At 37.2% G+C, this 144,179-nt stretch overlaps 1 protein-coding gene across 1 annotated transcript; it reads left to right on the top strand.

Moving 5' to 3' along the window:
* The first annotated feature begins 11,349 nt into the window (after positions 1–11,349).
* On the top strand, positions 11,350–14,263 carry DKK1 (dickkopf WNT signaling pathway inhibitor 1). The gene is made up of 4 exons (XM_028512165.2): positions 11,350–11,793; positions 12,038–12,200; positions 13,368–13,511; positions 13,638–14,263. Exons 1-4 carry the CDS (start codon positions 11,353–11,355, stop codon positions 13,889–13,891), a joined length of 1,002 nt encoding a protein of 333 aa, XP_028367966.2. The 5' UTR covers positions 11,350–11,352; the 3' UTR covers positions 13,892–14,263.
* Positions 14,264–144,179: the final 129,916 nt, after the last annotated feature.

Raw genomic sequence — 144,179 nt, 5'->3', positions numbered from 1 at the left:
AATATTCAGAAACAGGTTGCATTTTTATACACTTATAATGAACTATCAGGAAGAGAAATTAAGAAAATAATCCAATTTGTAATTGCATTAAATTAAGTTAAAATGACAACTAGGATCTAAGATCAGGTTCTCAATGTATGTAGTTCTATTATGGTTCTATTGAAAGTCTCTACCTTGCATGCCCAGATAAAAGTTTAAGGTCTCCAGATTATTATAAATATCATATTATAGGAAAATTCTAGGCCAAACAAATCTTCAGAAAACAAATCATATGTATATCACTATTCAGAGACAATAAAAATATGAGCATATTATTTTTCATCTACTTAAGCAAGCAAATATTATTAATCGAAAGTTCAAAAAGAAGATACAAACCTATATGGTTATGTATAATAATACAATAGTTACAATGTACTGATACTTCCATTTCTTTAGAGCCAAGTTTTCTCTTTAATGTACAAATTACATAGAACAGTGGAAAACTTAATAAAACAACAATGGAAGTGCAGCTGCTAGCATAATATGTGCAGTTATTAGAATTAGTACTGGTTGGACTTCGTCCTTTGGTAGTTAAGAGCATACATGTGCGCGGAATCCTGAGAAGACCCCAAGGAATACAACCAGCTCATGAGAGCTCACAGAGGATGCTGACTCGAAGCTGGTCAAGGGGTCTTACCCAGCCGAGCCATCATGCTGATCTTGGCTAAAGTGGCAAAATTAGTCAGATTTTTCAAAAGCAAAATAAAGCATCTATTTATATGATAGCTAGATAAAACTATGCCTGTGACCATCGGTAAAAATCAGAGGGGACTCTGAAGGAATGTCATTAAAGCATCACAGCCCTTTGTTACCTTGTGTGTGTGTGCGTGTGTTAGGTTTACTGAGCTACAATTCACATAGAGGACATTTTGTCCTTTTCGTGAACAGTTCTGAATTTTAATAAACTTAGACTATTATGATATGGAACAGGTCCATCATTCCCCCAAGTTCTCTCATTGGCCTTTGAGGCAACTCCTTCTTCTGGCACCAGCCTCTGGGCATCACTGATTTGTTTTCTGCCCCTACAGTTTTGCCTTTTCCAAAATGTAATAAAATGGAATCATGCAAAAAAAACTACTACTGGTAGTTAGGCGATGTTATTATTTAACAATTAGTCATTTAAACTAGTCCCAGAGTTTTTCTTACAGGTCAGTTTTCTGAAAGAGAAGTCTTGAGAGAAAAAATTAAAAAATGTTTCCACTAAAGAATTTCTTTGAAAGAATAAAGACTTCTGGAAGATGTTTGAGAATATTATTTCTAAATATTCAATAAATATTTTTGTGTTCTAAATACTTAGCTGTAAGTTAGATTCTAAATATAAAATTGTATACTATTATTTTAGTGTTATCATCTAAAACATATTTTTATAAGAATGACTTTAGGACTTCCGGCAAGATGGAGGAATAGGTGGACGCACCGTGCCTCCTCGCACAACCAAGATTAGAAAACCAATAATTTACAACAATAATTTACTATCAGAATAACACCCAGATCCGGCAGAGGATTTATCTGAATGGAAGTCGGGCAGCCAAGAAGTTGAAGTAGACGCATTCATCCGGACTGGTAGGAGAAGACGAGCCGGCGGGCGCGGGGCTGGCTCGGGTCGGTGGCACGCGGAGGTCGGGGGAAGGTTTGGCGCGAAATCGGCGCAAAAGCCATCCAGCGCGCAAGAAGGCAGCGGTGATCCCTGAGTACACAAGCTGCGGCTGGCAGACCCAGAGGGGTAGCGATTGTGGACCAGGGCAGAACTCGCGGCCCAGAAGCCCAGACAAGGGTCTGAGTCCAGGGGAACGGAACTACCGCCATTGTTTTCTCCCGCCCCGCCCCGCCCCCACATATAACGTCACAATCTAGCAACTGGGGTGCCCAGCCCCGGTGAGCACCTAAGGCTCTGCCCCCCACCGTAACAAGAGCAACCAGACCGGAAAAAAAAAAAAAAGGAGAGACGGGGGAAAAAACAAAAAACAAAAAACAAAAAACTATGTTTTCAACAGAGCAGATCAGTCCCCCAGGACTCATCCTTTTGAGCGACCAAGAACTAGCCAATCTATCAGATGCGCAGTTCAAAACACTGGTGATCAGAAAGCTCACGGAACTGGTTGATTTTGGACGAAATTTAGATGAAAGAATGCAGATTACCATGAAACAGATGCAGGAAGACACGCAGAGGAGAGCCAATAGTGAAAGGAAGGAATATGAGTCTCAAAACAATACAGTGGACCAGAAGGAAGATAGAATCAACCAAGCAGAAAAACATGATGAAATAAGAATTCAAAAAATTGAGGAAAAGATTAAGAGCATCCAAGACACCTTTAAACGTTCCAATATCCGAATTATAGGGGTACCAGAATCGGAAGGGGAAAAGCAACAGATTGAGCACATATTTGAACAAATAATAAAGGAGAACTTCCCCAATCTGGCAAAGGGAACAGTCTTCCAAGAAATCCAAGAAGCTCAGAGAGCCCCAAAGAAGTTGGACCCAAGAAGAAACACACCAAGGCACATCATAATTACATTAGCCAAGGTAAAAACGAAGGAGAGAATCCTAGAAGCAGCAAGAGGTAAGGGGACAGTCACCTACAAAGGAGTTCCCATCAGACTGTCAGCTGATTTCTCCAAAGAGACCTTACAGGCAAGAAGGGGCTGGAAAGAAATATTCCAAGTCATGAAAGACAAGGACCTACAACCCAGATTGCTCTATCCAGCAAAGCTCTCATTTAGAATGGAAGGGCAGATAAAGTGCTTCTTAGATAAGGTCAAGTTAAAGGAGTTCATCATCACCAAGCCCTTATTTTATGAAATGCTAAAGGGACTTATCTAAGAAAAGAAGATAAAGAAAAAACATGTATAGTAAAAGGACAGCAAACTCACAAATATTAACAACCATACCTAAAGCAAAACCAAAAGAAACTAAGTAAACAATTAGAATAGGAACAGAACCACAGAAATGGAGGGCACATGGAGGGTTAGCAGCAGGGGGGTGGGAGGAGGAGAGAGGGGGAAAAGGTATAGAGAATAAGTAGCATAGAATGTAGGTTGAAAATAGATAGGGGGAGGGCAAGAATAGTATGGGAAATGTAGAAACTAAAGAACTCATAAGTATGACACATGGACATGAACTAAAGGGGGAAATGCGGGTGGGAGGGGGGTACAGGGTGGAGGGGAGAGAAGGGGGGAAATGGGACAACTGTAATAGCATAATCAATAAAATATATTAAAAAACAAAACAACAACAACAACAACAACAACAACAACAACAAAAGAATGACTTTAAAATAAGAAGCGAATTGACCTCAATAAAACTTTTCAAACTGCCATTGATGTTTTGGATGAGGCCCTAGCCCCAGTTTTGGATTGAGTTTCCTTCCCCATCAGTATCTGCATCATCTTCTCACAGTATCACCTCTATCAGGCTGAGTGTTTACAAGAAGAGCTCTCTTTAAAGTAATGTCCACGCTTAACAAGTGATTGAGAGCATTTTGCAAATATCAACACCTTTGTAAATTCGGTTTAGTCACAAATTTATTTAGAAGGTATGAAAGTGTCAGGCAGAGAATCTAATAGCTAATTGGCTTTCTATCCAAAGCATATCCTGTTACCTCCTTCTGATAACAGTTACTATTATTTGCAATTGCTAATAATTTTAGAAGAGCACTGTGGCTAGAGCTGTGAAGTCTATTCTTTTTGGGTGTAGTTCCTGATTGGTAGGTATAGTTCTGAATTTGTTTGGAAAATTATCTTGCTATGGTTTTATATATTTGAGATAAGTAAATTAGTATGTAAGTAACTAAATAAATGAAGCTTTTCCTTGCAAGCATGTATGTAAGAAATGAGAGAGAAAATAATAGAATCCTCTTGTTTTTGTAGGCATCAAAAGATAATTATTAGTCAATTAAGCTGCTTTTTTTCCCCTGAAAAACTATTAAGAACTCTGCAGGTCTGTGAATCTTAAACTGTTTTGTATCTAAAAAAAAAAAAAAAAAACCCAAGAATGCCTGTTAAAAATGTGTATTTCCAGACCTTGCTCCTAGTGATTTTTTATTACAGAGGCCTGGAGTGAAATTGATGACTCCATTTTTAGCACTCTCTATTGGTGAAATGTAATGTAGGTATCCTTAGAATACACTTTGAAAAACTCGACCACTGACCCATCTGTCCTCACCCACCAGGTCTGTCACCTTTCTAGCTCCAAACTCCTCACTCTCTGCCCCAGGTTGAACTATAGTTCTAAATTCTGTGCACCCACATTACACATGCATACATCTTCCCAGAGCCTTGCTCTGGGCTCCCATTTTCAATGTCTGTTGCAGGGCCCAGAAATATGTATTATGATATGATATTTAATATCCCAAATGATTCTAGTGCAGAGCCAGGGGTTTGGGACAGATTGCCCTTGCTCAGCACTGGTCAGACTTACTGATCAAAACAGTCACCTGGAATGCTTGTGTAATCGGATGCCTAGAACTTGTGGTATGCTGGTAAATGGTTAGCAACCAGCATTTTTGAAAAACTCATGCATATATATATATGTGTGTGTGTATTATAAATTTTACTCACAAAGAATATGTAGCACATAATTACAAATAGTAAGAAAATTTAATACACATCATTGCAAAAATACTATAGCCAGTTAATTCTTATAGATGCTTTTATTGTTTTTTACTGAACTCTTGTATACATAGCAAATCTATGGGTATAATTCAACCACGATTTAACAAATGAAATTACATTAGTCTGCTAACTGTTTTTCTAATCAATGTATTATTATTAAATCTGATATGATTTACTGTTAAGCTATGAAATATTTCCACCATAGAGATACAATTGGTGTAAATAACCTCAAGAACACAAATAATAATAAAATGAAATAAAACAGTTAGATATAGCTGTATATTTACTACCTTTGTGATAAGTATAACTCACTTGTGGCTCTAAAGAAATGGAAGTATTAGTGTACTGTAACTATTATTATCCATAAGCATATAGTTTGCATCTTCATTTTGAACCTGTAAACATAAGTTATTAGTATATGCTTATTTAAGTTGGTAAAAAATAATCTCTTCTATTTGTCATTTTAATTCCAGTTTTTGAAGATATAAACTGTTCTATGAACAAGGCATTGTGGAAGTATTAAGAAGGTCAGGAGAATATTTAACCTAGAATTGTTTGTAGTATGAGGAGGTGGAGAAAGTATACAATACACACACACAAAACTGAACCAGGGAAATTAATCTCAAAAGCAAATTGCAGGATTAATAAATCATTTATAGCTCCCTACGAAGAACTTAAAAAATTCCACAAGGGGGCAGCAGAAGAGCGGGTTTCTCCCACTTGCCTTCAGACCCTGGAGACACCCTGGAGCCAAAGTCCTTTGGTGCTTTAATCTTCCCCTCCATCGCCTTTCCTCTACCAGCCTTTAATTAAGTCAGAAGGTCCCTATATTTATTTGCCCATGAACTGACACAGCAAACCAACAGCAAGCATTGTAGTGTGAATGGATTTGCGATCAGGCAAGGGGCTTCAGCCAGGATTACCCGCCCCACGGCGGGTAAATGTGCTGAGCACAGTCTGCTCAAAGCCGAGCAAACGGACTATTTGTGGAAATGCCATCCTGACTCAAGTCTGATTAAGACCTGGGGTCCCCAGGCCGTTTGATCTTCGCTCATCAAAGAGAGTTCTAAACAAGCTTCATTTTGCACTACTGTATGCTGGCTACGGGTTGTGACACCAAAGTGCAGCCACCAGGAGGGGCCTCCTGGGAGCACGTGAACAATGAGGACTGGAGGCTTGGTTGAGTGCAAGGCATAAGGGCTTGTTGGCTGGGGAATTCTCCAGCACCAGAGGCTAGGTGTTAAATCACGAGGCGTGATTTGGGGGGTTTCTGTTGTCTGCCTCATAGGTAGTTACCCCACTTTTCCTTCCTGGCTCCTGAGCTCATCTAAAAATTATTTTTTGTGACTTCAGGGTGATGAAGAATCTTTGTACTAATTATACATCCTTCCTCTTCCCCGCTAAAAGTTCATAGTTTTGTTTCTATCCTCTGTCCGTGGTCCATTCCCTGGCATTTCTAAGTCAGGGTTTTGGGGCACTAAAGTGTGTTCAAAGTCCCTCTTTCTATTTTTTCACCCCAAGGTCCCATTATAATTTGGCAACAACCACTTTTGTGAAATAAAATTTCTCTCACTGTCTTGCTTGCTCTCTGGTGGTACGGCTGCGTGCGTGTGTATGTGTGTGTGTGTGAGAGAGAGAGAGTGAACGACCAACACCAACAGTGAGAGTTAAATGGTTTCATCAAGATCCCAATTTGCCAGCCAGCTAGCAGCTGCCACACTAGAAGACCCCCCCGCACACAGAGTCCCAGCCCCAGGCCGGACACCATGGTACAATACCTGTCCTGGCCATGACCCTTGGCAAGCACACATATCATAAAGGAACTCAGTAACATGGAGAAAAACTATTTTGCCCTAGATTTTGGGACTATTTCAAGAGGATCTTGCATCCCGCTTTCTGTTGTCATTGATGAATTTTCATAGTTAGAAAAGTCAAATTATTTAGGGGGCTATTAAAGGGGCTATTTTGCACTCCCTGTAGCTACACACCATGGACCTTGCTGAGTGCCAGCACATCAGGAAAGGTCCTCTCTGTTTTTTTATTCAAAAGTTTCTGGGCCTGGGCTCTATGTTCAAATCAGTTTTTAATATTCCAGGCCTTTAAAACACATCTTCTGAGCTGGATTAGACAGCTACCGTGGAGCCTGGTTTATCTGGGCTGCCATCTCCACTGACCAGGTAAACACAATCATTGTCAAAGCTTGCCTTCTCCGTGTGAAGGAGGGCAGGGAAGCCTGATCCAGCCTCTTGGGAGTCATAACAGGGCACTGGTCTAAAAGCTCTCTTAACACAATGGAGAGCATTAAGACCAAAATCTTTTAAAGGGCAAAGAGAAAGTCATAATATTTTTTTAACTAAACTCAGAAACAAGGAATCCCTACTATAAATTCAAGATTGGTACCAACAAAAATGTTGACAACACTCACCGTAAGGAATGACATTCATTTAATGTTTTCCTAGTGAAGTAAGATTAAATGGCAACAGATCTGCTTCCTCTGATTTAGCATAGCGAAAAATGAGAGGAGGAGGAAAGGGGGGTGGGAAAGGAAGGAGGAAAGAAGGGAGGAAGGGAATGAATGAAAAATGGAGCAGCCACTCAAGAACCTCAAATAGCAAAAATGGAAAAAGAGTTTGCAAATGCCACAGTATTTTAAGGGGAACATATTCGTCTGTCTGTCTTCCTTAGAGATGAAGAGGTTGATGAGTATTCTGTGACTGGCATACAGCACTTGCAATGTGAGAAAGGCATATATCATCATGCTATTCTTGAGTTATGAGGTTTCATTCCACTTTGATAAACATATTTCACCTATTTTAAAATTTCATACAAAATATTAAACTTTTTGCATTAATGATATTTAAATCATATTTAATTAAAATCAAATCAAATAGGAGCCAGGGTTCACTACAGAATAAAGTAGGTGTAACAAATTAAATACATCTATTCTGATGCCCTCCACCACTATCACCTAGTTGTAGAAGAGACTCAGAAAATCATCGGAACCCTGTTTCCCAATTTGTTGGCCCCTATTCCTAGACCTTGTTCTCTCTTCCCCATGACCTAATATGTGCCAAAATATGTTTCAGAAAAATTGTAATCCCTATTCCCATATAAGTATATTTGTTTCCTCAACTACTCATAGATTGAAAGCTTTCCAAGAACAAGGAGCGTGGCTTTAACATTTTAGGATTATACACCCAAAGGTTCTAGGGTAACATTTTGCATACACTGACTACTCACCAAATTTTAATTAGCTGCTGATGAACTTTACTTGACCTCATAACCCATCCTGCTTTTTTTGTTGCCAGTGAGCAAACTCAATCATGGAAAAGATTTTCAGATGGAGACTCCACTGAAAAAATAAATTTTTCCATTTAGAGTTAAGAGTTGGCTTATTACATACTTGCTAGCTTCCTCCTACTTAACTTCTCTCCTATATAGTGTGTGAGCTTCCCTTCCCTCCCCCTGCTCATTTATTTGAAGATAATAGAGTCCTCATCTTTTGTCGTACATGCCAAGTCCCATGCTTAGCACTCAGATATTGACCATTTCATGCACTGTTAGCTTTTAAAGCCTGACAACTTCAGGAGCAACTTGGAAAGTGAAGGAGGTAGGACCAAATCCATTCTTGAAACCCTATTCTTGGTTTATCTCCCATAACTAAATACAACAGATTCTGTCCAGGCTTAATGAATATTAAGCCCCCACAGACATACATATTCAGGAATCAAGATTGAATTTATCCAGCATACCTTTTGTTAAAGTTTTCCTTATATTGATTACATTGTTCCACTTTTTTGAACCTAGACCAGGGGTGTCAAACTCATTTTCACTGGGGGCCACATCAGCCCTGCTGTTGTCTTCAAAGGGCCAAATGTAACTTTAGGACTGTATAAATGTAACTGCTCCTTAACAGTTAAGCGAGAGCTCAGCATTGCTGCCGGGTAGAAATAAGGTGCTGGGCTGGATAAAACAAGGTAGAGGGCTGGATTTGGCCTGAGGGACTTGTGTTTGCCACCGGTGTCCTAGACAATGTTTTTGTTTGTGAATCCAAGCTCTTCATGAACTAAGCTTATTAAATGTATTAACATGTACCAGACCTTGCAAAACGAAGAAAAGGGATTGATCTTTACTGTGGCACAAGCATATATTTAGAAATATTTATTTAAGACAATGAGACTAGAAAGAAACATTTTCACACTTCCCAAAGTCAGATAATTCTTTCTCCACCTTTCAACATTTAATAATTTAACACAGGCTGTAGATATTCTGACACATCAAAGGTGATCAACACATTGATTATTGACATTGTTATTAATATGTTGTGAAGGACAATATGGCATCTAAAATTTCTTGTGCCTTTACCCTAGAAGACCTCCAATCTATATAAACTTCAAGTCAACTGAAAGTAGAGCCATATCTGCCCAACTGAGAACTGTTTCATTGCTGACTCTCAATAAAAGCTATATTGACTTATTTGTTTCTTAGGCTCATTTTTAAAAATCAAATATAAACAACCTCCCTTTTGTATCAAATTTACAATTTTTTCCAAAATTTTTTAGAGTAGTAGCCAAATCTAATCATTGCACATGTTCATAATAAAATGTAAAGAAATATGTGGGATTTAATCACATTAGAATTTCAAGGAGAGTTATCAATAAGCCAGAGGAAATTTCACAGGACAAGCGGAATTTGGGATGGGAAGGAGATCAGTATAATTAGAGGCATTACTAAAAAATTGTTTAGAAGGTGTTCTTAATATGACCTCTGAAACCCAAGGAACCAGAACAGAGACCATTACAAACATTTTGGTAAAATTATCCCTGCCCTTCTTAACTTCAGAATTATTCTACTTGACGACTGTCACTGGCAGTACTCCGTCAGGGCGCCAGTCATACGTAGACAGAGTGGGTCAATGCGTAGTTATAAATATCTTTGAGCACAAAATAAATATATACAATAGTGGTTATTCAATCATCTCTTTCTTTTCTAAACTTGCATAGCAGTTATCCATTTTTGACATTTATCAACCTGTTTTAGAAAGAATTGTGTACATTTCTTATCTTTTATTACTCCCGTAATTAGAATAGTGTTATAATATTTGTATTTGCTGTGCCCCTCCCCCTACAAAGCGACAGCCTAAAGCAGAGCCCAATGCCAGGACTAAAGCCTAGTCCTCCCTTCCTGGTTGTTGCCTCTCCCCTTTTTTAAATTTTTAAACAATTAGTTTATTTAAACAGCAAGAGGCTTTACTTGAAGGGAAAACTATCTAGGATTCATTTCGTTTAGAGTAATTTACCCTTCTTCAAGACAGCTTGCCCTATCTGTAACAGCTACGTGAAAAAAACAATATTATAAATTTGTCCTTGGTTTTACAATGATACATGGAAAACATTAAAATTTTCTAATTGGACAAGATGTTCAAGGATTTTTATTTTTGTTGTTGTTTTTAAATAATGAGAGCAAAAGAACTTCCTGGAATGTAAAAATAAGAGCTGAATGAGCATTCTAGTAAAGGAGAAATTTATTGTTTTAAAAATCAATTGTTTCCAATTTATAAGCAGGTCAGCATTCTTACACACTAGCCCTACTTAATTATTTTTACTTACTGATTTAAATGACATCAAATCGCTTTCTGGTTCACTTTTAGCTTCCCTTTTCCTGAAGCTAGTCTCTTATCTGCCTAGAAGCGGGAATTCCTGGTCCAGGAAGGGTCTGACTTGGAATCAGACACGGGAGTTCTCAAGCTTTGTGATATGAAATGCTAATGAGGAAGTCAGGCTCTAAACCGTAAGCATTTCTTATCTCCCTGCACTAAGCCGCCACTGAGAAGGGAAAACCAGCGGAGGACTGACCTAGCCGATGGACCCTGTCCGCTTTTACTCCGGCCACTTTGATCTCGCCTGCCTGCCTAATCAAGTTCATCTACTGCCGAGACTGCTCAGATTCAAAGAACTACATTAAATAGTTTGATTATCGGATGGCCATTTCCCTCCACCCATGATCTAATTTCCAAACGCCAGTCTCTCGCCTCCTGCTCTAAACTTCCCATCAAAAGAGAATTACTTCTTCCATTTAAACCATCGTTTGATATGCAAATTCCTTTCTATTTGCACATTTTTCTAGCTGTGGCGCACAGGGTGGGGAGGGGGAGCAAAAAAAAAGGAAAGGGGAGGAGTTCGATGAACTCAAAGCCGAGGAACTCACCTCAAATCTGCAAACCGTAACTCTAAAGGGTTAATCAGCAACTTGCACTGGCCACCTGGGCCTTCTAGCTGAAATGTTTTGATTGAGACTTTGAATTACTGATCAGATTGTATTTAATACTGAATATTATTTATGTGCAAAATAAACTAGTATTGGCATAAGGGAGAGAAGAGAAAAGTGCTTTTGCAGAGAGCATCACTATTCCGGTTCTGAAAAGTATTTCAGATTGCGATAACCCAACCTCTACTGCAAAGCAAGGGCGCCAGAGTTCCCGAAGCTCCTCCTCCCTCCTGCATTTATTAAAGTAGTCTGCTCTAATGCTCACTGATTACAATCACCCTGAAGGTGAGCTGGTCCAGAACTACTGCGCAAGGGGCGGGGTGAAGAGTGTCAAAGCTCCCCCCCACCTCGTGTACACAAACACACCCCCTCCCAGCCCCTCCCAAAGCTTTGAAATCCCATCCCCGCTTTGTTGTCTCCCCCGGAGGGGCCGGAATGCTCAGAGCCCGCGGTATAAAGGCAGCGGTGGTGGCAGTGGCACAGAGCTCCGTGCGCCCCACAGTCTGGACTGTGGGACAGCTGGAGACTCCTGGAAGCCTGATCTGCAGCCGCACCAGTACGGCTTGCTGGGGACCAGGCTTGCAAAGTAATATTCCTCCTTTCTTTTTGTCTCTCTCTTTCTTGAGTTCTGAGATGAAGGCCCTGGGCGCAGCGGGTGCTGCCCGGGTCTTGGTCGCCCTGGTAGCTGCAGCTCTTTGCAGCCACCCTCTGCTGGGAGTGAGTGCCACCTTGAACTCCGTTCTCAATTCCAACGCCATCAAGAACCTGCCCCCACCGCTGGGCGGCGCTGCAGGGCACCCAGGCTCACCAGTCAGCGTGGCTCCTGGAATTCTGTATGATGGAGGCAACAAGTACCAGACCATTGACAACTACCAGGTGAGAAGGGTCTTGGGAACCTGGGAACGCTGTGACCCTGAAGAGGTGTAATCTGGGCAGAAGGGTGTAGAACGTGCTGAGTGTGTGCGTTTCGGGGAGAATTTGGAAACTGCATTTGAGAGCAGTGGGCAGCAATAACTTTTAGACAGGTGGGCAGAAAAGGACTGTGATGAGCATCCAGGTCCAAGAATGTGGGTTTCTGGGTGCGTAGGTGCCTCATCCTTTCCCGGCCCCCTTCCCGCAGCCCTATCCATGCGCGGAGGATGAGGAGTGCAGCACTGATGAGTACTGCGCGAGTCCCACCCGCAGCGGGGGCACCGGTGCGCAGATCTGCCTGGCCTGCAGGAAGCGCCGAAAACGCTGCATGCGTCACGCTATGTGCTGCCCAGGCAATTACTGCAAAAACGGTGAGTTCCTTAGCTCCCTTTGGACTCGCACTGGCACCCCTTTGCTCACATATGGCTGTGGAAAAAAAAAAGTCTGCTCTGAGAATGCTGCAGTGACACCTGCAAATGGGTATTCAGTCTGCAAGGTTTGCTTCTGTTAAACCGTCTTATTAACATGCTTATCTCAGAGGAAAGTACAGAGGTCTTGGGGGTCTTTATTTTCCTCTGTGCCTCTCAATGATTTAACATGATGGCTTATCTCAGAGTGGACGCCTCGGTAAAAATTGGTCTGGGACAACCTTGATGTCATTTGAGAAAGAAGACGGGGAAGGAGGCGGGATGATACAAGGAATCCAAGGCAAGCACCATTGACATTTACCTGCCCTGTCCATTTTTCTTACAGTGCCTGTCACGGCTCTGCCAGTCTGGCCTCTCCCTCATGATCCCCGTTGAAACTCTTGTCAGCCAGAAGACAGCGATTTATCTGTGCTGGCCATTCTTAAGGGAGATCTTGCTATCCTCCATCCTGGCTTCTCCATCCTTTCCCCTACCTCTACCCCCTGCTACCTTAAAATGAGTGCTCCTCCCTACAACCACAGATCCACTAAAATTTAATGTTTCAAAAAGGTAGACTCAGGCAGCCAAAGAAGACTCCAGAAATAAACGTAAGGGTAGCAATCCTCCTTCGGACCCAGTAATACTCCAGGATGAACTAACTAGATCTTCGTGATATAGAAATTACACAGTAGAGTAACTGGTGGGTGAGATTGCAATCTTCCAGGGAGATGGTATTGCATTTGCTTAACTTAGTCTGGCTGTATTCATATAGCACAAAGGGCAGAGAAGTTATTTTTAAAATCTTTTTTAAGTGACCGATTTTCTTTTTACTCCATGGGTGATATTAAAATTGGCAGAAATATCACAGTTACTACCCGAGTTGCTAGGAAAGTACTTTAAATGGCAATACTGAGTATGTTACACATGACTGCATAGAGTACACAGTGATGCTTCTGTCCATCTAGGGAGTTTTGCTCTAACACTAAGGAGGAAGTTTGGCTTGGGTTTAAAATCATGTCACTGTAATGAGCTCTCTCAAGCTGGTGCAGGCATAACAGACTGCCACTGTCACAGCTGTAAGTAGTAACACATTAGAGTGTGGGAGTTAATCACCATCTCCTGCTTCCTCAGGAATATGTATGCCTTCTGAGCACAGTCATTTCCATCGAGGGGAAATCGAGGAAACCGTTATTGAAAGCTTCGGTAATGATCACAGCACCCTGGACGGGTACTCCAGAAGAACTACACTGTCTTCGAAAATTTATCATACCAAAGGTAGGCTTAGGGACCCAAAGACTCATTCTATTTTGTTAGCAGAGAAAAAGTGTCTTTTGGATGATCTTAATGAAATAATGCAGGTTTAGTGGTGACAACGTTCTTTTTGTCTCTTTTTTTTCCTAGGACAAGAAGGTTCTGTCTGTCTCCGATCGTCAGATTGTGCTACAGGCTTGTGCTGTGCTAGACACTTCTGGTCTAAAATCTGTAAACCTGTCCTCAAAGAAGGTCAAGTGTGCACCAAGCACAGGAGAAAAGGCTCTCACGGGCTGGAGATATTCCAGCGCTGTTACTGCGGAGAAGGTCTATCTTGCCGGATACAGAAAGATCACCATCAAGCCAGTAATTCCTCTAGGCTTCACACCTGTCAGAGACACTAAGCCAGCTGTCCAAACACAGTGGACTCCTTTATATAATATATGCTATGAGAACCTTTTGTGACTTTTGCCAGCTCACTCCTTAAGGATGTACAAAGTTTGTGGTTACAATTAAGCATTCCAATAATACCTTCTGAAAATCGGAGTGTAAGAGCTTTGTTTCTTTATGGAACTCTCCTGTCATCGATTGCAGTAAATTACTGTGTTGTAAATTCTCAGTGTGGCACTTACCTGTAAATGCAATGAGACTTATTTTTTTCTAAAGGTGCTGCACTGTCTATTGTTCCTCTTGTTATGTAAATTTTTGTACACGCTGATTGTTATCTTGACTCTGATAAATATTCTATATTAGACTGTAATAAATAATTTTCGCTTATACTTCCAAAATGCATAACCCTTTCCCCTTTTAATTCTAGAATCTAGACTGCAAGGAGCTTTTGGAATGACAAATGATAGATATTTAAAATTTAACATAAAAATACTAGATTATCTTCTGAAATGTACTATCTCAGTGCCACACACACACACACACACACACTGAGGTAGCCCTTGAAATAAAATTTTACACTTGATACCATGAAATATTACAAGTATAGATAAATTTTGACATTATGACCTTAAGGGTGTGTGTTTGTGTGTGTTGTACTGGGATAGAAATGTGACATGTTGAAAGATGGTTAGAGGAAGATTATCTAAATGTAAGGCAATATTGACCAATCTTTGAGTAATTTTAAAGATAAATATATTCTTTATTGATGCTCAAATGATAATGGTATATAAAATTGATTCTTACATTACTACTTTCGAAAATAGTTTCCAATGAATTAATAATATCTACCCAAATGGTTAATAACTACTGGACAACAAAGGACATTTCCAGAGAAAGCCATATGAGAACAAAGGACTTGATGGTTAGCAGGAAGAGGGTGTGTATATGTAGAAATGCAGTTAACGAGTACATGCAGCTTTGTATCAAGTTAAGTGAATTTGGAGTATCTTAAATACTAGTTCATGCCAGAAAGACTAGTTCTAATTACTTTGATTTTAAAATAATTATTAAATAAAAACCACAAATCTTCTTTCATGATCTTCTTTTCATCTATTGCTAGGTGAGTTGAATATTTCTATTTTTGCTTAACCTGTATTCTGTTGATTAGAATAAGGCTGCAGGTGTATTGTTGAAAGGAAAGCCCGCAGAAATGAAATCAAACTGGCTTTGCATTTTTGCCTGCCAACTTTGATATTGGCAAATCTAATACTGGGGAAGGGAAAAGCAACTGTCTCAATTTACACTTATTCTCTAATATACTGAAGTCTACATCAAAACCACAAAATGCTGGGTTTAAGGCCCTCAGAAGGACAGTGACTGATCAACAAGTTTCCTTAAATAAGGCAGATGTCTCAGAATGTTTGTTGTTTTAGTACTCCTGGAAGTGGTTCAATTTCAAGGGGCTCAGCCAAAGGGCCACGAGTGTAGGTTGGTTCTTCACTGAGAAGGGGACTGGCAGGATGTCTGCTGTTACATTCCTTTTGTCTGGAAGTTTCAGCTTCCTCACCCTAGAGAAACTTTCTTTTTCTACATGTGCTTCTTTTCTGAAGTGCCAGGAAGGCCAGTTCTAAGGCCTGCCATCTCCAATAAAACACAATAGGGGAGAGGAAACAGGAAACCCTTTCTTCAAAAAGAAGAAAGGCAGGCCTCTGTCTAAGAGGCAAAAGGAGGGAATGTTTAAAGGGCTTGATTAGGGAATCCCTTCCTTTCTACAGGAACCAACTTTGGCCAGAGACTCTCCGTCTCTACATAGCTGAGCACATCAATCAGAGTTCTAAGCCTTTTTGCTTCCCATCCTGTGGTGGAGGTGGGAGAATGAGAAACTGAGCAAGGAGGGACGCCTCTTCTTCCTGTCCAACTGCGATGGTAGGAAGAGATAAAAAGAAATTCAATTCTGCACATTTATAAAGGTGAAAAGAGACTTTTAAGAAAACTATAGATACTTAATTAGCTTAGCTAGTTATGGGGGCTGGAAGAGAGAAATCAGATACAACACAAATTCAAAAGAATCTTTTAAGGAATCTCCAACATTTTAGATGGTGGTTGCCTAAAATATGTGCATGATTTGACTTTTAAACAATTTATATGAATGGAAAACCTGCACCTGGGAATGCATTCGCAAGGCATGTGATCAAATTTTAGGCACTGTACATGCTGCCCTGCATCTTCCTTTTTTTTTTCTTTTTAACTTTGTGTGTCTTGCTGGTCGCATTCTATGAAATATATAGTGAGGTGCCTCATTCTTTTTAAATGGTTGCCTTTAACTGGTTGCTTTAAGAGTACAGTATGTTGGAATGGCTATACCATAATTTACTTAAAAGTGATGATTGAGAGACATTTAAATTGTTCCCAGTGTTTTTGCTATAACAGATATTGTGCCATGACTACTGAATTTTTATGTTGCTGTTCTTGTGTCAGTGTACTTATAGGATAAGGTAATGACTGACTTCTGGAGCAAAATCCAAAAATCAAAAAGCATGCTTTCTGTAGCTACTCATAAGGAGTGGCGTGGGCAAACTGTCAAGAGGCCTACTTATCACTGTTCTAGCGATGACTCAACTCTTGCTAAACTGTATCAAAGGAGGAAGAGGGAAATGCAGGCTTATCCTAACCATTTCACAGTAAACAGTAATCTCTGGCATTTAGTTAAAAGTAGACTTTCTGTGATTCCTTTGATTGTAAAATAATTATTAAATAAATTCACAAACAAGTCATTCTTCCAATCCTTTTTCTTGTTTTGCTAGAAGACATGTATTTCAAAGTTTGTTTAACCTGAAACCTATTGATAAAAATGAGGATGGAGATATACTGTTTTTTTTTTTTTAAAAAGCAGATATACTGCCTAAGTATGGTTATTCATATCAAAACACTTTATGAATTTTTCCCACGGTAAATCAAATTATACCAATTCAATCACAGAATTAGTAACAATTATCCTGTTATATTGTATCAGATTTAGTATTTGTAACTGCATAGTCAAATTACCATGCATTGCCCCTGATGGAAATCTCAGGTGAAATCATTCATTCAATTTTCCTTCTTTTTTAAACTATACAAATTATCTAACTTTATCATGCTACCAACTTGCTTTTATAGTCTTAAAGAAAAATAGGCAAGACTACCATTAGGTCTATAAAATGTGTTCCACTGAGTTTTGGATTACAATTTTCATACTTTCTAAAGTATTGCTCTGAGTATAGTACCAAAAAGCAGAAAACAGATAATCTACATAATTCATGAATCTGATGTTTGTATAAATGTGTGTGTATATATATAGAGAGAGAGGCCTTTATGTGTTTGTCCTGCTGACGACTGCTTAGAAATAATCATATCAATAACCTGAGACTTCAATCTGTATAATGCTATGGAATCTTAATTCAATTAATTTAAACATTGATCGAACCTGTCATGTGCAGTATGCACTGTGCTGGCGTTTAAAATCATGCACTCATTTAAAATTATGTTACCTATTTGAGCATCAAGCAGCTCACCATTTAGCAAAATGATAAACAACTTTGAGTGCTGGGGACTGGTTTTTATAGTGGTTAGAGGCACAGTCTCTGGAATCAGATAGGCCTGGTGTGTCTGCAGTTCCCACAGTTTTTACCTACATGATGTTGGGCAAAAGATGTAACATCATTGATAATATAAAGAGAATGCCAATCTTAGAGTGTAGGTGTGAGAATAATACATACACTATCATGCTACTTAGCATGATGTCTAGCTCACAGTTAGTACTCAGTTTAGGTCTTTACTTTTGGGCAATAAAATATTTTATAAAAACATTGTTTATACACACACACACACACACACACACACACACACAAAACAACAGATCAAAAAATAATGAAATCAGCCTGTAGGAGCTTTCAAAATGCTTCAGGGAAGCTGTAGTATTTAAACCATTTTCTTCTCAAGGGAGAGAAATCATTTAAACCAGAGAAAATGAAAAGGATACATGGACTGTAATGCTACCATTCATGAAAATCAGTATGGAAACCATTCTGTAGACTATTTCATTAGTTTGCTAATGACTTCTGTTCTACTGTGATTTGCAAATGTCTATGGCTTGTCATGGTGGCATAAATTCTGTCCCCAATATAAATGACTGTCAGACTCAGCTCTGTTCAGCACACTACTTAGCCTCTCGGAAACTCTATTCGAATTTCTGGGCAAAGGTTTCAATTGCCCCAGTATTGATCAGAGGTTTGCCTCTGGTCAAATTGGCTAGATTGGCTACCTGGATGTGAAGATATAAACACTGGTTGCTGACTACAACCAGTATAGATCTAATAGGAATTTGGTAGTTCTACAAGAAGGTGTGTGTAGAGTCAGTCACCACATATTATGTCTACTACATATTAGTTTTAAAGCATAAGGAGTTGACAGGTAGAAATGAAAGAGTATTAGAAATGGAGGAAGTAATGTGAGCCAAATTACAAAGCTATAAAAATAAAAATACATACTATGTAAAAAAAGGGGAGCGGATATTCCACTGTGGCTAGAGTATGGGATACTTGAGAGAAGGACTTTTCAAATTTTTGTAATTTAATTTCATATTCATAAAATAACAAAGATTAAAAATTCTTCATTTTCAGCAACAGTTAACCATATTAGGTGGTGATGAAACTGACACTGTGATTGAGACATATTTTATGTCAAAAGATTACTAAACTGTCTTTATAAGCCACGGGACTTTTTTGCCAAAAGTGTTATAAAATAGGGATATTATTTATTTTCAGGAAGAGTAGTCATATCAGGGGGAATTGGAGTTAAAGGAATTATATTTGAGACAATTTTGTTTTTGACTTATGTAGTACACAGCTGTCGCAAGCCATGGTGACTATTTTTTGTCAAAAAGTTATAAATTAAAATACAACACAGTCTCCAAATATCAGTAAATGTAAAACTTCACTGAAGGCCAGAGATAACTGACCTGCTGCACTTATAACTACTATACAAGTTATATTTAACAAGTATCATAGAGAAGACATGAAGCATGTCTGAGCAGGACAACACCATGTTACATTTCACGATATTTTACACTAGCTTGATCCTGATGAGAAAAATTACTTTTAGGAAGAGTCCCTATTGTTGAAGTATTTCATATATCTGTGATGCTCTGAAGTTCAAATTCAAAGCAGATGACAGTAGTTTTGGCGCAGGTGTGGAAAACCGAGCACTCTGACCCACTGCCGGTAGGAACTGCAATTGAAATTACCTTTCTGAAAGGCCATTTTCAGGTATTTTTAAAACATGGAAACTCTCTGATGCAGCAGTTTAACTTACAGAAAGTTGTTTCCAGGACAGAATCATCAATGCATACAAAAATCTGCCTACTGTGACATTTTAGTAGCACAAATTAAAAATAAACTTTGTATAGGAAGAAAAAACTGTTTAGATAAGGTATGCTATATCCTGAAAATATTCTGCAATCATCCAATTTATCTGGAAAATGTTCATAATTCTTCATGGTAGAATGTTTAAAAGAAGCATATTACAGAACATACCTAGTAATAACAAATATCCAAGTCCAGATATTGCAGCAGAATCTAAAAGGGAGGAGAGTAGGAACCAGCTCATTTTTTTCTTTTCATTATTTATTAGTTATTTATGTTCTTATAGTAGTAAATCTAAAAGTAGGACTAAAATGTGGGGTTTTCTCATTCCTTTTGACACAAAGCAGATATCTTATACCTCACTCGGGAAGTTATACTCCTCATTAGGTAAATTACTGGCAATGCACAGTTACTCGTCCCAGAATTTTCCAAAAACTAAATAAAAGAGAAACACTCTTTCCCTGGCTGGCATAGCTCAGTGGATTGAGTGCAGGCTGCGAACCAGGCATCACAGGTTCAATTCCCAGTCAGGACACATACCTAGGTTGCAGGCCATGGCTCCCAGCAACCGCACATTGATGTTTCTCTCTCTCTCTCTCTCCCTCCATTCCCTCTCTAAAAATAAATAAATAAAATTTTTTAAAAAAAAGAAAGAAGAAATACTCTTTTCTTACTGATCAAATTCTTTTCCACTCAAGGAATGCTGAGCAAACAGCATTTACTACAGAGAAAACCTACAGCAAGTATTTGTTGAATGAAGAAATAAATGAATGAAGGAGAAACAGGGATACTTGTGCAAATTGTGGTAAGATTACAACAAAGCAAAACATATTAAAACAAATACTTTAAAATACCTAAAAGGAATGTAGAGTAGACAAAAGAAATTATAATTGTTATAACAGATACTTTTGTGATGGTCTTCTGTTTGCTTATTTACTTTGTCAACTATTATATATTGTGATGTGTTTGGCATGGTATGTCAATCACACAAATACATAAAGCACCATAGCAGGACATGGCATTTAGTGTAGAGATATATCTTGGTTAAAAAAAAATCTCCTTCCTCTTCCTGTCAGGAGGATTGAATTTTAGAGTCAATTTAAACAGAAAGCTAGAGACCAGAAAGAGAATAGAAAGTCTTTATTCAGAGAGCTCTGTACAATTCAGAGTTGTATTATCAGCCTTATCTTCTTAATCAAGAAGCACCAAGTGCTGTTATATCCTGACACCTCAGTGACATAGTGCAGAAAATGTTTAAAGCAAACAAAGCTAAAACATCTATGTCTCTAAAGCTGGGCAAAATTCAGAAACTGGCTAATATTTTTCTCGTATTAACACTTTTTTTTCCCAACAACTTTCTCCTTACTACTCATACCACCTCTCCCCCTTCAAGGAACCCTACTCTTACTTTCCTAGTTTTCATCAATCTCTTCTCATCTCTTTCCCTTACTCTTTCCATAAGGCTTTTTAAATTCTGATTACCTAAACTTTTGCAGTTGCAGCGTCCCAGACCTGTACTTTCAGATCTTGTGCCTGAAACTGTTAGCTATTTGCCAAACCAATTCTTCCATCCTCCTGAGCACTTTTCCCAGACTTCCTTGCTGTGTGGAGTGGTCTTACCTGACTGAGCATGGCCCAGGGGATGTGTCCCTGGAGACACTGCAGTAGCTTCTCCCCATCTGTGATCTCCAGGGAGATGATGACAACCCACCAATTAGGTGGCAGAGCCTCTCCCAGCCCGGGTTTCTAAATAATACAGGCCCCCCCACCCCGCCCCGCAGCCCCCTTCCCCACCTCCACTCTCCACTTAGGAGCAAGAAATAAACTGTAATTGCAATAAGCCATTAAGATTTAATTTTTTAAACTTTAATACACACCTCAAGCTTTATCTTCCTCTTTCCTTTGCTTCTTTCCCCTCCCAAATTCTGCCTCTATGTGCCCAGGTTGGAAACCTACCACTGCTCTGATAAACAATAGGGCATGAAACTGTGGGGTGCACATGAATTCAGATTGTTAGCATTTAAATGAAAATGTAAAAGCACACGGTAAGAATTCACTGACTATTTTTACTTTCCCTTTTGCAGTTGGGGACTTTGCATATAAAATTGTCTCCCCACTAAGCAACTCGATTGGCAGAAAATGATCATGAGTATAGTTTTTCCGAGCACCTTTCAGGTACCAGAGGCCATTTTAAGTGTTCCGCATAGATGCAGCTGCCTGGTCTCACAAGGACTGTATGATGTAGGTATGTTTATTACTCCTATTTTATGCTTGAGGGAACTGAGGCAAAGAAAGCTTATGGTGTTTTATTTACCAGAGGTCATGTACCTACTAAATGAGAGAGCCAGAATTTGAATAAGGATATTCTCCCAAATCTAGGCTTGTCACCATTACTAATAGGGTTGAATATTCAACCATTAAAGCTTCTGTACCCCTTACGTTATATAACAGCTACTTAAAAATATGCTAAAGATTTATCTAGTGACTTGAAAAATTTCAGCACCTCAGTTTTTCTTAATTTAGGAACTTCCTTTTATGTCATTTCATTTAACACTATATTTGACATGTAATGCCCTATGGTCTTGCTTGTGGGTTTAAATGAAAGAGAAAAGAGATAAAGATTAAATTAATAAAGTTGTGAAAGTAAGTTGTTTTAAAGGTAAAAACTATATTATCTCTTTTTTGATTAGAGAGAGTTTAAAGCAAACTCTCCTGGTAATTAATCCAGTAAAGAAACTGTTAAACTTTCATGTATTCTCTCATTCATGAGAATGCTTTTTGCACATTAATATATTACAAACTAGATTATTATAAAATTTTTACATTTAAGGCTAGTTACCAAGTCACCTATACACAAAGTGTACTGTGTTTCATAAATGTTTTTGCATTCTGATTATAGTTGCCTTTCCTTTAAGTCCATCCTTCAAATTATACCTTGCATAGTGTCAACTACATTTATGGTTACCATTTGCTATTTATTAACAAATGAGGGCTAAGTGGTTTGAACTTCCAGAAGAAGAAAAAAAAAGTCCAGCATAATTATATCATGGATTCATCCTAAAGAGCTAAAAATAGCTGAGACACACACAAGGAGGGTACCTAAATTTGGCGTTTAAGGGACTGTTTTACTGAGAGCACAGGGCTGATGATGAACTCAAGGCACCGAGGTAGAACTTGGGAGTCAGGGTTGACGTTTTGCATAGTTTTAGGTCTCAGGATACTGCCTGGCACAAAGTAAGGGCTTAACAAGTAGTCATTGTGCTGCGACTGTGCATTGGTTCCAATGTGGATGAGCTTTCAGTGTGTCCTTGTGTGAAAACTATTTCAGTCCACTTGTTAATTCAGGATGCTAAAATTACACCATGATGGTTGTATGTCCTGTGCCATCAGGAAGGGGTTTTTTAATGCCAGTTTAGGTTCAAGAAGAAGTCAAAGTATTGAATTTTGGTTCTACATATGCTCCTGATTATATTTCAAAAGGATAATCATTTTATGGCTTTCTTAGATAAGCAGTTCCTAAACTCAGCTCACCATCTGAAATACTTGGGAGACTTAAATACAGGTAGGTACCTGGGCCCCTTCCAAGGTGTACTGAATCAAAATCTATTGGGATTTGGGCCTATGCATTGTGATTGATATTGTACATCTAATTTTAAAACCGACTGCTATATATCCCCTAGAAAAAATGCTTTACTCCTAACAGAATAGCCATATAAGGGGTATGTGGAAAGAAAGTATTGGCTGAGTACTCATATACCAGAATTTGAGCTTGGGTAAATATATCACTTCATGGGATTCTTTCAACAACCCTAGCAGGTATATACAAATGGTCACTATAACGGCAAGGTAATAAGATAAGGAGTGCTGAGAATCCTTAACCGGTATCCCTACTATCACATAGCTCGGAAGTAGCAGAGTGGCAGCTGAGATCTGAATGCTTTACATCAAAACCTTCTTTATATCAACAGTGATGGAAATGGTAACTTCAGTTTTTTAAGGTGTTGGAGTATATACATTTGCAGATACTTCTGAGAAAACACTTTTTACTGAATTGAAAACTTGGGTGAGAGAAACTGAAATGGAGACAAATTAAATCACTTTATTGGAGTCACTTCCATTTCCACCTAATAGCAATTTGTCTCATGACATCTCAACTTACCTCCTAAAGAAAATCTCCTGGGGGACGGAAGATGGCGGCTTTACTGTAGGCAGTGTTTTTCTCGGCTTCTGTGAAGAGGAGGGAAACTCACGGATCAGTGGAGAAACAGAGCAAGTGGACTAGGTTACCGAATCACTTTTGAAAGCAGGACATCAAAAATTATTGCACTCACTGGAAAACCAGAGGGTAAGGAGACTGCTACAGGACAAAAGGGGCCCAGGGATCAGCGCGGGGTCTAGGGGTGTGCAGACCCCAGGTCCCCCCGGTGCTCCGGGGTCTGCCCCAGGGCTCCCAGGAGAGGGAAGTCGCTGCTCCCTCCCCTGAATACGGGGGTTGAGCAACTCCAGGGGAGAAAGTGTTGCTAGAAGGAACAGACTGGCCAGTTGGACTGGGAAAAAATCGCCCAGGGACTATGAACACCCGCCCAGGGACCTGGGAGAATTGAGGGCCTCTAGCGAACAGGACCAGGGGCAGCCTGGAAGAGTGCCTGCACCCCTAGCCCGGTGGAAGTGCAGATCAGTGGAGAGCACAGAGCCGGGCTTGGTGCGTTCCTACAGCGGTGGCTCAGAAATTTCCAGCTAGCCTGACCAGGGGAGCCGGGAAAGGTGCCAACACCTGGTTGGAGTGCAGTTCGGCGGGGAACATGGAGCTGGAAACGGCTTGGGTCGAGCACCGTCAGGAAGACTGACTCTTGCGCGTTTTGAACACGGAAGGGTTGCGGCGAGGCGCTTAGGGCCATCCTAGACCCCGAATCTCAAAAGTTTGGGGCAGGGGCGTGCCCTTTTACGATTCCCAGGGAGGGCGCAGTGAATCCCAAAACGTCACGGGTGCCTCCTGAGATCATAGAGCTGGAAACCTGCAGGACCCCGGAGTCCAGAAGAGTGTGGAAGTGAGATCCAGAGAGCCGGTGTGTTCAGGTGCGCCCAGGGTACCTGACAGACTTGCTGGAGTCTGGCTGGGAGACAGAGAAGCATTTCAAAGGTCCCTCAGCCAGCTGAAGCCAGCAAGATCAGAAAAACTGGTCTGGCCAGTTAGAAACCAACAGGAGTTTTTTTTGTTTGTTTGTTTTTTGTTTTCTTTGGTTTCTCTGGCTGTTGTTACTTGATTGATTTTATCTTGTGTTTTATGTGACATTTTATTTTTCAATTCTTATTATTTTTATCTCGCAATCCCTTATGTTTCTCTTCCATTCATCCTAATATTATTCTTTCCACTCCAAATTTATCTCTCCTGCACTACATCTTCTGCTTTTCTTTCCTTTTTTTAATCTTGCAAATTATTGTAAATTTGTATTATCTTTTTATCACTTTTCCGACATTTTTTATTTTAATAATATTTTGGTATTCTTTTTCTTTCTGTATAATCTTCTTTGCTTGGTTGGTTATACTGTCATTTGATAGGTTCCCCCTGGTACCTCAGTTACAAGGTGTTGATAAGTTACTATCCTTCATCTGTGTTCCATTAATACACCTCTCAAGGTTCCATACTCTTTATTCTTGTTATCTAGACCTCACCGATTCTGCCACAAGACTGTCACTTTACCATTACTGCTAGTAAGACCTAGTCTATACAATTGTAAATGCTTCTCAATACCCCTATCTGATCTCAGCCCACTTTGCAATTTTCTGAACTATACTATTGTGGGGGTTGTCTCTATTCTTTTACTCACTACTCTTATATACTAATCTTTAGCCCAACCCTACCTTAGAACCTGACCTTCCATAGCCTCACAGCTTTCTAGATCCAACTAGCAATCCTCTCATCCCCAATAAGAGTCTTACCTTCTTTCCATCCTTTCTAAAACGTGGATAGTGGGGTGGAGGATCATGGTTAACACTATAAGGAGCTAAAGGATAACCCATCTCTTCTCTACTGACTGCTAAAGTAAATATCATAGTATACTGTCTTGCTGTTTTAAACCATTTTGCCTTACTCCTCCAACTGATCACAAAAAAGAGTAGGGGGAAGCTGTGAACACCAGGATACATGAAGGATATTGCACCACTGAATCTCACAAATATTCAACCACAGAAGTTCACACCATAATTACAGGGAATCAGAACAGATCAAATTAACAAACAAGAAGAAAAAAAGAAGAAACCCACAAAAAATGAGAAAACAAAGAAACAACCCCCAACTGAAGGGAAACGAGGAAGCCTCAGGAAAAATGCTAAATGAAATACAGGCAACTCAACTATCAGATAGTGAGTTTAAAACAATGATTACCAGGAAGTTCAATGAACTCACAAAGAGCTTTCAGAAATCAGAGGGAAACTACATCAATCTCACTGCAAACTATATAAACATGAAAAAGGAAATAGAAACTCTCAACAAAGGTCAGGAGGAAATGAAGAATATAATTTCTGAACTGATGAACACAGTAGAAGGAATGAAAAGCAGGATTGATGAAGCAGAAGATTGGATTAGTGAGCTGGAGGACAAAGTAGAAAACAGCATCCAGAAAGAGCAAGAAAAGGAAAAGAGGCTCAGAAAGAATGAAGAGGGATTAAGAGAAATGCAAGACAATATGAAACGTAATAATATGTGTATAATAGGGATACCAGAAGGAGAAGAAGAAGAGCAAGGGATTGAAAACCTAGTTGAACAAGTAATGAAGGAGAACTTTCCTAATTTGATGAGATAAAAAGTCACACAAATCCAGGAAACACAGAGTCCCAATCAAGAGGAACCCAAAGAGACCCACCCCAAGGCACATCATAATTAAAATGACAAAATTTCAAGACAAAGAGAGAATCTTAAAAACAGCAAGGGAGAAAAAGGAAGTAACTAACCCCAATAAGGCTAACAGCTGACTTCTCAATGGAAGCACTTCAAGCCAGAAGAGAATGGCAAGAAATACTCCAGGTAATGAGAACCAGAGGTCTGCAACCAAGGCTACTGTATCCAGCAAGGCTCTCGATCAAGATAGAAGGCCAAATAAGAAGCTTTCCAGACAAAAGAAGTCTAAAAGAATACACCTTGGCCAAACCACCTCTGCAAGAGATTCTAAAAGGACTGCTTTAAGGAAGGGAGGGAAAAGAGAGAGAGAGAGGAACACACACACATAAAAGACAATGAATAAGTACCTATCAATAATAACCTTAAGCGTAAATGTATTAAATGCTTCAATCAAAAGACATAGAATAGCTGATTGGATAAGAAAAAATGACCACATATCTGCTGTCTACAAGACACCCACCTCAGGATAAAAGACCTACACAGACTGAAAGTGAAGGGCTGGAAACAAATCTTCCAAGCAAATGGACAGGAAAAAAAAAAACCAGGGTAGCAATACTCATATCAGACAAAATAGACTTCCAAAAAAGGTCCATAAAGAGAGACCCAGAAGGTTACTTCATAATACTCAAGGGAAGAATCCATCAAGAAGACATGAATATTGTAAATATATATGCACCCAACATAGGAGCACTGAAATACATAAAGAAAATATTAGAGGACTTCAAGAAGATATGGACAGCAACACAATTATATTGGGAGATTTTAACACCCCACTATCAAAATGGACAGATCTTCCAAACAAAATATCAACAAAGATATTGTGGCATTGAACAATACCCTTGATGAAATGGACTTTACTGATATATACAGAGCCCTCCATCCAAAAAAAGCTAAATATACATTCTTATCAAATGTACATGGAACATTCTCAAAGATAGACCACATGATAGGACACAAAACAAGCCTCAAGAATTTCAAGAGAATGGAAATCATACCAAGCATTTTCTCAGACCACAAGGGACTGAAGCTAGAAACCAACCCGAAGGAAAAAAAACAAAAACACTCAAAATCATGGAGATTAAATAGCATGCTATTAAACAATGAATGGGTCAAGAATGATATTAGGGAGGAAATCAAAAGGTTTCTGGAAACAAATGAAAATGAACTCACAACAACCCAAAACTTATGGGACACAGCTAAGGCAGTCCTGAGAGGGAAGTTCATAGCGATACAGGTCCACCTAAAAAGGTTAGAAACATTCCAAACAAACAACCTAACCCTTTGTCTACAAGAACTCCAGGAACAACAACAAAGGCAGCCCAGAGCAAGCAGAAGGAAGGAAATAACCAAGATCAGAGCAGAATTAAATGACATAGAGACTAAAAGCACAATTCTAAGGATCAATGAATCCAAGAGCTGGTTCTTTGAAAAGATAAACAAAATCGACAAGCCTTTAAGCAGACTCATCAAGAAAAAAGGAGAGAACCCAAATAAATACAATCAGAAATGAAAGAGGAGAGATTACAACAGATACCACAGAAATACAAAGGATTGTAAGAAATTACTATGAAGAACTGTATGCCAAGAAATTTGAAAACCTAGATGAAATGGACAAATTTCTAGAAAAATATAATCTTCCAAAACTCAATGGAAAAGAAGAAGAAAGCCTGAACAGACCAATAACAGCAAAAGAAATTGAAGCAGTAATCAAAAAACTCCCAACACACAAAAGCCCGGGACCAGATGGTTTCACAGGAGAATTCTACAAAGCATTCAAGGAAGAGCTAACCCCTATCCTTCACAGACTATTCCAAAAAATCCAAAAAGATGGGAGTCTCCCAAACTCTTTATGAGGCCAACATCATCCTAATTCCAAAACCAGATAAAGACACAACAAAGAAGGAAAACTTCAGGCCAATATCACTGATGAACATTGATGCTAAAATCCTCAACAAAATACTGGCAAACCGCATCCAACAATACATTAAAAAGATCATACACCACGACCAAGTGGGATTCATTCCAGGGATGCAAGGATGGTTCAATATGCACAAGTCAGTAAATGCAATACATCACATAAACAAAAGCAAAGACAAAAACCACATTATCATATCCATTGATGCAGAAAAAGCATTTGATAAGGCACAGCACCCATTCATGATAAAAACACTCAGCAAAGTAGGAAGAGAGGGAGCATTCCTCAACATAATAAAGGCCATATATGAGAGACCTACAGCCAACATCATACTCAATGGGCAAAAATTAAAATCTTTTCCACTAAGATCAAGAACAAGACAAGGCTGTCCACTTTCACCACTTCTGTTCAATATAGTACTGGAAGTTTTAACCACAGCAATCAGACAAGAAAAAGAAATAAAAGGCATCCAAATCGGAAAGGAGGAAACAAAACTATCACTGTTTGCAGATGACATGATAGTATACATAGAAAATCCTATAGACTCTACCAAAAAACTGCTTGACCTAATCAATGAATTGGGCAAACAGCGGGATACAAAGTCAATATCCACAAATCAAAGGCATTTCTGTACACCAACAATGAAACAGCAGAAGCAGAGGTCAAGGATAAAAGCCCATTTGAAATAGCAAAAAGAAAAATAAAATATCTAGGAATAAACCTAACCAAAGAGGTAAAAGACCTGTATTCAGAAAACTATATAACACTCAGGAAAGAAATCAAGGAAGACACAAACAAATGGAAACATATACCGTGTTCATGGATTGGAAGAATTAATATCATCAAAATGTCCATACTACCCAAAGCAATTTACACATTCAATGCAATTCCTATCAAAGTACCAATGGCATATTTCACAGACATAGAACAAACACTTCAAAAATTTATATGGAATTATAAACGACCCCGAATAGCTGCTGCAATTTTGAGAAAGAAGAGTAAAGTAGGAGGGATCACAATACCCAACACTAAACTATACTACAAGGCCACTGTAATCAAAACAGCCTGGTACTGGCATAAAAACAGGCACATAGACCAATAGAACAGAACAGAGAGCCCAGAAATAAACCCAAATCTGTATGGTCAATTAATATTTGACAAAGGAGGCAGCCACATAAAATGGAGTAAAAATAGCCTCTTCAAGAAATGGTGTTGGGAGAACTGGACAGCCACGTGCAAAAAAATGAAACTTGAGCACCAACTTACACCATACACAAAAATAAATTCAAGGTGGATAAAAGACTTAAATATAAAACATGACACCATTAAAGTCCTAGAGGAGAACGTAGGTAGGAAAATCTCAGATATTTCATGAAGAAACTTTTTTACTGACTTGTCTCCTAGAGCAAGGGACATAAAGGAGAGAATAAACAAATGGGACCTCATCAAAATTAAAAGCTTCTGCACAGCTAAAGAAAACAGTATCAAAATTAAAAGAGAACCAACTGTATGGGAAAACATATTGGCCAATGATACCTCAGACAAGGGTTTAATCTCCAAAATATATAAAGAACTTACAAGACTGCACTCTAAGAAGACAAGGACTCCAATTAAAAAGTGGGCAAAGGACTTGAACAGACACTTCTCCAAGGAGGACACACAGAGGATCCAAAACACATGAAATGATGTTCAATATCGATAGCTATCAGAGAGATGCAAATTAAAACCACAATGAGATACCACTTCACACCAGACAGAATGGCCATCATAAACAAAGCAACAAACAACAAGTGTTGGAGAGGATGTGGAGAAAAGGGATCCCTAGTGCACTGTTAGTGGGACTGCAGACTGGTACAATCACTATGGAAAGCAGTATGGAACTTCTTCAGAAAACAAAATGGATCTGCCTTTTGACCCGGCAATTCCACTGGTGGGACTCTATCCTAAGAATACTAAAACACCAATTCAAAAGAACCTATGCATCCCAATGTTCATAGCAGCACAATTTACAATAGCTGGATGCTGGAAGCAACCAAGATGCCCATCAGTAAATGAATGGGTCAAAAAACTATGGTACATTTACACAATGGAATTCTATGCAGCAGAAAGAAAGAAGGAGCTCCTACCCTTTGCAACAGCATGGATGGAGCTGGAAAACATTATGCTTAGCGAAACAAGCTAGGCAGTGAAAGACAAATACCATATGATTTCACCTTTAACAGGAACTTAAACAACAAAACAAAGAAACAAGCAAAATATAACCAAAGACACTGAAATAGAGGTTAGGCTGTCAGTGCCCACAGAAGAGAGTAGAGGGAATTTCAGGGGACAGTGGGAAGGGTTCATGGAACAAACTTAAAGGACACATGGTCATAAACTAAGGGGAGGGTGGTAATGGGAGGGAAGTGGGGAGGGGTGGGAAGGGGGCTGGATTGGGAGTAAAAAGGACAAAACTGTATTTGAACAATGATTAAAATAAAATTAAAAAAAAGAAAATCAGGAAGAATACAGGTAACAGGGTGAATCCAGTCAACATTCTGGAATAGAGGTACACTATATTATAAAAGAGTATTTTATCCATTGATCCAACCATAGTATCTCCATATAATATGATGAAAGAGACAAATTTTGTTAGTTGGAAAATATCTGTAGAAGTTATAAATCATCAGAGCAGTTTATGTTGACTGAAACCCCATGAAAGGTGCATATATGAGATTAACAGATTATTTTCTTAAAAATTTCAGTGAAAAAGATTATTTAAATCTAGCATTAAATGCTATTAAACCTCACCCCCAAAAAAGAAAAAGAAAAAGAAAAAGATAGTGAAAGATAACTTCCCTAATTTAGTGAAGGAAATAGACATACAAGTCTAGGAAGCACAGAGAATCCCAAACAAGACAGACACATGGAGGACCACACCAAGACATATCATAATTAATATGCCAAGGATTAAAGATAAAGAGAGAATCTTAATAGCAGCAGGAGAAAAGAAGTTAGTTACCTATAGAAGAGTTCCCATAAGACAGTCAGCTGATTTCTCAAAAGAAAATTTTCAGGCAAGAAGGGACTGGCAAGATGTATTCAAAGTGATAAAAAGCAAGGACCTACAACCTAGAGTACTTTATCCAGCAAAGCTGTCATTTAGAATGGAAGGACAGATAAAGTGCTTCTCAGACAAAGTAAAGCTAAAGGAGTTCATCATCAACAAGCCATTGTTATATAAAATGTTAAAGAGACTTATTTAAGGAAAAGAAGAATATCAAAACTATAAACATTAAAATGACAATATATTCACAACTATCAGCAACTGAATCTGAAAAACAAACTAGGCAAACAAGCAGAACAGAAACAGAATCACAGATATGGAGATCATTTGGAGGGTTACCAGTTTGGACAGGGAAGAGGGGGAATGGGGGAAAAGTTTCAGGGAATAAAAAGTACTAATTGGTAGGTACAAAGTAGACAGAAGGATGTTAAGAAAAGTATAGGAAATGGAGAAGCTAAAGAACTTATATGTGTGGCCCATGGGCATGAACAAAGTGGGGTGTATTGCTGGAGGAAGGGAGGGTACCGGGTGGAAGGGGACAAAGGGAGAAAAATGTGACAACTGTAATAGCATATCAATAAAATATATATTTTTAAAAAGAAAAGCATAAACATAAATCACACTGAATGATGAATCAATAGTGAATGAAATTTAGCAAAGGAAGGTCCTCGGACAGTGTAAGCCTCCACAGAGAAACCTCTAGTAACTTACCTAACTAAATGAAAGACTGAAAAGGTTAGAGATTTCTGCATTGGTTTTAATCAAACATGATAGACGCTCTTGCTCTGTGTGTCTGCTCTCTAGCTCTCTTTCTCTCTCCATATTTAAAAACTAAATTAGATCCATTCCTCCATGGGGGATAAAAGGGATCAAGTTGTGGAAGCAAAAGATCACTGATGAATGACTCAGCCTCACTTTATTCACTGTGGGAGTGATGTAGATATATTAAATTCTATAAGAAGGTAAAGACTGTGTCTTACCCTCCCACCACCCAGCTTTTCTAGTCTCCTAAAATGTACAATGAAGAATAATTAAGGCAATAGAGATTATCTTTAAATAAAGAAAAAACATTACATACTAGGAAACTATTGTATTTCATTATGTTTATAAGAATAAAAATAAGACCTAAATAAATCATGAGGTCCTCCTAATATAAAATATTCCTCACATATTGCTTCTAGTGGTAGTTATAAATTGGGTTTAATCATTTTAAGTAAATCAAATCATTTTGAAATTTCATTTACAAGAATGAAAAGTTCAGAGAGGAGAAGGGAAAAGGAAAGGAAGTGGGAGAGGAGGATGCACAGAGAATACACATTTCCAGACTGTGCCTTAAGTAACAATTTTCTCAACACATTATATACTAAAATTTAATCACATTATTCATTTATTTTAGAAATTAACAGGATGTTCTTCAATTCCTTCCAAATGCCATCCCCTGTGAGAAATTAGTCCAAACTATGTGCATATTAAAAAAAATACATACATTGATTCATCTGATCATTAATTTAAAACAATGGGAAGAAAGAAATTTCAAAACTATTTTATAGGATTACACCAGAAACATAATATTAATAATTTTCTTCTATTGAAAATAGTTAATTATAGGATTCTGCCCGTATCCCAACACTACTGGGGTTTTTTTTTGTTAGTTTTTTGTTTGCCTTCATTCATTTCAGGTTATAAAACTACCTCATTCTTTTAAATTGCTGCACCATTTTCTATAGTATGAAGGTTCATAACCATTTACATGTTGAGGGACATTTAAATTGTTTATTTTTTCTTTGTCCTTTTATATTCAAACAATACAAGAAACATTAGATGGGAAAAAAGGAATGAGGTGGAAGAAGTGAGGTCAGAAACCTGGAGAGGAGTAAGGGTTAGAGAAAAAACACTGCATGATGGTAAAAATAATTCTCAATGTATCAATCATAATGGAGATAGACAATAAAAGTTTTCTCAAAAAAGAAAACAATAAGAACTTTCTGAGCACCCACTATGTGCCAGGTTCTCAGGGCGCAGAAACAAACAAGACAAAGTCTCAGTTCTTATAGAGCTTACATTCCAGGGAAAATGTTAGAATACTGAGAAATCTTTCTATGAATAAATTACATGATTCAGTGAAAAACTGAGAAATACCTTGCTTATTCAAATGGATTATTTCTCTCTCTTTAATAGTAAGTTCATCTTCATTAAGAGTTTGTAGGCAAATAACATCCTTTAATCTTCCTTAGCTAAAATAAGGAAGGCAAATAATGTACCTTATGTAAATCAATTCAACAAATACTTAAGTCTATTTCGTGCAAAGAAATGTATACTAGGAGCTATTAAAATAATTTCATAATTCTGGCCAATACTGTATGTTGAATTAAGTAGCAATTTCATTAATCGTTCAACTAGTACTAAGTGTGTACTATGCTCTAGGCACAGTTCTGACCATGTGTATGTGTGTGGGGGTAACATCAGAGAACAAGCATATTAAGATCCTTGCCTTCATGGTGCTTCTAGTATCAGGGTGTACTAACTATTAAGTCAGCATTGTTGACAGATGTCTTCAACAAATAAAATAATATATTGAGCACGTTTCACGCCCTACTATGAAATTTTGTTCAAAATCTTACCTTTAATTTTGCCTTCAGTGTCTGTCTTTGTTATCTCCATGCTCTGTGTTCTGCCTCCTACTGACTGTATAATTAAGGGCTAGAATAGAGAAGGATAGCATGAACATTTGCAAGTTAGAATAAAGATAATACTGTTAAATAATATTTCCATTTACAGTTATTCAGTTTTCCCTAATGATACTTACGGTCAGGTCAATGATGCAACGGAAAACTCTGCCATCAAACAGATAAAGATCTCAAAAGCTAATTAAGTGATAAGTTGGAATTTTTAACTTTTAAAACTTCCTACTTTAAAGATAATATTCTGATACCCATAATACAGAACTCTAATTTTAAAATGAATAATAATAGCATTTGAAAACTTACTATAAACCAATTCCTAAACTAAACACTTTATACCTTAATCTGCAGAACACTGCATACACCAGACTCTCTTTTACTCCTTTTATAGACCAGGAAACAGTAGCATAACCTATCCACATTATAGTAATTTGTAGCAGGACCCAGCTTTAAATCTAGAAAGTATGACTCTAGAAAGTGGGATCTTAAACAACATCACTAAACTTCCAATGAGAAAAGTAAGTCTTGATGCTGCATAGCAGCTATCTAAGTGAAAACATGTGCAATGTTATAATATTAACTATAGTACAGTAGACAATTTTCCACTGTGATTTATGATAATTAAGTCCTTCATCATTGTATGAAGTGTTTTCTTGAGTCCTCTTCTCAGAAATAATACTATTTTGACCTTAGATTTCATTAGTTAAAAATGTAAATGTACCTCTAACTTACCAACGCTGTGTGTTCTATTTCTCTTTTTAAGATATTCACTTTAATTTTTCCCAATTCTAACTACCACATCTTCCAGTTCTGGTGTTGTCACATACAAACACAGCAAATGTTCTCCTTACTTTGTCAATTCCTACATCAGTGATCAAAGCAAGGCTCACAAAGGCCATTCAGTGGCGTGACTCTGAGACAACTCTAATGACATCTCTGGAGTCTGGTGCATTATGATGGCAGCTGAAAGATTGCAGCATAGGTGCTGATGCCACAGGCATGGAATTTGTCAAATGAGTCAACGTGCTCTTAAGATGGATGAGTGTCACTATGTCAATTTACCTCAAAATGTTGAAAAAAATGGTGGCATGGAAAGCACAAGCTGCAAGACAACATGAGGTGTGTGAAACCCAATCTCAGGCAATGTGTATTTACCAAGACAGGAAACAGAGGAGGCCCTTGGGGCCAAATGTCACTGGAGAAGGGCCTGTTGTCAGGCCCAGGCAAGTCTCCATTTCCCAACTGCCACCACATGGAATGCCCAGCTATCAGGAGTTGCCTAGCAAACAGGTCATTCTGATTTAGTTCTTAGTCTGGCAGAGAGGCAATCTGAGACAGTTGGCAGAGCTGTTCAATGGCAGTGGACGCTTTTGGCAGAGCAGACCAGGTCAGTCCTAAAACCCACAGTGATGGCCTTCCTGGTTTGATGGCCTTAGCTCTAGCTTAGGCTGTTACCTGGGGCCAATGAGCCACAGTGTGGTGTCCTTAACTAGACACATCTCTAGGTGCACTAAAGATGTGTGGATGATGGAATCCAAAACAGAGGAGTCAAATGAATTAAGGAGGAAGGAGGTGGAAACCACTAAAGAAACTTTGAGACCAAAAGTTGAAAGACTTATGACATTTTATAATGATCTAGAGCTTGAAAATAAGCAGGAAACTGCAGCTCACAATGATCTAATAATAAAAAGGAACTTAAACATCAAACTGTTCATAGGAAAAGAGACACTTGTAACACAAAAATTACTGAACCTTCAGGAAGATATTCAATCTGTAAACGTGGCAGCAGGATTCATACCAGTAGTGTCTTCAACATCATGGAGTGAAAACATCGACCCCAAGTCTTCTGAATATAAACATGAACTCGAACAGAAAAATCTCGAAGTAAAGATTCTGAGAGAAAGACATGAAGGAATGAAGCGTAAGTTGTTCAAGCTACAGAAAGCCACTGAACCTATAAATGGGGCAGCTGGCCTCATACCAGCTATGCCCTCTTCGATTTCCCTGGGTGATAATATGGACCCCAAGGCTTCTGAATATGAACAACTGGAACAGCAAAACCTCGAAATGAAGATTCTGAGAGGAAGAAATGTAGCAATGAAGCATAAGTTGCTCAAGCTACGGAAAGCCGCTCAATGTCTGAATGTGGCAGCTGGCCTCATACCAGCAATGTCATCAACATCACTGGGTGAAAACAGCAACCCCAATACTTCTCAATATGAACATGAACTTGAACAGAAAAACCTGGAAGTGAAGATTCTCAGAGGAAGAAACATAGCAATGAAGCATAAGTTGCTCAAATTACAAAAAGCCACTCAATGTCTAAATGCAGCAGCTGGTCTCATACCAACTATGCCTGCTTTCGAATTCCCTGGGTGATAATATTGACCACAATGCTTCTGAATATAAAAAACAACTAGAGCAGCAAAACCTCGAAATGAGGATTCTGAGAGGAAGAAATGTAGCAATGAAGGACAAGTTGCTCAAGCTACAGAAAGCCACTGAAATGTCTGAATGCGGCAGCTGGCCTCCTACCAGCAATGTCATCAGCATCACTGGGAGAAAGCACTGACCCCAGTGCTTCTGAATATGAATATGAACTTGAACAGCAAAACCTCAAAGTGAGGATTCTAAGAGGAAGAAATGTACGAATGAAGCAAAAGTTGCTCAAGCTACAGAAAGCCACTCAATGTCTGAATGTAGCAGCTGGCCTCCTACCAGCAATGTCATCAGCATCACTGGCTGAAAACATTGACCCCAATGCTCCTGAATATGAATGTGAACTTCAGCAGAAAAACATGGAAGTGAAGATTCTGAGAGGAAGAAATGTAGCAATGAGCATAAGTTCCTCAAGCTACAGAAAGCCACTCAATGTCTGAATGCGGCAGCTGGCCTCATACCAGCAATGTCATCAGCATCACTGGCTGAAAACATTGACCCCAATACTTCTCAATAGTGAACATGAACTCGAACAGAAAAACCTTGAAATAAAGATTCTGAGAGGAAGAAATGTAGCAATGAAGCATAAGTTGTTCAAGCTACGGAAAGCCACTCAATGTCTAAATGCTGCAGCTGGTCTGGAACCAGCTATGTCTCTTTCAATTTTGCTGAGTGATAATATTAACCACAATGCTCCTGAATATAAAAATCAACTGGAACAGCAAAACCTCGAAATGAAGACTCTGAGGAGAAGAAATGTAGCAATGAAGCAAAAGTTACTCAAGCTACAGAAAGCCACTGAATGTCTGAATGCGGCAGCAGGTCTCCTACCAGCAATGTCATCAGTGTCACAGGGTGAAAACATTGACCCCAATGCTTCCGAATATGAACATGAACTTCAGCAGAAAAACCTGGAAATGAAGATTCAGAGAGGAAGAAATACAGCAATGAAACACAAGTTGCATAAGCTACAGAAAGCCACTGAATGTCTGAATGTGGCAGCAGGTCTCCTACCAACAATGTCATCAGCATCACTGGGTGAAAACATCGACCCCAATGCTTCTGAATATGAACGTGAACTTCAGCAGAAAATCATGGAAGTGAAGATTCTGAGAGGAAGAAATATAGCAATGAAGTATAAGTTGCTCAAGCTACGGAAAGCCACTGAATGTCTGAATGTGGCAGCTGGCCTCATACCAGCAATGTCATCAACATCACTGGGTGAAAACAGCGACCCCAATACTTCTCAATATGAACATGAACTTGAACAGGAAAACCTGGAAGTGAAGATTCTCAGAGGAAGAAATGTAGCATTGAAGCATAAGTTGCTCAAACTATGGAAAGCCACTCAATGTCTAAATGCAGCAGCTGGTCTCATACCAACTATGCCTGTTTCGAATTCCCTGGGTGATAATATTGACCACAATGCTTCTGAATATAAAAATCAACTAGAGCAGCAAAACCTCGAAATGAGGATTCTGAGAGGAAGAAATGAAGCAATGAAGGACAAGTTGCTCAAGCTACAGAAAGCCACTGAAAGTCTGAATGCAGCAGCTGCCTCCTACCAGCAATGTCATCAGCATCACTGAGTGAAGCATTGTCCCCAATGCTGCTGAATATGAACATGAACTTGAGCAGGAAAACCTTGAAAGTGAAGATTTTAAGGAGGAAGAAATGTAGCAATGAAGCATAAGTTGCTCAAGCTACAGAAGCCATTCATTGTCTAAGTGCGGCAGTTGGCCTCCTACCAGCAACGTCATCAGCATCACTGGTGTAGCAATGAAGCATAAGTTGCTCAAGCTACAGAAAGCCATTCATTGTCTAAGTGCGGCAGTTGGCCTCCTACCAGCAACGGCGTTAGCATCACTGGGTGAAAACATTCACCTCAACGCTTCTGAACATAAACATGAACTCCAAGAGAAAACCCTTGAAATGAAGATTCTGAAAGAAAGACTTGAAGCAATGAAATGTAAGTTGCTCAAACTACATAATGCCAATCAATCTATAAATGTGGCAGCTGACCTCATACCAGCTATGCCTGCTTCGATTTCCCTGGGTGATAATATCGACCCCAATGCTTCAGAATATGAACATCAACTCGAACTGAAAAGCATCAACCATCATGCTTCTTCCACTTACCAGAACCTAAAGAACAGAATGACCCGGTGGATTTGGTCCAAAGTATCTCCAGCATATTCTGAGATCAATGCAGCATGCCATGTATAAGAAATTTTTTCAGAACTCTTTTTGTTTTTAGGAACAGAATGTCATCTTTTTCAGTGGAAACACTCTACTTGTGATATGAAGCACCTGGATTCACCAGGAAAATCTAAAATAGCTAAAAATAATCCATTAATTTTTCAATGTACCCAGGGATCCACACCCTAAAAATTAAATATGAGTCCCAGTTCCGCAGCTCTGTCTGTTTTTAACCCACCCAGACCTGCAGCTGGTGGCTCTAGGCATCTTCCTTAAATGCTAGTAAATGTTTTGCCCACATCTACTCTTCTGCTACTGTCACCTGATAACTGTGCTGAAGTTGTTCTCAATGACTGTCAAGAGTGAAATAGAAGATTCTTGAGTCAGCATGACAGCACTTTGAAGTAGTGTCCTTTAGGAAAAAGGCATACAATTGTTTTTGCAGTTTTACTTTGTTAATAAAGATATTCTTAATACTTTAAAAAGAAAGATTGTTAGTATTGTTAATAATAAGTTATTCAATATAATCATAAACTTCAGAGTTGGAAAGGGGCCCCAGATCATCTAATTTCCCTCCTAATGCAGACTTTGCATCTTCAGCACTCCTGGCTGTTAGTTATGTGGCTATATAGCACCACTCTGAAAGCCACAGGAACTCCAATTTTTTGTTTTATTTATTTATTTATTTAAAAGATTTTATTTATTTATTTTTTTAGGGAGGGAAGGGAAGGAGATAGAGATAGAGAGAGAAACATCAATGTGCGGTTGCTGGGGGTTATGGCCTGCAACCCAGGAATGTACCCTGGCTGGGAATCGAACCTGGGACACTTTGGTTCCCAGTCCACGCTCAATCCACTGAGCTACACCAGCCAGGGCAATTTTTAATTTTAAAACCAAGAATCCATTAGTCCCCATAATCTTAAGGTGAGACAATCTCAGAGTTAGAGGACAACAGGGTACAAAGTACAAGTTTTCTTTCCTGAACCCAAATCATAAATACATAAGAAAATATGTAGCAAGCTGGGAAAGAAAAAAGGAAGTTGAAACTAAGCACTTTAGGAGAAAATTTGTTAAAAGTGAAATATAGGTAAACTAGGCAAGTAAATATTATAATACTTTAAACCCTTAATTAAGCATTTAATTAGTCAACCCAATCAACTCTTTCAGCTTAATTCAGAAATCAACTTCCACCCCTTACCACACTGAAACAGGCAATAGTGTTTAAACGAAAGGTACTTTATGTTTTCAAGGCTATACAACTCAATCCACTGTAAAGGCTCTCTCCTCAAGCCTTCCCCTCTGCTTTGCTTGCAGAAATTTTACAGCTCCAACACAGCATAGTAAATGTCACCTCCTATGTGAAGTTTTCTCAAGTCCCCATCCTCAAACAGAACTGGTATTTTCTGTTGACAGCAATGACTCTTAGTTTAACCTCTATCATAGCACTTAGCAGTGTGATTTTAAATGAGATGAAGACTGTCAAACTCTTGGTTTAACTAAAGAATGCAACAGAATCCTGGGTTTATTACAGTTTTATATATAAAGGGAAAAGAACATTATGATACTCGTCATGCTTAGTGAAGAGATCCTGTAAACATTTATACCTTTAAGAAAAGACAGGTTATTACTTGAGCAAGAAATTATTACATAAGTTTACCAATCAGAATGATAGACTTCTAGCAATTATAAGGTTCTTGACAGAGAATATATAGCAATGTACTCAAAAGTCCAGGTGTCTTAAAAGAATTTTCTGTTAAACAGAAGAAAGTTAGAACAAGATTACAGATTTTACATGCCTTCCCAATGGACAAGCGAGTGTGATAGATACTTGGTGAATGTTCTAAGTTCTCTACTTTATCAGAACTGGCTGTACCATATGGGATAATGTCTGCTCTTCAGCAGCTCTAAGGAAATATGATTATTTCCTACTCTTTCTGAGACTCTTATTATGAGATGTATTCTCAAAGCTATTTCATTAGTTAGAGTATAGAACAGGCTTGAGAATCTTAAAACTTACAGCATGGCAAAGTAAAAGACAAGATAGATGTCTAACAAATAGAATATCAGGCATATAATATTTTGCTTCCACATCAGAGTCTATTCCCCCTGTTATAACTTAATATGGTCCTTAAATAACTTACAGATTGGTCCTTAATATTGTCTAAACTTGTAAATTCCATTACTAGCATAAAGAGTTAGCTTGAGTATTTGAATGTTTTGAGAGGTGTAACCAAAATATATCCTTGTTTGTCAAAGGGGAAAATATAAATTCTAGCTATCCATTAGTCAAGTCTTCAGTGCAATATGTGATTCACAAAGAGCAGTTCAAGGACTGATCCAAAGTGAGTATATAGCACACTTCTTGGCATGAGCTCGTATTTACAATGAACCTCAGGGAAAAGAGCTCAAGAGGCTTCCTCTTAACCCTGTATTTTCCTCTTGGTTGAGCAAATTTCATCATGTTCAGCCTCCTGGTTAAGGAGTATGCTCAAGACCAGATAATAGGCCCAGTTTAGAGGTGTTTATGCTAAGCCCCACATCACCACACGGAGACTTAATGACAGTTTCCACTCTCCCATAGATGAAATCAAACCAGCCAATCAGGAAATACCTGATCAGCATTAGTTAGGTAATTTGCCTGATAAGTCTCTGCTATACCCTGTAGGGAAAGGAATCTGGCAATAACCAACCTGCATTTGTTTCTAGTATAAGTCTCTTGTTCTTCATCCCTTCTGCCTATAAAAGTGCTTCATTTTATTTTTTCCTTTTTCTTGAATGATCAGGGTGACCCTGGTTAAAAAGGGCTTCATTTTGTGTAGCTCCTCAGAATTCATTTCTATCTACTAGATTGGGTGCTGCCCCATTCATGAATTGCTGAATACAGACTATAATGTATTGAAAATGTATTCAGTTGAATTTTTAACAGCTATAAAGTAGCCAACACATATATTCAGATTTCTTTATTCCTCTTCCAGTGCTCTCTTTCTATGACACCCACAGATACTCCACTGAGTTCAGGGGACTTGATTGAGTCTAGAGTCTCCCACTTTAGTCTTACCAGTCCAGGGTAGCATCCCAAACCTCAGATCTTTCTCTTAATTCGTTAGATCTTACTGATTTTCCCAGTTCTTTTGGGGTTCTGCCAGCTGACTAGCTAATGGGGTAAACTGAGCTAATGCTAGTTATTTGTGGTAACATTTGCACTTGCACTGAGGTTCATTCAATGATTAATTTGGGACATATCAGAATGAGTAGAAACATTTTACATTGGGGTGGGACAGAGCCGTAAAATCTCAGCTTCCTAGTCTAGTCTTTAGTTTGAATTTGCCTGAAACTTTCATCAACTAAAGCATGAAAAATCCTTTGTTTCCTCAGAATTTATTTTTGTGAGCACTAGTAGCAATGATGGAGTCTCTGTAATCTGTTCCCATCAACCATAGATAGTAGCTGATACATAAACTTTCCAATGTAAATACTCCAATGGAAGCCTGTGAAGGGCCTGGTTAGCACAGCGGATACTTAGCAACCAAAACCCAGTCAGTACTCAAACACCAACCCAAACTGAAATAATTTATGGGTGACAACCAATGCATGTTGGATGACAGAGAAAGTGAATCCATTTGGAACTTTCCTACTTCCATTTTAAGATCAACCTTGGAAAAATAATGAAACTTCAGTATTATGTACTTAAAAGTACAAGAGTGAGGATGGTTTAGTTAAACTTTGTTATCTCAGTCAGTCACACGTGAATAGTCCAGAAGCAGCCATGGTTCTTTAACTGAGGCTTTAATCATATCTTTCAAACCACACAGTTTATAGGAAGTGAGGGGAGGGAGAGTGGCTCTTTCATTCTCTTCAATGGTCCCTCAGTCCTTCAAGGGGCATGGCTCCTTTAGTCTCTCCAGGCACCCACTCCCTTTGTACCCTTTCTCTCTTCCCTCTCCTCTGTTTCAGGGCCCCCCAATTCCTTTAACCCAGAGATTTTCCATCCATACCATGCATTAAACTTTCCTAAGGAGTTTTTTAATTATACTAACATTTAGGTCCAAATCCCAGAGGGTCTGATTAGTTTGGCTTGGGGTGATGCCATAGGCATTTCTTTGTTCTGTTGAATTCGCAGAAGAAAATGCAAAGTCTAGGTTAGGAACCACCATCTTCCTCTGTTCTTGTCACTCAGGGTCCCACTTCTTTATCTAGTCAGTCTTGCCAGTCTCTCAGTTCCACTGAGTTCCACTCTGGGTGAAGTAAGAGTCATTGGAAATGTACACTGAAGTAGTATCAAAAATGATCAGTTTTTTCCATTTTGACAAGACAAACTAGAAAGAACACCTGTTAACATTTCTTCTCTTCATTATTATGCTGAAACAGCCACTGTCTCTTCCACTACTTTGGTATCCTTTTATTACCCTTGCCTTGTAATGGAGTATCACACTACATGTAGGTAATAGCCTTTGAATTTGATCCTGTGATAACTTGAAAAGGACATTTCTGGGCCAAGAAAATGTGCCTTCAATTAGTCCTTTGTAATTGCCCCAGGGATTTTGAAAAGGTAACATTGACTTTCTGCTCATTTTTAAAAAAATTTATTGTTGTTCAAGTACAGTTATCTCCATTTTCTTGCCACCATTTGCTCCTGCCCCACGTACCCCCATATCCAACCCTCAATCCTACCCCCTTTGGCTTTGTCCATGGGTCCTTTATACATGTTCCTTGAAAACTCTTCCCCTTCTTTCCCTCATTATTCCCCTCCCCCCGCCCCTCTGGATATTATCAGTTTGTTTTTTATTTCAATACCTCTGGTTATATTTTGTTTGCTTGTTTGTTTTGTTGACTAGGTTCAACTTATAAGAGAGATCATATGGTATTTGCTTTTCACTGCATAGCTTATTACATTTAGCATAATGTTCCAAAGTTCCATCCATGCTGTTGCAAAGGGTAGGAGCTCCTTTCTTTGTTCTGCTGTGTAGTATTCCACTGTGTAAATGTACCACAGTTTTTTGATCCACTCATTTACTGATGGACACCTATGTGGTGGACTCCAGCCAGCAGAGTTCCGCTTTGTGGTGGCTGAAAGAGAAAATAAATACACAGCAATCCTGTGGAGAAAAAGGGAATGGCACAGCTACTCTCTCAAGGGGAGAGAGGGCCTATGAGTGCCTCCGCCACTCTCTCAAAAGGAGAGTGCCCCAACCCTTTCCTAGACAGGCTTTTATTGTTTTACTTATAGCTTACATCAGAGAAAGATTTATTATCTATTACATAGAATATTACTGTCTACATTTTAGGTACAATTAAGGAAATGAAAATAACATACAGAGGGGAATGGCGGCGAGCTGATTAGCCCTGTCCTTGGGTGAATTTATACAGGCTTTAGGAATTACCTTGAAGATAGACAGTACACATTTGTTATTTTAGACCAGGGCAATGGAGTTTTAGCAAGAGCAAGCCATAACAATCAGTATGCATTCTCTAGGCCTGATTCCCACGGGAAAACTCGGTTTGAAGTTCTGGCTCCTGCCCACCACTTCACTTCCATACGGAGCTGAGTCACATTTGCCAGATTGAAACAAACTGGTCCCCTACACACCTAGGTTGCTTCCAGCACTTGGCTATTGTAAATTGCGCTGCTATGAACATTGGGGTGCATAGATTCTTTTGGATTGGTGTTTCAGGGTTCTTAGGATATAATCCTAGCAGTTGAATTGCCGGGTCAAAAGGAAGTTCCAGTTTTAGTTTTGTGAGGAAATTCCATACTGTTTTCCACAGTGGCTGCACCAGTCTGCACTCCCCTCAACAGTGCACTAGGGGTCCCTTTTCTCCACATCCTTTCCAACACTTGTTTGTTGATTTGCTTATGATGACCTCTGTGAAGTAGTATCTCATTGTGGTTTTAATTTGCATCTCTCTAGTGGCTAGTGATGATGAACATCCTTTCCTATGTCCTCTGGGCCTTCTGTATGTCCTTCTTGGAGAAGTGTCTGTTCAGGTCTCTTGCCCATTTTTTAATTGGGTTGTTTGTCTTCCTGGAGTGGAGTCATGTGAGTTATTTATATATTTTGGAGATCAAGCCCTTGTCTGAGGTATCATTGGCAAATATGTTTTCCATACAGTTGGTTCCCTTTTCATTTTAACGCTATTTTCTTTAGCTGTGTAGAAGCTTTTTATTTTAATGGTATCTCATTTGTTTCTTCTTTCCATTATATCCCTTACTTTAGGGGACATATCAGTGAATGTATTGCTGCATGGAATATCTGAGATTTTCCTGCCTATGTTTTCCTCTAGGACTTTTATCATGTCACAATTTATATTTAAGTCTTTTATGCACCTTGAATTTATTTTTGTGTATGGTCTAAGTTGGTGATTGAATTTCATTTTTTCGCATGTAGCTGTCCAGATCTCCCAGCACCATTTGTTGAAGAGGCTATTTTTACTCTATTTTATTCTTCTGCCTTCTTTGTCAAATATTAATTGATGATAGAGACTTGGTTTATTTGTGAGCCCTCTATTCTGTTCCATTGGTCTATGTGTCTGTTCTTATGCTAGTTTTGATTACAGTGGCCTTGTAATGCAGTTTGATATGTATTGTGGTCCTCCCTACTTTGTTCTTCTTTCTCAAAATTGCTGCAGTTATTCAAGGTTGTTTATTGTTCCATTTAAATTTTTGAAATGTTTGTTCTAGATCTGTGAAATATGTTATTCATACATTAATAGGGATTGTGTTGAATTTCTAAATTGCATTGGGTAGTATGGACATTTTGATAACAATAATTCTTCCAGTCTATGAACATGGTCCATGCACCATTTATTTGTCTTCCTTAATTTCTTTCTTCAGTGTTGTGTAGTTTTCTGAATACAGGTCTTTTACATCCTTGGTTAGGTGTATTCCTAGGTAATTTATTGTTCTTGTTGCTATATCAAATGGGATTTTTTTTCTGATTTCTGTTTCTTATATTTCACTGTTGGTGTACAAAAATGCCTTTGATTTCTGAGTATTGACTTTATATCCCACTGTTTTGCCAAATTCATTTATTAGGTCAAGCAGGTTTTTGGCCAAGCCTATAGAATTTTTTATGTACATTATCATGTCATCTACAAACAGTGACAGTTTTGTTTCCTCCTTTCTGATTTGGATGCCTTTTATTTCCTTTTCTTGTCTGATCACTGTGGCTAAAACTCCCAATACTATAGTGAATAGAAGTGGTGAAAGTGGACAACCTTGTCTTGCTCCTGATCTTAGTGGAAAAGATTGCTCATTGAGTATGATGTTGGCTGTAGGTCTCTCATATATAGCCTTTATTATGTTGAGGAACTATTCCCATTTTGCTGGGACTCTATCCTAAGAATACTAAAACACCAATTCAAAAGAACCTATGCATACCAATGTTCATAGCAGCACAGTTTACAATAGCTGGATGCTGGAAGCAACCAAGATGCCCATCAGTAAATGAATGGATCAAAAAACTATGGTACATTTACACAATGGAATTCTATGCAGCAGAAAGAAAGAAGGAGCTCCTACCCTTTGCAACAGCATGGATGGAGCTGGAAAACATTATGCTTACTGAAACAAGCTAGGCAGTGAAAGACAAATACCATATGATCTCACCTTTAACAAGTACCTAAATAACAAAACAAAGAAACAAGCAAAATATAACCAAAGACACTGAAATAGAGGACAGGCTGACAGTGACTGGAGGGGAGAGAAGAGGGAATTTAAGGGGACAGTGAGAAGGGTTCACAGGAACAAACTTAAAGGACACATGGTCATAAACTAAGGGGAGGGTGGTAATGGGAGGGAAGTGGGGAGGGTGGGAGGGGGGACTGGATTGGGAGTAAAAAGGAGAAAACTGTATTTGAACAATGATTAAAAAAATAAATAAATTAAAAAAAAAGAAAGAAAATCTCTTCTGACCCACCCTTAATTACAGGTCAACTTGTATGTTTTATGCCCTCTCACAAGCTCTTTTTCATAGCTCTTACTCCAAAGCTAATAAACTATTTTTATGTTTATTTATTAAATGGTTATATTCCCTACTAAACTAAATTTCATGAGTACAGTAATGTTTTTCATCTTCTATCCATAGCACTCAGTTCTGGGTTTACCTATAGTGTTTGCTCATCAAGAACTGTTGAATGAATCAGTAAACTTCCGTGCTGTCTCCCCTGAATGGGTGTGCCTCGATATTAGTTATAAAATGCATAAATATAAGGCTCAATAACTGCATCATTTTTCTACAACAGAACTGTTTAAGTGTATTAAATGAGAGTTCTTAACTAATTACAAACAATTAGGTAATTAATAAAACCAATTCAATGAAGGTTTAGACAAAATTACTTCCAAATCTATATCTTTGTCATGTTTCTGGATTTAGATAATTATTACATTACATAAATATGATCTTAAGCAAAAAACAAGAATTAACCACAAAGCATTAAAATATTTTAAAATCATTTCTTCTCTTTTAAAATTATATTTTGCTGTTTGTATTGCATACTGATTAGATGGCTTTGAGAAGACCTTGGCAGATAGCTTGATTTTTCCTGGCTTTCATAAAAAGAAATTTCACTTTCAATTATAATTCATTCATTCAAATACAGTAACCACAGAGACCCATTTAGTCTTACTCATTCCCATAGGTTGAGCATGAAACATATTTTCATTATTAGGGAATTGCCTTTTACTAAAGGGAGATAGAATAATATTTTCAACATGTGGATAGAAACTCAAGCAATAGACCCAAATAAATTAAAACAAATTCTGTGGATACCACCAGTCAGTGGTTCCCAAGTTTTGCCCTCACTTTGGGATCACCCGGGAGCTTCAAAAATTACAAATACTTATGACCAGTTCCAAGAAAGTGTGATTAATCTGTCTGGGGTGTGGCATCGGCTTTGTTTGGGAACTAGGACCATTAGGTTTTATCTTCAGTTAAAGTGTTGGATTGGCCAAAAAGCCTGTTTAGCTTTTTCCATAAAGGACACATTTTTCATTTTCATCAATAACTCTATTGATTTGGATATTTTTAATATGTACCCCACCTCCCACTATTGGCTTCTAGTGGGTAGAGGCCAGGGGTGCTGCTAAACATCTTCCAATGTATAAGACAGCCCCGTAGCAAAGAATCATTTGGCCAAAATGTCAATAGGACCAAGAAACGTCACAAACCACTTTTAACACATTCGATCAGTCACAGCACCTTGTCCATACAGTGCACAGTTGTGTTTTTACCTTTGTTGAAATAATAAAGCATGAATAATATGCTAAAATAATTTCAGCATAATAATATGCTGAAAACATTGTGTTTTCTTCCATCTTCAATATTAAATTGGCTGCACAAAAATTCACCAATTTTGATATTTTTTTAAATGCACACTGATATGAAAGCTGTCACAATACAATTTAACAAAATTGTTTTGAAGGGAGTTAAAGGAAACTAAGCACTATTGGAGCCATCATGTGGAAATAACTAAACCAACTTTTTGGCCAACCCAATAGCAGAAGTATTGATGTTTCCACCTCAATTTTGAAGTGATTTGTGGAATGCATGTTGACTCTGAAACTGGAATTCAGACTTTGACTTGCTTGGGCTTATCTGCAAAGGACTGCAGCTAGCAGTAAGAATATTTAGGGCATTTCTTTAACTTGGGAATTTTTTATGACCTGTGTGTTGAGGCTGGGACCAATTCCAATAGAAATTGCTTTTCCTTTTTTTTTTAATCATTGTTCAAATACAGTTTTCTCCTTTTTACTCCCAATCCAGTCCCCCCTCCCACCCTCCCCACTTCCCTCCCATTACCACCCTCCCCTTAGTTTATGACCATGTGTCCTTTAAGTTTGTTCCTGTGAACCCTTCTCACTGTCCCCTTAAATTCCCTCTTCTCTCCCCTCCAGTCACTGTCAGCCTGTCCTCTATTTCAGTGTCTTTGGTTATATTTTGCTTGTTTCTTTGTTTTGTTATTTAGGTACTTGTTAAAGGTGAGATCATATGGTATTTGTCTTTCACTGCCTAGCTTGTTTCAGTAAGCATAATGTTTTCCAGCTCCATCCATGCTGTTGCAAAGGGTAGGAGCTCCTTCTTTCTTTCTGCTGCATAGAATTCCATTGTGTAAATGTACCATAGTTTTTTGATCCATTCATTTACTGATGGGCATCTTGGTTGCTTCCAGCATCCAGCTATTGTAAACTGTGCTGCTATGAACATTGGTATGCATAGGTTCTTTTGAATTGGTGTTTTAGTATTCTTAGGATAGAGTCCCACCAGTGGAATTGCCGGGTCAAAAGGCAGATCCATTTTTAGTTTTCTGAGGAAGTTCTATACTGCTTTCCATAGTGATTGTACCAGTCTGCAGTCCCACCAGCAGTGTACTAGGGATCCCTTTTCTCCACAACCTCTCCAACACTTGTTGTTTGTTGCTTTGTTTATGATGGCCATTCTGTCTGGTGTGAAGTGGTATCTCATTGTGGTTTTAATTTGCATCTCTCTGATAGCTAGCGATATTGAACATCGTTTCATGTGTCTTTGGATTTTCTGTATGTCCTCCTTGGAGAAGTGTCTGTTCAAGTCCTTTGCCCACTTTTTAATTGGAGTCCTTGTCTTCTTAGAGTGCAGTCTTGTAAGTTCTTTATATATTTTGGAGATTAAACCCTTGTCTGAGGTATCATTGGCCAATATGTTTTCCCATACAGTTGGTTCTCTTTTAATTTTGATACTGTTTTCTTTAGCTGTGCAGAAGCTTTTAATTTTGATGAGGTCCCATTTGTTTATTCTTTCCTTTATGTCCCTTGCTCTAGGGGACAAGTCAGTAAAAAAGTTTCTTCATGAAATATCTGAGATTTTCCTACCTACGTTCTCCTCTAGGACTTTAATGGTGTCATGTTTTATATTTAAGTCTTTTGTCCACCTTGAATTTATTTTTGTATATGGTGTAAGTTGGTGCTCAAGTTTCATTTTTTTTGCACGTGGCTGTCCAGTTCTCCCAACACCATTTCTTGAAGAGGCTATTTTTACTCCATTTTACGTTGCTGCCTCCTTTGTCAAATATTAATTGACCATAGAGATTTGGGCTTATTTCTGGGCTCTCTGTTCTGTTCCATTGGTCTATGTGCCTGTTTTTATGCCAGTACCAGGCTGTTTTGATTACAGTGGCCTTGTAGTATAGTTTAGTGTTGGGTATTGTGATCCCTCCTACTTTACTCTTCTTTCTCAAAATTGCAGCAGCTATTCGGGGTCGTTTATAATTCCATATAAATTTTTGAAGTGTTTGTTCTATGTCTGTGAAATATGCCATTAGTACTTTAATAGGAATTGCATTGAATGTGTAAATTGCTTTGGGTAGTATGGACATTTTGATGATATTAATTCTTCCAATCCATGAACACGGTATATGTTTCCATTCGTTTGTGTCTTTCTTGATTTCTTTCCTGAGTGTTATATAGTTTTCTGAATACAGGTCTTTTACCTCTTTGGTTAGGTTTATTCCTAGATATTTTATTTTTCTTTTTGCTATTTCAAATGGGCTTTTTTCCTTGATCTCTGCTTCTGCTGTTTCATTGTTGGTGTACAGAAATGCCTTTGATTTCTGGATATTGACTTTGTATCCCGCTGTTTTGCCCAATTCATTGATTAGGTCAAGCAGTTTTTTGGTAGAGTCTATAGGATTTTCTATGTATACTATCATGTCATCTGCAAACAGTGACAGTTTTGTTTCCTCCTTTCCAATTTGGATGCCTTTTATTTCTTTTTCTTGTCTGATTGCTGTGGCTAAAACTTCCAGTACTATATTGAACAGAAGTGGTGAAAGTGGACAGCCTTGTCTTGTTCCTGATCTTAGTGGAAAAGATTTTAATTTTTGCCCATTGAGTATGATGTTGGCCTTAGGTCTCTCATATATGGCCTTTATTATGTTGAGGAATGCTCCCTCTATTCCCACTTTGCTGAGTGTTTTTATCATGATTAGGTCCAATAGAAATTTTGATAGCAGGTTTGCCACTGAATGGCAAAGCTGAAAAGAAGAATATATGGATTTAAAAAAATCCATCCAATGCCTACCCTCAAAAGCATAGCTGAATTGGGCAGTATGAATTATAACTCTATTAGCTGAAGGGTAGTTTTTAAAAGGTGTTTAACATGATATGATTTATTAGCTGAATACCCATCATAGCAAGATCTAGTGAAGTACTGGATAAATGATCATTAACAGAGAAATTTAGGGTTTGAGAGGAAATACACACATTGGCTCTCTTAATATTTGTACACTAACATCACAAAATATTTGTCCCAGAACATGGCATACAATGTGAAGATCAGTAATTTTCAAACCATAGAGCCTAGAAAGACAATAGGAAAAAAATTAATGAAACCAAGAGCTGTTTTTTTGAAAAGATAAACAAAATCGGCAAACCTTTAGCTAGACTCATCAAGAAAAAGAGAGGACTCAAATAAAATCAGAAATAAAAGAACACATTACAACTGATACCACAGAAATACAAAGGGTATTAAGAGACTGCTGTGGAAAAAGGTGCTCAACAGCCCTATGATCTGGGAAATGCAAACCCAAATGCAATGAGATATCACCTTATACCTGTTATAATAGTTATCATCAAAAGGACAAGAAATAAGTGTTGGTGAGGATGTGGAGAAAGGGGAACACTTACGCACTGTTGGTGTAAATGTAAATTCCAGCCACAATGGAAAACAGTATGGAGATTTGCCAAAAATTAATCATGGAAATATCATATGATCCAGCAATTACACTTCTGGGAATTTATTGAAAAAGATAAAAACACTAACTCAAAAAGAAAATGTCTGCTTATGTTTATTTAAGCTTTATTTATAATAGCCAAGATGAGGAAGCAACCAACATGTCGACCAACAGATGAATAGATAAAGAAAATGTGTTGCGTGTGTGCGTGTGTGTGTGTGTGTGTGAGTTGGAATATTATTCAGCCATAAAAGAATAATGAAATCTTGTCATTTGTGAAAATATAGACGGATCCTGCAGGCATTATGCTAAGTGAAATAAGTCAGACAAAGAAAGACAAATTCTGTATGATCTCACTTATATGTGGAATCTAAAGAACAAAACAAGCTCCTGGGTAGAGATGACAGAGTGGTAGTTGCCAAGGGCAAGAGGTTGGGGTGGGTGGCTAAAGGGGTTAAAAAGCATAAACTTTCAGCTGTGAAAGAAATAAGTCATGGAGACGAAACTTTCAGCACAATAGCTAACATTAATGATACTGTATTGCATATTTGATAGTTGCTAAAGGTAGATTTATAAGTTTTCATCATGAGAAAAAAATTGTACTCTATGTGGTGATGGATGTTAACTAGACCTATCGTGGTGATCATTTTGCAATATATACAAACATCAAATCATTTTGCACACCTGAAACTAATATGATGTTATATGCCAATTATAAATCAATTTAAAAAATGGGGAAGGAGCAGGTGGGAAGGAAAGGGAAGACTTTTGTCAGCTTAACTTGGGGCTTCAGAATTTATAATTATAGTGGCCACTGATTGATTCTATTAAAATGTTTGTTTCTTGGGTGATGACAGGCTGCTTTTTTCCACTAGATTAATCTGGATTAATGAAAATTGCATTAACTGAAAAGAGAACTGAACACAGATAAAAAGACTGAATATGTGTTGTCACTCAGTGCTTTTTAACCCAAACCAAAACAACTACACTCTATTGTTGACTTTTAACAGAAAACACACCAAGTTTAGTTTTAAAAGATTTTTTAAGCAAGCTACAGAACCAGACCCCAGTCATTTTCAGCAGAATTTTAGAACAGGCAGCACGAATTGACCTGAGTCTGACTTCAGACGAGAAGCTCAACACCACACCAAAGGCACCTTAAACCACACGAGGTATCCTGATGCCCAGCATTTTATACCGACTCAAAAAGTTCAGAGTAAAATTTCTACCCCTTCTTGGTTTCTGTTAGAGGAAACCAAGGCTTGAGATGAGACGGGGAAAGGAAGAAACAAGTTGACACTTTCAGTCACAGTCAAGCGTATGCAAAGGTAGAAAGCTAGGGCTCAAGTTCACCCAAAGGCTAACATCACAACGGATTATTGCAAGTAAAAGATTTAGTAAAACTGCTTATGGACTAAAGTAATTTCATAATAACTAGAGTGCCCTCCTCACTTCTTAGCCCTCCAGCCCAAGCCCCAGCTAGCCAGTCAGAATAGCTGAGTTCCCACACAGGAAAATGAGACCCACGGAAATCTGAAGACTTACCAAAAGCCCCGCATTGAGGTGGCTGTACATGTAGAGAAGCAGGTGCTTGTTCTTGGGCCTCCAGGTTGGAGAACCAGAAGGGGAAGAGAAGGAAGGAATCATGACCAGGAAAGCTGAAGTGGTGAGGAGCGGAGGGAGGGACCTGCAGAAGCCAGGCTGGCTGGGCCAGACCTCACGCTTCTCTCCAAAGTCACAGTCTTTCCTTTGAGTCTTCTCCCCATCGACTTAAATATTTCTTGATTACACTTTAAGCCAAATCAGGTTGTTCCCATTTACAGAGTTTAAAGTGAGAACTGAAAGGATTGTATAAGCCAGGATGTCCAGCATGCAGCCCAGGATGGCTGTGAATGTGGCCCAACACAAAGTCATAAATTCACCTAAAACATTATGAGATTTTGCTGTGATTTTTATTATATGTCACAATGTATTTAGTGGGTGGCCCAAGACAACTTTTATTCTTCCAGTGTGGCGCAGAGATGCCAAAACGTTTGGGTCCCCCAGAAACCCATCCTTCTGGCCTCTGCTGATGCTAAGGGTGCCTCCCAACCTGCTGCTCCTGGGGAAGATTGGGGGTTATCCCATCTTCAAGATAAGAAGTTCCTTCACTGGGATTCAGGTGTAGCACAAATTTCCAGGCTGCTTCTTGTCCCTGCCTTTCACAAAAAATAAAGCAAACAACCAAAAAATAAATAAATAACAGTGATATCTGTGCCTAAATGGACTTTTAGAAACAATGTTTTGAAAAGCATGTGGTCTTGAAATGTCTGAAATCAGTGAATAGCACGTGTTTAAACACCTACTGTGGCCATAGGCCTTTCATGTTTGCTGCTTTCTTTTTTTAAATGAATGAGCAGATACACAGTTCATCACCACGAGAACCGTGTTCAGTTGCTACCAGGTGACACAGGTCTGTTGTAGAAGGCACAGAGTAATATGTAGAAAGTTGTTTAAGTACCAAAGAAAGAAAAACAGTAAACCACCTGCTTAAGCTAATCTCTAGTGTCTTCTAAGTCTTTGGACTAGAGTCTTTAAATAATTGAACCTTGATCTCATTTGAGGTGGGGAAAATACACACAGGTGGCCTAACTTCTAATTATTTCATTTCCAATGAAAGGCACAGGTGTCAAAGTCTTAAGGATTGTGGTTCTTCATTTAGCATACTAAATGTTTCTTTTTTTTCCTTTTAAACAAAACACCCCCTGCCCTGTTAATCCAGAGTGGTGTCTATCACTCCTTTTACCTTTCGCTATTACTTATACTACCTCTGAACATTTGAGTTTGCTGTGGCTGTGGCTGTGGCTGTGGCTGCTTTGAAAGTTTTTAATGTTCAAGGACTTGGGTTCTCAGTCTTAGCTGCTTATTGAATTATTTGGACCACTCTAAAAATGACAGGCATACCTCAGAGATATCATGGGTCTGGTTTTAGGCCACCACAATAAAGTATGTATTGCAATGAACTGAGTTGTAATATTTTTGCTGGTGGAGGGTCTTGCCCTCAATTGTGAAAACATGAATGTGAAGAGCAATAAAGTGAGTGCTATCAACAGGAGGTACGCTCCTACGGATACTCAGGTTGCGCCCATGGAGATTAGGATGTAACTGGAAGGGAGTGAAACCTGGGCGGTGGGAGTTTTTAAAGCTCCCGGGCAGTGCTAATATGCTGTGAAGTTCAAGAATTACTATTCTAGGAAGTGGAATCCAATACTGGTTTCCTTTTCCAGTGCTGACCTTTTCTGTCTTTGACCTAGCATTCACGAGTATTGGGTCGGCTTTGTGTTTCAATGAGAGTACATAGTAGGAGGGAATATTCAAGTTAGGCAACCTTTTGAGTGTGTTGCATGAACTTACTGCACTTACTTTTCATATAGAGTGGGATTGGAGCTTGCTTTCTGGAAATACTGCAGGATATGTATTTACCACAGAGTGCGACGAAGTCAGAACAGAACTGTTTACCCAGTTACGCAAACAAGTGAAAAGAAATGAAATGTTAAGCATACTTAGGAAGAATTGTATACTTACTTCTGATTCTGAACCTAAATAATATTAGAAAGTGGAAACCACCAGTGAATATATAATGAAAATAGAAGCTTGTCTTTATCCTGAGAATGAGCAGTGACTTATAATCAAATCTTTAATTAGGAATTATAATGCAAGGTATCATAAAACTATATTAACTTAGGTTATACTGATTCAGATTTTGTCTTTCTGAAATGGCCTAGATATATTTGATTGACTTTAAAGTGACTTTTAAAAATCTGTTAAATTTATTAAAGCAAGAAGAATTTAGACTAAAATCATTATTTTTAAATGGTTTTAATGAAATAAAAATTCTGGGCTAACCTATTCTTTTTGAGTAGTTATTGGATAAACACCCTGCTATAGCAATTGAGGCCAAAATGAAAAAAAATTAAGAGGCAGCCATAATATCCCACCAAAGCATAGTATTTTCTAGTTCTCAGTTCCCTTGCTATCCTTAGATCTATAGCCAAACATGTTACCAATAATTTTTGTAGGCGAAAATTCCCTTTCTGGTAATGATCCTTTTTAAAATATAGAACAGGGCGTACTAAACATTTGACCGATGTTTCATTTTATTTATTAATTCTTATACCTTAGTTTATAAGAGATCCTACACTTGAAAAGTCCAGAGTAAAACACATGTCCAAAAAAAAAAAAAAAAAAAAAAGAATACCTTATAAGCAAGCCCCTTCCAGCTCCTAAGAATTAGTGCAGTTTTGCTGTAGTTTAAGATCTACTTATTTTTGGACTCTGTTGCTTATGGTCTTTCACTTTATTTTCTTTTACTTTAAAAGTGATACGTGAATATGTTTTTGTTGTAAAATAATTGAAAAAATATAGCTTGAAAGCCTTCCTTTGTGATTTCCTTTCCTTTTTCCCAAATCCTTTCACTTTCCTAGTTGTAACTATTGTTTTACATCTATCCTTCCTGTGTAAATGGGAAAGTCCTATATTGTCTTTAGTTTGTTTTTTTATCCATTAAATATGTCTTGGAGAGCATTCAAAATGAAATATATGGACTCTTGCCACATTCTTCTATAAAGGTTTCATAGCATTCTACAGCATGGGTGTTCCTAGGTTATTAATCATTTTCCTAATCATGACCACATGCTTTTTATTTTGCATTCTTTCAAGCAATGTAATGCTAAACATTCTTGTATATTTCTTTGTGCATATGTACAAGTTTTGCTTAAACAAGTCTAACTTTACACTGGATAGATACTGCTAATTGCCTTCCCATACTCTCTGCCATATTCCATTTGTACTGTCCATGTTTGCGAGAGGATGCATTTCCTTGCATCTTTCCCAGTGGTAGATACCACCAAGCTTACATTTTTAACAAATAACTTGGCAAAACAGTTCACATGTTATTTAATTAGCTTTTCACTGTTTATTAATGAAATTAACATTATTTCCAGTTTTTATTTTCCATTCATATTTTGGTTCTGTCTTTATTAGAGTTGAATCCTCTAATCCTTTTTATGACTATGGGTAAAACTGATCTCTGTGTCAGGATTTTCAGATTTCTACCAGGAACCAATACATAATTGTTCACTAAAGCAACAAATTGCCTGATGACATTTGTCTTGATTTCCCAATCAAACTAATAATGTGAAGTTCCCTCCATGTGGCCTACCTGTATCAGAATCACCAATGTAGGTGCCTACATGAAATGTAAGCTAGAGAGCCTCTGGGTGAATCACGGTGTTCAGGTGGGAAGACAAGAGAATTGCACTTTAAGTAAATCTCTCCCCAAAATTCCTATGAATAGTATACTCATAAGGAATTAATTAAGCATGCTTTGCACTTTTACTCATTTTTATAAAAAGCAAAGTAGAGGATAAGTGAATTAAAGAACACATAAATTTTTAGATTTCCATGGGAAAAATGACACATTAAATTTAATAATTTAAAAAGTTAATAATAATAGATTGCTTCCTGTGAGAACTGATCAAATCATTCCTATTTGTTTCTATAATTAATAGAAACATTCTAATCTCAGAGACAATCTTCATAAAACAGTAGAGCTGTCTGTGTAGCATGCTAATTGTTAGCAGGATTTCCAAATGTGGAAAAGCGGTCCAGGGAACAAGGAAAGGGACGCAGAGATCTAAGCCCAAGCCTGTGACGGGGTGGCATGCTCTGGTTTAGACCCCCAAGAAAGGAGGGCTGGGAGACATCTATCTGCAGAGCAGAGATGTCCCCGCGGAGCAAGAACCAGAAGGAAGGGATGGGGTGGGGGGTGGGGGGTGGTGAAAGGAGAGACAAGGAAAACATCATTTAAAAACAGAAAGCAAAAACTGGGAGTGGGGGAAAAGAAGTAATAAAAACAATCCATTAGGAGCACATGGCACATTCTCTTAAATTAGTGGTGAATAGTTAGTTTCCATGAAAATTACTCTATATTGTTAAGCCCTTTATTGTGATTTCTGTGACTTTTGACTAACTTTTTGGTAACTTCTGGTATTCAATTGCATTTCTGTTCCATTTCTTAGCTGACGGTTTTGAACAAAGCATTGCCAATTGTTATTTTTATTATTACAGATATTTTCACTTGATTAATTATCTTAGAAATTCAAGTAGAATATTTAAAAAGTGGGAGCAAGCTCTTGATCAGGGATTTACTGTCAATCCTGTCATTGTCACACCGTCAGCTTCATTTCTCAGCACTTTAATAGGGATTCCCCAGTGACCCATATGTGGGATGATAAATGACCTGAGTCTATTGGGAAATATATGCTAACTGAGTATATTGGACAAAGTGTCCTATCATCAAATATGAACTGAGGAGATTGTAATTGCTATAATGAATATTTTTAAAAAATAACTGACACTGACATCTTATTAATAATGTGCTGATTCTTGTATCCATTTCATCTTTAAGCTTTCTTTTTCTCTTCTCCAATAGGCAGTATCAGCTCCTAGATATAATGCAGAATGCCAGGAGCAGGCATAGAAAGAATATTGCCATGAAAACTGAAGGAGAAAGAAATATTTATAATTTCTACTGATTGCTTGAGAAAAATCACAATGAAGCACTCATTTTTCAGCAAAGGGGTCTTGTGGATCAGGCCACACATATGCATATAAATGCCAGCAAATTCACTAATTCTAATTTCAGGCATTTATCACTTCACAGCTAAAAGAGTATCTCCAAAACATTTATTGATTCTGTTGCCATATTTTAAATTTCATTGATGGAGTTTAGTGATAACCTTGAACTTCTAATTATAGGATCTAATCTTGATTGTTATTTGGCCTTCATTATTAAGTTTATAAAATAAATGCTGCTAAGTTGCCTTCAAATGCTTCTGAGTTAAAAGCACTTTAATGGATGCTGCATATTCCTGGATTTAAAGTCTAAACCAGAAGTAGTTATTCTAAAAATTGTTAATTCCCACTATAATTTTTACTTTATAAAATCTCATACTAACTCCTATATGTTGTGAAAGATAATTCTCTTGAACTAAAAACAAAGAGAGGGCTTATGGATAATCTTTTGTTATATAATAAAGTAAAGATGATATAAAGTTTAAAGAGTAATGAACTCTTTTTGGTGTACTCTCATTAAATGAAAGAAGAATATAACTCAGAACTTAAAGGAACATGGTAGGGTGATAATGTGTTTGGAGAATCCCATGTGGCACAGCAGAAAGAACATGGACTCTGTTGTTACTGAGGTTTAAATTTCGGCTCCACTTTTGGTAGCTTCTTCATTTTAGTAGCTATAAAAAAGAAGGGAGGAACCTATTTCCATCATTGTTGTACAGAATACATAAGAATGTGAAACTATACTAAAATATTTATTCAAGAAAATAAATTTCTGGGAAAAAATAGAATGAGATAATGTCTATGAAAACAATGAGTATGTTTTTTTCTAATGGCCAGTGTTCATCAAGCTTTTACCACATGCTGTGTAAAAACCCCATCCTAAGGAGTTTTTAATAGACTTAGTTCTTCCAAACTAATCTACAATGTAGGTATTATCATTATGTTCATTTTAGGTAACTTTCTCCAAATCAGAGAACTAGTCAGTGATAGAGAGAAGCAGTCTGAGTTGAGAATTCAAGTCTTTGGACCATAACCAGCCTTTCTCATCCAATAGAAGCCTGTGGAGAAGCATTTCAAGGTTCTTGGCTGAAATCTGTCTCCACCGTTACCACAGACTAGCTTTGCACTTTAAGCAAGTTACTTAAATTCTCTAAACTTTATTTTCCTCACCCTTGTATCAGGAATAATAGTACTTGCCACATAAGAATTTTGCAAAATTTAGGTAACCTACACCCTAACTCTGCTTAAGAAGTATTAACTTCTGTAAATCTGGAAAACTCTAAGTACTCAATAAATGTTAGCTAGATGAATATGTGGTTTTCAAAATGTTAATCTAGAAAATGATATTAATCATTTTTCCTTGGGTTTTGTGATTTTTTTTTCTGGAATCAACTTCAAAATGTTGCTAATGCTCCAAGTTGACTAATGCTTCTGAAAATATACTCACTATGACTCTAGACTTTCCCTCCAGCTTTTCTATTTTGGAAAAGTTGAAAAAATAGTACACTGAAAATCTTCCACCTAGATTCATAACTGTAAACATTTTACCATTTGATTTTTTTCTTTCCTGTGTATATTTTGTGGAAACATTTTATTTTTTATTATAATTTTTAATCCTCACCAGAGAACATCTTATTGATTTGAGAGAGAGAAACATCAATTGGTTGCCTCCTGTACACATCCCAACTGGGGATCGAACCTGTGACGTAGGTATGTGCCCTTACCTGGAATGCAACCTGCAGCCATTTTTTGGTGAACAGAACAATGATCCCACCAACTGAACTACCCAGCTGCTGCTCTAACCTGCCACATATGAACACCAAAAGAAAAAAATACCATATTATTCAACAATGACACATGTGTAGGGGAAAATGGATACAATTTAAAAAGAAATGAATTTAGGTGTTTTAGGGAAATTTGTTTAGCTACTGTCTTTTTTGAACTTTGATCTGATGATTTAACAGTGGTCTATAGGTTAGAGATTATAGAGTAGTTTCGGGTTTGCCTCATTTTTACTCTTACTATAGGAGTTAATTTTATTAACATGTAGTCTTAACCATTCCAGATTGTTATACTGATCACAAACATGTTTCAAATTCTAAAGTAAGGTAGGTAAAAATCTCTCTTTCTTTCTCTCTTAACTTGGAACCAATCTTAAGGGCTAATAGTAGAAATTTTGAGGATGCTGAATATGAAAATATATTACCAGCCGGTAGGAATGGTGAATCACATATTAAAGTAGTAGGAAAAAAGCAAAGCTGGTCTGCTTCAGAGAAGATGCCAGCTGGAAACAGAATTCCATTCAAAGGGGTTTTACTGAAAATAATTTAATGAAGGGGCTAGTCATAGAGTTGTGGGCAGAGTTGAGGACTCACTGAGAAATGTTGAGAAATATCTCTCACTAGGAAAGAAGATTTTTCCCCTCACAGGAGAGCTAGATCGCAGTGAGAGCCAGAGCCATGGGGGAGAGGGTGCCCCGCAGAAGTACAGAGACAGGGAGGAAGGGAAGGGAATATCCACAGAGAAACACAAAGTTTGGGAAATACCAATTTGGAGTGTGAGTTCTAAAACAACAGTAAGTAAGAAAAAAGCCTTGTGCTCCCCTGGACTTTGATCAGGAGCTCAGGAATTGATAAAGAGAGACAATTTAATGTGATAAATGCTAGAATGGAAGAATAGGGGAAGGACGGTCTAGGTAGTTTTCGTAATGCCCAAAGGATAAGGGAATAGAAAAGTACAAGGCGGTTATAAAGTCTGCAAGAATAGATTACCAGGTATTGGAATGCATTGTCAGTTGTGTATTCATTCAACCTGTGCTCCTAGACCTGATGTCTACCCTGTTGATTCCAACAAACACAACCAGCAATTGTCTTAGAACAATATAGGAGATGATAATGAATGCAGTAAAAAGTACTGTGGTGTGTCTAGCCACTAAAATTGTTTGGTTGTATAGATCTGGATCATCTACTCCTATGTAGGTGGTATTTGCATTTTCATTACAACTTTAACCTTTATATATTGTAGATATTTCTATTTCTTAGAATAAAAGCATGAATAATAATATAATTTTCCTTAGGTTTCACTCTGTGGGTACATATGGCTCACAAATTCAGCTTATTTTACCCTCAATTTCTCTCATAAGCAATCTTGATAGCAGACAGGGTTATAGTTTCATGTCTACTCCCAAATGAATCAATTACCTACTGATAACCACCTGGGCTGTGATGCTATAATTTGTCTAGTTACCTCATTTGTCTTAGGGCCCTGGAGACTCTGTTGAATATGACTTCCCCTCCTTCTAAGTATTTTTGCATCTGCTAAGCATGCCCTCCTGCCTTCTATAGTTCCTGCTGCAGTATTCCATGGATCACTTAAATCCTCAACTAAATACTAGCACAATTGTTGAGAGGCTCCCAAGGGGCCAGAGCTGTGGGCATTCTGCGGTGAAATTTGGGAGAATGCATTATTATATTGTGTTGAGGAGTAGCAAACCACTGCTAATTGTATCCCAATGCTTTAGAGAAATTTTAGTAGACCAGTTTTTATAGTTAGAGTTGACCTGTATTCAGCCATGATCTGGAATCATCAGTGTAAAACCTGGAAATTATTTAGGATCTTGTCATTGATTTAGTATCATCTAAGTGCCTTATTTCATGAAGCATATCATTTGTTTTTATCATACACTACATTGAGAGCAGAGCCTCTATGAACTTGAATGTTAAACCCATAGTTAAGAAATAGTTTTCCCCCACCTCTAAAATATGTGAAAGAGAAAAAACACTCTTGCAATATTATTAAAGATAGTAGATGTTATTAATGATGTCTAGTAGTTGACAAAAGTAGTTGAAAATTTTAGTAGATACTTTTTACCAGTTGAGATACCTCAACCCAGTTCACAGTGATGGCTTCCTCCTCTGGGAACTGCCCCTGGCCAACGCGGGGGGAGGCCATTCCTGTCTGGCACTGGGATGGGATTTGGGATGGGTGTCGGATCTAAGTCTGGCCAATTACATGCTACTTCCAAACATTTGCAATTAAGTCTGAGCTGGTACAAGTTAATCTCTGCCTTTCACTGAAAATATGCAACTTATCAGCAGGGACTGTTTAATTTTGTATATAAGGGTGGGGTGGGGGGTGGGAGGGAAAAAAAGACAAAAGAGAGTCCTTAGGATTTTCCAAATTTTGGTTCTATCTCCTACTTGAGAATTGGGTTCTGTGATTCAGTTCTAAAACCCTGTGAACAAATTTGTTCTCTTTATCCAAATTAATTTTTTTACTTGTAACAAAAGTCTTGAATAATGCTAAAAATTAGACAAAATATTTGTTCTTTGGTTCTATTTTGAAATCAGAAAAAGTAAAATTCTGAATAATACCACCTCAAGTCTCCCTTTCCATTATTTGTCAAGATCTGATAACAAATATTAGAAATAAAGTATACATAACTTTATATATTACTAACTATTACAAATTACTAAGGGGAGTTACCAAAAATAGTGCTGTAAAAAGGGGAAATTACGTCCATTCTTAAAAGATGTGGCCTTCTTGGAGAAGTGGTAAGGTTTTAGACAAGCTCATATAGGAGCTATGGAAAAGCATCCAGACACCAGCGGCCAAAAAATCACATGGAGCAGAAAAGTGTTGGACCTACTGAGGAAGCAGCATAGGCCTGCATTTGCCTGGGTTTTCATAGCTGAGTATAAGATTCTGAAAATATAAATCCAGCCACTGTGTTAAAGCCATTATCATACTGATAATAATAATGAGCACTAGTTATTAAGATTTCCTATGAAGAAGGTACTGTAGATCAGTGCTTAAATTATTGAATAGACATTTTCACACTGAAGTCCCACAACTCTCCTATGAAGAACATAGTTACTAGCTCCAATTTACAGATGAGAAAATTGAAGCTCAAAGACATTAAGCAACCTGTTCAAGTTTCACGGCAAGCAAATGGGAGAACCAGAATTCAATCATAAGCATTTTTAGTCCAGAGCTTATGCTCCTAAGAGTTAAGCCACACTGCCTGCCACATGCTACTGCAGAGATCACAGGTTTGTGCAGCCAAACCTCAGATTCACTGTGGGTTCAGTTTTAAGCCACCACAATAAAGGGCGTATGAGAATAAAGCCAGCCATAATCTTTTTGCTGGTGGAGTATCCTGCTTTCAGTTTGTAGAAAATGCCAACATCTGTATAGTGCAATAAACGAAGTATAATAAAATGAGATATTTAACACAGAAACTAAGGGAAAACTTGATTGAGTGACAAGCTTCAGAAAGTAATTGGATGCAATGTCAAGAATGAGTGGATTAGAATGAAAATTATCCAAGAGGTGAAAGATCTTCCAGGATCCCATCACAAATGCTAGGAGGAGAGTGCTTGAGCTAGAGTGCAGAATAACTTCAGCAAAATTTTAGAGAGGAGTAGTGCCTTAACATTGGTTGGTTGGCCATGCCACAGGGCTTGCGCAGATGGGTGTTTAAGGCCATGGTGTAATGTAAAGTATCTACTCATCAATAGCCCATAAATTGAAAAGCACAAGGAGGGAGGGTAAATGTAGAGGAGAGAGGAATGAAGAGACATTCCAATAGCTTAGAAAATAGAGTGCCTTCACAGGGCTTAACATTTTGTTTAAGGCACCCTCCTTCACAGGGTTTAACATTTTGTTTAAGAAACTTAATGGAGAGAGATTGGAAGATGTGAAATGACAGGCAAACAACTGAAGATCATTGGGAACTGTGTGAAGTGAATTCCTGGTGAGGTCGACCTTGACAAAGGGAGACAACAGACTGGCAAAGAGTGGGAGGCCTTGGAGTCATAGAATGGTGATTCTCAAAAACCTTCAAGCCTAATCTCCTGATCTCCTCAGCAGAAGGTAGGACAGGGAGATCCCTGAGGCTGAGTACCAAACTTTGGGCTCCCAAAGCCCCCGCCCTCCCAGTCTCTAGTTTGTTCTCTTTCCTGCTTTGTGTTTTGACAGTCTGTTCAGAGGCACAGATTCCTGTTATTACTGTTTGAAAAAATCTCCAGGTGAGACCAGTTTGTTGTTACAAATTGTTCCAGCTGTGAGGTGTTTCTAGGGGCTGCTTCAGGATTTTGCAGCTGCTGTTTGTATAGGCAGACCATTGTAGGTCAGCACGGTTCAGGATCACTTGAGGACCATTGCAGATCAGGGTGCATTCAGGACCACCTGAGGACCTTGGCGAACGCATAGATCCCTGGTTCTTGTAGTTCAAGTATCAGCATGGGGTTTTCCTGGCACAAATCAAGCCCCAGCTCCACTTTTGGGTGGCTGTGCATTAGTTTCCTCACTGATAACTGGGAATGATAATAGATAACACCTATCTTTACAGGGTTTAGGGACAGAATAAAGTGAAACAATACCTATGTGCAAGAGGTTTAGCACAATGGCTGCCACAGAGTTAAGGACCACTAATTATTTTAATTAATTCCTGAAGTGCCAAGGATAGTGCTAATGACATATTTTGTAACTTAAAATTTCTAGTGTAACACTTCTTTCCACAGTCCCAGGTCCCATTCAGGGCCCCCAGACCCCTGGAGGTTCTCATCCCGAGCTTATTCAGTCTTCTCTGCAGCCTTCTGCTCCCCTCTGTGATCTGGGTATCCCTTCTTCTCTTGCAGCTCCAGCTGGATGAATATTCTAGAACCTCAGTGGTATTTTCAACAGGGCTTTATGCTACAAGATGATTTAGCTTAATGAAATAAGCATTTGTACAAGTGAGCTAGCTTCAATGGTTACAGTGAAATGTCACAATTAGAAATACTTCTCAGATTCACTGTAAGTCTGTCAAAATAGTATTTTGCTAAAATGCTACATCCATAATTTATAAGAATGAATGTAGCTTCTAAGCCATTCTTTGCTACCTGTTGTGACTGATTCCTAAAACAGGAATTAGCAGACTTTTTCTGTAAAGAGACAGTATTTACGCCTTGCAGGCCTTACTGTCTCTGTTGCAATCACTTTACCCAGCTCATGTGGCGCAAAAGCAGCCATTGATAGTATGTGAATGAATGGGTGTAGTTGCATGGCAAGAAAACTTAGTTATGAACACTAAAATTTAAATTTCATATAGTTTTCATGTCATGAAATATCTTTTCAAATGTTTTGAAGCATTTAAAAATGTAAAAGCAATTTTTAGCTTGTAGCTTACAAAAACAGGCAGTGGATTGTTTGACCAACAGACTATAGTTTGCCAACTACTGTTCTAAAATTTATTAGTGTTTTTGTTGTTTTGTTTTTTATAATATGAAGGGAAACTGCCTAAATGGCAGCAAGTGGCAGAATTTGGCCACAATATACAATATGAGCATAAGAAATAAGGCAGCTTGCCTTCTGACTCAGCAATTCCACTTCTGGCTATATATTCGAAGAAACCCAAAACACTAATTTGAGAGAATATATGAACCGTTAAGTTTATTACAGAATTATTTACAATAGCCAAGATATGGAAGCAACCCAAGTGTCCATCAATAGATAAGTAGGTTAAAAAGTGATGGTACATGTACATAATGGAATATTACTCAGTCATAAAAAAGAATGAAATCGTAACATTTGCAACAGCATGAATGGACCTAGAGAGTATTATGCAAAGTGAAATAAGTCAATCAAGGAAAGACAAGTACCATATAATTTCACTTATATGTGAAATCTAAAGAGCAAAATAAATCAACAAAATTGATACAGACTCCCAGACACAGAGAACAGACAGAAGTATGCCAGAGGGGATGGGGGTTAGGGAATGGGGTGAAAAAGGTAAAGGGACTAAGAAGTACAAATTGATAGTTACAAAATAGTCACAAGGCTATAAAATACAGCATAGGGAATATAGTCAATAATATCTTAATAACTATGTATGGTGCCAGGTGGCTGCTAAAAATATCAAGGGGAACACTTTGTAAAGTATGTGATTGTCTAATCACTATGCTGTACACCTGAAACTAACACAAAGTAATACTAAAGGTAAACTGTAATTTGAAATTAAAATTAAACAAAGAAATAAGACAGCTTGTATACCCATGTTTATAGCAGTAATAGCCAAAACAACTGTTGTGGCAACAACCCAAGTGTCCATCAACAGTAAATGAATAAACGAAATGTGGTAGATACATGCAATGGAATATTACTCAGCCTTAAAAAGGAAGGAAATTCTGACACGTGCCAATACATGGATGAACACTGAAAATGTTATGCTAAGTAAAATAAGCCAGTCACAGAAAGACAAATACTGTGTGATTTCACTTGTGCACATTACCTGAAGTATTAAGTTCATAAAGACAGGAAGTAGAATAGTGGTTGTCAGGGGCTGGGGGAAAGGGGGATGCGGGGTGGGGGGTCTCGTTTAATGGGTAGAGTTTCAACTTATAAAATGGAAAGAGTTCCTGAGATTGCTTGCACGACAATGTTAATGGACTTAACACCACTTACTGTCCACTTGAAAAATGGTTAGGATGATGAATTTTGTGTTATGTGTATTTTACCACCATTAAAGACAAAAAAAGATAGGTTGCAAGTTTACACAGAAATGCTAAGCCCCAAACTGGATGGCAATGTGCCCAGTGTGCAGTGATTACCTCCGGCCCACAGCCCATTGCCACGTTCCCTCTCATCATTTCCTGTTTGCCACATTGGTGATGGAAATAACAGCTATGCTGGTCAGTTCAAAAGTGTGTTATAAAATCACCTCCACGTGCCAAGGAATCCCTTGGAAAGGATGAATAGAAACCTGATTAAAAATAGTCCCCAACTGTGGTGGATGGATTTATGGGCCTCAGGTTATCATTCCCCTCTAGTGGTATTACAAATTCATACCCCTGCCATGGCTTTATGGCAGGTGGGGTATAATTCCTTACTCCTTAAGTTTAGGCTTGCCTATGTGGCCCAGGGGATGCTAGTGGACTTGAGTAAGGCAGAGACTTGAAATGTGCTTGCATTTCTGCCATTGCCACAGAAATGTTTCAGAATGAGACACATGGAACTGGAGGGCCTGTCCAGCCCTGCCCAGGCCAGGCCAACCAAGTTTTGTCGAACCCTCCTGTGCCCACAACCTATGAAGACAAAAAATAAATAATTTATTCTTGAAAGCAACATAAAATTTGTGTGGTTAGAGCAAATTGATAGATTATCTTTGAGAAGCATATAAGCTAATGTAGGTTCATAGGCCTGATTCACTTCTCTTCTAAACTCATTTCAAAAAAAAAAAAAAAACAGTGGTTCTCAAACTCTGGCACATATAAGAATAACTTGGGGAGCAGTTAAAACTATGGATTCTCATAGGCCAATCCCAGAGATTCTGTTTAATAGGCATGGAGTAGAGCCCAGAAGTCTGCTTTTTTAAAAGCATCCTAAAGAATTCTGATGCAGGTGAACCCAGGCTTGTAATAAGTAGCTTTACTGTGTTATAAGATATTGTTGGTACTGGAGGAAGATTCTTGCCTGCAAAAGCTAACAGGAATAAGAGAGTGGATAGTAGAAAACAATAGAAAGCATTTGTATATGAGAAAAGGTCTGTATATAATCTCTAGAACTAAGCCAAGTGACCATCTATCTCGTAAGACTGGAGGACTCAATATAGTACCCACCAAAAGAGCTCCACACTCAACTACCTTAGCCTTCTTCTTGCCTGATATTCAACCAGTGGACTCATTCCTCTAGGCCAGACATAACCCCACACATCTCCTTTCCTGCTGCCACCACAGTAGTTCCAGGCTCTCGTTAAATCAGACCTGATTTTCCCAAACCCTCCTAAACTGTTGTTTCACCTGCCAGGCTTTCCCGTCCTTATCTAGTCTGCCTTTCAACATCAACTTCCTCACATCACCCCTCCACTCTGGTACCTAGTTCTTTAGTGCGGTATCCAATATTACTTATGGTATTTGAAGGATTCTTTCAAATGAAAAACAAAATCATGGTTAAATTAATCACCTGACTGTTACTCCAGGAGTTGGTGGTTTTTTTGTCTCATCCCAGGTTTGGTCACCACAATGACATCTGTCATGATAAGTCTCATTCCTGACTGCTCACACCTTTACTCTAGTTTATTTTCAATTTAGCAGTTGCCTAAAATACCATCTTTAGAATGCTCTTTAATTATTTTTTAAATACTTGTTTGTTTGTGCCTCCAAACTGGAAAAGTGCATTTCTATGTGTATGATAGATAGCTGCCACTAGAACTAGAACACTATTGATTCCACAACTCTTGGTGAACCAAACTGAATTCTGGCATCAGCTTCGCTTTTGAAATATGTAATTATGATAATAATAATACCTATGCAAAATAGAAGCATGTGAAGGTTAATTGAGAACTCTTTATGATCTGGACGGTATGCTAAGTGTTTAATTATACTTTATGTTTTAGTTAATCCTCACAACAAACCAGGTGTAAAGTACTCATAGTATCCCCATTTGACAAATGATGGAACAGGGCTTATTCGTAAGGACATGACTCCAGAGATAGAGCGTTGAGCTCTGTGCTGCCCCCATTTAAAGAGAGCTAGTGGCAGTAAGGAATTTTTTCAGGTATTTCTCTTGACAAATGTTTATTTTGATCTTCTTTACATTGAAAATAATATTGAGTGTAAAATGATAAGGTTCAACTTATCACTAGATTGAAAACATCACTCTGCCAATTAATAACTAGCATATTGTAACAACTTACAACCTGGTCCATTTATTAGCTAGGAGAGGGAGAGAGACAGACAGAGAGAGAGAGATAGAGATAGATAAAGAGAGGGAGAGAGAGGGAGAGAGAGAGAGAGAGAGACTGCAATATTACCTAACACATAGAGTTGCTCTGACAATGAAAGAGGAAAATCCATGTGAAAGGTGTTATCAGAAGCTGGAACACAGAAGGCAATTAAGGAATGTTTGTTAATACGATATTCTGAAAATATTCAGAAGGGTATTCAGAAGGTCCATAACCTCTCAGGTTCTCCTTCTGAATAAGCAAAAACCTATCCTAGATTATAGTCCATAATCTCTGGGCAACATTATGGCAAAAAGCTTCATTCATGTTTTTACTGCATATTTTAAAAAAAACCTGAGAATTTTAGACACGGTGACTCCCTAAAATGACTTGTAAAATAAAACTTAGCATCTTCAGAACTTTATGAGCTCTAACTTTCTGCAAAAATACAAAGCTTAGATAACTTCTTAAATCAATGTAGATATGCATGTTCGTGACATTGTACAGAGGAAACTCATTCAGACATGGAGTCCTTGAACTCCAGCTGAAATGTTTGTACAGTAAATTGAAGAAAATCATAAACTGAAAAGTGCACTAAACATACCACCCATCTCCCTGTTTTCTTCTATTCAGTATAGCAGTTCTGGTAGGTTTTTATTTTCTCACTGAGGACTGCACTACTCTTAAATAAACATGATTATAGCCTAGAAGAGCTACAAACTGCTTCAGATGCTAAAAATAAAACAGTTAAAATGGAGAGACTTTAATTAGATGCGGGCTGCTCAACAATTTAACTTCTAATTGTCTTGTGGTTATTCCACAACTAGGAATTGACCATATTCCGTTTAAAGGAGATTGAAGGTCTCAGAAAAAAATAAAAAATGAAGTGGAATTTTTTGTTCTCAAATTTTGATCTGTAGAAAAATGAGCCAAAAATCATATTTCTACTCTAAAATAAAAATATGGAATCTCAAGTCATGCCTTAGAATTTTCTCTTTTCAAAATGGCTTAGTCTTCTCCCTGTCATGGAGATTAAAGCAAACTTGTTGCTTATTAGTAATGGTGTTTCAACCCGAACATTCACTTCTTATTGAGAATGACAGAAGTAAATAGACCTTAATAAAATGAAGTTTGGTTCAAGTTTTCTTTCTCAGTTTCCACTTTGTTTGAGAAGAATTCTCAAAGCCATATGCATTAATCTGATGATTTTCTAACTTCTTTTTATAACTTAGAAACATGCTGTTACTTTATAAAGTACAACACATTCTGACTATTTATGTTTCTTTTGGCCTGTGATATTGAATTGAGAAGAAACAATAAATCATTTGATAATTCAGTATGAAGACAAGCAGATCATTTTTCACATTATAGTGGCAAAAGGCAATTTTAAAAGTATTCGTGTGAACAGTATGGAATAAATATACACCTATAAGAAAAAAATGCAATTATACATATTTATAGCCTTGCCACCCCCAGACTTAAATCTATAGTTATTTAGATTTATATAACACTTAGATATTATTAGCAGCTCAATCCAAAGTACACTGAAATAAAGTCTAGATTATTGGGTGGGAAAAGTGAGTTTTAAGCAAGTAAAGCGAATGATCTACTTCTCAACATGGCTTCCATGATACCTTTTACAGACTGGATCTTCTCAGTTTATTATTTGGATATTCCCCCGCTCCCCACCCCTCACAGTCTTGTGTTTTATTCTTGTCTGTATTCTTAATTCTCACTTTACTTGCTTTCTATGGGTAGTTTCATCTTTGCGCTTTGCTTTTCCCACCACCTACACACTCATGATTCCAACATCTCTGTGTGTGTATAAAAAGAGGGATGGTGCTCATAAGCTATAGAACCTTTCAGTCCTGTTGCTGACTGAAAATCTTTCTGTCTCCACCTTGAAAAATCTCAGTTCAAAGTAAATACACCCAAAAGTGGATTTGAAATCTAACAGTCCAAATTGATCTTTTTCCTATTCCATTTTTCAGTCGGTGGCATTCATTCTGTCAGTAAATCTAAAAAAATGGAATTTAGCCAATACTTTTTTCTTGATCCTTCATTCTACGCACATTCAACTCATTTCTTTCATAATTCGTGGTTTTAAATTGCTTAATCTTTTAAAAAATTTTTACCATATTTTTCCATTACCATTTAGTCCCTTTATAGCCCCCACGCCTCCACAAACCACACTGTTGTCTGTGTCCATGAGTCCTTTTACCTTATTGCTCAATCCCTTCACCCCCTAACCCCCACCTTAGCTGTATTCCTGTTCTCCATCTATGAGTCTGTCCCCATTTTCCTTGTTAGTTCAGTTTCTTCACTAGATTCCACATATGAGTGAAATCATATGGTATTTGTCTTTCTCTGATAGGCTTATTTCACTTAGTATAGTATTCTCCAGGTCTGTCCACATGGTCTCAAAGGGTAAAATTTTCTTCTTTTTTATGGCTGAGTAGAATTCCATTATGTAAATGTCCCATAAATTACTTAATCTTTATTTCAGAACTTTGTCATCTTTTTTAAGATTATTGAAATGACTTCTAATCATTTTCTTTATAACTATATAAATATATCTAGTATAAAAAGGTCGACATGGGAGATCTTTTCTGTTTTGGTCCAGCTTTCTCTAGCCTAATCCCCATCCCCCCATTCACTACTCTGTTCTGTTTTTATTTTCCTGTACAAAATGCCAAGAAATTCTAATGCACCAAACTTAAGTTCCTCTGTCTACTCTCCCACTGCTCCATCACCCTAAAGTGCCTTTCCCCCCATTAATTGCTGGACAATCCCTCCGTTTACCCTTTAAAATCATGCTTGGATTTCAAACACATTTGAGGAATGTTTCTGAGTTGTAATCGGTAACTCTTTTTGTTCTGACTATATGTTTGTCTCTGCATAGCAAACAAGCCCAAAACTTAATGGCTTAATATGACAACCATTTTGTTATAGTTCCTGATTCTGTGGGTCCAGGAATTTGAGCAGTGCCCGACTGGCTGGTTCTTTACACAACATAGGTTCACTCAGTTGTCTTCAGCTGGAGGCTGGGTGGCTTGAACCTCTAACATGGTTTTATTCACAGGCTGCCACCTTGATGGGGATGGGTGACAGGCAGGGCTCAGAGGAACTCCTCTTTTCCTCCATGTGACTCAGTGGGTCTCCATGCGATGTCTCCAGTAGGGCAAAAGAACTCCCTACATGGCAACATAACATCTCAGAAACCCCTGCAGGAAGCAGCTAGTCTTCTTAAAACTAGATTTGGGTCCTGGCCATGTAGTTCAGTTGGTTAGAGAATTGTCCTGATACGCCAAGGTTGCAGGTTTGATCCCTGGTCAGGGCAGGTACAAGAATCAACCAATGAATGATTAAATAAGTGAAACAACAAATCAATGTGTTTTTCTCTTTCTTTTTTTTTTCTCTCTCTCTCAAATCAATAAATAAAATTACATAAATAATGGTCTAAAATTTACATAGATATTTTTGATGCTGTGTAGTAACCTATTAGTTTACATATCAGACTTTGAGCTCTTTGAAGGCCAGAGCTCTGCCGGACTCATCTTCGCGTTCCCAGAAGCCTGAGTTATGTGTGCCTTTGATTCATTAACCATGTTGCTATTCCTCACTCTGTTGGGCAGTGTGGCTATATTAGGAGACTCCAGTAGAATAGTTCAGTCGGTAGTATTTGTAAAACATCTGAGCTAGTATTCTCCAATTCTGCACATCATTGAAAACACGTTCATTCTTGTTCTGTGGAATTTTTTCTCTAAATATTTCTCTTAGTCACCACATGCATTAATATTTTATCATCAATTTCTCAGGAAATCCAGGGAGAGATGTTGGTAAAGTAAGATGAGAGATTTAGAGATTCTCCACCTTTTGTAACTGATAAGAAAAAAAGAGCTCTAGAATCAGCAGAAAAAGAGAGGTTGTGTTTTTTTATGAATAGATGAGTAGCTGTTTTTAGAAGAAAACATATTTTGCCCTGGTTCATGTGGCTCAGTGGAGTGAGAGCCGTCCTGCAAACCAAAAGTTTGCTGGTTTAGTCCCCAGTCAGGGCACATGTGTGGATTGTGGGCGAGGTTCCCAGTTGGGAGTGTGCGAGGGGCAACCACCAAGGGATGTATCTCTGACACAGTGGTGTTTCTCTCCTTTTCTTTCTGCTCCCTTACCCTCTCTCTACAAATAAATAAAATAGTTAAAAAACATATTTTATGACTGAAATAGAGTATATTTTGGAGGAAACACTGGCTCATAGATAATCATTTAGGAATTGCTGGGTGATACAAAGTTCCGATGAATGTTTGTTTATCTCATATATTTAATTCTATCCTTGTTCAGACCACTTACCCTCCTCTGTTTCCTCACCCATAAAACAAGGAAGTTAAGTATACTCCATATCTTTCATACTTCCATGGAAAATAGTAGAAAGACACTCTCAAGTCTTAAAAGAGATTTTTTAAATAGTGGAGGATGCTTGTAATTACAGATTAAATGACACCCCTACCTCATTCATTGCACTACAAAGGTACATTTTAGTTCTGGACATTGGGGAGTTTTTCCTATCAGGACTGGTTTCTCATTTCCCAAATTAGGTTGATCACAAGCTTTACCTTATTTTAAAACATAAATTCACAAGGGAATTTCCAGAGTGAGGGCCCTAAGAATTTCCTTAGGGTGATTCTTTTTACAGTGCAAATTTGGGAAATACTATCAGAAACCCATAACCTCTGAGTTAATCTAAGAAAGAACTTCTGAATTATTTAAAAGAATTGTCCTTAAAAGACTCACAAGGAGAATGAGGTTGAGCTGAAAAATTCATCAAACACCTGGTTTTGTGTGTATGAGAAGATTCCACACATACTGAGGGGAGCTGAAGGAGTCATCGCCATGAAGGAGTCACCTCCATTCTACAGATAATAAACTTCAGGCCCAGTTTTTTGTCTTTTCATTGAAAGTCCTTAAATAGGCACATCTAAAAACATCATCTCTAACTCATCACATCCTTCTATGGTTTACATTGATAAATCGTATCTACTTATGTTATTGCTACTTGCTAATTCATGCTTAGGTCTCAATTCCTAGGATTCAGAGTCAGATATATTAAGAAACACTGACGATCTTTGGAAGAATAAATGTGGTGTTCATAGCTATAGGGGTGGTTTTTTACTGAGGTTAAACTTTTATAGATAATTGAGTGTACCTACTTCAATTAAATACATTTTAAATGGTGCATGATTTTTAGTTAAATAAAATATTTGATTTATTAAAGAACACTTTCAGTGCATACTTAGTTACAGTATGTATCTAGATAATCCTCAGTGTTCACTTATTTTAATAATGTTCCTCAGTGAATGTTTCTCTTTTGTCACCTATAAAAAGCATCTTTATTGTGTATTTCAAAATTCATTTTGAAAAATAAAAGGAACATTATTCATTTTATTTTTCCTATTGTAACAGAAGCGACTAAATGCAAATCGTTTTTTTCTAGAAAATAAAATCAGTGCTATATTTAGGGAAAAAATGGGTATAAGGTAAGGTGGCCAGTAATGAAATGTCAGTAAAAAAGAATGTCCGTTATCCCAGGTCATGTCCATAAAATTGGTACGGGCATTATGTAGTTCACTATGAGTTAGTGTAAAGGCTTTGCACTCAGAGAAACCTGGATTTGAAGCCTGGTCCAATCCACCTACTCTGAGAACCTATACAAGTTAATTTACCTCTAACTCTCACTCCCTTGTTTACAAAATGGATCTCATAAGACTCAATTTATCTCATGAGTTTTCTATGAGAATTAAATGTCTTTTCACACACAGTGTTAGAACGGTGCCTGGCACGTGTTGGTAATAAGTGCCTGAGATTTCTTGATTAGGAGTACTGAAAGAGCAGCTATAGCCAGAACCATTGCATTTCCATTTTAACATTTTCTACCATAAAGGGTCATCTGAACTTTGAGATCTCATTATCAAAACATTTTTAGTGTATTTGGTTCTAGCGAAAGATGCCAGTTCCATGTAGAATGGCAATACATTTCTGACATTTTTCTTTTAGCAATTCACAATCTCTGTGGTCCAGGAAGGGTCAAGGAAGTTCCCTGTTGTCTCGCTTTATACTGTGTCCATAAGGCAGTTCAGGGATTGCTGTTGTACAGCTTTTTAATATTCTTTTTTAAAGGATGGTGTCAGAGATTGGTAGAAGAGCAGGGTGGGGTTGAGCATGGTAGCTGGTGCCAGGAGACCTCACCATCTATGTGACTGTGGTTTACCCACTTCTCCATCCTGTGAATCCAGGATGTCCACAGTTCACCACTTAAACTGCCCTACTTCTCTTATTAATGCATCATTCTTCCCTTCCTGGTGTGGCTCAGTGTATTGAGTGCCAGACTGTGAACCAAAGGGTCAATGGTTCGATTCCCAGTCAGGATACATGTCTGGCTTGAGGGCCAGGCTCCCAGTAGGGGATGCTCAAGAGAGGTAACCACACATTGGTATGTCTCTCCCTGCCTTCCTCCCTTCTGCTATCTAAAAACAAACACACAAACAAATAAATAAATAAATCTCCTTTAAAAAATGCCAGCATTCCCCCATTCTCAAGTGCTAAATAATTACATTTTTTATTTTGAAAAAATCCCTCATACACATCTCTACTTCCTCATCCCGTCTGGATTCTCATCTGAACTCTATTAACTATATGGAGTTCAGATAGCTTCCCGGTTGGTGACCAAGAATACATCTACGTGACAGGAGTGTGGCACATCCCAAACCCTATAAGGACAGGATCTTTTGTTCTTGGGGCCTTCAAGATTTCACCCTCTATAGTTCTTTATCTGACTGTTGATTTGTGTCCTTTAGTATCTTTTGAATAGCAATCTAGCAAGTAAACTATTTTTCTGAGTTCTATGAGCTGCTGTAGCAAATTAATCTAAACCAAGAAAGGGGTCATGGAAACTTCTGACTCCTAGCCAGTCAACCAGAAGCACAGGTGACAACCAATATGTGCAACTGGTGTCTAAAGTGGGGTATTGGTGGGGGAGGCTTGTGGGACTGAGCCCTTAGTTTGTGGAACCTGATGCTAACTGCAGCTAGTGCCAGAAATGAATTTTGTTGTGTTGGCCATAAAGCTCATTTTTTCCCCATAAGATGGCTTTAGCAGTGTTTAGTTGTCTTTAACTTCATTAGAAACAATTTTGTTACATTGTATTATGACTGCTGTCCTATAGTGCATTTAGAAAAATACTTAATGAAAATTGGTGATTTTCTTTGTGTAGCCATTTTTATATTGAGGATGGAAGGAAAAATGCAACATATTCAACATATTGTGCTTTATTATTTCAAAAAAGTTTAAAACACAGCTGACATGCAAAAAAAAAAAGATTTGTGCAGTGTATGGAGAACATGCTGTAACTGATCAAACATGTCAAAAGTGGTTTGTGAAGTTTTGTGCTGGAGATTTCTCATTGGACAATGCTCCATGGTTGGGTAGACCAGATAAGGTTGATAGTGATCAATTTGGGACATTAATTGAGAACAATCAACATTACACCATACAGAAGATAGCTGATATACTCAAAATATCCAAATTGAGAAAGTTATTGGTGAAAATGTGTATTTTATTTTATGGAAAAAAATAAGGACTTTTTGGCCAGTCCAACAGAATGCACAGCTGATGTAGCAGAATGGCTTGGTGTGGGAAATTCCCACACAAATTTGGAGCTCAGAGTATTCTGCCAGTAGTGAGTAAAAGAAAAAAGTATTTTTCAACTATGGGACATTTACACAACAGAATACTACTCAGCAATAAAAAAGAAAATTTTACCCTTTACAACAATGTGGATGGACCTGGAGAACATTATGCTAAATGAAATAAGCTAGTCAGAGAAAGACATATACCATATGATCTCACTCATATGTGGAATCTAATGAATAAACTGAACTAACAAGGAAAATGGGGACAGACCCATAGATGGAGAGCAGGATGGCAGCTAGGGGGGAGTTTAGGGAGTAGAGAGATTGACGGAAAAAGAAAAAAGACTCATGGCATGGATAACAGTGTGTGATTGCTGGGTGGGGTCGGGGGAGGGGGTACATGGAGGGCATAAGAGGACTAAAAGGTAATATAAAAAATACAGAAAGAGTGTTGCAGGTTCGATTCTCAGTCAGGGTACATGCCTGGGTTGCAGGCCATGACCTCCAGTAACCGCACATTGATGTTTCCCTCTCTCTCTATCTCCCTCCCTTCCCTCTCTAAAAATAAATAAATAAAATCTTAAAAAAACAACAACTATGTTACCGCATAACATTTAAAAAATACAGAAAGATTTTAAAAAGGCAAATACAATGAAATTTTTAAAAGACAGTTTTTATCATGCTTCAGTATGGGGCTTTATGACAAAAATCTTTATAACCTTTTAAAACTATTTCTAGTCCCATCCTATTTAATGCATCCTACATTACTACTGATTCAATCTTCATGAAAGAGGACTACATGGTTTTAATTCGACTTCCCAGTTTTAACTCTGTTTTTTCCAGTATTTGCCTTACCATTTAGTCCAACTAGTCTGACCACCCACTATTTTCCAAGAATATTTTGAGTATTTCTCATATATTACTTTTGTTCTAGCTCATGGTTTGAGTCTCTAATATATGCCTCAAATCATTTCCATATCCATAAGATATTTCATAAATATCTTCCATAAAGCCTGATCAATTCCCCATATCAGAAGGATCTCTCCTTGCTTGAGCCAACATACTACCTGGTTTACATGCCCATTCTCTCTTCATTATTTCTGTAATGTGAAGAACATAGGCTTTAGGGCTAGATTAATCTCAGTCTGCTTACTGTGCAACCTTAGGAAGTATCCTAACTTCACAGAATCATAGACGCCCCTAAAAAATGGGGAGGAAGGTAAGACACATACTCACCTTGCAGGATTATTGTGAGAATAAAAGGAAAGGAAGTTTATAAAGAGACCAATTCAGAGCTGTCACAAGAATGAATGGTAACTATTATTATTGCTCACATTAAATGAGATATCAATTAAAATATACAAGTAAATGAAGTGCATGCTTTATAAATGGCAGAGCTTTAATAATTGTTGACTTGGATTGAAAGACTAGAAAAATCATCACTTGAAAATTTGTCTTCTACCAATAGATAGGCCACCTACTACCATGTTGAGAATGACTACATTGTGCCGTCTTAGAGTTTTTAAATAACCAAGGACATGTCTGTTACTAAGAACCTACCACAGTAACAAACAAATTTAAAAGTAGCTGAAAAATTAGAGCAGGAAATAAGTACCCAAAGCTTGCCAACCGTCAGAAAAATGCTAACCTGCTTGAATATTTTCTTGTTTTCTCTTTTAAAAACAGGAGGGCTGATGTCCTAAAATTTGTGATCCAAAACTAAACATAGTAAGGCACAAATAACAGTGTAAATGTTTGGCTTGTGTAACCTATCCCACTTTGGTTGATGGAACTTGGGGAAACAGACGGTGATGTCCACGACTGTTTGATCATGACACATCCTGTATTATGCAAGTATGGAAGAGGGCAGGATAAAGGGCTGCTGTCATTGGAAAGTTGGACTGGTGTGCTGTTTATGGCTCAGAAATTGGTGTTAACATAGCAAATGACAAGGAGCTCAGGATGGACCATATTCTTTAACCTGAGAGCATTACCAGCAAAACCATTATATTTCCATCGGGCTAGGAAGCCCGTTCACATTTCAAACCCTAGATAGTCAATAAATAGAAAAAGAAATGTGGGAATAAAATTGGAGAAAATGGGAAGAGGAACTTTAAATTTTTTTCAGTGGCGCTGATACTAAAAAGAACTGAGAACATTTCAATTGAGGTATTTATCTAGTAATTCTTCATTCCTGTTTAGTTCTAAACACTTTCATCTTCATTTTCTGAATAAAATTGCTTCCTCTGCAATCTTCTCTTCTACCTGATCTCTTTCCTCTTGGCTTCCTAAATTCAGGATGAAGACTAAGCTCTTTCTACAAGAAGCATTCCAACAGTGGTCATTTTCAATGGCTGATGGAAGTTTGGATTGTAATGTATTTTAGGAAACAATTCATTACAGCCTGTTCAGTGTATTCTGATTAGCAGTCTTTTACAGAAAATATACTCAGGCACTACAGAACAGAACTCTATTCTTGTCTTTTTTTTTCTTTTTAAATTTCCTTACTTATTAAAATGAGGATGTTAATGGAAACTCCTTTGAGAATTTTTGAGAGGATTAAAATTTAAAAATCCACACACAGTTCCTGGTATTTACTAAGTACTCTATAAAATGAAGTAATCATCTTTAAGATATCATCTCTCTGATTATACCATTCAGCAAATATTTATTGAACATCTATTTTGCACAATGCCTAAATATAAAAAGACTGTAATCGTTGTCCTCAAGATGCTCTTGTGTTGAAAGGAGCAACATGTTTTCTTACAAAACAATACCAAAGTCAGTAGATGCTATGAGAGCTTTGAGGGAAATGATCTTATTCAATCTGAGATTGAGGAAGAGGGTGCCCAGGAAGGCTGTGCAGCGGTGATGAGTTGTGAAGGGTGTGATAAATAAAGAAGTGATATGGTAATAAAGAATATAGGAGAAAAGCACTAAAAAGTCCCAGAGATCAGAGAAATAGTGTGCCTGAGAAATTCAAAGGGGCTCTGCACAATGGTTTAGAGTTTGGCAAAGGTTGGGGGAAGCACAAGGAGAAGAAATGAGGCGGTTGTGAAATGAGGCTGGCTGTATGCCCAGGCCAAGAGCTCTGTATACCAGGATTAGGAGGTTAAATTTCATCCTGAAGGAAATTGGTAGGCACAGTAGATTTTAAGGGATGCCTAGGGAATGACAGGATTAAATCCACATTTTAAAAGATTGCTGTCAGTGGCCAGAATGGAGTTGAAAGGATTAGACAAAAGAAAGGAGACCAGCTAAAAAGCCATCGAAATAGCCACAGGTAAAAGAGGGAAACTAGGCGGGGAGAGTGAAAAGGAAAATTCAGACTGTATTGTGGTGGTTCATTGTTTTTTACTCAATCAGCTTGACCTTATTTAGGTTCAATTTTTCAATATTTAGAAAATTTTTAACTTTGTTCAATGAGGCTACAGATTTCTAAAATTTATTCTTTTATGTAGGACTTTATACTTTTGTTTTATTCATAGTGAGAACCTGCTCAATAGTGTAAATGATGTGAAGAGCTAGTCAGGTAGATGGTTTGAAAAAAAATAGGAGCAAGCAAAAAAAAAATCAGGGAAGTGACCACACTATAGTTTCTGCTTGTTCTGCACCTGTCCCATTGCCTAGCAATTTAAGTAACACTCAAGCAAAACAAGCAAAAACAACCAAGTGAACCACATCAAACTAAAATGCTTCTGCACAGCAAAGAAAACCATCAACAAAATAAAAAAGCAACCTAAGGAATGGGAGGAAATATCGGGAAGCAATATATATGATGAGATAATTATTAAAAATGTATAAAGAACTCAACTCAATAGCAAAATAACAATTTTAAAGTAGGCAAAATATCTACACAGATAATTTTTTAAGGAATACATTCAAATGGAGTACATGAAAAAGGTTTTCAGCATCACCAATTACCAATGAAATGCAAATTGGAACCACAATGAAATAATTACTTCACACCTGTTAGGATGACTGTTATTAGAAGAAAAGGTAGGGAGAAACAGTAATTTTTTTTGGTGAAAATGTAAAGAAAAGGGATCACATACATGTTCATTGTTGGCACCAGTATAAAGTGGTGTAGCCACTATGGAAAACAGTACAGACCTTTCTCAAAAATTTAAAAAGGGAACTCCCATATGATTCAGCCATCCCACTTTTAGTTATATACCTGAAGAAAATAAAAGCATTATGTCAAAGAGATATCTGCACCCCTCTGTTTATTGCAGCATTATTCCAAATAGCCAAGACTTGAAAACAACTTAAGTGTCCATCAATGACTAAGCATCCATCAACAAACAAATGGATAAATAAGATGGATTATAGGTGTGCAATGGAATATTATTCAGTTATAAAAAAAGAAGAAAATCCTGCCATTTGAGACAGCAGGGGATAAACCTGGAGAGCATTATGCTAAGTGAAATAAATTAGAGAAAGACATATTGTATACTCTCATTTGTATGTGGAATTTTAAAAAATCGAAGTCATAGAAACTGAGATTAAAATGGTGGTTGCCAGGGGGTGATGGGTGGGGGAAATGGGGAGAAGCTGAACAAAGGGCACAAACATTCAGCTATAAGATAAATAAGTTTTTGGGATGTAATATATAACATGGAGATTACAGTTAACAATACCATATTGTACATTTCAAATTTATTGAGAGAGTACTGTATTTTGCCATGTATAATGCACATCCATATTTTTGGCCTAAACTTTCAGGGGAAAAAAATCTTTCATCCTAATTTTTAAATTCAATTTTTAATTTATTTATATTTTAATACTTCTTTTTTGTATTATAAAGGAATTTTAGCATTTTTAACATATTATGATACAAGAAATTCTATGTAGCAAATAATTACAAAACACAAGAACAGACACAATTCAGGCACTACCTATATATATAATACACATCCTTATTTTTCCCTCAAAAATTTGAACAAAAAAGTGTACATTATACACAGCAAAATACAGTAGATCTTAAATGTTCTCACCACATACACACAAGCACAGAAAATGGTAATTACGTAAGGTGATGGATGTGTTAACTAACTTTGTTGTGATAACAATTTCATCATATATTCATATATCAGATAATCACATTGTACATCTTAAATTTATACAATTTTATTAGGTAATTATACTTCAATAAAGCTGGGGAAATAAAGGGAAAAATGCCTTAAAACAAGTGAAGGAGGCAGGTAGTAACACCTTCAATTTCATCTAGCAGATTCTGCCCTTGAGAGTAGTCTAGAGTTTGCCTAAGGCCACCCACCTAATGTCTGCATTATTGTAGGAGGTTTTAGAGATAAAGAAGTCACATTAGAAAAAAATGGGGCATTTGACTGATGGGAAGGAAAAGGTGGGAGTGGTGATTAACTTTCTGATCCAGGGGCATTATATAGAATATTTTTAAACTAAATAATCTTTTTACACATACACACATACATCCTTCATGTTGGCTAGAGTAAAAGATGTTTTAAATGAAGTAGAGAGATAAGGGAAGTGAAGTTCTCTTTCCACCACAAATAGAGCATGAGCTTTCTTGTGCTCTATTGGCACTTGGTACTTTCAGTAATATCTTCCCTAATTCCTGTATGACCATCTTCTTCTCATTCTTCACTCCCACCTTCGCATTTACCTCCTAAGGGAAAGGAATAGAGTTGCCCACAGAAAGAGGGAATGGGGCCAGTGAACATTTTGATACTGGGTTTTAACTGTAGAAGGCTGAAATGGGATTCTAGCCACAAACCATGCATAAAAAAAACCAGCAATAAATTCAAATAAGGCCAGGATTTATCATAGGCTTTTACAGTAAGGGCTGTTAACACTACTTCTTGCTTCATTCTCTTCATTTGTATTTTCCAAGTAAACTGTGCTGTGCCTGATTAAGGAGTTAAACTCTTCTGCTTTCAATCTTTGGTATGCTCTTGATAACCTTTACAAGCCAGTAAGATAATGCACTTAGTCCTCTACACTTCTGGGGTCTGAGCCTTATCTTGCTGATCTCTTAGCCTGCCTTCTTTTTCTCTCGTACTTAACAAAGGAGACTAGCAACATATTAGACATTTATTTACCAATAATTACTGGTTAGTGGATTAAGATAATATTTTTATCCTATCAAGGCCAGAAACAATGACATCACCCAGGACTTTGAAGTAGTTTTTTATAGTTTACACATTGTATCTAATTATTTTTCTTTCTTTTCTCCTTCTTCTTCTCCTTTTTTTTTTTTCCTAATCAGCCTTATAGAGAGATAAGGACAGTTCTAATCAAGATGAGAAAACACAAAGTTAAGTCAAATAACTGGCCAGTCAGTAAGTACAGTGCTGTATTCTTTTGGGTTACAGGCTGCAGCCAGACTGCCAGCCAGCAGCCCATGAAATTCAGAACAATAAATCATTAAATGTCTGTGTTTTGGAGTGGTGGTGTGAGGGAGCAAAATCAAACACTTGTAATTGTACAAACAAGACAGTTGACCATTTTTTTAAATGTTTATAGAGTGGTAAACAGTGAGTTTTTAATTGATTTTTGTATTACCTGTGATAAAGATTGGAGACAATAAATCTGGAATTCAATCCAGGATTGGCTCCTTTGCTACTCCCTAAGCAGACACAAGGCTTTTTTTCTTTGAGATGCTCTTCCTATTTAAATAGAAAATGAAAATTCAGTAAGCAAATATCATCTGGTATCTTAACCATCTATAAGTTCACTATTATTTTATAGAAATGAATCAAAAAAATTTAAGGGTTTTTTGGGTGTTTAAAGTAAGTAACTTTATACTGATAGTTTATTTTATTTTTTTTTACTTTATTATTCTGTTGTAAATTGACTTCGTCCTTAGCTGAATTGATACTATATGGCACTTTAAAACATAAAACAACCCAGATTAAAGACTAATGGAATTCTAGAAGACAATCCTTGCCTTCCTCCCCCAAATATCTGGCTTCTCAAAAAAAAAAAAAAAAAACCCAAAACAAAAACCCAAACAAACAACAACAAGAAAATAAGCATTAATAATCACTGATGAGCTAAAGGAAGTAATACATGTAAAAAAAGTTACAGTTAGCATAGTGTGGTGATCAGACTAATTAACTGGCTATTCAAATCAAATTTATATAACGACAATGAGCCAAATCTGAATACATTGTGGTCATTTATTTTCCCACTGATGGCAAGCAAATAATAAATTACTCTCTCTTCCCCAACATCATGGGTACCCTCCTCTCTTTGAGCAGTATTAAGATGCACTGAGTAAACACAGTTAGCTCTATGTAGATCAACTTATTTTTATTATAAAGAAGCCATCACTTCGTTTTTCTGTCCTGACTAGGGACTTAGTTATCACATATATCTTTTAAACACAGAGTGTCTCTTTCTTCCTCCTTATCCAGACTGTCACCAAATCCTTTTACTTTTTCCCAAGCAGTCTCTTAAGCCCTATCTCTCCTTTAGCCAAAGCACCTATGCTAATTAAGTCCTCTCTTAGTGTTTTCTTTTGTTTGGTTTCAACTTCTTGATTCCCCTCACCTTGTTTGCCTTCTTGCTACTAGAATCATAGTTTGTTTCTGGAATTTCTATTAAACCATTAAACACTTTTTTCTTTCTAAATGAAGTTTAAAAAGTCTGTCTAATAAGCACTCTGCTGTTCCTAGAAGGCAGGAATTGAGGTGCACAAATGACGTATCATGTGTTTATGTTCCCATTAATTCCCCAGGAAGGCTGTTATGTACTTTATTTTATTTTTTTAGATTTTATTTATTTATTCAGAGAGAGGGGGAAGGATGGGGAGAGAGAGGGAGAGGAACATTGGTGCGAGAAAGAAACATCTATTGTTTGCATCTCACAAACACCCCAACTGGAGACCGGCTCGAAACCCAGACATGTGTCTTGACCAGGAAATCAAACTGGAGACCCTTCATTTTGCAAGACAATGTTCAACCGACTGAGCCAAACTGGTCAGGGTGACTGTTAAGTATTTTAAAATGTATACTACTATCTAAAAATACTTACTTTAATATTACTTATATTTATTGACTGCTTACTATATACCAGTCACTTTATATAAATAATAATATTTAACTATAATAACTGTGTAGGTATAAGCACCAATCTTCTTTTTCAACGGAAGGAACTGAATACAGATAATTTACTTACAATTTGCTCCATATCACATAGCCCCCATTAACACCCACTCATCTTTTATCTTTTATCTTACTTTTTGCTCTTTTCTGTTAGTAGTGTGATAAATTTCTTTGCCTCAGGGTCGATCTCTCCCCAAGATTTCCTAAGGGAACTGAACTGACTAGAAATATGGTTCTTAGCCCAAGTGATCTTTTAGACACCCTGCAGTAAAGCTCTGGGCTTGAGCTATGGGAAAGTGAATATTGCTTTAGTTCTCAGCTAGAAGTTGAAGGGAGGGTTTGGGCTCCTTTCCATTAGTGCAGATTAATTGTGATCTCAAATTTAGAGGTAGGGAGGAATATTTAAGATAAAACAAGTTTTTGAAACAAGGTACAGAAGAATTTGAACATATCTGCCAAGGTAGGTCCAAAGACTACCCAAGACAAGAAGGAAATTGACTGGGCCTCTAGGAACTAACAGAAGTTTAAGGACAGCAGAACCTTATTGCCAAAGGTTTAGAAAGAGCCCAATGATCTCCTCATGTCCTAAGATCTTATATACAAAACTCGCCATTTTTCTTTTTCATCCTCGTTTATTAATTTGACCATTCATTGAACCGTCATATGTATTCATTTATCCATTTAATCTTTATAATCATATAGGTTTGATGTTTTTATTTCCATTTTAACATATGTAATAAATAAGTCACAGAAAGGATAAGATCATTTGCTAGTAGTAGGTAAGAGAGGGTAATTTGAACCCAAATCACTCTGTTCTCAAAAGCTGAAGTTCTTAACCTTTTCCCTCAACAGCTTTTTCTAAAGGTTTCTATATACCTGCTTTGTTCCACTGAAGTAAGAGGATGATGTGAGGTCATCCCTAACATCAACAAGTCAATAGACCAAGAAAGGGGGTTGACAAAAGGAAGAAAATTATGTTATGTGATAAGGAGTTATTACAGAGAAATGAGCCCAGAGTTGTAACTCCATTTAACTCTGAAAAATTTGTTTTCCTGTACCTTGCCCCAACCCTGTTCCCCAAAAGCAAACTGACCAAAGCTTATTCTTAAGAAGAATATCTAATATTAATTTACATAAAAATATAAGCATAAAAATGAAAGCAAGGGGCAATACTGAAAGGAAAGCAAAAAGAGAGAATTATGTTTATTAGTCTTCATCTTAAGAAATATGTTAAACAAGGATTGTAAAGAATTTCATAATATATCATGCTTACAAAGGCAAGATGTAGAATAACGTGGTTTAACTATTCTCTTTCTAGAAAAATAAGCAAATGAAACCTCCTCCTAAGACATGTTTGTGGGTGTACGTGTACATGAAAGGAGAGAGGAATGCATGCCACTGGCTACTCCAAGGGTCCATAGTTGGAAGGAGGGAGTGCATCAAAGATTAGTGTTGTGTTGATGCACCTCTGAATTCTATTATTTCACTAACTACATCAAGCATGGGTTCCTTTTGTAATCTGACAGACAGAAAAGTAGAGGAAAGTAGGAATCATTTTAATAAATGAAATAAATTATATTGCTTCAGATTGTAAGACTGTGGATTCAAAAATCAAAGGTAGTGCCATAAGAAATGACAAATATGAATATTTCCTTATGAGAATAATTTAAAATGCAATTGAAATTATTTTGGAAAACTCAGAAAATGTTAACTATCATATACTCCTTTTCCTTTTTTTTTTTTTTTACTATTGCCTAAGGAGGGAGAGAATAACAAGGAAGAGGGAAGAAATGATAGTCCTTGATTATTCTGGGATAAGTTTCAGGCCCTGTGTTCAGAGCTTTAAAAAAGTATCTCGTGTATTCAATACCGTCAACACCCCTGAAAAGTGGGCATTATCATTTCCATCTTACAGATAAGAAAATAGAGAGTAGAGGTGCCCGTGTCCTATACATATAATTAGTATGAGAGTAAGCAGAGTCAGGAGTCAAATCAAGGCCTGTGAGATATCAAGGTTCATGGGTTTTCTTTCCTCCACATTAATTGGAGCTCTACCATATGTATTTACTAAACCGAAACATTGAAATCACAAAGGTTTTGCAGAGCAATGTAAGCATGCATACTTCCTCAAGGCGGTATGTGCCCCAAAGCCATATTTCTACCTCTCAGGATGGAAGCCTTAATGAGGTGAACTCAGTGCTGACACTGTCACTTCAACCAGGACTTTTTTTCCTACTTGAAAAAGATTCAGAGTGTAGACAAATACAGATAGGAAAAGAAGAAATAGCTCCAGCATGATTCCTGATCTGGTCAGGAATTCGGTTCTTGAGTTGTCTCAACAAATCATATGACTTTAATATTAAAGAATGTCAAGGCATGATTTTATTCCTTAGTTCAAAAGGAAACTATAATAACAGCTGATGTTTATTAATCATTGATATGAGCCCAACATTTCAATCACCTGTAGTCTTTACCATAATTCAGCAGGATAAATGTTATCACCTATTTATTAAGGAGAAAAACAGAGGCTCTGAGACTAAATAAATTTTCCCAAAGTGATAGATCCAAGACTCTAGCACATGTATGTATGACTTCAGAACCTGGCCTATAGAAGAGTGAGGAAGGAAGGAAGGAAGGGAGGAAGGGAGGGAGAGAGGGAGGGAGGGAGGGAGGGATGCTTTAGGAAAACTAAAGCATTTTAAGTCCACAGAAGTGACCAGGAGAGCAGAGCAGGCTGGATTCTGACCTGACCCACTGAGAAGACACTGTGACTTTTCAGTTAACAGTGACAAAAACTTCTCACAAACAGTTCTATGAACAAGCAGTTCTTTTCAAGTGTATTTTATTGATTATGCTATTACAGTTTTCCCATTGTTCTCTCCCCTTAATCCCCCTCTACCCTGCATGCCCCCTCCCTCCAGCATTCTCCCCCACCTTAGTTCACATCCTTGGGTCATAGATATAAGTTCCATTCGTATACTATTCTTAACCTGCGCCCCCCTCTATTTTATACCTACCAATTATGTTTCTTAGTCCCTGTATCTTTTCCCCCATTCTGTTTCTTCCCTCTCCATGCTGATAACCCTCTGTGAGATCTCCACTTCTGCGATTCTATTCCTGTTCTAGTTGTTTGCTTAGTTGGTCATTTTTTGTTTGTTTCCTTGTTTTTTAGGTTCAGTTTTGATAGTTGTGAGTTTGTTGCATTTTACTGTTCATAGTTTTGATTTTCTTCTTAGATAAGTCCCTTAGGGCTTGGTGATGATGGCTAACTCCTTTAACTTGACCTTCTCTGGGCAGCAATTTATTTGCCCTTCCATTTTAAATGATAGCTTTGCTGAGTAGAGTCATCTTGGATGTAGGCCCTTACCTTTCATGATTTCGAATACTTCTTTCCAGCTCCTTCTTGCCTGTAAGTTTTCTTTTGAGAAATCAGCTGATAGTCTTATGAGCACTCCTTTGTAGGTAACACTCTTCTTTCCTCTTGTTTCTTTTAAGATTCTCTCCTTACATTTAATCTTGGGTAATTTAATTATGATGTGTTTTGATGTATTCGTCCTTGGGTCCAACTTCTTCCTAGCATCCCTGAAAGACTCCTATACATGTTCATATATAATTCTCACTCCTTCCTTGCAGCCCCTGACAAATATAATTCTTTCTCTATAGATTTGCCTTTTTGGAACATTTTGTGTAAATGGAATCATGCAATATGTGGTCATTTCACTGTGGCTTTGTAATATTTAAAAAGCATAATATTTTTAAGATTTAGTTATGTACTAGAATTTATGGATATTTAATCATACCCCATTGTATGGATAAACAAATGATTTTGTTTATTTGTTCAGAAATTGATACATATTTGGATTGTTTCCAGTTTAGGATTATTATGAACAATGTTGATATAAAATATATATTTACAAGTTTTTATGTAGGCATATGTTTTCATTTCTCTTGGATATACACTTGAAAGTGAAGTTGCTGGATGATATGGAAACCCCACACCCAACCACGTGAAGAGCTGCCAGACTGTTTTCCACAGGGGTTGTGCAGTTTTTCATTTCCTACAGTAGTGTGTGAGAGTTCCAGTTTCTCTACATCTTTACCAATGTTTGTTACAGTCTTAATTATAGCTATTCTAAAGAGTGTGGCATTCTGTCTCATTATGTTTTTTTAAAATTGTATTTTATTGATTATGTTATTACAGTTGTCCCAATTTTTCTCCTTTTGTCCCCCTCCATCCAGTACCCACCACTCCCTCAGACAATCCCCACCCCATTGTTCATGTCCATGGGTCATGTGTATAAGCTCTTTGGCTACTCCATTTTCTATACTGTGTTTTACATCCTTATGGCTATGCTATAACTACCTATTTGTACTTCTCAATCCTCTCACCTCTTCACCCATGCCCTCCTTCCATCTGGTGACCATCAAAACACTCTTGGTATCCATGATTCTTTCTCTGTTCTTCTTGTTTGCTTAGTTTGTTTTTTTGATTCAGTTGTTGATAGATATGTATGTATTGCCATTTTATTGTTCATAGTTTTGTTCTTCTTCTTCTTAAATAAGTCAGTCCCTTGAACATTTCATAATTCCCTTTCCTCTAATGACTAATAAGGTTGCGCATCTTTCTTTGTGATAGCCATTTGTATATCTCCCTTAGTAAAATGTTTATTCAAATCCCTCCCTTTTTAAAGGAAGCATTTGTCTTATTATTAGATTGTAAGAGCACATTATTTATTAAGGATACAAGTCATTTATTGGATTAATTATTTGTAAATATCTCCTTCCAATATGCCTTGTCTATCTATACATTTTCATACCAGTGTTTTTGACTTTAAATAATACATTTTTAGGTTTATGTCCAACTTGCCCATCCTTTTATTTAGGTATTACACATTTTGTGTCCAATGAATTCTTTGCTTAAATTAGAATTATGACAATTTCCTTTTGTTTCTTCTAGGAACTTCATAGTTTTAACCGTTATGTACAGGTCTATGAGCTATTTGGGTCTAATTTTTGTGTATGGAATGAGGTAAAGGGTTTTTTTTAAGATTTTATTTATTTATTTTTTAGAGAGGGAAGGGAGGGAGAAAGAGAGAAAGAGAGAGAAACATCAATGTGCGGTTGCTGGGGGCCGTGGCCTACAACAACCAGGGTCTGTGCCTTGACTGGGAATTGAACCTGCGACACTTTGGTTCGAATCCCATGCTCAATCCACTGAGCTACGCCAGCCAGGTGGAATGAGGTAAAGGTTTTAACTTATCTTTTTGCATGTTGAAATCCAACTGTTTATTGAAAAAAACTTTTTTTCCATATTTGTTGAAAATTGACTGAAAATTACTGTACTCTCATAAGCTTTTGATGGTTCCAAGCCACCGACTGAGTCAGTTCAAGCTTGAACTGAAGCTTGACACTAAAGCTCTCTGACCTACAACTTCAGGGATCCATCACAACTCATTCTAACACAATATAATCCTTCACTATTTTACCTTCAGTACTCTGTATAACAAGCTAAATTACTTAATTTTTAGCCTGTGTTGCACTCACAAGTACAAGCTTGTTACTGATTTTAGAGTATTATTCTCCCTAGATATTCCTAGATATTTAAATTTTACCCTTTCTTGAAGTCCAGCTTCAATAAAGCTCATCTTAGAAGTCTTCTTTGCTAGATGTGACCTTTTCTTCTTCATATGCTCCCATTCTGTCCCTTTCTTTGGACGTGTGGCACTTTCTACTTTGTTTCTGAAAATTCTTTATTGCCATTATGGAGTTTAAAGTTCTTTGGAGAGAAGGTTTGATTTACATTTAATTGATACTACATTAGTGTTTTTTGAATGAATGAATGAATATTACATCTAAATGCCCTTATGCATTTAATGGTGAGTAGTTTGTAGAGTATCAGAGTGTGCTATCTGCATCCAAACCCCAGGAACTTTGGCTAATTCTTCAGAAGGACAGTTTAACCACCTTTATCGAGAGTGAGTTACTGAGTTTGATTAAAATGTTTCCTTTTATCAGAAGGATTAGAATCTTATCTGCTGTTTTTCAAGGGCTTGGTGCTTCTTTTTGAACATAAAGATAAAAGACTTTGACAACCCCCTCCAAAAAAAGCAATTATAAGATATTTCAGGAAGTTAAATGTGAGGAATATTGTATTTGAATGTGAATTATTTAAATGTGAATTCTACACATTATTCACAGATACTCATTTGACATTTTGAAACAGTGCAGGGCAAATGTCTTAGATTTACAGGTAGTTGTGAATGTTTCCATTGGCCAGCCACGATATTTTTCTTTTCATAACAGCATTTGGAAGGTAGGCACTGTTACTCACATCTCTTCATTAGAATCTTTCTCTAAAAAGCTATTTTTTTTCTAGAGACCTACTAATAAATTTTCCAAAAATCTGACCCTAGAAAACACTGGGTGCATTAGAGATGCATAACAAGGAAACCCATTACATTCTAACAAGGAGTTTGCCCTGGCACAGGAAGGCCCTTTGTTGGAAATTCAGGATAAAATGGAGATTTAAAGGGGAGTGATCTGGAGAATGACAAAAAGATCAGAGTGGTGTGGAGAGGATTATGAAAGAAAGAAGAAAAGATGAGAGAGGGTGAGGAAGAGGGTCAAGGCTTTCCATAGCTTGAAATAAGCTTTAGGCAATTATCTAAACTTTCAAGAGAGTTATCTGAACAGCACATCTAAATCTGTTGAGGTCCCTCCATTGTAGCTAGTATCTGGTTAAGGTTTGCATGGTAAATTTGCTTTCTTGTGCCATGAGTAGCTTACAAGTTAAAACGATTCAGTGAAATCTTCAAAGTAAATCTGTGTCCACCAAAGCAATTCACAGGCCTGTTTACAACTTTTCCACCTGTCTCCTAGACTGTCTCCAATGATGCAAACTTTCAACATCACATCTGTTGTTTGAACATGGAGCTCATTTTGTCAAAAGGAACAAGAGTGAACTCTGGCCCACAATTTTAATAAATACCTTAGTAAGGATTTCAGGGACTTCCCGACAAGATAAAAGTTAACTAACCAACTCATAGACACGTCTAACTTTGACAATTGAACAATTAAAGTGATCTGCAAGGATAATTCTTGGTTGCCAGAAAAACCATTAAAAGTGTCATTAAGTTTTGTTTAACTTAATGTGACTCAAAATTTTAAACATACCAGGACAAAATAAAAACTGAAGCACTCTGATCGTCAGTGTAAATTGGGACAAGTAATGAAAAAAGAAAATTTGGCAAAGATTGGGGACGCAGGAAAAGTGGCAAAATCATATTAGTAATGCAAATTGGCAAGCACTCTACCAAATGCTTGGTCTATGAACGTGTGAGTTCAGGTGTTACTGGTAGTTGCAGCTTGTCAGTGGCTGTGTGTTAGAAGGAACATAGGCGTTTTAGATCCTTTATCAAACTCAAATAGGCCTTTCTCATTCCACAGTCAGATAGTTTAGAATCCACAAAATAACTGAATTCACGGGGAGAAAGCTACTTTGTAGTTACCCGATGAAGCAATGGGAATCACACAACTTTCATTGAACTGCTGGGGGCAAAGTGGATTGCTGGCCTTTTATCTTTTATCTCTGAAATTGGTCCCCTAGTAGTGGTTTTGTTAAATCTGACACATCTTGAATTCGCCTTTTTTTAAATTGCAAATTTAGTTGCCAGTAGTTTTCCCTTTTCGGCACCTATATTTTCACATTTTGAAGAGTATTTTTATTGAGCCTCTTGTTAAATACACACCTACACATATACTTTTCATTTTTTACCAGGTTCAATTGGATGTCTTCCCCCAAACACAGAATACAGTTACAAAACAGACACAAATAAAAGATGAGAGAATAAATATGGGTCCTTTGTGATCAATGGAGATATATTTTGAAAAGAAACAGCATTACGAATGAGGCAAGTTTATCCAAAACATTTAAAATAAGCAATAACCTGGTTTCAGATACCTTTGCTTTTCTGGCTCCTGAAGAAACATTAACTTTATTAACTTGTTTTCACTGAAAAATAAACACTCATACACATGGCATATAAATTTATTGTCTAAGGAGCTCCTCAGATTCTTCTGATTCAGATTGTTTCATTTGAGATTGATGGAATAATTGTTAGAATTTTTAAATTTTTACTTTTCTGGCTATTTTATGTTAGCAGATAAGTTGTCAGACTCGATCAGCTTTCAAAATTTATTGTTTTCGCAGAAGCTAATTTAACTTTCATGTATTGGTTGCATTTCCTTCCTCAATTACTAATTACTAAAGATTAATGTTTTCAAACAAGGCTTTTTCTCCATATAATCCATCTCGCCTTCCTGCTTCAGTCTAGCAGGAAACCTGCTGAAAGAGGTCATAATCCTTTTGTTTGCAACATTATAGACTATGGTACCGGGAATGTTTAGTGTGTAACAATTGTAGTAAGAACATTTGTGAATAGGTAGAAAGTATAGATTATGGAGGAAATTAAAGTTGGTTTTCTGTGGTGGGCCAATGAAGTACGATGGATTCTTTTCTCCTTGATGTAACTAACTCAGTTCCTGGGGTAGGTAGCTTACATCATCTAGAGAGAATAACTTGATTTTCAGAGACTAGACCATCTCAGAAAAATTAAGCATGGATGCTGAAACATTTAGCTCCGTAGTTTACCAATATGACTCTTCATTCCAGAAGTACCTGAACATTAGCAAATAAGCTATTCTAAGAAAATTATCTGTCACAGCTTTTGAATGCTAATCCCAACTATATATTCTCACTTGGGTGAGTACATGTGCATTCATGGGAATATACACACACATTCAGACAGGGTCATGGAAAGAAAAGTTCCTTTTTCTGACAAGGAATAAGGACTACCCTCATCCTGCCCTTAGAAGTCTAAGGGTTCTAAATCAGTAGTTCTCTAAGTAGAGTGTCAGGAGAAAATACTGCAATTGTTTATATTTCTTTTAGCATCATTTATAATTTTACTTTAATGTTGCATAGTGTGTGATATATGAGTAAGTAGTACATTCCTATTTATAAACAAATATACAACTATAAAGAGGGTCGGAAGTGAAAAGTTTCCGACACTGAGTTAGGTAAAGAAACCAAAGAATGTTTTCCTTTAGTAAATAGCTTGAAGGAGTGAGATAAACAGATGGTACCTGGCATTGCGTCTCTGGGGTTTTTGGACTGAAGGCTCACACAATGACTACTGCTTACAATTATGTACCATGGGCTTTGCATGGTTCTAGGGGGCACCCTTTGTGTCATGGTTGCCATGGATTTCTACAGTTGCTCTCTTCTCAGGTAGATGGCAGTGAATTGTCTAAAGGGAAGGGCACCTTTTCTTGGGAGGCAGAGGGCAGTGTAGCTTTCCACATGTGGCGCACTAATTCTTGTATGCCCATTACACCTGTGTTTTTGCCCAGAGATTGCGAATATGGGGCTATGAAATCATATACTCTGGCTCCTCAGTCATTTTAGAACACAGTGTCAGACTGTGCTCTTTGAATTGTTGAAATCCAGATCCATTATATTAACAGCACTTCCTTGATTTACTAATCTAATGGTAATAACCAGTACTACTAGGAAAAATCACTACCTTGCATGGTATGATTTTTAACAAATCTATGCTTGCTTCTAGTGAACTCTTATAAGCCATGACTTTAATTTGCAATGTTGAAAGTTTTTGAGAATTATGTAAATATGTTATTTTGCAATTTCATAAATGCACCATTTTTAAAAAATGTGCAATCTGCCCATTACCAGTCTTCTGCTCTTCTCTCATTTCAGTTTAACTCAAAAATACTTCAATATCTTGGCTATGATTCAGCTAGTCCATAAAATTAAACATTTTATGGAGCTTTATGCTTTGTTTGCATTTCAAATTTCAATTCCCTCCTTCCTCTTTTCACTTTGATGAGTTATGAGTAGAAAAGGGAGGAAGAGTAGATATAAAGAAATGATGTTTTTCTGCCATTTATGTACATTACAATAGTCCCCCCTTATCTGCAGTTTCACCCTCTGAGATTCCAGTTACTACAGTCAACTGTAGCATGAGAATATTAAACAGAAAATTCCAGAATAAACAATTTACACTTTAAATTGTGCATCATTCTTAGTAAAATGATGAAATTTCACACTGTTTTGTTCCGTTCTGCCTGGAACGTGAATCTTCTCTTTGTCCAGTGTATTCGCCTCCTACCCATTAGTCAGTAACTGTTCTGGGTTATCAGATATAAGTTATCAGAGAAAGAGAGAGACTACATTCCCATGACTTTTATTACAATATATTGTTACAACAGTTCTATTTTATTATTAGTTATTGTTGTTCATCTCTTACTGGGCCTGAATTTATAAATTAAGCTTTATCGTAGGTATGAATGTATAGGAAAAAAGCATAGTATAGATAGGATTTAGTGCTATCTGAAGTCTCAGGCATTCACTGGGTGTCTTGGGACATGTTCTTTGTGGATAAAGAGGGACTACAGGAATTCAATCTCTGCAAGCAAATGGGAGCATTTTTGAATGGCATGTGACGTAGACCTTGTGTAAGATATGTTTACCTAAATAGTTAACTGATACTGTCTTTTAGACCTAGAGCCCCACATTCTATAGCTTGTCCAACCCAACTTTGGGGTTGTGGATATTTCTAGGAAGCAAATACTGTATCTTTTCTCCATTCTTTAATCTCTCATATAATGCACATTAGTGTGTAAGGCAAAATAATATATGGTCAATATAACAATATTTAATCATTTTGAAAGAAATGCAAATATTTAGATAACTAACATGATGGCATTTCTAAGTTGGCAAATGCTTAGTTACAATATCATATCCAATAAGAAAAATTTATTATGCACTCACAGAGATGTATTGGAAAGGTAAGACTGTAAACATTTCATTACCAACAATGCCCAAAGGAAGAGTCTTTAGTATGCACATTCCATGGTTTAGTTTTTAATTTATGTCCTCATCCTAACAAATTCCATGCAGAGAAAATATGTCTTAGTCCTAGATACGCTGTGTAGCAGCCACATAAACTTGAGTAAATTCCTTGGCCACTCAGAGCCTCAGTTTTCTCATCTACAACTTGGTAAACATAATGTGTCCCCCAGAAAGCAGATGTAAGGATTAAATCATAAATGACAAAGGGAACTACCATAATTCTTGATACCTACTCCACAAATAGAGAATTTATATGCATGCCTACATTAGTGTTTAGGCCCCTTTCTCTGTGCCAAAAAGTGGGGAGATTTGTCCCATCCCTTTAATTCACCCTCCTGTCTCTGGTTCTAAGAAACATCAAGGGGATCCTGTGCTGAGGCACCCAGTGATCTTGCTCCTCCTCCAACTTCAGGGTCCTTTTTGAAATTAATTTCAGTTCTGCTTTAGAAAAAAGCATATTTCAAAGAAAGATGGAGCACAATCCCTGGATTTCATGTTTCCTGATTTATGAAAATACTCTATGGCTGTGTTGATGTTTTCCCAGTCATAGTATCTTGCTTCATTTAAGGGTAAGATTTTTAAGAAGAATTAATCCAAGCTAAACAGGAACTCTTTTATAAGCTCCCATTAGGGGGTGCCATGTGGTTCAAAGGACTATTATTAAACATTTATATAGCACTTTGTATTTACAAAGTAGTTTATAATTACTTTCATAAGTAATTTTTAATTCACAGACTCAGCTAAATTGATATTGTTATCTCCATCTGATAAATGAGGAGAAAAAGGTAGTTAACTAAAGTCATATAATTTATCTAAGTCTTCAAAAAGGAACTACCTCAGAGCCCTCACTTTTCCCAAAGCGGTATGGTCTCAACCTCTTGCTCCTATAGGGGAGAAAATATGTAAAATAAAATTACAGCATCTTACTTATCATAGTCACATTACAGGGTTGTTTTTACTGGTGTTTATCTGTTTCAGATGACCATTTCACATTTGAATTCTGCTTTACATTCTAGATGTTTGGAGCCTTTGTCTGGCTCATTTGCCCGCATCAGAAATATCTTTCACAAGAACCTAAGTGAAATAAGGAAGTTTCTTTCCAAAAACAAACCTTTTCATCATGCATCCCAACCCTTACCACTCTGCAATTAGTAGTGCGTTCCCTGTAAGCAGTAGTTTAAGGGGTGCGGTAAGGAGCGAGGTACTTCCTGTGGAAGTCTAGAAGGCCCCAAATTGGTCTACTAGCAACATGCCCCCTCCCCCTACCTCACAAATTGGTCTTTCTTTCCTGCATCAAAACCTGTAATGGGTAACAGCATTTTCTTTCCTGGAAAGTTAACTCAATTATGCATGAAGAGATTCTCTTCTATTACCACACTGGTTCCCAGCACCTAAAAATGCTATGTGCCCAGAGCTGGTTAGAATCTAGCACGCCACTTACTTTCAAATGGTTTAGCAAAAAATAAGTAAATGTATTTCAGATAATAGCAATGTTTACTTAATCTCCACAGTCATGTTTTGTGTGTGTTTGTATTATATATTTACTGATGATTTATATAAGCAAAAGTGGTACAGTTAAAAAAGTATACACTTAGGTATTATGTTTGTGCAATAATTATATATGACACACATATATAATATATATATTATATTACATACAGATATATAATATATGTATATACTGTAAACACACCTAATATATAAATGTATATGTTATGCACAAATATATATGCTATACATATAACACATATATTGATTTACATGTAATAAATACATCTTATGAACATGTATTTATATTAATATATGATATACAAATATATATTTAGTAATAATATGTAAATATGCACATTGTATATAAGTATATATAGTATTTAAATATATAAATATATATATAAATATATGAAAATACTCTAGTTTTAGATATAAAACATAAATTTATTTATTATATTACAATCATTTGAAATGAAGTTTTAGGCATCATAACACTTGAAATATTTCACCTTTAAACATGGCACATATTAATTAAGAATATGAGTGTAGGGGGAAAAAGACAATTGCACTTGAACAACAATAAAAAAAGGATAAGATGATTTTCCTACACAGCTGTATTACCATGATCACCCCTGAAAAGCATAACAACAATCCCTCATATGTTCTGACATCCAGCGCTCCCAGCTTCCCTGACTGTGGCTAGAGCTCTTTGACAGCCGTTTCTATGTGTTTGCCTCCTTTGGTACCAGGTATCAGACTGGATTCAGTTGATTTCAGACTCATTTGATGGCCCAAGTCTCCCCTCCCTCAAAAACCATTTTTTAGGGTGAATGTTTTGTGGAATACACCTGAAGAATCATGAACATGAAGCATAAAAATGTTTCTGAAGAAGACCAGTTCAGCACAAAGTCTGAATTAAGTAACAAATTATCAGTTGAACAAAGTTTTCGGAGAGTTGAAGCAAGGCCAACCAAGGAGTCATACCAAAGTCATGGCATTTCAGGCAGGAAGGAAAAATAGGTACTGCAGAATGACATGTGGTGCCAGGCCCATGGTTTTCCTTTTTTACAATTGCACCTCAGGAATTGTGTGTGCCAAACAGAAGTAAGTATCTAGACAAGTCTATAAACCCTGACAGATATCGACAAGCACACACATACATAAGCACACACATGCTCACACTCTACATGCTCATCTAGAGAGCTGGCAGGGAGAAAGAGAGAAAGAAGTAATGGGAGGAAGGACAGAATGAAAGGGCACATCTGATATACATATTGTCATTTTAGACAAAATTTGGATAATATAGATTAAGAGAAAGAAGAAAAAACAATGGCTTGTTTAATAGTGACTATTATCCTATCTCAAATAAATTCTGAGATGAAAGTCAACTTTGTAATTTGGAATGAAGGGTATGGAGAGCCAGAAAAAGTAAAAAGGAAGCGAATATTATAGAAATTTAGGGAGAAAAATGACATATCCAAGAATGAGAGCTTTGCTATTGTATGTTGTTCTTTACTCGAAATACTCCTGCTATTCAAGATCTGGGCCTTGCTTGGACATAATCTGTCATTCTTGCCAAATGTGTGTGGTATTTTGGGGATGTGGACAAATATCCACAGGAACTTGGCTGAGACCTACAGATATATTTTTACCTCCAAAGGCAAACAACTAGGGCATTAACTGGCTCTGCCATTTAGCACTTAACATCTGAACCACAGGGGACCAGTCTAGTGTGGTCCTTCATAAACTGAAATTAGAATGCTGTCATCTGCTTTTTAGGCTTTGATTTTTCCACGATTCACAAAGAAGGAGATCATAGAATTAAAGCTGGATAAACCCTCAGAGATATAACTCCTTTGTTTAATAAATGAGGAAAACGTGATCCAGAACACACACACACACACACACACACACACACACAGAAGAATAGAAAGCTTGGGATTTAATTAGCTAAAATGTTCTGGGCAAATCATGTAACTATTCTGAGACTCAGTTTCCTCATCTGAAAATGCATGTGATTGAACAATATAAAGTCTAATTTTACTTAGGTCTTATATTCCAAATATCCAACAACTTATGATTTTGTTATTCTATGAACAAATTTAAAAATTTAAGTAGTTTTACTGCAGTTATTCACATGGACCTACAAAATTTGACTTTTTTTTTCTTTCTTTTTCCTTTGGTCAAGGTTTAAGGACTGCCTTGGATGTAAATATGCTGCATCAAAGGCAAAAGGGTTCAATAATCAGCTACCAGCCATGTCAGATTTGATGGGCTGTCGATGGAAGGTAAATGGAAAACAGGATATTTCATAGAGCAATTAAATAATGCTGACATCTGTCCTTAGTTTTTCTTTTCTAATAAAAATTGGTGCGTGGGTGGATTGAGGGATAGCAACAGATGTATCACCTTCAAAAAGAATTGATTTTTCACATATTATAAAGAGGAGGAAGAGTGTAAAATATACCTGCATATATTGGAAATATTCCTTTGACAATTATCTGGACAATTATTACTGAAATCAGCAAGTTCATAAAAACAAGGAAAGGAAAGGCAGATGAGAAAACTGTAAGGGCATGTGTTCTTTTACTAAATACATACAATTTTGACAGTGATTGGTCCATTCTTAAAGATAAAAAAAAGTTATAGTTTCCAGTGGTTAAAATAACTTGCTTATTTTGCCCAAATTAGTTAAAAATAAAAGTTAAGATCTTAAACTAGTCCTGCCTAGCCATGTGGATTATGCAGTTTTTAGGAGTATCTATTTGGCTGACTTTGGGGAAACTCCTTAGTTCTTCAGGCCAACCAGGCCCAAGACCTGCACCTTATGCATTCCCATCTCTAGAACTCTGCACAGTCATTCCAGTCTTGGGGATGAATTTGACCCAACAAAACCTATGTCCTCTGAGAAGTCTCTCCTGGTTACCCAGCTGTCAGGGCTCACCCACTTTTCTAAATTCTATGGCACTTGTCTGTGCTTCTCATTTGACACTATGTAGTTTGTTTATTTGTTTGTTTTGTCTCTGGGTTCTCCTCTCACTGGTGGGCTTCTTACCCATCCAAGCACATTGTGAGTCTCTTGAGAGGGCACCTTTTAGTGTTTAGAAAAGGTGACACATGGCATAGCTTCATCACTAAGCCTGCTGCTGGCACATCTCTCTCCCAAAGTACCTGAAGTTAAAGGTACTTGGGTTGTAGTTTGCACTGGTTTGGGCTGAGTTAACAATGGGGCTGATTTTCCATTCTACTGTCTTATACTCCCCACAAAGTGATCCAAATTTCCAAAGAGAAAGAAATGTGTACCACTTCTGCAATCCTGCTTCACTCTGCTTTTAACGAAAACTTGGTTGAAAATTAGAAGGCCCTTCATTTCCTTTTGTCTTTTGAAGATGTAAACTCCAAATGGAAAAAGACACAGGTCATACATATTCACCTACTCTAGTCAATGATTTAAATATAAACAGTTAACAGACAAAGAAACAAAAATGAGGGAAAGCATTGATTAGTGAACCTTGCACATCCTGTTCAGAGATCAAAGGGGCCAATGAGCAGGGATCAAAGTGGGAGAAAATACAGAATGTAGCACCCTTGTGAAGCGACGCTTCTCATGATGTGGTACGGCTTAATCAGAACCACTCTAGTCAACACCTGCAAAGAGGAAAAGGAAAACAATCCTGAAAATTATTAATTAGACAAGCTTATGCTTGGTGTGCCTTTAATGACATAGAGCCATTTCATCAGCTTCTGCCAATTTTTAGCGGAGAGGCATTTTTGGAGAAGGCCAACCTGCATTGCAGGTAGGTTCCTTTTAGTGCTGGGCACAAAAACACATTATCACAGCAGCCATACAACCATACCCAGCTTGACCCATGTCTGTAAAATTCCAATATTCAGTATGATGTGTGGGCCTTGGTCACTCTATAGGAACATGTTTTTTAGCTTCTTCATCTGTGAAAGCCTAAAAATCCATGAAAAAAAAAAGATATCCAACCCAGAAAGTCATAAAAATTGAAGTAAAAATGCTTGACATCAGGATAATGGTTTATAGTTTTCAAAATATTTTCATACACACTCTTTTATTTGCTCATAACAACCTTACTTAACTTAAGGTTAAGTAACTAGCCATTACACTACATAATTGGTAATTAAAAAAGTAAAGGCTTTCATTCTGGTCTGTTGAGTGCAATGAGACTTGTACATATGCTAGATCATAAAATGCATTTCAGGAAAAAGTCAGCAATGTGTATGAACACAAACAGTAAGGAACTTAGAAAGGAACACTAATGAAGGAGGTAGAATGCTCAGATCAGAGCAAGGCATTTGAACAGGGTAATGATAAAGATGTGTTAAAAAGCACTTGGTTTCTAAGGCCATGAATTTCAGGCTCTGTGCTGACCAACCATCACTTTTTATGAACACAGTCTGTTCTCCAGAGTGCATAGAGTTGGGTAGGTTTAAGCTTTTATTGCTTATAATCACATTCCAGTCCTGCCTTTCTGAAGGGCACTCTCGTCAGATACAGAGTGAGTTCTTCCTGAAAACAGTTCATCTCATTCATTATTCTGCTTTTGTCTTAATTTTATTTTTAATTTCAAGTTCTGGGGAAATTATGCCATTACCCCAGGACTTTCATGAGCATTTTGTAAAATTATTCTTTTTTCTTTCTGAACTTTTTTTTAAGATTCCATTTTTCTTTGATGTCTCCCTGATTTCTTCCTCTTGCAGATAATTTAGTTTTATATCATACAATTTCTAAACTCTATTTGAGTGGTCTTTCATTTTAGAATCTCAAGATACAAAGTCATGCTTATTTTTTCTCCAAAGTTTTTGAAGTCAACTGTCTATGTTCATGCTTCCCACTCTGCCATGCTATTGTGATCATTCTTCCTCATTCAGCTTTAAGCCAACTCCCGCTTGTATAGCAGCATTATCTTTCCTTATTACTTCTTGTGCTTCCTTCATGAATAAAGTGACGACACAGTAAGAACCTGTCAGATACACTGGTTTCAGTGTAATGACTTGATTCTGAGTCCTTCACTATTGCTGGACCTCTCTCCTGCATGTCAGTTTTAGTGTACTATAGCAAGTATAGTATCAAGTTTCCTCATTTGGTCAGTAGTCTGTGTTATTCCTATGGTCCTCTTTTTAGCCAGTAACCTCCAGTATGCTTCAACTTCCCTGGTCATGAATTTCTATATGCTGTGGACTGATTTTCTTAGGGATCTAGGAGACGAGAGATGTTTTCTGACGACACGCTGTTACAGTCACGGCAATGGTGGTGGTGGGTTTGCTGTCCTGTAGTTCAGCTGTTCAAGCTCAGGACTTAAGAATAATCCTGGCCCCTCTGCAGTGGTTCCTACAGAAAAGACGAAGTCACCAGAGATATGGTGGATGGGATGTGAGACTCTATGCTCAAATATAAAGGTGAAAAGCATACGGATGCCACATGTATTTTTCCCCTTTTGTTCCCCACCCTGGAAGTACGAACACCAGCTGCCTCAGCTGGAAAGTATTAATCCAGGAAGTCTGACTGTCCCTAGAAATTCCCTATGGACACATATGGCGCGTCTGTGGCTGTTTTTTCCCTTTCCTTCTTTAAATTCTTCATTTCAATTATCCTATGATTTAATTTAATTTAATTTTAGATGATTTAGTACATCTCAACATAACTCTTAGTGTCCCTGTTTTCTCTTTAGTACACAATGACACTGACTTCCAATATTTTGACACTTTATTGTCAATTTTTTCTTATATTTTAATTTTTAAATTAACATTTTGAAATTTTATGTTAGCTTTTCATGCTTATTTTAAATCTCATTTGTTTTGATTTTCCTCACTTATCTATTTAATAAATATGTATTAATTACCTGTAATGTGTCAGATTTTGTACCCTTTATGTATCTTACCAGGAATAAGGTTAGATACATCTCAGACAGGCAGCATCAATCTACCTTTTTTTCTCCAAAAATATATTGCTATACATAATGCAAGCATTTTATATTATCTTATCTAAATTTTACATTTTATTTTAAAGACTTTGAGTCAGTACATAAAACTTCAAACTCACTTTGTTTTTTTCATGCTCTGGCATTGTGATATGAAGATCTGGGACGAGAAGTAGCTGTATTCTTTTTGTTCCTCTTCCAAAGGCATTATTTCTTATATGCATTACTGGATACTTTTAAATATTCTTTAGATATCCTCTCCAATCTCATCTGGTGGTATCGTTGATTTTCAGTCAAATCAGGAGTGGATGGTGATCCCTGTGGGCTGTTACTTCCTCTGTGTGTGCTTCAGAAAACAGCACACTTTGGTAATTGGTCCACTGAACATTTGACACTGTAAATAACTCTCTGTATATTTATTTTTTCCCAGATTACACCAGATTTTCTAGAACTCAGGAGTGGTTCCTCCTTATTAACCTGGCCCACTCATTCATTCAACAAATGTTTTTGGAGGAACCTTTATATGTAAGTTCTGGAGGACAGAGTGCTCTTAACATCAGTTTTATTTTTTATGTGTGAGCTCTCTGCATCAGTGACTCTCCAGTGGGTCCACTTGGTTTTTTCTCTTCTGTGCATGCTCATAAAGGTGCTGCAGAAAAAACACGTTTTCTACTTCTCTTCTTATTTTTTTATCATTTTTTAACGGAATGTTCTTTGTAATGGTTCTGAGTTTTGACAGTATATTCAGAGTCATGATTTTCTGACTTTTTTTCTGACTTATTATTATCTCTATTCTACTTAGAAATGCATCCTCTCTGATAAACCAGAGCATCAAGAGGCCTGTTTCTTCAAGCAAGGTGGCCACATAGCTGGTACTTGCTACAGAAGGAAGACAAATGTAACACATTATCTTAAACTGTTTGGAAATAAGCCGCTTGGTTTCTATATTATTTTCTGGGGTAGTGTTAGATCTCAAATGGAATTAGCAAGCTTTGTAACTCCCCTTGATAGCTCTTCCTTAGATGACCCTCTAAGTGAACAATTCTCGCCTGTTTGGTTCAGGCTTTGATCTTCTGGAGTTATAAGAGTTTGCTTTATATATAAACCCCTCCCTTCTCCCACTCCCCTGAACTGTTTTCCCCCACAAGGCAATGCACAGTTGGTTGGCAACTGCCAGCAAATGACACCAGTTGCCACCAAACTTCTAGCTCCTCAGAGCAGCCACCAGATTGCAAGAAAACCGCTCACCTTTTCCAACCCTCTAACTTCTGTTGCAAAGACAATCTGCATTGGTTCACTACTAGGTTCACTACTTTGAAATGGCAGCCCACAGAGTGCAGGGAGTTAATTCTAGGCTCTGGCTGGTTGAGATCAGGTGATCTCAGCATCCTAGAGAGAGTTTAAGGAAAATAAGGGAAATGGCTAACACCTTACTACTTTGTCACCAACCTTCTTAACTTTTATCTGGAGAAGTTTTCTTTTTCTAAAAATCATTATGCTATGTTTAAATGGACTTGTGATTCACTTTACAGTAACGCCTTGTGTTTAGTAAGAACTGAATAACAGCTTGTTGAAAGTTTGTTTGAATGAATACTCAACATGTAATGTAAAAACATGAGAAATTTCATTAAAATATACTAAATTCAAATATAGTTTTGGAAATTCAAATACAGTAGAATCACCAATAGGCACTGATAATTAATGAAAGTGGGCATTTCAGATCAATAATTATTATTGGCAATAACTGAAATAATAGGGTTTTAATTATAATGCTAATTGCTTTTTCACTGCTTTGTTAACATTAATTTGGATGCCAATATTAAAGATACATTTTATTTAAGCTCATCATATCAAATTATTATGGGTATTATTATGGGTATATTATTATGAGGTATCAAAGTTTAAGTAATTTACTTCTGATAGTATTTTTTTATAATTATTTTATTTTAGAAAGTTATTCTTTTACTTTTGGGGAATTAAAGAGAGACCCTCAATTATTTTACATGATTGATATAAGAGAATTATGACAACTAGTTATTCATCTACATTAGTCCTGTTGGATATTCTGCAAAAAGAGTTATTCATTCTGAAAGTTTTAGAGATATACATGCCTTTATCTTACAGATACACATGGTTTAACTTAGCATATCTATTTCAAAACTAAGTTTAAAAAAATATATATCTGATAGTTTCCCTGAATTATTATCTCTGCCTTTTTATTTATTAATTGCCAATAGACCCACCATATTTTAAGCACATTTTAAGGATAAAAAGACATCTCATTCATCTTTTTGTTCCAAGCTGTACCTTGTAAAAGGACCTAGTAAAAATTCTTGCATATAAATATTGTTTCAGAAATTAATATCTATTAATTGTCTTTATGAATATATCTGTATTCTTTGTTTCAATATAATTTTGTCAAGTATATATTTAACCCAGTGAATATGAATCATTAAGATATTAATTCATTAGGAATTATTTAGAATGTCTGATGTCAAAATTAAGAACACATACATGGAGGGTGGAAAGTGCTGGATTACAAATCAGGAGGTGAGTCCTAGTTCTACTAAGTCTGAGTGAGTAATTTGACTTACTAAAATACCAGTTTATTCCTTCCTGCCTCAGAAGATGTACAGTTTGAATTTTACTGTACAATAAGGGTGTATGGAACATCATAATCCTTTATTTTACTGAATAAAGTTTAATTTGTTACAAGATCCCTACTACCAGGAAGGCAGGAAGTTAAACAGCTACCATTATTGGTGATCCCTGACCACTCCATCCCCCAAGATTGTATAAAAGCCTCGAGTTCTTGTATAATCCAGGACCTCAAGGAAAAGCCTCTGTCTTTGCTGACGTGGTAACTGAGTAAATGCTCATTGTCCAAGCCAGCTGATCCTTTGAAGGCAGTAATTCTGCTTGTTTGGGATGGAATTGGGGCATAGGAGTTTTTTTCTCTGGCTGGAAGTCCTAGAATTTCAGATCTGGATGCCCTCAGGGCATGGCACTGTCATGCCCTCTGAGGTTTTGCCATCTCCTTAGGAAACATGGTGTTCAAAGAATTTAATGGATAAAATTGCCCTGAGCTGTTCGCATCAAACAGACCACACTGGGATATTGTGATTGTTTCTAAGTACAGCTGTCAGGAAGGATATGAATGGTCCCCACTATCCACGGAACTCACAGACCTTTATCCCCACTGCCTTTGAAGAAATTCTTCCTTTTTTCCACAGGTCACGTCTTGTTACTTTTTCATTGCTCATCACCAGTCCTTCTTCTCCATCAGACTTCTTTATTAAATCCCTTTTATAATCTTCCCTTTGGGACCCATAGAAGTTTTATGTTGGCCCTTTCTTTTCACAGGTGGGCCTGGACAGAAAGAGATTCTAAAAAATTCATGAGTGTTTTAGGAATGAAATTCTAAAACAAGCCAGATTCTCTCCCACCCCTTCAATACTAACTCACCTTGTTATAGGTTAAACTTAACAGTGTCAAAACAATAATGTACCTGAAAGAAGACAGCTTTTCTTTCCTAGAGAAGCCAGACAACTCAGATTGTTCTGCAGATATGATTTGGGTGGTGTATGTGGCTCCCAAGGGTATCTTACACTCAATTTTCATACCTGATTGTGTCTTTATTTCTCACTTTTCCTTTGGTTTATAGTTTATTCCAGCAGACATGCCTCCTTGGTGCCAATTTGATTCCATCTTAATGTATCCTCAGTTACATTAGGAAAAGTAGAAAGAAATGGTAGGAGAGAATTGTACTCTTTTCTGTACCAGTTATCCAAGACTTGGGATAATATTGCCATTCCGAAGCAGAATAGTGTAAGGATTCAACTGGACCATATCTGAGATATAGCTAAAAGGATAATACAAGCTTTTGGTTTGATATCAGGGAAGAGATTTAGGGAAAATCATGTAGCTATTTTTTTCTATGTATTATGCTTGTATGAGCATGTGTGTGCATATCTTTAATAGGTTAGTTTAGCTCTAGGACACTGGCGGTGGATATTACAGAGTGAAACTGAAACTCGACTTCATAAGAAGGAAATATATTTTGTCATTGTAGTTTCTGAAAGTGAAGTGTGATGGCTTCTAAAGCAGAGAATTTTCTGTGTCTGGAGATGTTGAAATAAATATATAATATTCATGAGCCAGATAGGGTATGGAAGTGATTCTTGAATTGTACTTATAATATCAAGCCATGCTGCATGACCTCTAAAGCCATCTATGAGCTCCTCCTCCATGCACACACACATAAGCACACACTACACTCACTTATTCCTTTGACCCCCTTCCCCTGGTCTGAGGTGTCTGATCAGTGCTGGATCAATAGATGGTTCTCAATCATTGGATGAAAAATGATAGTGATTTTTTTAAAGCAGAAGACTGTGTAACGAGTATAAAATATCATTTATCATATAAAATTCATTTTGATGGAAAGATCCTGATAAATTAGAAACACAGTTATTATACTACCCCCTTCTTTACTTCAACTCTGCAGGATTGATTTTAATAATATTCTCTAGGTCTTTCTCCCATGGTCAATTTGACACACATAACTATGTTGAATTAATGCTTAAGTCTATTACTATGCTGAAATCCCGACAGATAGTTCTTGCCACTCTCATAATTTCAGTGTACAAGTGCCTGGATGCCCTCGCTGATGCCAGTTGTACCCTGTACTTTGTTTTGTTCTTGGAAACCATGGAAGCCCAGGGTTCTTTTCTCTTGTTAAGATTTTTTTCATTTATTTTTAGAGGTGGATAAATAAGAGAGAAAGAGAGGGAGAGAAACATCAATGTTTGGTTGCCTCTAATGCACCCCTTAATGGGGACCTGGCCTGCAACCTAGGCATGTGCTATGTTTGGGAATTGAACCAGGAACCCTTTGGTTCTCAGGCCCATGCTCAATCCACTGAGCCATACCAGCCAGGCCCCAGGTTTCTTTTTCTGCCTCAAGCCTCAGTGTAGGCATGTTCTGTGACTTGTTCCATTCTGTTTCTCTTATATTTTAAAAGTGGCATTTCAATCATTTTCCTAGTTGCTTTCTTCTTTCTGCAAAACCCAAAGGAAGGAGAGAGAATACAGTATATGCATGATTGTGTGACTTGTGGGTAACAGTTGTGTGCCTCCTGATGCTGCACCCCACTCCCCATTCATAAGGTTAGGAAGCAAAGTAGATTTTAAACTGAAGCTCAGAGCTGGACTCCTGTTTTGGCATTCTGTTTGTTTTCTCTGCCTTTTAAATGACATTTAATTGTTTTGTTGTATTTTAAACCAAAGTAATTCTACTGACAAAGTCAACCTGTAAGCCTTAAGCCATTGAAACCAGTAGGAAATGGACATACCTAATATTTGTAAGAGGGGCGAGACTCTTTTAAAAATATAATGTGGGCACATTTTGAATATTCAAATTAATATTTACTCACAATGGCCCAGTTATATCCCCAAGAGAACCCATTGTCCCTTCTTGCTGGTGCAGTATCTTCAGGAAGTTGCCCAGGGACACACAGGTTTGGGTTTGGGAGACCACCTCCTCTCCTTGCAGAAAGTTGGTGGAGGGTCCCTCCAATGATTTACTGGAAATTTGCTCTTGGATTGTTAGGCAGTTAAGGTTATGTTTACCATTTAGTTTTCTATGGGTTTGCATTTATTTATTTCTTACCTGGTATCGGACTTATACTCCTTGTCTTTAATGTTGACTTATTAAAATGCCCTTTATCAGGCATGGTTAAGGTACAAGAATATTTCACTTCATATCCCACAGTTTAAAAATATCACGTGCTACTGTATACATACATTTTATTTGAACTTATCCTTTTTATTGTTTCAGTTTGTGATTTGGGCCACTTCCCTTGAAAGTAAAAGGACTTTAATGATAAAAATTTACATAATATACTGCTCAGCACAAGCTAGAAGAGAGAGGGAAAAAGAGACAAGTACAGAGAAAGAGAAAACTTGATTCAGCCACTGAGTGATGTCATCACAGGCTGGTTATCCTTGATTTGTTCCATCTTCTAGTTTTGCGAAGGGTGCTATACTAAGGCTGCTTCATGTTGAATGTGGCTTTTCTCGTGCCTGAACTGTGGCTGCTAAGTCCTGGTAACTAAATTTGGGGACATCATTAACCACATCCAGAAAGATTTAGGAAGGTTTTTCATCTTAGAACTCCCAAGCCAATACCTTCTGCAAGTTCATGGGCCCAAGTGGACTAAAGCCCACCCGTGAACCAGTAAGTGCGGGCATAGCATGGTATAATAAATGGTGCCTGACACTTTCTCCTCCCATTTCTAGAGCCAAGAAAGGTGGAATAGAAGATACAACTCTCCAAACCTGTCATCTACCAACAGATAGGGACATAAATCAGTGATGATCCTGATTTCTACAAGGAAATACATAAATAAATTACACTGACTAGAATTTAGGAATAAAAATCATTTGAATTGTTTAAAATTCTCCTAAATGGGGGAATGTTTTAGTTAATTTAAGTATTCACAGAAGTAGAATATTTAATTTCCTGCCAATGACTCAACTGCATGTTTCATTATTCATAATTTGGTCTTACATGAGAAATTCCAGGGAGTATTCTTGCCAGTAGGAATATCATGAACTGACATCTAAAAGAGTGAATATGACATTCTTTTGTGACATGTTACTTATTCCTGGAAATAGTATAAATTGGCTCAAAAACATTATGACAATTGCCACCTGTAGTATGATCTTAACGTATTAGCCCATGATATTTAGTTAAATTGAAGTAAATAACTACCAGATATGGAGAAAATCTGACAAAAGTGAACTTAAACAGATAGGTAAATATATATATATATATACATATATATATACACACACACATATATATATATATATATATATATATATATGTTCAAAGAGTTACTTGTGACTTCCTGTTGCCTTTTAGCATGAATTTAAAGTTAACCATGCATTTAGTGGAACAACATGCAATGAGTAGAGCTTAAGAGTTAAGCTCTATAAAGAAGACAGGATTATTTACGAGAGAAAAAAATTAGCAAGGGATAAAAATATACTAGGGTCATGGGGGATCAATTCAGAAGCAAATTTACAATTGCTGTAAATGTCTCTTTGGTGGCCAGAATTCCATAAACGCTGCACAAAAACACATTCATTTTTCATGTTAAACAGTTCCAGAGTTATTTTAAAAGATATTTTCTCAACACATGAGGAAGTTTAAAGTTACAGCATTATGAAAATATTCTTTGGTAAATTCATGTGTTTATCATTTACTTTGGGGACATTTGTGCCTACAGTTCTGTCTTTGTGAGCAGTGTTTAGGTGGTCCAGACTAAGCCTTCTATATCTATGGGAAATTTTAATTTGCTGAGGGAAATTTTCAAAAACACTGAAGTCAACCCAATCTTGGCATTTCTGCCTTACATTTAATTAAGCTGTTTTGGGAAATGAGTAGTCAAAAATTTTCTATTCGAATAAATGATGTAAAATATAATTATAACTATAAATGAAAAGTAAAATTAATAAAATTTTGTCTTCTTTCCTTCAAAAAGATTTAACCTTATAGAAATGTGTTATTTTTTCCTTTATGCCACCTCCTTACCTCTATTATCAGCTCACCACATATATTAGAAGTAACTTATAGTTCTATAATTCTCATTTAATTTAAATATTTTCAACATATCCACAAGTTACAAGAATTTTGAAAGAAAATTACAGATATGATACCCCATCCATTACATATAAAAACTTTATCATGTATTTCACCAAATCAAGGACACTCTCCAACATAGCACAATATAACCATCCCAATGAAGAAATCAGCACTGACAAGATTGGGCACATTCAGCATGGTATGGCTGTATAATGGGGGGAAGGGGATAGAGTTTTCAAGAACACCTATAAAGGACACATGGACAAAGAGTGGTAGGATCAAGGGTAGGAAGTAGGGATGGCTGGAGTGGAGGGTTGTTGGGGGGGGAATGGGGACAACCATACATGGACAACAATAATAAAAAGTTAACAAGAAAAAAGGAATCAACGCTGATATAACTCCATTGTCCAACTTACAGACTGAATTCAAATTTTGCCAACTGTCCCAACAATGTTTCTCTTCCATTTTGACTCCTGATCCAGTCCAGGAACTCACATTGCCCTTAGTTGTTATGTCTCTTTAGTGTCTTTGATCTGAAACAATTTCTCTATCTTTTTTTGTTGGCAGAGCCCTGGCTGTTTTAAAGAGTACAGGTCTTTAATTTTATGGAATGGATTTAGTACTGGAGTTGAGCTATCCTTTCTTGGCAGGAGTAGCCTAGAAATTATTTCTGCTTTTCTTAGTGGATCGTATCACGTGGCACACACTGTGAACCCTTTACCCCACTAATTACTGTTAACCTTGATTCACTGGTCAAGTTGGTGTCTGCCATTTCTTTCCCTGCCAAAAAGCACCTTTTATTTCCTTTATAACTAATAATATTTTGTGAGGGCATGTTCTGAAATTACAAGAATGTTCAGTGTTATCAATGTGTTGAATCAAAATCTGCCCATCAGCCTAGAATCAAAATTGATGTTACCTGCTTGAATTAGCCAGAATTACTATGGGTATCAAATGATAATTTTCTATTTCTATTATTCTTTCTACATTAATTACTTGGTGTTCTACTATAAGGAATAACTTTCTCTTCCCTCTTATTTACTCTTTTCATTTATTCACTTATTTTATGAATATGGACTCCTGGCTTCTTCTTTGATTCAGTTATAATCTATTACCATCACTATTTATTTTGATGTTCAAATAACACCAGTTTGGTCAATGGAAACCCCTGCAAGCTGATTCCTGAGTACTTTTGACATATTCTTTGAGCATTAAAATAATTTTTGGCCCAAGATACTCCAGGCTCATCTTTATTTTCTCTACTTAAGTTTTGTGATCATTTCTCCAAAGTCTGGGCAAAAGGTGTGCTCACTATTACTGAGTTGTTCTGGCTTTTAATGTTCTCAGGGGATAGAGCAAAACAAAAATGTTTATATATATCATTATATATGTATATATACACACATTTATATTTATTTATATATCAAAAATAAAAGTCATAAATTTATGTGGATACCTCCAATTTAAATGCAGAACTTCAGGGCCCTTTCTAGTCTCCCCGCTTCCATACTTATAAGCCATTTTTCTTAGAGAGAAACAACCACATGACTACACCATGTGGTTGTTTACCCGTTTACCTGCCCTGCCAGTCACCCATCTCCCTAACCTGCCAGTCACTTTTTCTCCCTAGTCCCTTTCTGCAGTCTCTGTGCCCTTCTGGTTCTTCCCTGGAGGCCACAGTGCCCCTGAAAGCACCACAACTCTATAACTTTTTAATTTACATAATTTGATTTATACAATTAAAAAATAATGTTTGAAAATAAATGTAGATTTTCAAAGAATAATAAGGCCATCTAGGTTGGGTGACTGGCTAAATGCCAAGAAAGGTATTTGATAATATTATTTTAAAGATAATCAACTTTTATAACCTCTTTAACAGATTTACTCTTATGAAGTAGTAAATCTTCCACTTTACTAACCAAATATCTACTTGCCATTTAATTCCCATTCCCTGTATATACACCTCTCACTATTTCTTGTATCAGTCCTTCAAAAGTACTTAAGGATCCAGGTCACCTCTGACTTCCCTTCTTCATATCCAATAAATCATAATTTTCCCATGTTTTCTCATAGAAATTATTTCATACTAATTAAGTGGTTTTAAGGATTGCAAGATGTAGGAAAAAACTTGGAAATCATTTGGTCTAAACTATTAATTAACTAACTAATGATATGTATATTGATATTGATATAGATGTAGACATACACAGACGTAGATATAGGTAAAGGTAAAGATATACATCTACTCCAGACCTTCTACTAGTTCCTGGAAACACAGTGAGGGACGAGATAAAAAAGGGTCTGTGGCCTGAAAATTTTATGCCATGTTTCATAAAAGTTCATGTTGAACTGTCCCAGGGTGTCCAAGTTACATAATTTCTTATCTCTTCACTATACCATCATCTATTTCTGTGCTTTTCTCAGATTATCTCTGGTTTCCCAACCAGAAATCATACATAGGTATCCCATGGCCAGATTTGGAAAGTGGACTTGTTCTCATTGGCCCACACATGCTGAAAATTGTTTCTTAAATCAGTTACCAAAATTTGGAAATTTTACAAAAAGCATGGAAGGCAAACTTTTTCAAAATGAGATCCAGCAACCGTGGTCCTACATCCTTGTATGACAGAACCCAAGGCCATCATCAGTGACTGCTGATCATCTTTAGATCGGTTGTAGAGTCTCCAATTAACTGTGCACTCACCAGTACCCTGGATAGCTTTGTTCTTAGTTTGCTTTACTAATCTGCTTCATTACCTGGTCTTTTCGGGCATTGATTTGCAACTTCTGCTTTATACTCTTAAACCACAGAATACAAAATGTTAGCTACTGAGCACTTGTTGATTTTTGTGCACCATACTATTTGTAGGAAATTTATGAACAAATGTGTAACAATTTTTTTTTACAAAATTGTGACTCTTCCATAGCAATCTATACAGTAATAGCAAAAATTGGATGGCAAAACTTATCACAAAAACTTATCTATTAGCAGGTAGAAAGACTTATCTATTAGCAGGTAGGTCTGATTCATAATCAGTTTTAGTTCTTATGAATTCCATGTTTTGACTATTTGCAGTAGATATTTTTCTCTCATGTTTTCATAAGATTTTATCTTGCAAATCAAATTCTATAATGTTTTATGCATTTTGATTCCATCCCTGTTTTTAGTGAGTTACTGTATATAGCCTGTTTTCTGTTATATATTCCACAGACTATTGGATTTCCCTTCATGTTGTAATATTTAGCACACCCAATGAAATTCAATGCTCAAACAAGCCTAAGGAGAGTACTTCCAAGGATCACCTGCATCTTTAATGAGCATTGAGTGTACCTGTTAGCATTCAATCATTGAATTTTTCCCCCTTGGGTAAGGGTCTTGTGGCTTCAATTTGAAAGCTATGTATTTTTGGATTTTTAGGTAAATAGGCAAATAGTTTAAAAAAATAACTTTCAGGTGATCTCTAGGATAATCTTAGATTGAGGATGAATATCTCAGGTATTTTGCTACTTGCATTTATATATGAGTGAGGAGATGTGGGGTATTGAGGATTCCACCTGGGGAAACTGAAATACATCACTCTTATCTACATTAAATAACTATTTCTAAGCAAAAGGGCTTCAGCAGATAAACCTCCACTGGACAGATTTTATTTGCATGTCTTCCAATAAGAATTATTTGTGTATTGCCATCAGTTTTCAGCAACTAACAGAGGTGTAAAATAGCTCCCCATGGAAAATGCAGAGTTCTCCAGTAAAGCACAAATTTTTGGCTGTAATGTATGCATTAACAAAGTAATAACTACAGTTTCCCTCTTTGTTTCTTTGCTTTCTTTCTGGGGATATTCAAAGTAACATTAACTTAATCAGATGTTTTGAATGACACTGATACCTGTGGAAATAGAGACATTTCACTTTTGAAATTTGGTGCTTTGCCTTGATTTGCTTTATAGGGTTTTTATCTAAATTCAAAAATATGGAAATTAAGTGGAAATTTTAAAACATTTTTAAAAAATATGTTTATAGGAGACTGCTTATTATTCAGGCACAGATAATACCAATAAATAAGTAAAAAGATGAAACACACTTGCTCATTAGAGATTATAATTAAAAGAGAACAAACCATTGTATCAAAGTTGAAACAATATGGAAATTCCCTTCTGCTAAAATATACTTGGCTCCTGCAAGTGGGGAATGCCTGCATATTTGTTTAAATATTTAAATTCCCTTTGGGTTTTGTTTCATGATAAAATGATGTTGTCTGTTCATTGTGTTTCTCTATCTGTTGGTTTCTTCTCTTTCCAAACCCAAAGGGCATGTCTGTAAGGGTCTTGCCCATTCCCTGAATGAATAACACATTTGGAATAAGAGGTTCTTTGTTAGAGGGTGGAGCCATTTCACAATAGTCATTGACAATGAGATAGTAAAATTAGTGAGATTTTTGTAAATAGAGACTTGGAATAATTTTTAAAATGACTATATACATGAACCATGGAATTTGACCAGGGCAGTTTTGATAAAATGGTGATATTAGCTGAAATACCTGGGAAACTTTCTAGTTCTCAGGCTTTTTCCTTCAAAACATTCCTTTTCTTTGCACCCTCCTTTAAGGGCCAACAATGCCTGAGCCCTATAACCAGAATTTCAGACTCCAGGGCCTGTTTTGTTAGGTTGTGAGCCCTCAGGTTTCCATACTTCCAAAAGTTCATCTTCATTTTTTTCATTCCACTATATACCATAATTTATCGCTTCTACATTCTGCCTCTTCAGAATCAGATTCTTTCAATTCTGGACTTTCAGTGGTATCAGCTAGATAAATCTGCCTTGCCTTTGTTTCTGCTAAAATAAGTAATTGTATTCTCTAGTTTAGATAGGAATTCTGTATGTGCTGCCTGTATCTCCATCCCCGTGTACTTAGCAAAACCCTAAAAATAAGGGAAACTAATTGGTAACAAAGTCATGTTAAGATAGGGAGAGGACTATTTTCCTTACTTCACTAGCAGGTAAAAAGATATATTATGTAAACAAATATATTTACGTGTAAAATCTGTCTATCTGTTCTATCTGACCTATGTATACACATAGTCATTTCTTAACATGCCCTTTCAGAGTCCATGTCTTTTTTTTGGTGATTTCTATTTCCTAAAGATTATTTCTTGCTATTACAATTCTAAAATTAACATGCTGATAGTTATAAATTTACCAATGTCATTAAAAACAGTTCTTTGTTGCAAAATTATCTGACTTTTGACTAGAGTAAATAATTTTATAGTTGCTGTGAATGATTAGAAATCATGACACCTTGTAATTATAATTCATAAACATCAACACAATCATATTGTACAACTTGATTCCCAGAATGATTAAACACCAATTTCAGCTTTTGCTTCATGCTGGAGTTGAGGTTTTAAGACAGTTCTCTAAATTGTGATCTAACTAACTCAGAGGCTCTAAAACAATTTTTACAGGTTTTTGCCACTGCCCCAGATTTAGATGGACTTCATCAGTGACAATTGATGGGAGAAAAGAGAAATTACAAAATGTGATTTTAATAAATCACCTTAAACTTCAGCTTGAAACCTGAGCAGTCCAGTGCATAGTGCTGGCCTCTTGCTTGTTCCCCAAGTGTCTGTGGGGTACTTCTGCCTCGGGGCCTTTGCACTTTCTCCACTTCTTCATGTTTCATTTCCTCACATTTTTTTAGCCTTTAGCAAAATGTTATAATTTCAGTGTTGCTTTCCTTTGGACAATTTGTTTAAAATGACACAGCCTGCTCTTATTACTAGTTATTACCATTCATTTAACATGTATTTGCATTGATTAGTTGTGTTTCTTTCCCGTCTCCATCACTTGCTTGTAGGCTCCACCAAAGACAAGAAACGTTTGTGCTTGGTTCACTTCTGGTACTTCAGGGCCCAGACCAGAGCATGGTATCAGGAAAGCACTCAATACATACCTTTAACAGGTGAATGCTTCTTGCATTTCCTATCAATGGATAATCACCCCAAAACACATTTAACTAATGAGCACTAGACCAGCTATTATATATTGACTCAGGGAATTTGCCTTTCTTCCATAAGAGAAGCCCCATTCTATCAGCAATTTCCAACCTCAGGTTTCTCAATGATGATCAAGAGATACTACCCCAAATATTTAAAAACCTGAAAACAAAGTGTTTATACAACTAAGCAAAGATTAAGTAAATCGTCCCCTCTCCCCCTCCACTGAACAGATTGAGTATAGGGAAAGGTGTGGGATAAGGTTTTTTAAGAAAGGTTTTGCCAAGTATAAATATCTTTAATAAATTAAAAACAGGAAAACATATTATATAAGGAATACAGTTTATTTGACTTTAAAGCACATTATTTAAAAAAGTTTTTAATAGTAAAAATATAAGAATTCTCATTTCTTCTGTTTAATTTGGAATTTATGTAGTAGGTTACTCTGACATGTTCCTTATGCAATATTAAAGTGCTATGGAGGAACAGTTTACTGATTAGTCCTAGACTTCCAATTGTTTACAACCTACTTAAAGCAATAAAATGCATGTAATGTTAAAATATGATAAATATAAATATTATATTATAAAAATTTACTTATTTCTTATGTTGTATAATATATGTATAAACACATAGCTGTCACATATATAAATATCTAAATTATATATGAACATTACATGTGTAATTAAATGCATCTCTAAAATATGGCACTGAATGAAACCATCCACAGAACACAGAAGTGTTCATGAAAAAACACTTGATTAATTTGTTTTACTTTTAAAGCAGAGTGACCAAACCCATTTTAAGAGAATTAGAATATAATCTAACTTCTCTAATGATCATAGAGAACAGGATCATTAAGAACAGCCTCAGAAACTTCACATAATTCAGATTTGTAATTATGGAGAAAATTATATTATACTTTTTACAAGGACCATTCTGGTGGTTCTCACCTTCTAGCTACTCCAGTTCTGATAAATCGAGAGCATCGTACAAATGGCACTACTAATCCTCCAGGTGAACCTGCTTTCTCTAAATCAGCCAATAATCAGCATCCTCATGATAAGATCTCTGAGAATCAGGCATCCTGCCAAATTCCTACTCAGGTAATTACATTTTATCTGACTAAATCCCCTGTGCAATTGCCTTGGAATAAAGGCTTCATTTTCCATCCATTAATTTTCTTTTATTTTATCTTAAAGTATTTGCATTTTTTGTCATTCAGAAAATAATTCCATGGACTAGCTCTGAGCTTCTGGTATGACTGTGAGCAATGGAAAGCTTATGCAGATGGACATCCATCTCTCTCCAGCTTCCCACACCACATCTCCTTTTTCTAACAATAGTCAAGACTGCTACATGAACATGCCGGCCCCTCTCTCAGTCTTACGGGTAATAAAATGTGTCTCTAAAATATGGTATTAAATATAATTATGCACAGCAGACAGAGGTTTTGATGAAAAGGAAACAATGCTTTTGGTGAAATTTAGGGTAGATCATATGACCTACTCAGTATTCTCCATCCCCCTGACCTCTGTGATTGGTTCAGGGATGACAGGTGACTTAATTTAGCTCAGTCTGACCTCAGTCATTTCTTCAATTTACATTGAACAACTACTTTATAACAGGCACCATAGGTTCTGGTGATACAACAGTGAAAACAAAGTTTCTGCCCTTATGGAGCTTATACACTAGTGAGAAATGTTTTCTGTGGTGAAAAAGGCATTTCTTTCTGGAGAAAGGAGGCATTCTTTCATTCTGCTGGACTTGGAGCTATGAGTAGATAAGGCTGGAACTGCTGGAACCTATTTAAGAAAGAAGCCAAAACAGAGAAAGGCACAATTGAGATCGGAGGGAGTAAGACAGCTTCCTGGACACCTCAAGTCAGAATGCCCATAGTCATCTTTTAAACACTTAGACATTTAAAGTTAGCGTAAGAGAGTTTCAGTGACGTGAACCAATTATTCCTTAGGTTTAACTCAATTATAATGGACTTTTAGTCACTTGCAGCTGAAAATGCCTTGATTAGCCACCAGATGATAATGATCTGGGTACAGACAGAGTAACTGCAATTGTAGCTCTTGTGTTTATGCATGAATACGATAGAGCAGACCTGAATATTCAACCCATGGCCCCTAGTGGGACTTTTGATTGGCCTGGCCTAACCGGAAGCAGAAAGGTCAGGAAGACACACTCTGGGTTGATGCCAGGTTTGGTGCCAGTTCATCTTGCTGGAAGGACGAGTTAATCTTGGGGGCACTTGAGGTAGGTCGCAACACTTTACATGGTATTTTTGTTTTGTTTTTAATTTCAAACTGCTTTTATTTTGGAGCATTTTGTTATGTATCAATAGATAACTAATACGTATATAAACAAAGAATTCATGTAAAGAGCAATATAGTTGTTCAATAAACATTTTAAAACAGTTTAGCTAATGAAATGTAAATGAAAACCTGAGGATCAACTATTTTAGATGAAAAAAGGCAAGTTGCCAAACACTAGGGATGTACAGGTATCCCTCTCTTTTCGAACAAAGCCCGCTTTACACAATTGGCTTTCACAAAAGGTCTACATTAGTACCTTTTTTTGCTAACCAAAGGAAATCTAAAAAGAATTTTTGCTTTAATAACAGCAACAACAAAAGGTGAAAGGCGAAAATAGCATTCAGCATTCCTTTTGCAGTGAGCCACTAAGGAGGCAGAGGGCACCCTGGGCAGCGAGAGTGGCACCCCAGGCTCCTTCCCAGGGAAATTCAGCAGCATCTCAGCATCGAGCCGCCAGAGCTCTGACCTGTGTCTGTGAGTATCCGCTTTATCTCAATTTATTTTGTGCATTCATTAAAAAGATGTGTCCTAAGGTAATTGCTTTTTCACTTTACACCATTTTGGCTTACAAAATGTTTCATAGGAATGTTCTGTTTTCGGATAGCGGAGAAAACCTGTACAATGGTTTCTAATATTTAAAAAAAAATTAATTTGAAAATCTGACCTAAGCTATAACTGTCAAATTCTAACACACAAATACAGTCAAATTTTTCTGTATGGATTCAAGAATTCCAAAAAGTCCCCAAACTACTCATGGCACTTTTAAGTATTGTTTTTCTGTCCTTTGTATCTTCACATCCTGAAATTCTTGGTACAAGTTACTCAATGGGAAGATTAAAAAAAACACACACAACTTTCCTGTACTTGCTGCATTTTCTTATACTTTCATTTTTATTACTCTTCACATGAATGAGTTCCTGTAACTTATGTATCTTCTGTGCCATTCACACCACTTCCTGTCTCTTGCAAAATAATACCAATCCTTTATTGAGTATGTGCTAAATATGTTATAGGACAGTCTCCTTTAATCCTCACAACAGTCCTAAGGAGGAGGTAACATTATTATCCCCATTTGACATATAAAGAATCTGACCTTTAGAGATTAAGTAACCCATGCAAGGTCAGTTAATTAGTAAATGGTAAATTAATTCTCTAATCTAGAACAATCTCTCAGTATACTTAACAATTTTACAGATTCCCTGTCTTCCCGCCTATGTAGCCTATGTATGTTCTGGTTCCAATTTGCAGACTTTTTCTTCTACCACAGAGGCTGTTTTCTTAATTCAATGCTGCTCTCTGCTCCAAGCCCAAAACTGACTCTCCCATTCATTGGATCACGCTGTTTTTTAGCTCGCCTCCCATGTGTTGCTGGCCTCCCTGTGAAAGACTGCACACGCTCTATAGTTAAGCTACTTATTTTTGACTTAAGCCACAGTGTAGAAAACATTATTTCCCACAGGAAATAATGAGCTCTTTAGATCAGAGAGCACTGCCTTCCTGGGAGTGTTAAGGAGAACATACCCATGGAAATGAAATTAGCTTTCCTATTATAATACTTTCTGTTTCTCTACTTTAATGTGACCACAAATACAGAAAAATGGCCAGTCTTTAGAGACTGGCAGAGACTGGCAGAAGTGTCTCTGTACTAGTTCTTAAAGCTCTTTTCTGCCTACTTGGTATGAGTCACCAAATTAATGGCCATAGCTTTAAAAGAAGTATTGCAAAGTGATAAAGAATTTTGAAGTTTAAAAATATGTTAGTGATGAGCAAAATTCAACAGCACCAAGCACTATCTAAATGGCCATTACTGATTATATTTTATTAAACAATCTGACACAAGTTGAGAATATTCTATTATTATCTGATGAAGGAAGAGAAGCGTTGTTATGTCATCAGTTCTTCTTTGGCTACAGAAAGGCCCCTGAAATGGTGGGATTTTAGGAACAATTTGTTCCCAGTGATTCTGGGCTCCTAATCTATGTGCTTGTACAATTACCCTAGTTTGATCTAAAAGTAGGTATGAAGTGAGGCATCTGCTAAAGTCGTATTTACTCCCAAATATTCCCCTCTCCACAGGTTTTCTAGAACTGGCCTCCCTTCAGAGTTGCTCCAATTTACCTCCATTAATTTGTTCTTTTCTGTTGTAAACCCTGGGCTTCATCCTTTCCCATTAGTAAAGGTTCAATATTTTTTTTTTCAAATTAGACACGGATAGATAAATTGGGAAGAGAATGGAGAATAGAATTAGTAATGTGTCAGGGATTATGGAACATCTGTGTACCAAATAAACGTACCAACTATCCAGAAAAGAAAATGGCAGACACAAATTTTTTCTACCTAAGTAAAATTCTGGCATTTTACTAAACAAATGAGGCTGGAAGATATCTATCATTAGTAAACCTTAATATGCCTTGAAATAATTGCTCTTCCTCTAGAGCAATCTCTACATTTTCCAGTAAGGCAGCCACTTGCCATAAGTGGCTATTTCAATTTAATTTAATAAAAATTAAAAAGTCAGTTCCTTTGTTGAAGTAAACATTCAGATTCTCAACAGCCACACATGGCTAGTGGCTACCATATTGGACAACACAGATACAGAACATTTTCATCATTTCAAAAAATTCTGCTCTAGTGTTTCTCTTTAGACTGGTGCCTCTCAAATTTTAATACACATAAAAATCACTTGGCGTATCTTGTGAAAAGGAAGATTCTGATTCAGTAGATTTGAAGTGTGGTTGAGATTTCTTCTTTCTGACAAGTTTCCCATGTTCCAATGCTTTTGGTTCATAGGTCATAATCTGAAATTTTACACTATACTGTAAGCAGCTGTTCTTGTACTGCTGTATATTAAAATCACCAGAAGCTTTAAAATGCTGATGATCAAGAAATACCTGAAACCAAATATATATACTAGGATCTCTGTGATGGGACCCAGCATCTATGCTTTAGAGAACTTCCCAGATGAATCTAATATGTGGCCGAGTTTGAGAAGCAATGTTATAAATAAGGTGATGATTCTCAAATGTTAGCCTGCCTCAGCATTACTTGGGAGGCTTGTAAAAACAAGGATTGCTGGTCTCCCCACCTTTAGTGGGTCCAGGATAGAGCCAGATAATTTGCATTTCTAACAACTGCCCACATAATACCAGTGTTGCTAGCCTGGGGCCGCTCTGAACACTGGTGATGTAAGGCAGCAGTAGTGTAAGGCACATTTTGGCACCAGGGACTGGTTTTGTGGAAGACAATTTTCCCACAGACTGGGGTTGGGGGTTGATTTCAGGATGACTCAAGCACATTACATTTATTGTGCACTTTAATTCTATTATTATTACATTGTGGCATATAATGAAATAATTGTACAAGTCACCATGATGCAGAATCAGCGGCAGCCCTGAGCTGGTTTTCCTGCAACTAGACGGTCCCATCTGGGAGTGATGGGAGACAGTGACACTGAAGTGTGTTGCATATGTCCGGTCTACTCTGTAATCTCATTTTGGTTGCTGTCCCTGCAGAAAACCCTGCTTTCTCAAAGATGGGTTGTTGGAAATGGAAGCAGGCTTTTCAGTGCTTTTGTAGCAATCTCAGGATATTCTACCTTCACTTTAATCCAAAATGTATGGAGATTTGAACTTGCCTCAAACATACTTTTAAGGCCACTGTGATCTACAATCCCAAGCAGTCAATCCTCTTCTAGCAAGGACAAAGTCTATTCACCTGGTTTGTTTACAAATGTGCTGCGGATCTATTTTTACCCAGTTCGGGGGTCTTTTGTGGTTGGGAAGTAGTGCTCAAACTCTTTAGAAAGTTGAGATAGGTGATCATGCCCCAGCTGGGAGAAAGAGGCCCTGGCTCAGTCTTTTTCAAAATCTTTTCTAATGTTAGAAATGTCAAAAATCCCAGTGTTCACTTATCCCCATAATTCCAGTTTGGCTTTGAATGCAGTCACTTTATCTGCCAATATGAACACAGTTGTTGTCCTCCCCTGAAGTGACAGACCAAGTTCCTTGAGCAGGTCGAATATGTCACACAGTAAGCAAGTTTTGCGACATATTCTGTGTCACTGAAGTGTGCTGCCAGTGGTGACTGTTTCTCTAAAAGAAAACTCTGAGCAGCTCTCATAACTCAAAAACTCTGGCCGGTGAGTTACCTTTAGCAAGTCACCTCACTTCTGTAAGGGACGTGTGTGCTCTGGGTGCATCTCCTCACAGAGCTGTGCGAATAGGTGTGAGTTAAGGGCTGGTAATTTAGTGTGGCTGATAATTTTAATCACATCCTGCAAAATGTTGTTAGGTTCAGGTGAAATTTTTTGGCTAGCCAGCATTTCTCTATGGATGACACAGTGCGTAGGCTCACATTCAGAAGCGACCTCTTTGACCTGAGTAGTGAAACCAGAAAGCCCCCCTGTCACAGCAGCCACTCTGTCAATGCATGTGCTGACACAAAAATGACCAGTTCAGTTTTCCTGACATGTAATCATTCAAAGACTTGAATAATGCTGCTGTATTTGCAGCTGCTCCCCAGTGCTAGCATCACTGCCTCAGGTCCACCTCAGATCATCAGGCATTAGATTCTCACAATGCTGCAGATGTGGTATTGGTTGGCATCAAAAGTACACATAATATATCCTCATTCACATCCTCCTGTAAATATATTGCACAAAACAAACCTTGTTGCCTTGTTGTCAACATCGATAGACTCGTCAACCCAGATTGAGTACCATGGTGACTCATTAATTCTAACAGTTGTGCCTCAATATCCTCTGCTATTTCACCAGTTTGACTAGGTACAGTGCTGGCCGAAAGAGGAACACTTGCCACCTTTTGAACTGCAGCCTCTCCTAAAAGTTCAAGACAAACATCCTTAGCAGCAGGCAGGATCAACTCTTCACCAATAGTAACAGGCTTCTGAACTCTAGCAATGTGGTCAGCCACTAGGAATGATGCTCTCAGTGCAGACACATTTGATCAAGCGGTGGCCTTCGGTAATTGCTTCTGTTCTTTGTGTTCACATTTTTTTTCTTTTGAAAAACTCCAAAGGCTTGTCTTTTAATGTAGGGTGCTTGGTCTCCACGTGATGAAACAGATTTGAAGCTTTCATGGCTTCGTTGGATAGCTGGTTGCCACATACTATACAAAGTGGGCTTGGAGAATGTGAGTCACCTCTTTCAATGAACATGATTTAAATAAGACTCTTGGTATTTTCTTTTAAATGCAGCTTTCTTTTTGTTGGCAATCTTAGAGTCTTCTGCTGTCTCATCACTGGATCTTTTCCCCTTTGCAAAGAAGCTCTCCAGCAATGTTTGTTTTTTACTGATTTTGTGGGCTTACCAAAACTGTGACTGAGACAAGTATGCAGTGTGGGAAAGAGGCATGGACAGAAGTGGTAAATAAAATAATATGTGGGCCACGTGCAGACTAAAATAAGTGTTGGATTCTGACTTAAAGCCTGCCACAAAGCACAGCTGTACAATTGAAGTATATCAACTCACTTGCCACTAGAAAGCCTTCTACCAGATGCAGCTTTTCACTTGCTGCTCACTGATAGGGTTTTGCTGTGAGTCTGCAAGCAATTGATTTATTATGGTCTCTGTTCAGTCAGACCTCTCTGCTAATGATAATCTGTATTTGCAGCTGCTCCCCAGTGCTAGCATCACTGCCTCAGGTCCACCTCAGATCATCAGGCATTAGATTCTCACAAGGAGGGCACAACCTAGATCCCTTGCATGCACAGTTCACAGTAGGGTTCACACTCTTATGAGAATCAAATGCTGCCACTGATCTGACAGAAGGCTGAGCTCAGGCTGTAATACAAGTGATGGGGAGTGGCCATAAATACAGATGAAGCTTTGCTAACTGGCCCACTGCTCACCTCCTGCTGTGAGGCCTGGTTCCTAACAGGCCACAGATAGATACTGGTCAGTGGCCCAGGGGCTGGGGACCCCTGATGTAAGAACTTGGCACCTGCAGCCTGGTGCCCACAGACTGGGCACTTCCTGAAAAGATCTTGGAGATGGCAGGATTGGGAGTACCTTTCTGGACCTACCATGGGAGCATTATCTGCATTTCAAGAAGATCCCCAGGTGATCTGAAGGTACATTAAAATTTGAGGAGCTCTGCTGTAAGGCATTGGGGGATGCCTTTAGTTGCTAATCTGATTGATAAAGGCATTTAGTCCTTGCTGTAGAATTGTTAGTGAAGAGGCTAGACATAACATGGCTCCTACGGCACAAGGTTACCTTAGTGCAGTGGCTTTCTTAGAGTGGGGCTCTCCACCTGCAGCATCAGCATAGCCCAGGTGTTTGTAAGAAACTCTGATTCTTGGGCACCATCACAGTCCTTCTGTATCAGACATTCTGATAGGGGTGTGGGGAACAGTAATATGCTTTTAACAAGCCCTCCAGATTTTTTTATGTATGCTCAAGTTTAAGAACCACTGAGTTAGTAGGTACATGGGTGTACTTTGGAGCCAGATGGACCCAGTTCAAATCCCAGCACCACTGCTAAAAAATGGTATCCTTGGGTATACTGATTACCTCAAGTTTCTCTCTTTTTTTAAAATATTTTATTTATTTACTTACTTTTAGAGAAGGAACGGGGGGATATATATATATAGAGAGAGAGAGAAAAACATCAATGTGCGGTTGCTGGGGGTTATGGCCTGCAACCCAGGCATGTACCCTGGCTGGGAATCGAACCTGGGACACTTTGGCTCCCAGCCCGCGCTCCATCCACTGAGCTATGCCAGCCAGGGCCTCAAGTTTCTCTTAAAATGGTGCATACCTCACAAGGTTATCATATGCATCAAAATAGAAAATACACAAAAAGCTCCCAGTAGTATCTGGAAAACATGTTGTATAATATTATTTCTACTATTATTATTGATATTACATAATTGGTAACAAATGTTTTTATGGAAGCCAATGGCTTCCATGAAGCAGTGTCACCAAAATTGCCTACAGATGCTTACAGCTGTACCTGGAGCCTTCCTGGCTCATCCCACAGTGTGTATCAGTTCCAATGTGATCTTGAAACCACTGAGCTCATCTCAAGAGCTAAGCCAGTCTGACAGCCTGTTTGTATTTTCTCTTTGGGCTCCATTGCAGTTTCCTAGGATGTGACAGTGGTTACAGAGACAAAATACTATTCAACATTTGGCCTGTGGACTACTGATCACTACCTGCCTCTAGACTTCGTACTACTCTTCTCTCTGTTTAGCTGTGTCTTGTATGAGGGGGGGGACACAAAAATTCTGCAGAATTATCTTCTGGGGGGCAGGCCCCTTGTAGTACAGGCTTCCCTCACTAGGTGAGTGTTCTAGGAACCCACCTGTATCAGTGCACCAGCTGGTGTTGCTGTGCAAGGCTGTGTTCGGCTTCAGTGATTTTCTTGAAGACTCTTTCAGTGTGTTTTCCGATTTCATGATGGGTGATTTATGAGTATACTTGCCCACACTGTGCTGAGTGTTGAGCAGCTTTGACCAAAAACGGCATGACCCTCATGTCCCACACTTCCTCATCACTTGATTTCATCCAGAGCAACATTTTTCTTTGGTTCCTGATGAAAAAAGTCCTCAAAGGTAAATGTTTTGCTGAGGTGGGAGAGGTGAAACAAACAAACAAACAAACAAAAAAGTGGCAGAAGCACTAAAAGGCACAAAATGGACAAGTTCAAAAGTGTTTTGAGCAGTGGAAAAATATGTCTTGATACCTGTATTGTATCCAATGGAGAGTACTTTGAAGGTGACTGAAGTTTAAACATGTAAGAATACATACATAAGTTTTTATAAACAAATTCTATTTGTGGGGAGGGTCCCCCCTCATAGTCACAGATGAAGTTCAGTCAGGTTGGTAAGAAACATGCCTCATAAATGTAAGGCTGCTGGGGTTGGGTTATGTCCACCCGCCTAAAGAACCAATGCCTGTGTCTTTCCTCTAAGTGTACCCCTATGTACACTCTCAAAGTCATGTACTATGAACCAGCATTTGAGGGTTTGGGATAGGGGAGAAAATTCCTTCTCTTCTCATGAATTACCTTCCTTAAGGGCAGGAAATACATGTGAACTAAAAAAACAAGTCCACCTCCCTTCTTCTACCTTTCTGCCTTTTTCAGTTATCCACTAAAAATCTTCAGTTGCTCTACCTAGCTGCATAGCCTTAGTGGCCCTAAAGCTTCTTGACCAAAGTGAGCCAGTCCTCAGCATTCCTGTGACCTATTGCTCATTACAGTTTGGGCTAAAAAATCTTAAACTTGAATGAACTTTTTCATGAGGATAGTTTCTTCTATTGTTTCTAGCAACTCAACTTGACAGGAGTATACTCCTTATCCCAGTAAAAGAACCACGATGAGCTTTTGTTTTTGTTTCCGGCTATGAAACAACTAAATCAAATTACTTCTCTTTCTCTGAGTCTTTAAAATTTGCATAACCTGCCCAATCCGATCCCTGATGTTATGTTTCCACAGGGGTCTAAATGATGCTTTTAGCTCAAGCAGTCATTTATTTGGCCAGAAGGAAGGTATTTTCTCAGTCTCAATGTCCTCATTTGTAAGAGTCATACTAATCTGGCTTTAGGGGACACTGCAAAGGCACAAAGTTTCCAGGCAAACACACACGCAGACATACACATATGCAGGTGCAAACACACATTAAGGTATTTGACAGAGTAGGAACTCAAAGTCTGGGCCACATTTTTAGAAACATTTAAAAATCAATTGCATACCAATGTCTCCCATATATAAGCCTGACACCAGGCCCACAGGCAACACATGTGCAAACCTAAAGCTGTAGAAGAAATATCAGACTTTTGCCTTCAAATTAAAATAAAATTTCTTAAATGTAGAGCCTCGTGTCTTCTTTACATCTAATCAGGAGCTTAGCAGAGTGAGGAAGCTTAGATGAATGGACTTTTGCTCACACGAGACTGAAGGTTCCTTGTGAGGAAGAACTCACCAGTCTTGTTGGCTATTGTACGCCTAGGACTTAACACAGTACTTACTGTATAGATGATGTTCAGTATTATTAATGACTTGATGAAGTCTTTATTGTTGGCTTTGAAATCATTTATTTAAAGAATAAATGGTTTCTTTACAAGGATCACTAACATTACATTTTTGATTTATTATGGTTTTGTACTGATTTACCTCCTTTTATAAGTGGGATGACATGGTATTTGTCTTTCACTGACTGGCCTATTTCACATAGCATAATATTCTCCCATTCCATCCATGCTGTTGCAAATGTAGCAGTTTCTTATTTCTTTTTGTGGTGTGGTATTCCATTGTGTAAATGTACCACAGTTTTTTAATTCCACTCATTTACTGATGGGCACTTAGGTTGTTTTCAGGCCTTGGCTATTGTACATAGTGCTGCTATGAACATAGAGCATAGGTTCTTCTGAATTGGTATTTCAGGGTTTTTTAGGATATATTCCCAGCATTGGAATTGCTACATCAAAAGGCAATTTTATTTTCAATTTTTTGAAGGAATTCCTTACTGTTTTCCACAGTGGCTGTACCTGTCTGCATTCCCACCAACAGTGTACTAGGGTTCCCTTTTCTCCACATCCTTGCCAGCACTTACTGTTTGTTGATTTATTAATGATGGCCATTCTGACAGGTGTGAGGTATATCTCATTGTCATTTTACTTTGCATCTCTCTGATGGCTAGTTATGTTGAGCATCTTTTCAAATGTCTATGGACCATCTGTTTTCCTTCCTTGAAGAAGTGTCTGTTCAGATTCTTTGCCCATTTTTAATTGGATTATTGATCTTCCTGGTGCTGAGTCATATGAGTTCTTTATATATTTTTGTGATTATACCTTTGTCCCATATATCATTGGCAAATATGTTCTCCCACATGATCAGTTCCCTTTTCAGTTTGATGATAGTTTCTTTAGCTGTGCACAAGCTTTTTAATTTAATGTAGTCCCATTGACAAAATAGGATGCAAAGTCAATATTCAGAAATCAATGGCATTTTTGTATACTGACAATGAACTATCAGAAAAAGAAACAAGGAAAAAAGTCCATTTACTATAGAAACAAGAAAAATAAAGTACCTAGGAATAAATGTGACCAAGAGTGTAAAACACCTATACTCAGAAAAGTATAGAACACTGAAGGGAGAGATTGAGGAAGATACAAATAAAAGGAAGCATATACTGTGTTCATGGACTGGAAGAATTAACATAATTAAAATGTCCATACAACCCAAAGCAATCTATAGAATCAATAAAATTCCTATTCAAATACCAGTGGCATATTTCACAGATTAAGAATAGATATTTCAAAAATTATATGGAACCAAAAAAGACCCCAAATAACCTCAACAATCTTGAGAAAGAAGAACAAAGTAGGAGGGATCACATCACCTGACAACAAGCTGTATTACAAGGCCACTGTAATCAAAATAGTCTGGTACTGGCATAAGAACAGACACACACATCAGTGGAACAGAATAGAGAACCCAGAAATAAACCCAAGTCTCTATGGACAATTAATATTTGACAAAGGGGGCTCGAGCATACAATGGAGTAAAGACAGCCTCTTCAGTAAATGGTGTTGGGGGAACTGGACGGTACATGCGAAAAAAGAGACTAGACCGCCATCTTACACCATACACCACAATAAACTCAAGATGGATAAAAGACTTAAATATAAGTCATGCTACCATAAAAGTGCTAGAGGAGAACACAGGTAGTAAAATTTCAGATATCCCACATAGCCATATTTTTTGCCAATATATTGCCTAGGGCAAGGGAAATAAAGCATAAAGTAAACAAATGGGACAACATCAAAATTCTTTAATTCAAATCTGCTTTAGGACTTCCTTCCCCCTAAAATAGGGGGAAGTGCATATTTCAGTCATGTTTTTCTATTGCAGTTGTCTCATAGCTCAGAATTTATGTTAAAATGTCAATTATATTTAAAAACCTCTAGAATTTTTAGTACAACTAAATGTTTATGTGAATCACTTCGTGTCACACATTTATTTATTTCAGATGAAGGGGAAAAAGGATGAAAAAGCTTTCAAATATTCTGGTTGTTTCCCAAATAGTACCTTTTATTTTAATTTAAAACATTTTGAGACTTTTACAGTTCTAAGAATAAGCTACAAAACATAAGACTTTCCAATGAAAATCTGAAGGAAGAGAGAAAATTTTCTTTTTAATAAGCCATATTCAAGAGAGGTGAATTTTCCCTAAGTTCTCTTCTGTTTACTGTGAACTAAGAGAAAACTTGGCAGGTGGAGAAGTGTAGGCAAGCACACACCAAGGTTATTCGAAACTAAACCACATTAGGGGAAAAAAGAGCTAGGCATTGATGCAGACTAAATCATCAACTATAAAGTCCGTATTTCTTCACCATTCCATACATGCAACTTTAGAGTTTCAAGGATATTTTCCAGATTTCTACAAAAAGTAAATAAAGAAATGAGAAAATTAACTCGATGAAGATAAATAAATTTCTAAGCTGCCGTAGCAAGACAGCACTCCCCCTTTATACCTGGTTTCGCTTTCTGTAGTTTCAGTTACCCGTGGTCAACCACGGTCTGAAAATATTACATAAAAAATTTCAGGAATAATTTGTAAGTTTGAATTGTGCCTCATTCTGAGTAGCGGGATGAAATCTCACCCTGTCCCTCTTTCTCACCCGGGATGTGAATCATCCCTCTGTGCATTGTATTCGAGCTGTGTACTCGCCTGCTAGTCACTCAGTGGCCATCTTGAATCTCAGATCGACTGTCATGGTGTCTCAGGGCTTGTGTTCTGCTAACCCTTGTTTTACTTAATAAAGGCCCCAACACACAGGAGTAGTGATGCTGGCAATTTGGATATGCCAAAGAGGTGACGAAAGTTCTTCCTTTAAGTAAAATGGTGAATATTCTGGACTTACTAAGGTGTTTTATCATCTCATAACATCACAAGAAGGGTGAGTACTGCACAATGAGATATTTTGAGACCACATTGACATAACTTTTAGTAAATATATCATTATAATTGTTTTATTTTATTAGCTAGTGTTTTTAATATCTTCTAATTTATAAATCAAACTTTTTCATAGGCATGTATGTATGGGGAAAAAAAAACCTAATATATACAACGCTTAGTGCTATCCTCAGTTTTCAGTTTCCATTGGGGGTTGTGGAAGGTTTCTGTGGCAGATAAAGATGACTGTGTGCATTTCAATGAATTCTCTTTGTATTTTTAATGTATTTTTGTGACATCGTGCCAAAGAACATTTTTACAACTCAGTCATCTGTGTAATTAATTCAAAATTGCATGTTCTTCCAATTGGAATGTAGTATGTTAATTTGTTTCAGTTTCACACTACTAAGATACAGGATGTCACATTTGCAGAAGAATCAAAAGAGCAAGAGAAACCCAGTGAATGTACAATTCTACTGAGAAGTTTCATATTTTGAAACAGTCCGATGTGTTTGATTTTGTTTTCATTCCATACTAAACAATAAGCACTTTTAGAATGGTTTGAGAACCAGAGTCCTTTTGTTTGTGCTTAAAGGTTGCTTTATAAAAATTCTATTGTCTTGTACTGTCAAAAACCCATTCTGGATCTGAAACAACAGTTTCTAGTGAAAGCATAAATAACTTTTTCAAAGGGTTTGCTGTGCCTTGTAAAATCCTAGTAAGTCATGGATTCACGCTGTGTGACCTCATGACACTCACAGACATTGATTCCCCTCAGCGGAAATGGTAGACTGTTCCTGCAGCTGCCTGAAGGCTATTAACAAGTGAAAATACCATGTCAAAGGGGGGCACTTCAAAAATGATCTGGATCTTTAGCCAGGTGACTGAATTGGTTCAAACACAATTTTATATCCTTCAGAAGAAAGAAGGGAGTGGAAAAAATAATTTAAAATTGGCTATTTTAGTCCTGGCTGGTGTGGCTCAGTGGATTGAGCACCAACCTGTGAACCAAAAGGTCACAGGTTCAATTACCGGTCAGGGCACATGTCTGGGTTGCAGGCCAGGTCCCCAGGTGGGGACATGCAAGAGGCAACTGGTCAATGTATCTCTCACACATTGATGTTTTTCTCCTTCTCTTTCTCCCTCCCTTCCCATCCCTCTAAAAATAAACAAATAAAATATTGGGAAAAATAGCTATTATAGTAATATGTTCTTAACTAAATATAATCAAGTTGGTTGTTGGAGGCTGTGTTGGAGAATAGGAAGGTGGGGATGGTTGGCCCATTTTTCTCTCTGATGCACGCCAACTAAATTAGGTTTTTAACTCTGGTGGCATGTGTCCAGGCAGTTTCTCAGTGTTGGCACAACTGACTCTTGGACCTGATAGTTCTTTGTTGTGGGGAGCTGTCCTGTGCATGGTAGGGTATTTAGCAAACCCCTGACCTCTACCCACTAAATACCAATAGCACCCCCCCACACATACAGACACAAAGTTGTGACAACCTATAATATCTCTGGTTCTTGCCAGATGTCCTATGGGATGCAGACTATCCTAGACTAACTATTTCTTTGCTTGTTTTCCAAGTATAGATATAATTTGCTGATGAGTCTATTCACCTATTTGTGATCATCTTTTATTTGTTTTTGTTTTTGAAATTTTTTGGCAGAGGGAACTCATAAAACTTTTTTCTCTTCTGAAATACGGATGATTAATGCTGTGAGAAGGAAACAGAAAGCTGAACCTATTAATAGCTAAGAAAGATACTGGGGGCTTACTGAGTGCCAGGCACAGTACTGAGCACTTGGCAAATGTGACTTCATTCAGAAGGAAGGTACCACTATTATTCCTATTATATAAAGGAGTGAGTAAATGATGTTTAGCAAAATTAAAAAATATCCCTAGTTTCACATAATGCAGAAAAAAATTAAAACCATATAGATTCAGTGCAATCATTTTTACCCTAGATGAGCCTGTCAGATTTACTCAGTATAATCTTTTTCTTGACCCTACTTAATGGTATCTTCACAGCAAAATCTAAGCATCTTTAGATTGGTTAATATGGCATATGTGTGTAAGTGTGTATGTGGAGGGGGAACTAACATAATGCATTCCAAAGAAAATACAAATGACTTCTTTAATAACTACTATCTGAGAAACTTTTATATCATAATTCTCCTCATCACAGTAGGAGAGAAGACTGCTACTTTCCTAGAAACAATGGTGATCAATAAAAGGGAATATATAATGAAGTCATAAAAAATAAACCTCAACACTGTTATCCCTAAAATGGGGATAAAAAGAGTATTCATCTCATAAGTTTTTATGAATATTAGATGATCATATATAATGTATTAAATTAAAGCAATGATTACTTTCTCCTTTGCTGTATCTATATTCATATATTTGTGTGCTTAGACTCAGTGATTTTTATGAGGAGATAATTAAGTACAGTCATATTTTTAGAGAAGGGTTATGTTGTGAGCTATGGTTGCCTTACTAGGAGTCCCTAGAGAACTTTTTCTGTTATGTTCCTAATTCAACCATTGTCCAAATATCAAGAAAGCTGTGGTTATGGTCTGGTAGCTGGGAAGGAGCTGATGAACTCATGGAACTCACAGTGCTAGTGGCATTTTCTAGTAGAGAAGTGATCAGTGGGAGTAAGTGGCACTCTAACAGGGACTGTAGACCAAAGACACCTGCTTTATATCTTCAATCATAGATGCTTCTTATCTTCCATTCAAGATCCCTACTGAGCATGGTTGCTAGGGAGCCATGTTTCTTACTCTCTCCCATCTACCAATCACACTCAGAATTGTTTCCTTCTGTGAGGCACATCCTTACTGCCTCTCCAGAATGTCTCTTCCCTTCTTTGGATAACACAGTCATGATTTTCTTTGGGAAGCCACACGTCTATTTTCAGTCATGTGATTTGGTAGCCTTGATCTCTTCCCTAGCCCACGGGCTGAGCCCTGATTGGCTTAAATCAATCAGAATGCCCAACTCCTGGTCAAAATGATTGTTTTGGGATAGGGCACTGAAGACATTCATAGTGCAGGAGATGAGAGATCCTGCTGGGCTGTAGTACATGAAACAGAATCTTCCTCTTCTTTCCTAGATTGCAGAGTAAAAATATGTGAAATGAGGAACATTTATAGCCATGTTGCTACCATAAGGCAAGATCATGGGGCTTAGTTTTCATTGACAACTAAAGATCTCCTGATCCACCCTCATTTTATTTTGATAATATCTTAATCTTTTATTGTAGAATGTACACTGTGCCTTGCATTATGGTTATTTATGTACATACCTGCACTAGCTTCAGTGGTAAGAGTTGGTAGGGAAAATAATCTTGGTGACTTTCTTCTTTCTCTCCTCTTGCAACCTGGCAATATTTTTATATTCAGTCAGTCCTCAGGAGGGATAATTGTTGAATAAATGAATGAATGAATATACAGCTGCATTTAAGTACAGCTTTAAATCTGTTTCATGATCAGCCAGGTAATATTATTTGTAATTTATTTTAAAGTACACAAACAACTAATGAGTGAGTTGAGTATTATTCAATTAATTTATTTCCACTTTTTAGAAAAAGACAAGTAAAGGAAAGATAAAGGGTTCTGAACCATTGCTGAGATCCTATGTAACTGAAAATTGTGTGAACTCATATTGGAAATTGGAAACTAACCCATCTGCTACTTTTAGTCATGTCTAAGAAAATATTGTGTGACGAGTTTACAAGTGCTGGTGGATGGCAGCTTCATCTTTAGATACGTGAGTAATAGGTGCCCTGAGACTTGTTTCATTTACTGGGAGAACCAAGAATAATAGCCCAGCAGCCCTAGAACAGCAGGTGGATGCCTCAAAGGGCATGGGAATAGTGAACTCTGGACCATCCTATAGGTATTCATGGTCCTCCACTATTTTTTGTTGTTGTTGTTTATCTCAGCATGTGTTTTCATGAGAATGATTTAAGGTCTATGTGTAAGGAACTAGAGAAGAAGTGCCATTTTTAGAAAGACTCAGTTTGAGCAATATCAGGCTGGAGTTGCTATGCTCTCATGTCACTTCATAGGTGGTACCGTTATGGACTTGGGCCCAACAATAACAACCTCATGTGGTAAGGGGAGTAGTGACTTACTAATATGGACAACATGTGTGTGTGTATTGGGGAGGGGTGCACAGGGCAAGTACCACCTCATACATAACCTTAGGGTGGTTCTGGCTAAAAGAGAAGAACAACCGCAGCCCTAGCTGGTGTTACATGGCAGCTGAGTGTTTCTCCTGTAGAGGGAAAGAAAGGCCCTGGCCGCAACCATGTCAGGTGCAGCTGATGTGACTGCACAGGAGCTCAAGCGTGGACTGGGCCCAGCTGCTGTTTTGTGAAGACTGCGTTCAAGTTTCTCACTGTTCAGCTTCCCTTTGCTCGCAGACACCTGGTCCTTCCTTGTTATTTTTCACTGTGGTCATTAGTTGATGTTTCTTTAATACCATCAGACATAGTGGGTTCGATTTCCAAACCTGTGCCAAAAAGAGCCCCTAATCCCTTAAGAAAACGTGGACCATCTCTTAAAATAGATTGCAGTCATGGTCGTGGGGCCATGGATGATGTCTCTGGAAGGAGAATGCATTGGAATGTGACACCCAGCTTGTCTGTGAGCTTGGCTTTTCCACTTGTAGGCATGTGACCTTGGGCACGGTACTTTTCCCTTCCACATCTCAGTTCCTCATCTGAAAAATGTGATAAGAATAGCACCTCCTTCACAGAGTCCAACAGGTCAAGATATCTGCTTGAGAATGACTAACACAGCATGTACTGGCAGGTAGCAAGAACACAGAACTTATTAGCTCTTATTGTGAAAACTTAATGTTCACCATGTTAAATTTGTAAAAGGACAGAAATAATAAAAGGAAAAGTCAATGCTCAGATTTATGGGTAAAAATGAATTTCTGACCTTACCTATCAACTGACTGAGGACTCTCTCAGCCAGCCTCAAGACAAAAATCATCAATAAATCCACATCATTAAATTACCATTTCAAACTGGTGGGTTGGTGCATACATTTCTATCCTGGAACAGTAATAGCAGAAATTTCTGAGATGCCCATATCCACACTTTAGCTCTTTAAAGACACAGCTGCAATAAAACCCTCTGCTATGTGACCTAGAGGACCCACTCAGGGGCTGTTTTATTTTCTGCTAAGCTTTCTCACTCTGTTGTTTTTCATATAAACAAGTAAAACTTTTTTTTATTTAAAAGAATCTGAGATCAGTTAGGAATGTCTTTGTGACTCTTTTGTAGAGTATAAAATAGACCCTGTGGGGAAATGGATCACACTCATTTCTGGTTAGCTGGCTCATGCTAGGGAAGATTCAATAAAAATGCTGACTTTCAAGTAATCCCCCACACCCATCTTACTCTCCTTCTCCTCTCCACATTGCTGCCAGAGCATGTAGCTCAGTATCAGCTCTCCCTGCCAGTTTATCTGCTGCAGGAAGACAGAGACTGTCTCTCTTTCCTCCACACTTTATTCTCGAAGACTAGCATGTTGCCTGATTTATAGTACTCTACTCATTAACTGTTTGGAAAATTGATAAATGAATATCCACATGTTAGCTAGAACAATAAAATGGTGAATATAAACATCAGATGACTTGGGGGTTGTGGATCTACTACTGCTAGAGAGTTTGCAACTACTGCCTGAAGAACCTATTCATGAACTTTTGGTCCTCAAAGGATTAGAAATAATAACAATAATAACAATAAGTCTTAAAAACACTGTTTCTTTACCACAGATAGATTGGAAAACATTGGACCAGAGAAAGTTTGGTTTATACTAGTTCAGATAATTTTCAATGCGTATGCTACTATATCAGTGTCTCTCTATATGTATTATCTACCTATCTATATACACAAACACACAGACACATATAAACATTTATTCACAAGAACTACATATATAGAGATGTGTGTTTGTGTACATGTATGCGAAGATAAACATATGTATAACAGAAATGTATTTTAACAAAAATAATATAATAATAAAACACACATATGAAGTATATGTTTTCCAGTTTAATCCTCAAAATAGCAGCAGGAATTTGCTGCAGTGATTATTCCTATTTTACAAACAGATGTCTGATCTATAAACTCTGTAGTAACTTTTCAGCAGAAGCTGCTCAAAGAAATTTCAAATTGAAGTATGCATCTAGAACTTATAAAAAGACCCTCCCCCACCCCACCAAAAAAACCCCAAAAAACCTTTGAAATAATTCAGCATTAGAGCTGGGATTCCAGAGAGTGAGCTCCAAGAATCCACAAAATCTCACTGCTTCATTTTATAGGTGAGGACACTGAGATCCATGGCAAATAACGTGTAGGTCATATAAGCTGACATTGTATAACTTGCCAACTTGTGTGTTGACACTGTTAGATCCATAACTAGTTTCCAAGGCTCCAGATTTCTTTTCCTATATTCTGTGAAGAAACCGACTATGGAATATCTGATCATTGTAGATACCCTGGTAATAAAAGATGTTGAGTCCAAAGATGGAAGTCAGGGGAGAAGATTAGGTTATTTTAGGGGCAATCACAAGAGATTATCTATGTTGATTATTTTACTTTGACCAGAAACACTGAGTGAAAATTCTCAGGAAATCTGAATTAAATCCTCATGAACAAACAAGATAATACAGACATCGAAGATCATTTTTCCAATAATTGATTTGACACTTCTTTTTGCTTTATGTGAACACATCCCTAAATTCTGCATTTGAACAAATAATCTAGGCCATTGATTTTGTTCATTATAGACTTATTCTGTAGAGGAAAAACAATTACCTATAAGATATTGATGTGTATGGTCCTCTCACAAGCTGTATGTTCATGACAAATTATACATTTTTTTCTGTTTCCCCCTTCCACTGAAAGAAAACCTAATATCCACTTTATATATATTAGTTGACAGCTCTGGTGGAGAAATTTGACATATGTTCCCACTGAAGGAGTCACTGATTTACTTTAATATGCATTAAGAACTCAAATAATCAGTCAAGGAACTTTTTTTCTCTTTTTTCCTGCATGCACTGCTCTAAGTGACAGTGATTCATAGTGATGACACCAAACCAAACTATCTGAATTCAGAGAAGCATTTTGTCAACCACACCTGTGTCATTTCCTAACCATCTGAAGCACATCACATTGTCTGACTACCAATAGGTTCAGCTATCACATACAGGTAGTTAATGCCACACTTCAAGAGACACGAGAATTTCAGTGGGAACCATTAGGATCTGGTATTCTACTTGATGATTTTTGCAATCTAAATCCTGATAATTGATTGCCAAATCTCTATCATCACATACAGGCCCAGCACAAAGAAAATAAAGTGTTCTTTGAAGTCATTTTGTGTTCAAAAAGATATATAATACTTTATTTTTTCTAAAGAGCAATGTGTACCTATTTATATAAAAAGTCAGAAGTGTATGTAAACTAAGGGACAAAAGAAAACTATCTATGAAAGAGGATTATAAGGTTTTTTTGGTTTGTATTTAAACTTTTTCTGCAATAACTCTTATTGCTCACTTAAAAGTAAGATTGTAGATGTACATAGAGTATCATACATAATTTCAGTTATTTAAAGAATACATTGTAATGAGACGATTATTTTTATTTTAGGAGAAAATTGTTGTGCTTCATGATTGTTAAGCATGTGGTAATTATATAATAGGAAAGGGATAAAATGCACTTGATCTTTGTACCCAACAAACCTGAGTTTATCATTGGTAGAGATATCAGATGAAATAAAGGACACCAAGTTAAATTTGATTTTCAAATCCTAATGGAAAATTTTTAATATAAGTATGTTCCAAATATCTTATGGGATACACATATTAGAAATTATTTGTTGTATATCTGAAATTCAAATTTAACTGCATATACTCTTTCAGATTTTTATTTACAAAATCTGGCAACCCCAATAACTGATAGGTTAATCTTTGTCTAGATTTTAATTTTGTCATATGCCAAATGGAGAAAGTTACCTACATCATTGTTTGCTCTGAGATTTACAAGAGAAATCATCAGAGAGAGGTTTTCCATGAAATTAATGAAGTGTATGCTCCACGTCCCTGGCATGGACTGCATGCACAGTCCTTTACCTAGTTTTATAATCATAACTTCATGAAATGTTTCCCACTTGGAAAAAACCAGTATTTACTTAGTGGCTTTCACTGAGTGAGCATTCAATAAGAGTAAGTTCCTTTTTCTAACAATAGCTATGTTATAAAATTGAATCCTCCCCTGTATTGTAAATAGGACAGGCGACAGCCAAATGACTATACTTGACTCTGCCTTCTGTATCTCTAAGTTTCAAAGTGCCATCCTCTAAAATGTGGGACAAGTCTCCCCTAGATGCCCCCATCCCAGACCCCTTCCCTATGTATTGAGAATAGGGGAACATGGAAATTTTCAGAAATTCAGGCATTTGGGACTCTTATTGGATAAAAGCTCTGGAAGGTTTGTACATAATAAGTAGTGACCCTGATTGTTGTGTACACATGGGCTAACTCTGACGAATTTGTACTAAGGGTGGCCTAGGGCCCTAGGCAGAAAACTCCACTCCTGTGAATTTAGCTGCTATGCAAACTACTGGACTCCAGCTCTCCTGGAGTCAAGCACACACATGTGGCACCTCAAATTCATTAACTACTGCAAGATCACATTACATATAATAAGGATACCTCTCACCACCACCCTTCAACGTTATCATTCATTTCGCCTCCAAAAGTCTTGATTCCCACAGTTTCTAAGCTCAATATCTATTTTATGAGGAACCATGGGGAAAAATCCTTACATATTATAGGAACAGGAATAATTATACTCTCTTTCAAAAGGATTTGATTTTGGCCAACCAGATCGTTAGTCTCATGTCTGATTGTGCTTCTGAACTGTTTGTCTGGATTATTAGGATAATCTGTTTCAAACATGCAGTGCACATAGCACATCTAGAAGTACCCTAGGACCAGCATTGTGGACACCAACATTAATCTGTCTTTTCCAATCTATCTATCTTTTTCATTGTCTTAGTTTCCGTAAATTGGTCTGCTTTTCCTTCATTGTTATATATGTATATATATACATACAGAAATATATATATATATATTTCTGTAAACTCCCTCAGGTTCTCTTTTTAAAGAAGTATTACATAAATATATAAATAAATAAACATTTATTTAGTAGCACTGAGGGCTCATTGTGGTTAAACCTTTGGTCAGGGTTTATTGAATCAAGGGCATTGAGGAGCTGACATTCTTAATACTTTTATTCCCTAGCATTCTGTGTGAGTGCAAGTGGTAAGTGACATTATTTGCTAAAATTTCACTATGAGAAGAATACTACTTGCAACTATATAAGAGGTAAACAAGAAAGTAAAATTAGACTTGATTCAGTTGGGCACTTATGAACAAGATGGAATGGGTCTTGTTTAAAGGGATAAAGTTGATTTATGAGTTATGAAGTAGGTCAAAATATGTTTTCTTTTCATTTCTCACCATCTGCCAACCTAGACATGGGGTGTACAAGGACAGAGCTGATGGCTTCTTATAAGTGCCCACAGGAATATAATTATATGGATTCCAAGAGAATAGTAACCCTTCTTTGTGGGCGGCCAGATAAGTCAACAGAGACTCAGGAGACAGTCTCTCTTGGTTTGGGGAATAACTTAGACCAAGAAATGAATCAGTAAAGAAGAGACTGGAGAGAGGTGTTTACCTTCTCCTTGGCAAAAAGAATGCATTTTCAGTACCTTGCTGGGAAAAAAACTAGATCCTTTGCATTCATACACACACTTCCCACTCTCTCTTCTTCTGGTCAATAAGTCTGTGTGTTTCTTACAGAAGGTAACTTACAAAATACACTTGCTATAAATTTCATTTAATAATGATCCCTTAGTACTTAAAAGAAACAATTTTCCTACTATTTTTACTGTAAAATAAAAAAGAATGTACACATTAATCTCAGAGCAATTAACTAATAATAAAACTTGCAGAAAAAAATAGCAACTTGGAACCTGAGTGTGTAACCACTTTACATATTGTATTCTTCTACTCAATGAAAAGGATGTTTTTTTAATGAACTAATATTTGAGACTATATTGAGGGGAATGGAAATTCAAAAGAAAACATTCTTAAAAACAAACCAGTAGACTATCCACCTTCACAGAGTATTTGCTCTAAAAGGTGACAAAAATCAACATGAGTTTTTGCAGCCAAGATCTTTTTCCAGCTTTTCACAGCAGGTACTTTCAGGGCTTCAGCAGAGTTTGATCACAGACCCAGGCTGGTGGCCCTGCACTCTGGTGCTTGTATAAACACTGCACTCATGTGGGGGTGTCCCAGCTTGCTCAATGATGAGACAGTGTCAACGTTCTACCTCCTTTCCTCTTTCAGTACTATTTAGAAAATAGAAATGAACATTGTCATGTGCATAGCCAGAAATCACATCCCTGTACTTTTCATTAGAGACCAAAAATATAATATGAAATATATGTATTTCATATATATAATATGAAAGCTATAATATGAAAGCACAGGAACTAACTATATTTTTTTCTAGTAGTCTTAAGAAAAAGAAGGAAAGTAGAAAGGTCATCTTCCTAGCTCATTAACTTCAGAGACATTACTACAAGGTTGAGACTGAAGATTATAGATCTAAAAGTGGAATGTAACTGCATGACGTCTGAATAGCAAGATAATTGTATGAATTAACACCCATGACTTCACAGTCTGCACTGGCGCTTTCAGTTGATGTGTCCTTGGACCCCTTATTTCAATTTTCAAGCCAGAACTGAGGCTGGAAAACTGCTGGTAGAGTATCACAATCTCCACTTCTGGGAAAGCTGAAATGAGTACCAGCGTGAAAGGCAGATCTCCCTGCTAGGCTCCATAACCTTCTTCTTCATATAGGTGAATAAAGTATGCTTTTTTTTGATTGTTCAGACTCATTAGTGTAATACAGTTGCTAGCAGTAGATCTTTAAGCTCTGCTGAGATAAAAAGACCACCTTTTAAGACAAAACAAACTTATCAGCACACAAATATTGATCAGTACTTTTTGTTGTATTGATAATCAGAACTTCACAACTCTGGATTGTTATGTTACATTAGATATGAGGAAACTGAGGCTCTATTAATTTAAGTGACTTGCATTGGTTACATAAATCAAAAGATTCAAGCCCTGCTGGGTGTTCCATCCTCAAATGCTATGTTCCTTCATCTATACAATGCAACCCTCTTTCACTGAGAAATAGAACACTCAGAGCAGTTTACATGCCAGTTGTTGTTGCTTTGCCAATTCTAAAATTTCACCACATGTTACATTTTCTCAAATACCTAAACAAAAGGATGAGTGAGACCTGTTGAAAAGTGTTCACTCTGGATATATACCATCTGAGAGGATACTTTTAATTTGGTTACCCTGCACTGGTTTATCTTTCTACATTTCCCTCATGTTCTACTTTAACATCAGAAGCTCACAGGGACATTGAAGATTAATGTAATAAAATATTTAAACATATTTTAAGGACTACTGAAGAAGTCTCCTTTTTTAAATGACAGTTATCAGACTTGCACTGAAGTTGTCTCAATGCCTGTGGTCCCACAGCCAGTCTTTGTAGGTTAGATAGAGTTATCAGCATTCCTGAAACTTGCAGATGACAGTATTTTGGGAGGGAATCTTACTCTAACCTTGACTGCTCCCAAGGATACTAGAATTTTTTTTCTATAGGAAGTGGCCTTAGGAAAATAAGAAAAATTATTAAAATTTATCCTTAGTTTACAAACATTTTTATGAATGCTTTAGCATAAGGGACATATTTGATGCTTCTATAAAAAGCATGGATATTTGCTCTGGCTGGTGTGGCTCAGTGGATTGAGCGCCTGGACTGCGAATCAAAGGGTCGCCACTTTGGATTTCAAGTCTAGGGCACATGCCTGGGATGCGGGCCAGGTCCCCATTGGGGGTAATGTGATAGGCAACCCTCTCTAAAAAACAAATAAAATCTTTAGAAAAAATGGATGTGAATAAATGAAATAAAGCACATTTGAAAAAACGATTCCAAGCTTTGCTATTGTCAGTAACTACTTTAGAAGGAGAATACAGACAGTTTTCATTTCTATAAACTGCTCTTCTGTAGGAAGACATTTGGAATAAGAGAAGTTTGGCCATTGTGCCAAAATAATTTGAAAGTATATTTTCTTCATTCACATAAAAAACAAAGCTTGCCACCAAGAAAATTATCTTTCTTATAAGTAAGCCAGTATTGCCTTAAACCATAAGGTTTGGCCATTTAATTTCTTACTTCTCTAGGTTGAATGACTAATATGAAAACATGACTTTAAGTACTGTACAGTCAATGCCATGCTGTAAATAATTTCTATTCTCTCATCTCTCAATATCTTTATATAAAAATGTCATTCTGGACATTGGCTATAATAGAGCTAAAATGTACTTAATGAACAAGTAAAGTTCATGAAATGATGTACTGAAAATTTTTATTTAGAGAAATTAATGTTGCACTCTTCTATTGAAGATATACCAAGAATGAAATGAGATTTCATTCTTAGTCTAAATTTTTATGCCAAAAACAAAATACTAATTTCCCCATGCCTTCTGTTTGAGGCTGTAGGTATTATGGGGCCACTGATTTTAAAACCATTTTTTTTCTGTTCATTTGAGGTTTAATCTGATCTCAAAAGACCGGTTGTTTAAGGATGCACATAGCTCTTCATGCTGATATTCAAAAGACGAACTACAATGGGGGTTGAATGGTTGCGAGTAACAGAAATAAGGAAACACAGATTTTCCTGTAATAGAGCAAAATAAAATAAAAGTCTCTTATTCCTGAATGCCCCATCCTGAAAACAGTGTATAATTCCACCATTTGTTCTCCTCAAAAGAAAGATTTGGGCAAGAGAGAGACAGCTTAAACTAGTCTCATTTGCCTGTTCAGCTCTCCAAGTAGGTAATTGCAGAAAGAAAAGACAATTCTTTGATCTCAGTGAGGTGCTAATTTGTAAGATTTTTGAACTGTTTGGGTCTTAGGAAGCAGGGATCAGTACGTAAACAATGGCATTTATCTGGCAGCCTATTACTGACACATTACTATCTCAGTACTTATTCATTTACTCTGGTGTTTGAAGACAGAGCTATGTGTCAATAAAGGAATTAGACCAGACACCTCAGTCCATCAGGTTTATCTCGGTTTGCTGACAGGAACAGTAGGTGACATTAAGCAACAGAAAACACTTCAAAGTTTCCTAGTCTTGGTTTTGCAACTAAGACAAACAACGTTTACTGCTTTAAGCAGCAACAAACAATGAGCGTAAGACTGCAGAGGGAAGATGAAAGAGCACAACACGTTATCAAATGCCAAGCCTGTCCATACCCTACTTCTAGTTGTTCTCTGAATTTCATTAGACAGATTTAACAAAAGAGATTTCAGTGATCAGTAGGGTTCACTTAGCCTCTTAAAAGAAAACCCACTTGAGCAGGATGGTAGGAAATTAAGAGCCGAGAAAATTTCACCTGATTCCTCTTTTATTTTTTCATCTATTCCTAATTAAAGATTTCAATATTAATTTATTCACTTCAACATCTTTTCGACAAACTGCTAAGGTGGTGT

Source organism: Phyllostomus discolor, chromosome 5, assembly GCF_004126475.2.
Source record: "Phyllostomus discolor isolate MPI-MPIP mPhyDis1 chromosome 5, mPhyDis1.pri.v3, whole genome shotgun sequence".
In the NCBI taxonomy this organism is placed as follows: Eukaryota; Metazoa; Chordata; class Mammalia; order Chiroptera; family Phyllostomidae; genus Phyllostomus; species Phyllostomus discolor.
This window is presented reverse-complemented; position numbering and strand designations above follow the sequence as displayed.

Excerpts from the sequence above, each read along its gene's own strand:
- DKK1 (XM_028512165.2), top strand. The coding sequence starts at position 11,353 with ATGCTCAGAGCCCGCGGTATAAAGGCAGCGGTGGTGGCAGTGGCACAG. Across the intron at positions 11,794-12,037 it reads AGACCATTGACAACTACCAG|CCCTATCCATGCGCGGAGGA; the intron begins GTGAGAAGGGTC and ends CCCTTCCCGCAG. Across the intron at positions 12,201-13,367 it reads AGGCAATTACTGCAAAAACG|GAATATGTATGCCTTCTGAG; the intron begins GTGAGTTCCTTA and ends CTGCTTCCTCAG.